This window comes from Populus trichocarpa, chromosome 11 (genome assembly GCF_000002775.5).
Source record: "Populus trichocarpa isolate Nisqually-1 chromosome 11, P.trichocarpa_v4.1, whole genome shotgun sequence".
In the NCBI taxonomy this organism is placed as follows: domain Eukaryota; kingdom Viridiplantae; phylum Streptophyta; class Magnoliopsida; order Malpighiales; family Salicaceae; genus Populus; species Populus trichocarpa.
In genome coordinates this window covers 16,607,962-16,749,537 of record NC_037295.2, presented here as the reverse complement: position 1 = coordinate 16,749,537, position 141,576 = coordinate 16,607,962, and the positions used below count along the sequence as shown (strand labels likewise).

General features: G+C 33.9%; 17 protein-coding genes, 1 long non-coding RNA gene and 1 pseudogene across 34 annotated transcripts in view; 12 read left to right on the top strand and 7 right to left on the bottom strand.

The window, feature by feature from the left end:
- LOC7454418 (protein translation factor SUI1 homolog) overlaps positions 1-17 on the bottom strand; it is a 1,823-nt gene extending 1,806 nt beyond the window's left edge. The window contains exon 1 of the mRNA XM_002316944.4: positions 1-17. This exon is cut by the window's left edge and continues 146 nt beyond it. The gene's annotated coding sequence lies outside the window, so the exon portion shown is untranslated.
- A 5,997-nt stretch (positions 18-6,014) lies between these two features.
- Positions 6,015-6,449, top strand: LOC7454417 (2S seed storage albumin protein). Its single transcript, XM_002317541.3, has one exon. It carries the CDS (start codon positions 6,015-6,017, stop codon positions 6,447-6,449), a length of 435 nt encoding a protein of 144 aa, XP_002317577.1.
- Positions 6,450-10,689: 4,240 nt separating this feature from the next.
- Positions 10,690-11,136, top strand: LOC7470932 (2S seed storage albumin protein). Its single transcript, XM_002317540.2, has one exon. The coding sequence runs from the start codon at positions 10,690-10,692 to the stop codon at positions 11,134-11,136; it is 447 nt and encodes a 148-aa protein (XP_002317576.1).
- Positions 11,137-16,043: 4,907 nt separating this feature from the next.
- On the top strand, positions 16,044-16,490 carry LOC18109142 (2S seed storage albumin protein). Its single transcript, XM_006387350.2, has one exon. The coding sequence runs from the start codon at positions 16,044-16,046 to the stop codon at positions 16,488-16,490; it is 447 nt and encodes a 148-aa protein (XP_006387412.1).
- Positions 16,491-21,192: 4,702 nt separating this feature from the next.
- LOC127905926 (polyubiquitin 11-like) lies at positions 21,193-22,231 on the bottom strand (annotated as a pseudogene).
- Positions 22,232-23,813: 1,582 nt separating this feature from the next.
- On the bottom strand, positions 23,814-26,148 carry LOC7454416 (polyubiquitin). Of its 3 annotated transcripts, none has more exons than XM_052445636.1 (3): positions 25,980-26,147; positions 24,815-25,395; positions 23,814-24,586 (listed from the first exon to the last, which is right to left on the bottom strand). In XM_052445636.1, exons 2-3 carry the CDS (start codon positions 25,393-25,395, stop codon positions 24,022-24,024), a joined length of 1,146 nt encoding a protein of 381 aa, XP_052301596.1. In that variant the 5' UTR covers positions 25,980-26,147; the 3' UTR covers positions 23,814-24,021. The 3 variants fall into 3 exon arrangements, with proteins under 3 accessions (XP_052301596.1, XP_052301597.1, XP_024467550.1); XM_052445637.1 differs by having other exon boundaries at positions 25,043-25,395; XM_024611782.2 differs by having other exon boundaries at positions 23,814-25,395; positions 25,980-26,148.
- Positions 26,149-32,486: 6,338 nt separating this feature from the next.
- Positions 32,487-34,568, top strand: LOC18103428 (gibberellin 2-beta-dioxygenase 8). The gene is made up of 3 exons (XM_006377767.3): positions 32,487-33,027; positions 33,352-33,673; positions 34,170-34,568. Exons 1-3 carry the CDS (start codon positions 32,582-32,584, stop codon positions 34,401-34,403), a joined length of 1,002 nt encoding a protein of 333 aa, XP_006377829.1. The 5' UTR covers positions 32,487-32,581; the 3' UTR covers positions 34,404-34,568.
- Positions 34,569-38,630: 4,062 nt separating this feature from the next.
- On the top strand, positions 38,631-42,158 carry LOC7454413 (gibberellin 2-beta-dioxygenase 8). Its single transcript, XM_024611550.2, has 3 exons — positions 38,631-39,184; positions 41,351-41,672; positions 41,749-42,158. The coding sequence occupies exons 1-3, from the start codon at positions 38,748-38,750 to the stop codon at positions 41,977-41,979; spliced, it is 990 nt and encodes a 329-aa protein (XP_024467318.1). The 5' UTR covers positions 38,631-38,747; the 3' UTR covers positions 41,980-42,158.
- Positions 42,159-49,098: 6,940 nt separating this feature from the next.
- LOC7470930 (protein NDR1) lies at positions 49,099-50,026 on the top strand. The gene has a single exon (XM_002317536.4). It carries the CDS (start codon positions 49,221-49,223, stop codon positions 49,845-49,847), a length of 627 nt encoding a protein of 208 aa, XP_002317572.1. The 5' UTR covers positions 49,099-49,220; the 3' UTR covers positions 49,848-50,026.
- Positions 50,027-53,270: 3,244 nt separating this feature from the next.
- On the bottom strand, positions 53,271-58,432 carry LOC7454412 (ABC transporter B family member 15). Its single transcript, XM_052456958.1, is given in 8 exon segments — positions 53,271-53,724; positions 53,877-54,537; positions 54,661-55,834; positions 56,163-56,703; positions 56,797-57,254; positions 57,778-57,965; positions 58,109-58,163; positions 58,250-58,432. Coding segments are annotated over 8 exon segments (3,714 nt in total).
- Positions 58,433-61,527: 3,095 nt separating this feature from the next.
- On the top strand, positions 61,528-63,438 carry LOC7470929 (protein ACCELERATED CELL DEATH 6). The gene is made up of 3 exons (XM_002317535.3): positions 61,528-62,235; positions 62,451-62,983; positions 63,125-63,438. Exons 1-3 carry the CDS (start codon positions 61,641-61,643, stop codon positions 63,305-63,307), a joined length of 1,311 nt encoding a protein of 436 aa, XP_002317571.2. The 5' UTR covers positions 61,528-61,640; the 3' UTR covers positions 63,308-63,438.
- A 3,701-nt stretch (positions 63,439-67,139) lies between these two features.
- LOC112323317 (uncharacterized) lies at positions 67,140-68,266 on the top strand. The gene is made up of 2 exons (XR_002976739.2): positions 67,140-67,288; positions 67,369-68,266. It is a non-coding gene; the product is annotated as an uncharacterized LOC112323317 (long non-coding RNA).
- An 18,557-nt stretch (positions 68,267-86,823) lies between these two features.
- On the bottom strand, positions 86,824-88,942 carry LOC127904051 (uncharacterized). The gene is made up of 2 exons (XM_052445638.1): positions 87,309-88,942; positions 86,824-87,024 (listed from the first exon to the last, which is right to left on the bottom strand). The coding sequence occupies exons 1-2, from the start codon at positions 88,297-88,299 to the stop codon at positions 86,987-86,989; spliced, it is 1,029 nt and encodes a 342-aa protein (XP_052301598.1). The 5' UTR covers positions 88,300-88,942; the 3' UTR covers positions 86,824-86,986.
- Positions 88,943-89,237: 295 nt separating this feature from the next.
- On the top strand, positions 89,238-91,345 carry LOC18103424 (protein ACCELERATED CELL DEATH 6). Its single transcript, XM_006377763.3, has 3 exons — positions 89,238-89,832; positions 90,007-90,539; positions 90,681-91,345. Exons 1-3 carry the CDS (start codon positions 89,238-89,240, stop codon positions 91,284-91,286), a joined length of 1,734 nt encoding a protein of 577 aa, XP_006377825.1. The 3' UTR covers positions 91,287-91,345.
- A 4,772-nt stretch (positions 91,346-96,117) lies between these two features.
- Positions 96,118-98,364, top strand: LOC7454410 (protein ACCELERATED CELL DEATH 6). The gene is made up of 3 exons (XM_024611789.2): positions 96,118-96,889; positions 97,064-97,596; positions 97,738-98,364. Exons 1-3 carry the CDS (start codon positions 96,295-96,297, stop codon positions 98,356-98,358), a joined length of 1,749 nt encoding a protein of 582 aa, XP_024467557.1. The 5' UTR covers positions 96,118-96,294; the 3' UTR covers positions 98,359-98,364.
- Positions 98,365-100,379: 2,015 nt separating this feature from the next.
- LOC7454408 (pentatricopeptide repeat-containing protein At4g04790, mitochondrial) lies at positions 100,380-109,394 on the top strand. Of its 10 annotated transcripts, none has more exons than XR_008056848.1 (13): positions 100,380-100,739; positions 100,833-100,895; positions 101,344-101,970; positions 103,799-103,978; positions 104,457-104,521; positions 105,527-105,634; positions 105,852-105,965; positions 106,221-106,265; positions 106,390-106,485; positions 106,648-106,746; positions 107,584-107,731; positions 107,894-107,999; positions 108,960-109,394. XR_008056848.1 is itself a non-coding variant. In XM_024581285.2 (13 exons), exons 1-12 carry the CDS (start codon positions 100,496-100,498, stop codon positions 107,957-107,959), a joined length of 1,827 nt encoding a protein of 608 aa, XP_024437053.1. In that variant the 5' UTR covers positions 100,381-100,495; the 3' UTR covers positions 107,960-107,999; positions 108,960-109,394. The 10 variants fall into 10 exon arrangements, 8 of the variants coding, with proteins under 8 accessions (XP_024437058.1, XP_024437064.1, XP_024437055.1 ...); XM_024581285.2 differs by having other exon boundaries at positions 100,381-100,739; positions 107,584-107,703; XM_024581290.2 differs by lacking the exon at positions 100,833-100,895 and having other exon boundaries at positions 107,584-107,703.
- A 2,312-nt stretch (positions 109,395-111,706) lies between these two features.
- Positions 111,707-112,495, bottom strand: LOC7470927 (protein CHLORORESPIRATORY REDUCTION 41, chloroplastic). Its single transcript, XM_002316939.4, has one exon. It carries the CDS (start codon positions 112,428-112,430, stop codon positions 111,759-111,761), a length of 672 nt encoding a protein of 223 aa, XP_002316975.1. The 5' UTR covers positions 112,431-112,495; the 3' UTR covers positions 111,707-111,758.
- A 2,682-nt stretch (positions 112,496-115,177) lies between these two features.
- Positions 115,178-124,346, bottom strand: LOC7470926 (uncharacterized). Of its 4 annotated transcripts, XM_024581174.2 has the most exons (20): positions 123,936-124,346; positions 123,662-123,750; positions 123,407-123,516; positions 123,256-123,310; positions 122,318-122,406; positions 121,965-122,031; positions 121,819-121,881; positions 121,440-121,610; positions 121,200-121,293; positions 121,037-121,116; positions 120,852-120,927; positions 120,463-120,506; positions 119,711-119,778; positions 118,874-118,959; positions 118,628-118,785; positions 117,211-118,546; positions 116,817-117,100; positions 116,200-116,397; positions 115,958-116,114; positions 115,178-115,672 (listed from the first exon to the last, which is right to left on the bottom strand). In XM_024581174.2, exons 1-20 carry the CDS (start codon positions 124,045-124,047, stop codon positions 115,374-115,376), a joined length of 3,636 nt encoding a protein of 1,211 aa, XP_024436942.1. In that variant the 5' UTR covers positions 124,048-124,346; the 3' UTR covers positions 115,178-115,373. The 4 variants fall into 4 exon arrangements, with proteins under 4 accessions (XP_024436942.1, XP_052301592.1, XP_052301594.1 ...); XM_052445632.1 differs by lacking the exons at positions 122,318-122,406; positions 123,936-124,346; XM_052445634.1 differs by lacking the exons at positions 123,662-123,750; positions 123,936-124,346 and having other exon boundaries at positions 122,318-122,468; positions 123,407-123,464.
- Positions 124,347-134,465: 10,119 nt separating this feature from the next.
- On the top strand, positions 134,466-140,882 carry LOC7454406 (autophagy-related protein 18f). 3 transcript variants are annotated; one of them, XM_024581186.2, is made up of 8 exons: positions 134,467-135,316; positions 136,588-137,010; positions 137,092-137,523; positions 137,911-138,138; positions 138,238-139,068; positions 139,143-139,309; positions 140,106-140,561; positions 140,673-140,882. In XM_024581186.2, exons 1-7 carry the CDS (start codon positions 135,089-135,091, stop codon positions 140,557-140,559), a joined length of 2,763 nt encoding a protein of 920 aa, XP_024436954.2. In that variant the 5' UTR covers positions 134,467-135,088; the 3' UTR covers positions 140,560-140,561; positions 140,673-140,882. The 3 variants fall into 3 exon arrangements, with proteins under 3 accessions (XP_052301591.1, XP_024436957.1, XP_024436954.2); XM_052445631.1 differs by lacking the exon at positions 140,673-140,882 and having other exon boundaries at positions 134,466-135,316; positions 140,120-140,265; XM_024581189.2 differs by lacking the exons at positions 140,106-140,561; positions 140,673-140,882 and adding an exon at positions 139,834-140,009 and having other exon boundaries at positions 134,466-135,316.
- Positions 140,883-141,576: the final 694 nt, after the last annotated feature.

The window sequence follows — 141,576 nt, the reverse complement described above, 5'->3', positions numbered from 1 at the left end:
ACAAGCCAGCGGGTATTGGATTGAAATTACATTTTGGGGCTGGATTGGTTAAGAGTGAGTGCTACTCTCAAGAGTGAGACCGTGTAACTACGCGCTCCGATGAGGGTTGTCCTGGCTGTGATTTGATAAGAGCGAACACGTGGCAGGTGGAGAATGCGATTAGAGAAGATTCGTAGTAGAGGGAGAGCAGGAGAAGTAATTTGATAGAAGGGCGAAGCTGTCTATATAAAATGTGTTAGAGAACATCGAGAAAAACGTTGTACTTCATGGGAGAATGATAAATAATTTATTACCGAGAATCACACGAAGAACTATGTCGTCCAGTGGTAAAAAGTTTGAAACTAATTTTTTTTTATTTTTATTTTTAGTTTTGATTATTTTATATGATGACTATTAAAATTTCCTATGAGTGTTATTTTAGAGTCTGTGAGATTAGTCGAGGTACATGCAAGCTAACCTGATAATCCATATTAAATTAAAAAAAAACTTTAACTTTTTAGGTTTTTTTTTTAAAGTTTTAATAAGAAAGTCGAGTAAAAATGATTTTTTTAACATAGAAAAATAATTTCTATATATTTATAGAAAAATTAAAAAAATTAAAATTAAAATAAATTGTTAAAATAATTTTTTTATTGGAATGCACATTAAATAAAATTATATTTATACTATACAAAAAGCTATTTGTATTCTAAATAATTTTTGCCATTAAAGATGCTCTTAATTTTTACCAACATTATGTTTTCCTAAATTTTGAATATAATAATTTACCAATAATATCACCAAACTTGAAAGTATTATTTTAATATACATAAAAAAATAAAATTAATGATTTTTTTTAAAATAATATTGTTGACAATAACAAATCAAATACTTAGTTTTTGTTTTTTTCTGTCTTATCACATATAAAAAATTATTTGATTAATTAAATAAATTTTATTTTTTGAACTAGACCTTACAAAAAATAACATGTTTTTTATTTATAAAGATTTGTTTTTCATTTATTTTACATGTAAAAATCTATCTCATAACAGTTTCATCAAAAATATATTTTTTAAAAACTTAATTTTTAAAATCACAACTAAAAATTTATTTTTAAAACCTATTTTTTAAAAACTATAACCATAAAAACCATTATAATACCAATCACACACTATCAACATCAAATTAATGGTTTTTTATTTTTGATTTTATTGAGATTAAAAGAAAAGGAAAAATATTAAAATAGTTTTTTTAATATGAATATATTTTGAAAAAAAAAAACCACATTGTATTAAGTTATTAATAAAGAAAAAATATTTTCTACAAACAAAAAGAGAAATTATTAAATATGTTTAGTGGATTCCTAGTCTGAGGATGTTTCATGACACCATAAATCTATTATTGTGACTCTCTTTTTAGTGTGTGCTAATAATGTCACCATCTTATCGAGAAAAACTTGAGTACACTTACCTTTTATTTTATATGCTTATACTAATTTATTAATTATATTAAAATCAATATGATTTAATTAATTTAAAAAGATAGAAATTTATGCTCCAAGGTACGATGGTTTGATATATTTTCTATCACTTTGTTTTAAGCATTAGTATTAACAACAGGAAAAAAAAAATAGAAACAATATATATAAAAAAGTAAAGGAAAAATTACTTTTACAATTTTATAGTTTAGTCAGTTTTTTTATTTTATTTTTATTAAGGTTTTGGTATTATATTTCTTTCACTCTTTAATCATATATGCCACGAATATGCAAGAACCATACCTTTGATCTCCGAAAGAAGAAAATTAAGGTCTCCCGTTTCAGTTCTGTCCCTTATGTTCAGTGTCTTTTAGTCTTTAAGAAATAAAGGCATATATATATATATATATATATAACTTCAAAAATAGTACCAGTCAGGAAGATAGCTAGAAGGAACTGCTCCAGTTTCTAAGCACATGGGCAGCAATTGAATATGATAAATTCTTTTGTCATTCCTAAATGCGTTGAATCTGCCCTCAAAAGCATATGGAAATGAATGAAATTTATGAATTTGGATAGCTAGGGAAAGGTCAACTGGTTTAATTATCAGTTCCGAAAGGCATTTACGAACAAGTTGCTTTGATCATTTTATTTTAACATCAAATAGAGCGTGGGAGGGAGTGGCTTTGATACATTTGCAAGCTCATTAGTCTGTGATTTCGAGTGATTCCAGGACAACAATTGCGGGATTTACTCATCATTCAACAGCAATATTCTTTAAAAAGCAAAAACTGGACGAGAGAACATTCCATCATCTTACAATGGACACATGTACAGAATGAACCTAGAAAAAGGGCAGCAGACACCTTCTGTTCTTTTTTCTTTTCCAAATTTATAAAAAGGGTGGCAGCATTGTAATGTTAGGAACAAGTTCCTCTCCGCTCTCAGAGATGTAAAGAAGACAGATTAGTATTGCACTAAATTTTGCTTTCTGATATTGCCACATCAGATCAGACCCACCATCTAATGTGGGGCAAGATGCTTTATATGGCTGTATCAGAGGGTCATGATGTCTACTGAATGATGAATTCACTCTATGAACCAGGCATCGTGGTGATTCGGAACCGAAATAAATTCAATGATAGTCAACTGTAGCTCACAATGTGGCCAAGAAAAGCTTCAAAATATGAAACGCTTCTTGCCTCTTGGCCAAATAAAACCCTTCAAATGGTAACTGAACCTTCCTGGTGGATCCATACAGCTGACCCCAAGCTAGAGACTCTTCATTTCACTCGCATTCCCTCTTGACCAAGTATTGCTGCCTGCACCAAATCTACCTCCACACCCTTACACGTACGTAACTTTTATTACTATATATATTTGGAGCTTTCTTCTCCACATTGAAACTCAAGAAGAGTTTCAAGAGCTTTGTATTGCTCTTGTTTGTGGAGACCAACCCACCAAATTCTGTCCTGAACAGCGAACTCCTCCCCCTTGCCACTCTTTTGTCTTAAACTCTTTATTATACTTTTGTTGTGCTTGTTATAAATCTATAATCGATGGCTGAATCCAAATCAAAACCTAATCTTGTTTTTTAAATTAATTTGTTTAATCACTTGAATCTAAAGTATTTGAACTCATTCTCCAGAACAGGATCGATAAGAATGAATCAACAGCACCAGTGTTATCGTTGCCAAACGTGGGGGCTACTGTGGGATTTGTGAGCAGTTGACTCATCACTTGCTCTAAAGAGCCACCAGCTGGAGCACGTGGCCTCGAGAAAAAGGCTCGGGTGCACGTTGCTAGAATAGCTCAGGTGCCTGAGATTTAATTTTTGGGTTAAATTTTTAGAAAAAAAATATATAGCAGCCTAAATTTCAATAATCTCTAATCGCTAAAAAATTAGATTGCGAACTTTCAGATAAAAAACTTATTTTAATTATATTTTAACAAAAAAACATTATAAATACCTTGTAAAACATATTTATAACCACCAAAAACCCAAAAAAAATTCAAAAACTAATAATCAACGCAAAACCAAAATGAAATTTTGGTTTATTTTGGTTTTGCAAAACCAAAAAGTATTTACTTTTGGTTAAATGACTCATATCATGTGTTTTGTAGATTAATACGGGGTTGATGTTGTTTTTTTTTATATATATATTTTTTAATTTTATTATTTAATATTAATTTTTTTTTCTTTATAAAATATTACGCTTGTATCGACTAAACATTATTATTTTTTGTTTTATTTTTTGTGTATCGCGTGACAATTATCTGGTTTTCGGCTAACTGGCATCATATATAGTTTAATGAGTAACTGGCCTTTGGGGATATTTATATCAGCTGTGTCTAAGAAGTTGAAGCCGAGAAATTACATTGATCGACTTTACAATGCTCTATCAAATTATCCTAACCTTTGCAGCTTGTAGCCTAATTATGTAAACCAGAAATCACAAGTATGAGTGACTTTCTATTTGATGATGCTCCTGTTTCAGGCTTTTTAAGAGATTGACGAGCTCATTCTTGACAGGTTATCGGGTTTGAGTTTAAGGAAGGCATAGAGAAATAAGGATCAAGCTGGTCATTGCTAAAGAAAAAGTTGAATAATCCAAAGGAGGTCTCTGGCGAGACATGATCCTTATCGATTACCTACAAAACAAGTTTTTAGTTATGGACAGGAAACCCTCCTCTGTTTATGTAAATAACTATTTATGAGGGAAGAATATATTGAATGTACATCCAAGAATATCCGAAACCTTAGATATATTTGTTTTTTAAGAAAATTTAAAATTTTAATTTTTTTTACTTTAAATTAATGTTTTTTGGTGTTTTTAAATTATTTTGATGTATTAATATTAAAAATAATTTATTTTTTTTTAAAATATTTTTTTAATATATTTTTAAATAAAAAAATACTTTGAAAAACAATTACCATTCTATTTTCATGTTCCTCTTGGAATTAGAAGATGCATTGCGGTATTCGATAACTTCAGAAAAGGAGAAAAATCATTTTCCCTTCCTATCGTGGATGTTGGACTGATCATGTGGTTGCTTAGTAGTCATGTTGCTTCTTCTTTCATGGAGAGGGAGGCAAAAAGGGAATGGAGTCCTTGCCCCATATTAGGGTTAATCATGTGGGATAATTACCCTTAGTCATGATAAGTCGCTTTGCAAACGTGAGCCGAAGTGTCCAAGGTGTTAGGCATAGACAGAGTGTGTTCTAACACCAACAGAGAGGATTTCCTCCCAGATGACAACATCTGCTTGTAAGAATCTACGTGTAACCAGCTTAAAGCCCACCATGTTCCAAAACAAGCCAGTTACCCTACCATAGAAAAAACACAGTCCATAGCAACATTTGTGTATAAATTAACGTACGTGTAGTCCATACATCTAACACGTACTCAACATGCATGGCCCTGCCTTTCCTACAACTGAATCCAATTAGTAAATTATAGCCACCTATTGAAAGTTATAAAATCCAAAATAAAATACAATTAGGAATAATTAATGTAAATAAAATAATTACAAATAAAAAAAGAAGGGTTGAATCAAAAGAAAAAATGAATTGAAGATCCAGTATCAATTCGAGAAAAAAAAAGAAGCAATTTCAAGCAAAACCACACTGAATCACCATACATGGGCCACCTAAAAAAAAAGATGATGTCGAGATGAATAAAATAATATGATAAAATCACAGTTACAACCACTAGAAACAACTGCACGCTTTGCCAGAAGGCAGCAGAGCGGTTGATGCGTGTGAGGCACACGTTAACGAATTTTTGGTGAAAAAACCAAAAATTCTTTCGGGACTAAAACATATTAACAAACAAACCTTGGTATAATTACAACCAAGCCCCTGAAGCCAAGGCTAAAAAACTCGAATTGTAAGGGTAATGTAGTAATTTAATTATTTTATAAAACATGAAAATACAAAAATACTCTCGTGCAAAAGATATTAGATTATTTTATTAAAGGGTTACATTAATAATTTTACTGTGTGTTGAAAAACACAATTACCAAAATAACTCCGCACAATCTTCAAAAGATATTTATGTCATGGTGAAAAAACCACTTTATCCCCAAAGCAAAGACAAAAAAAAAAAAAACAAAATAACCAAGGAGAAAAATAGTAATTATATTATTATAATAAATAGAAATCTATTTCTTGGGAGATACATAGTAATATCTCCATGAGATTACTTTTTTTGGATACTGTAATGTAGTATTCTACCTGGAACCATCGCATGTACGTGTAGCCTTTAGCCCACCATCTTCCAAATCAAATTGCAGCCCATTTGGGAACCCAACAAAATCAGTTCATGCATGTTAACACTTGTAGATAAATCTCAGTACGTGTAGCTCATGCATATTATCTAATATATACGTGTAGCCTCAAGTTAATTCCCCATCTACCACAACAAAATCATCGTACCTTAACCCATCTGCTTAATTCACAAGCCAGGCCTGCCGTAAATGCCTATAAATATCCCCCAACATCCACATCAACTCTCACCCAACAAATCATATCCTTATTAGCCCCTATCTACGTACAATGGCAAAGCTCATCATCTTCGCAGCCATTTTGACAGCCTTTCTCCTCCTAGTTGACGCCTCCATTCACAGTACAACAGTGATCATCGATGAGGAAAACCCCAGTCGATCAGAAGAAGACTGTCGCGACGAGTTGATTAGGGCACAAGATCTCAAGCATTGCCAGGAATATATCATGCAAGAAGCGAGCTCACGGGACGGCCTTGACATTAACCGAAGCGAAGAGGAACGTCTTGACAGGTGCTGTGATCAGCTAAGACAGATGAGATCCACGTGCCGCTGCTATGGCCTCAGGAAGGCTGTTAAGAGTGCGCCAAAGCAGAGGGGTGTCGGACGAATGGATTTTGATGAGGCTGCGAGTGTGGCCAGTAGCCTTCCCGGCGATTGTGGTATTGAACTAGACAGTTGTGAATTTGGTTCGCCCTACAGAATGTAATAAATGTTGAAGGTGGACATGTTACAATCTACGGAATAATAAATGGAGTTCACCGATCTCTGCTATTTTGGCTTGAGATTGAGATGAATAAGTAGTGCTAATAAAGCACATCACTGTGTGGTGTTTTTCTCCTTCGAAGTATGCGAGTACTGTCATGTAAGGCAAAGGTTTTGTTTGAGTATGTGAGTATTATGTAAGGCCAGGTATAATGTAATGCAAGGAGTTTCTTTTTGTGTTAAAAAAGAGCTTGTGCCTTTCTTATTACTTGTACTGTCCAAGTTTGAATTTTATTTTCGTCAAAAATACTTCAAATTTTTATAAATCACATGAGAAAAGGTTTAAGAGAACAACATCTTAATTTCCATCCACGTTAATGGTAGAATTTACGCCCAAAATAAGATCAGATTTCATGCATGGGCCTCCCAGCAATCTAATTAATCAAAATTTCTCAAGACACTTGAAGAATTAAGGATATATAATCTTAGCCAGGCAACTGTTACACACAAGATTGCCATATGTTTTTAATTAACAGTTGCTGATGTAAAATAGTAAGATGCTTCGAATCGATTTTTTTTCCTTGGAGAAAAAGATCTTAAAGAAAATTTCAAAAATGCTCTAAAGTGCCTCAACGTTCATTGATTTATAGGATCCCATTGACACTCATTATCATTATTACAATCCTCGCAATCCTTATAGTATAAGGTGTTATAATTGATACCCTTTTTCTATTATGATCCATCCTATATATTAATTTAATTAGTCGTTAAATAAAAGTCATCAAACTGTGTCAAATTGTGTCGAGGGAGGGTTAATATCTTGATGATAATTATATCATTTTGTAAATAATGTTTTAATCATAATATTGATGAAGTTTATTTATTTATTTTTAATTTTTTACCATTAATAATATTTTGATGTTTTATAGAAAAACATTTACAACTCACATATATATTATTTGACAAAAAGATAGATAAAATGTAAAAGAAAATATATTAAATTAAAACTCCCTATGATAAAAAATTAATTCAGAGATGTTAATATTATCTAAAAAACCAATCCCCTTAACGATATTATTGTGTCCCAAGACACGGATTACTATTTATTATAATAATATTATTACTACTTTGCCCTTTTGTCATTTTATCTTTAGCCTATGCTTCGAGGGTAAGGTGGTCTTTTTACCATGATATAAATGTCTTTTGAGGATCGTACGAGGTTATTTTGGTAAATATATTTTGTAATACACAGTAAAATTACTAATGTAACTGTTAAATAAAATAAATCAATGCCTTCTGTATAATGATGTTTTTGTATTTTTCATGTTTTATAGAACAATTGAATTACTACATTACCTTTACAATTTAAATTTTTTAGCATTGAATTTAGGGGTTTGGTTGTAATTTCAACATGATTTGTTTTCTAATATTGTTTAGTCCTAAAGGCTTTTTGGTTTTTGCCAAAAAAATAATGAAAAAATTGTTACGTGTATCTTGCATGTGCCAACCGCTCTGCCGCCTTCTAGTGATGCGTGCAGCCAAAAGTGATTTCACAATATCATTTGATTTATCTAACTCAATGTCCTCTTCTTCTCTAGGTGACACATGTATGGTGGTTTGACGTGATTTGACCCGAAATTGCTTTTCTTTTCTTTCTTTCTTTTCCTTATCTTTCTTCGTAGGATTGTGTGCTGGCCATGTAAAAATTCATACCAGCCCTTCAATTTACTTTTTTCTTTTGATTTAGTCCCTTTTCTCTTATTTATAATTGTTTTATTTACATTAATTATTTTTAATTGGATTTTATTTTCGATTTCATCCCCGATCATTTGATTTTTTTTTAATTTGTTTTCAAATTTGATCCTCATTCTTTTAATTTCTATTTTTTTTTATTTTGAATCATTTTTTTGATTGGTTTTTTTTTTCAATTCCACCCCTAGACATTTAATTTCTTTTAAGTTTTCCCAAAACATTTAATTTCATTTAATTTTTATGTCGAATTTAGTCCTAATTCTTTTAATTGTTATTTTTTTTTTGTTTTCATTGCTTTTTTAATGGTTTCCCCCCCTCAATTTCATCCCTTAATATTTGTTTGATTAAGAATCTTACTTCTTTATTTTTTCAGGTTTGTCTTTAATAAAGTCATAAGGTTTTATTTAAGAATATGTGAAGGATTAGCCCGGGTCGACTTCTGTTTTTTTAAAGCATTTTTATATTCTTTTTGCAAGTGTGTTTTTTCTTTTCTATTTATAGAGTTATCTCAATTTCATGTCTTAGGTCATGTGTTTGATTTGTTGACCCTGGTTGGTTGCAGAGTTCGCTTAAGATCTTTTTTATTATCTTTTTTTTTTGCTTTGACTAGTTTTTTAAATTTGCTTATAATAAACTTACTAATGGGACCCGGATCCAGGGTTTCATAGGTTGTGAGCTTTTTAAGATTTGACTATGTTCAAGATGTTTGTTCATGTTTACTTGGTTTTTACAAATGTTTTCAATTTCATAACCTATGATTTTTTTTTAATCTTTAAAATATGATCCTTGTTCTTTTAATTGATGTTTATTTTATTAAATTGCATCATCCTTAAGTTTTTTCTATCAAATTTTATTCTTATTTTTTTGGGTGCTTTTACAGGTTTTTTTATTAATACTTTTCAACCAATCTTATCATTTAAAATTAAATTGGTTGACAATTATGCTTCTTGATTGAATCTAGGTAAAGATTTCATGGAATGTAGCTTTTAGAGATTATACCAGGTTTAAGAGTTTTGCTTATTTTTTTTTTCTAAATTGACGTTGTCTTATTTTTTATCTTTTTTTTTAAACTTTTGTTTTGTTATTTTTTCAATTTAATTCTATTGGGTCCCCTCAACAATTTTTTTATATTTCACTCCTATTATTTTTTAATTTATAAATAATATATCATATTATAAATGCTTTAAATCAATTTCCAATACAAAATTGCTAGACTGCCTATATATATAAGCAAAGAAAAAAAAAAAAAAAAGACAACACATGACAATGCTTTTGTCTACTACCGGAAGCGTGGATTTATTTGATTTCCAGTGGTTGATAAAATTTTAAAGCTGTTTTGTATACTTAATTTTACAGCCACAACAACACTTAGCAATATTAGTTAAGCTCAGTGGTAAGAGTTTGGGACTAAAAGATTTGCTCTCTCTGTGATCTCAGGTTCGAGCCCTGTGGTTGCTCATATGATGGCCACTGGAGGCTTACATGGTTGTTAACTTCAGGGCCCGTGAGATTAGTCGAGGTGCGCGCAAGCTGGCCCGGACACCCACGTTAAACTATATATATATATATATATATATAAGTTAAGCACAAACCTCAGGCCAGTAGTCAGGTGCACAAATGAAATGGAGTAGTATAGCTGATGAGATTAAATTTTTTTTTTTTAAAGATTATCAGTTTGAATTTTATAAATTTCAGATTTATTGAAGGCTTACATGGACTACATGATCATTAATTTCAGGACCTGTAGAATTAGTCGATGTGCATAAACTGGTTTGGACATCTACGGAAAGTATCTTTCAGAGATTAGATCAGGTTTAAGAGCTTTGATCTATTTTTTTTTCTAAATTGATGTTGTTTTATTTTTTTATTTTTTTTAACTTTTATTTTGTTATTTTTTCAATTTAATTCTATAGCGTCAGCTCTCAAATTGTTTTTATATTTCACCCCTACTATTTTTAATCTATAAATAATATATGGATTACCCATGCTTTAAATCAATTTCCAATACAAAATTGCTAGACTGCCTAGATATATATAGCAAGAAAAAAGAAGAGGCAACAATGACATTTAACAATACAAGTTAAGCACATCAAAAGGCCTTGTAAATAAGCCAACTAAACTTCGAGCTTAATCCTAATTAATACAGTGGAAACAGAGACGCTGCGACCGGACAGCGCAGAACCCCATCAGTACTCTTGAATTATCAACACGAGCGTCCGTGTTTGATATTCTCTTAGATAATGACTGAAGAAACTCGAAAACCAAACAAAGCATCTCTTGGCAGAATTTGCATGCTGATCTAGACGTGTAAGCATCAACCAAACCGCCAAAACATTCATAGCCACCGCATCAAAATCACAGATCATACGCATAACCACGCCATCCTCCACGTTCTCTACATGCATAGCTCAAAATCCCCTATAAAAACCCATTGCACCCATCACCTCATTCATCCACTCTAATTAACCCCACTGTACTTTTCTCCCTAAAAAATGGCAAGGTTTTTGACAATAGCAGTTCTAGCTAGCCTTCTCTTGGCACTCATCGCCAATGCCTCTTCTTACAGAACCACCATCACTACCGTGGAGTTTGATGATCAGTCCAGCAGGAGTCGATCTGGAGGCTGCCAAGAGAAGATTCGGAGGGTGGACTTGAGCAGTTGTGAGCAATATGTATCCCAAATATCAAGGCCAAGGTTAGCACTCCGAGGGATCCACCATCGACAGGGTGATCAAGAGCAAGTTCAGCAATGCTGCCAGCAAATAAGGAATGTGGATAGGCAGTGCCAGTGCGACGCTTTAAGGTCTGTGATCGAGGAGCAAACACAGCACCAACGCCGCCCTGAACAGGAAGAGAGGCAGGAGGTACAGAGGAGGGCAGCCGAAATACAAAGTCAGTGCAGCTTGCCCGATTGTCAATCCCAATCAATCTGGTTCTAGATGCTGTTTTAGGATCATATGATGTGCTAGCTAGTTAGCAATCAAGTTCACTGACTCGTAGAGTGGCTTGTGAGCGGTATGCATGTATAATAGTCACGTCAGGCTGTTGTGCAAGCACTTATGCAATAAAAGTAAGTCTAGCACGTCGATCAGGCTGTTTATGCAAGTACTTGCGCCATAATAAAAGTACGTCTACCTTTTGAGTTTATCAGCTCATGTAAAATGTACGCATGCAATAAAAAAGCAATGCAGCTTGGCTTTGATGATATACAGTAGCAAACATGTCATCTCTAATTATCATTTGCTTGGACTTCTAATTTTTATTAATTATCACAATTCACATTGTTAATCGTAAACCAAGCGAAAACTAGCTTATTCCTCGATGAATAAGCCTTAAGCCTCTGCAATGAAGGATTGTAATGCTAATTTTGAATCTTGGTTTATATATATAAGAAATGCTTCAAAGTATATTCTGAAAAGTAAAAAGAGAAGAAGAAAAAAAAGGATTTGAAGTGCTTGAATGTTCGTCGATCCATATCCCGTACATTATCATTAATATACATTGAACTTGATTGCCCCTGGGGCCTGGAATTAGCTTACTCTAACATGTCATTCGTTACATTTGCAATTTATCATTGTGAATGTTAAGTATCACACTACAATGGCTTGGCCAGCATACTTTTTACTGTTAAAAACGATTGGAAGTGGACCAGGAAAATCGCAATAAGAGTGATCTTAGCACACGCTGTAGCAAGATTCAATTCGAATATTGTAGGTGAAAGGAAAAGACCATCTGAAACGGTTGAGACTTCTGAAAAGTTGGTGAACAATGCAAGTGTAAAATTGACAAACGGGCTCAACATGTAATTTGGAATTTATCATTTCAGATGATAGGTAGCATTAAAATTAGTGTTACAAACAAGACTGTAGCCTTACATTTCCCAAATATTAGTGATGTTCAAGATCCCAAATATTAATTATCTCTGAAAATCTCAGAATATCTATGAAATTTAACATGTATAAATGTGAATATTTAACCCTGGGTGTAGCTCAGCTGGTTAAACACTGAGTTTGCTTCCTACAAATCACCAGTTCGAGTATTACAAATTTCAAGATTACTAGAGACTTACATGATTATTAACTTCAAGTTATATGCAAGCCAGACTAAACAACTACATAAAAAAAAAATGTTGGTGATAAGCACGCAAAGGAACACGCGGTAATGCCCATGGTTACGGCCTCGATTTCTCTGAATATCTGTAAGAAATTAATTGGTGCACTCATACATATTCTCTATTCTTTCACATAAATATGAACCCGCAAGGACTCTGAATTTACTGAATACTCTCTTATTTCTTCGGGTGTGCAAAGAAGCCAATTATAACCCCTAAGCATTAATATTCACATAGCAAAACAATTGAAAGAAGAAGAAGAAAGCAATCAACCAGGTAAATTTAAATTTGTGTAAATTTTAAATTTGTGTAAATGACTAGAAGGTTTAATCTTATTTAGAATAAAAATCCTTGATAAATTAAACTATATAACCAAGTAGTTTAGCATAGCTAGGATTCATATAAATAAGAAATTTGGTTTATATTAGTATTCATTTATACAAATCCTTGATAAATTAAACTTATTTGTATAGGATTAGAATTACTTATTTAGATAGAATTTAAACATTTTATATGTATAAATAGGCCCCTGGAAAAAAAGTCAACTACACATATGCAATTTATTTCTTCAATTTATTTATTTTTTCAATTATTGGTTTATTTTATCGTTGTATTTATTTCTTTGCTTTACTTATCCTTATCTATTCCTCTTCTCGCATGCTGCTATTTAGGATACATATATATTTTTTAAGGTTTGAAATATTTAAATATTCACATTTTATTTGATTTTGTGAGGCTACTACTTTTCTCCACTCATAATTCAATTCTCAACTATATATTGTTTTTTATTGAAAAGAAGAAACTTAGTCAATAATTGACCACATGATTATTTATCAAATTGATATAATTAAACAAAAACACTATTCTTCCTTAAATTTATGATAATCCAATTGTAAAAGCATTTACTTCTTTGTTTAATCAGAACTTGCAATCGAAAACTCATCACCTCCGTGTTGTTTACATACACAACCCAAATTCCTTTATAAAAACTCATCACCTTTAATTTTCATTCAACTAAAAGACACCTCTATTCTCATGGTCTTCATTGCCAATTCTTCTACACAACAATATCAATGCCACCATCCAAGCAAATGAGCCCAACTTTCATAAAAATGCTGAAAGCAACTTTAAAAAGAGTTCTTGAGCCAATGTAAGCAATATATGTCACAATCAAGATCAAATTTGACTCCGAAAGGGATCCACAATCCATAACAATAAGAGCAAGGACAACTTTAATAGTTAGTTACAAGTGGTGTACATGTACTTGATCCATAAGGAAGGGTTTTGTTACTGTCCTGTGACAAAAAAGACGGAGACATTGAAGAAAAAACTCATTTGTTTAAAGAGAAAGAGACATAAAATAAATTTATCTATAAAATAATTTTAGAGTAAATTTTTTTACTTCTAAAATAGAAAGTATATGAAGACATGTTTCCTTTATCTCCATCTCAAGATAGTAACCAAACACCACCTAAATTATTTGAGAATAATATGGAAGAAAAAGGAAAAAACAAAAACAAAGAAACAAAAACAAAATAGGTGAGTCCTTATTGCATTCTTCGGATTATAAAGATATAAGGGTTCAATCATAAGGTTTTCATAAAAAAATAAAAAACAATACAATGCATGCTTTAATATAATTCAGGCTATATTCCTCATTTAATAGCCAATCTGAAGAAAAAAATGTTAAGAGAAAGATTTGTAATAATAATTATAATTTATTTCTAAAAATTAAACTAAGAGAAAGAAAATGGTTATCTAAAGAGATAATTTTAAGAAAATAATGCGTGACTTGTTTTTTTCATTCTCTTAACAACCAAATAAATATTGAATCTTTCAAAAAGCCAATAATCAAACAAGGCTAAGAACAAGAGATTTAGGCTCTAGTTTTGTAAAATGATGTGATTTAGTCTAGTCTCTTAATCTTGTAGGATACTTATGTAGAACTTAAGGAAAAAAGAAAAAGAGAATATCTTTAATAAAAACCACATATAAGCATAACTAATCATGAACGCATCTATTTTTCAATCTATGTGGAAGCATAAACATGTGATTAGACTACCAAAATTACAAAAGAACAAATCTCCATATCATGAAGAGAAACTCCATGACATAATATGAACTAGATAAATTAGGATTGAAAAGAAAAACAAGAAGATAAAAAAAAAAACCAAAAGGGCTTGAGAAACCCTAGACAAAGCTATTTTCAAAATAATTCAGAATAATTTAGAAAAAACCATTATGAAAATAACCTATAACTATTTAAATAGGTATTCAATAGATTTAGGTTGGAAAGGAAATAATACTTAGGTTGGAAACGAAACAAAACCATAAAATTACTAGATAAAATAAAGAAGAAAATATGAAAATCTAAAAATATCTAGGAAAAATAACTTATTTACTAGAAGTTTGTTCATAACTAGTTGATACAAACATAGAATAGTATCATCTAGAACTAGGTTCGTAAAATATCCTAGCAGACTTTGAGTATAATTCAGTGATCGGATCAAAAGGTATCTCTATTTTCATCAAAAATATTGTTTGACGAGTTTGGACTTTTTATTAGACTTAGACTTGTCTATTTAATTCATATATAAATGTATATATTAGATCTTCTATATAATCTAATTACAAAAAATTCATATATAAAAACTTAGATTCTTCATAATCTTTTATAACACTCCAAAACAAAACAAGGTATTTATTGTGAGAATATGCATGCTGATATAAACATACAAGCAAGGACTAGGACACCAAACCCATATAAAAAAATCACTCTCCACACTAATTTATAATGGCAAGGCTTATAACAATAACAAATCTAGCACTGCTCTTTAATTTGATAACTATTTTCAATCCTTTGCATACAAATCCACTATCACTATCGTTGAGGTTAATGAACCCTATAAACCATCAATAGCCAGAAGGTATTGTCAATAAATATAAAGGTAATACTCGGAATCCTAGAAACATACTTTTCACAATTAATAAGTCAAGACTTTGCATTATGAGAAGTTAATGATTATGATGATCTATAATATCGGAAGCTTCTTCAGTATTGTTGCTACCGATTAAAGATTGTGGCTAGGAAGTGCTAATCTAAAGCATTACAAACCATAAATAGTTCACGAGAAGCCGCAAGAAAAAGAAATGACGAGGAGAGTATAAGAGGTGCAATATACTAGTAAATGATTTCATTCTAGTACCAATATGTGAGATTTATATATGTATATTACCAATGCAAACATTTTTTACCTGTTTGATATAACAATATATATATAAAAGCAAGAAAAAAAAGAGGCAACAATGACATTTAACAATACAAGTTAAGCACATCAAAAGGCCTTGTAAATAAGCCAATTAAACCTCGAGCTTAATCCTAATTAATAAAGTGGAAACAGAGACGCTGCGACCGGACAGCGCAGAACCCCATCACTCTTGAATTATCAACACGAGCGTCCGTGTTTGATATTCTCTTAGATAATGACTAAAGAAACTCGAAAACCAAACAAAGCATCTCTTGGCAGAATTTGCATGCTGATCTAGACGTGTAAGCATCAACCAAACCGCCAAAACATTCATAGCCACCGCATCAAAATCACAGATCATACGCATAACCATGCCATCCTCCACGTTCTCTACATGCATAGCTCAAAATCCCCTATAAAAACCCATTGCACCCATCACCTCATTCATCCACACTAATTAACCCCACTGTACTTTTCTCCCTAAAAAATGGCAAGGTTTTTGACAATAGCAGTTCTAGCTAGCCTTCTCTTGGCACTCATCGCCAATGCCTCTTCTTACAGAACCACCATCACTACCGTGGAGTTTGATGATCAGTCCAGCAGGAGTCGATCTGGAGGCTGCCAAGAGAAGATTCGGAGGGTGGACTTGAGCAGTTGTGAGCAATATGTATCCCAAATATCAAGGCCAAGGTTAGCACTCCGAGGGATCCACCATCGACAGGGTGATCAAGAGCAAGTTCAGCAATGCTGCCAGCAAATAAGGAATGTGGATAGGCAGTGCCAGTGCGACGCTTTAAGGTCTGTGATCGAGGAGCAAACACAGCACCAACGCCGCCCTGAACAGGAAGAGAGGCAGGAGGTACAGAGGAGGGCAGCCGAAATACAAAGTCAGTGCAGCTTGCCCGATTGTCAATCCCAATCAATCTGGTTCTAGATGCTGTTTTAGAATCATATGATGTGCTAGCTAGTTAGCAATCAAGTTCACTGACTCGTAGAGTGGCTTGTGAGCGGTATGCATGTATAATAGTCACGTCAGGCTGTTGTGCAAGCACTTATGCAATAAAAGTAAGTCTAGCACGTCGATCAGGCTGTTTATGCAAGTACTTACGCCATAATAAAAGTACGTCTACCTTTTGAGTTTATCAGCTCATGTAAAATGTACGCATGCAATAAAAAAGCAATGCAGCTTGGCTTTGATGATATACAGTAGCAAACATGTCATCTCTAATTATCATTTGCTTGGACTTCTAATTTTTATTAATTATCACAATTCACATTGTTAATCGTAAACCAAGCGAAAACTAGCTTATTCCTCGATGAATAAGCCTTAAGCAACTCTGCAATGAAAGATTGCAATGCCAAATTGTAAGATGCTAATTTTGAATCATGGTTTATATAAGCAATGCTTTCAAGAATATTCTGAATAGTAAAAAGAGAAGGAAAAAAAAAAGAACCCGCAAGGACTCTGAATTTACTGAATTCTCTCGTATTTCTTCGGGCGTGCAAAGAACCCAATTATAACCCCTAAGAATCAAGCCAACTCATTTTAAAAAAATAAAATATATTCACATATCAACACAAAAAGAAGCAATCAACCAGGTAAATTTAAATTTGCGTGAATGACTAGAAGGTTTAAAAAAATCCTTGATAAATTAAACTAGTTTAGCTTAGCTAGAATTCATATGATTATCAATAAATAAGAGATTTAGTTTGTATTGGTATTCATTATACTTTCTTGTATGATATAGATTACTTGTATATGATTAGAATTACTTATTCAGATATAATTTAAACATTCTATATGTATAAATAGTCCCTCTAGAAAAAATAGTCAACTCCATATATGCAATTTGATTATTTCTTCAATTTTTTATTTATTTATTGTTATATTTATTTCTTTGCTTTATTTATCCTTACCTATTCTTCTTGTGTATGCTGCTACTTAGGATATATATACATTTTTAAGGTTTGAAGTATTTAAACATTCTCATTTTGTTAGATATATATTTTTTAAGGTTTGAAATATTTGAATATTCACATTTCATTTGATTTTGTGAGGCTGCTACTTTTCTACGTTTATAATTCAATTCTCAACTATATTGTTTTTTAACATAAAAGAAGAAACTTAATCAATTGATTAGTCAATAATTGATCACATGATTATTTATCAAATTGATATAATTAAACACTATTCTTCATTAAATTTCTTAACTAAGCTAATCCAGTTGTAAAAGCATTTGTTTCTTTGTTTAATCACAACTTGAGGTAAAAAACTCATCACCTCCATATTCTTTACACACAAAACCCTAATTTCCTTATAAAAACTCATCACCTCTTTCATTCAACTAAAAGACACCTTTATTCTCAAGGTTTTCATTGCCAATTCTTCTGCACAACAACATCAATGCCACCATCCAAGCAAATAAGCCTAACTTTCCAAGGCCATAAAAAAGCTAAGAGCAACTTTAAAGGGAGTTCTTGAGCCAATGTAAGCAATATATGTCACAATCAAGACCAAATTCAACTTTGAAAGGGATCCACAATCCACAATAACCGGAGCAAGGACAACTTCAATAGTTAGTCACAAGTGGTGTACATGTACATGATCCGTAAGAAAAGGTTTTGTTACTGTCTTGTGTAAGAAAAAAAATGGAGACAATGAGGATAAAAAATCATTTGTTTGAAAAGAAAAGGCCATGAAATAAATTTATTTATAGAATAATTTTAGAGTGAATTTCTTTACTTCTAAAATAGAAAGTATATGGAGACATGTCCCCTTTATCTAGGAAACAAAACAAAAGTTATGTCCATTTTCATCAGAAAGATTGTTTGATGAGTATGGACTTCTTATTAGACTTAGACTTATCTATTTAATTCATAAATGTATCTACTAGACCTTTTATATAATTCAATTACAAAACAATTCATACTAAAAGCTTAGATTCTCTATAATCTCTTGTATTGCTCCAAAACCAAACAAAGTATTTCTTGTGAGAATATGCATGCTACAAGGAAGGACTGGGACACCAAACCCATGTGAACATATTCCTTTTCCCTACACGCACAACATGAAATCCTTATAAAAACATAATGTATCTCTTTCACTAACCAAGTACAACCTAATTACTATAAAACAACCACTCACCATATTGATTCATAATGGCAAGGCTTATAACAATAGCAAATCTATCACTACTCTTTAGTTTGATAACTATTTTTAATGCCTTTACATACAAATTCACTATCACTATTATTGAGGTTGATGAACCTAATCAACCATTAATAACCAAAAGGTATTATCAATAGATATGAAGGTAATACTTGGGACCTTAGAAACATACTTTTCACAATCAATAAGTCAAGACTCGACATTATGAGAAGTTAATAATGATGATGATCTATAATATCGGAAGCTCCTTCAGCAATGTTGCTACCAATTAAAGATTGTGGTTGGGAAGTGCTAATCTAAAGCATTACAATCCATAAATAGTCCACGAGAAGCAGCAAGAAGAAGAGATTATGAGGAGAGTATGAGAGGTGCTTACACTAATATGATATGCTAGTAAATGAAGTTCATTCTAGTACCAATATGTGAGATTTATATATGTATATTATGAATGCAAGCATATGAGACCATTGATGCACTTATAGTCTTCTTATGGAATAAGATGAAAGTTTGCTTAATATTTTATCACATATGCAATGCATCAAACAAACAAGCTTTAGTTTTAATAAAAAATTTTTTTATAAAAAAGACACCAAGCTAACATACTTAATAAATAGAACATCAGAAGAAATAAAAACATGGCTAATAAAGAAAGTAAACAACCCTTCAAAGCAATGCCTTTTCCAAAAGCTAGAGCAATATTGTAACATGTGACAATGTACTTTCCAACCTCAAATTCAACTTAATATACTCTTAATTACAGAGTAAGTACCTAGTTGCATAACATTATTTTAATGTATTCCAAGAATAGATTTAGATCGATAGCAAAACTCTAGTGGTTCTAATCCTTCCACTGTCAAATTATAATTAACACAACCATTCAAATTTACAAGGAACTTCTAAAAAGATAAAGAAGGTACTTAGAAATCCTTGGAAAACATATATGGTTTCATTAGGAGATTTCCTTAAAAAGAACCATATAAGTAAATATACATTAAGAGAAAACAAAATTAAGACCATACAAAAGACATTACCATATCAAATTATTAACAAGATATGTGGGCAAACCTATTTGAAAGATCAAAACTACCCCCAACAAAAAAAATTCACCATAACCACCCAAAATAACATGCAAATTGTATAGACCTCAACAAAATTCAAGAGGTTTAAGGATGATTTTTTTTTTACCCATCATCATTTTGAATTATTTTTCAAGTTTGTATCTATATCTATAAACTTGGAAAAAAAACCTCGAATATACTGTAAAGAAATAAAAAAACATGGTAGAGGCAGAAGTAGAAGTATAAAATGAGGATTTCATTTAATAAATAGAAATATATTAACAAAAAGTGAAATATATATATAGCTTTCATTTCAACCATTATCATATTTATCTATAACAGTAAAAAAAATGCCTAGAAAAGCTTGGTAAAAGTATTAAACTCTATCAATAAAAAGCATAATCATTGGATACTTAAAAACCATCACAAAGATAAAGGACCAAGATATAGAATGGACTCCTTTTGGATGTTGTAATCTACTAATGTATGAGTGATGAAATCATGAAAATCTTCAAAAATGAATTAGGCTTTGTAGGGTTGTGATCTTGAGCTGGTCCATGAGTTTTCCTACAAAATAGGTCCTTTGTGGGTACAAGGAACACTTTAATACCTATGTAAAATATAAAGGGTGAAAATAATGTATGATATATGAAAAAATAGTATGTGAATAAATGCAGCTAGGATTATGGAAAATAAGATTTTGAGCATTCAAGTAAAGATCTAACATAACTAGATAAGAATCTAATTCAGACAGACTATATAGGTAGTTGTTTGAGAATGTAAGCGAAATTATATATTCTAGGAATTATTGGGTGGTTGTTGTGGTAAATTAAGTTATTGGGTGGTTGATGATGGTCCTTGAAATTATTGGGTTGTAGGTGATGGTTCCTAGAATTGTTTAGAGATTGATTGTTATCTATGAGATTAAATGATTAGGCCTTTAATGGTTATGCGTGGAGACCAAGACTTAGGAACTGTGTTTTCCTTCTTACTTGTGGCCGAGTGTATTTTTCATCAAGTTCTTGAACTTATCTTATAGAGAAGAAAAATACTTTTCTAGAAAGTTGGTTCATGGATTGTTATGACATGCGCAACATTAGTGGAGATGTTGGCTAGTTACACCACTAGGAAACAGTCATAGGCTAGAAAACTGGTATCTACACTACATAAAAAACATATTGCGCGCATAGAAAATTATGTGCACAACTCTATGAACTTGAAAAAGTATATAAAGGTATGTGTTGGGGCAAGATCGGATAAACCGAAATGAGTCGGGATTGAGCCAAGGCTCAAAATGCTAGGTTTTTTTTTGTTAGGCCAAACAACTAGGATTTTTAGTCATTGGGAAAGCCAAAACAATTGGAATGTGGTGCATGCAATGCACCCATCAACTTTTTCTTCTTTTTTAATCAATAACAACCATTTTCCAGCTACTTCTTAACAAAGATAATCTCTTTTTTGTTTGGTGAGATATTGTCATTGTCCTGAATCTTTTCTTCATATTATCAATGTTATCCAAACTCTTGACATCCATTATGACAATCTTCATAAAAATATACATCCCACCATGTAGGTGAAGAATCGAGTGAAGGTTTGAGTCCATTTGAATTTTATAGTCAACCAAAATCTTTCCATCTTCAAGTTGTTTGCATGTAAATTGGAATCAATTTGGACCACATTAATTAAACTGAAGAAGGATTTAGATATCACTATATATACGCCAAATGTACATAGAGGAGATTTCTATATGGTTTGGCAACAAGCAATTGAAAAAATAATAATTATAGTTTGGCTTCATATTCAAGAGTAATATTGGTCTTTCCTATGAGGGGCTTAACAAAAATCTGCATTCAACCATGAAAACGGAGCACCAAATGCAGAGTTGATTCCTTCAGAATATTGTAGTTCGCCATGGTGCAAGTTATTTGCTAGCAAAAGATCAAATGATCCATACTTGAATCTGTCTTCACATCATATATGGTATCTGAACTTTCAACCTCTAAGGTAATAGTGAGAGTTTTCACAAAATAAACATGTGAGCATCTTGGATTATGTGAACATCTTGGACCCATTCTAAGAACTAATGTATTGTAGGCCAACTGAGCTTCTTAAAAATAATGTCAGGCATCCTAGGTCCAATAAAATATGGAGTCACATGGCATTCCTTAATTTGAAGGATAAATTGGGCAATTAATATACAAAATGCAAATAAATAGTAAATTAACATAGAAAGAAAAAGTTTTGGTTAAATAGTATAATTTGAGAAAGTCACGGTTCAGAAATAAGATATTTAACTAATATCGTGGTTCAGAAACATGACATTTGGTTACACGTCGCGGTTGAAAACTACGACAAAATTATAATTAATATCGTGGTTCTGAACCGTGACATTTCATTAATGTCGCGGTTCTGATACACAATATCAATTATAATTTTATCGCGTTTATGAACCACGATATCAATTATAATTCAAGATCGATTTAAGAAAAAGATCAGACTATTTTTAAAAACAATTAGACTATTTTGACTACTGTCTAGTTTTGAAATTTTTTTATGTTTTGAGCTTAAGAAGAAGGGATGACAAACTGACATAACTAGTTTTGAAAAACTTCTACACCCTTCATTACTAATACCCAAATGGAAATGGAAAGATATCACTATGAATTTTGTGATAAGATTGCCTAGGGAAAAGAACAACAACAATGCGACTTGGGTCATTGTAGATCGCTTGACAAAGTCAGCACTTTTCTTGCCCAAGAAAATGACAGATAAATTAGCTAAGTTGTACATGATATGAGCTTATGTTATTCAAATAATGCTAATCATGAATTAGAGAGTTAAGAATTTTATAATTTTAACAAACTAGGATGGGCTTGATTTTTGGTTGTTTTAAGGGGTAAAATGAAGGTGTTTCGTGGGTTTTTCAAATAGATAGTAAGGGTCTCGGTCAATTAGAAGAGAGAGGTTGCGTCTGTGTTTCTTCTATGTGTTCTTCAATCTGGATTTAAATTTTAATTGATGTCACATTTTTGAAGCGCACTATCTTGAGTTGTCATGCTTTTGAATATCAATATTTACTAAATATCACGCTTTTAATGCACGACAATATTAATGTGTGCTATTTTATTAATTTTTTTTGCAAATGATATTATTCCGTTAAAATTTTTAAGTTTACTATGATAATTTTTTTTTTTAAAAAAAAAACAAATCCTAAGTAGTATATTTTGCACTTTAGCTTTGAATCCTCGGATACACTACATGACACATTAGTTTATGGGCTTTAGCTTTACCCCTTGTTCTGTGTCATAAGCCTAGTATTTCTGGTTGTAAATCTCGAACCCATCACTATCCTTTATATCATCAATGGTGTCAAAGCTTTCAACCTCCATAGTTATGATGTTGCAGACATCCGGTATTCGGATTTTTTTTTATATTTATATTTTATTTATTGTATAAAAAATTTAGATATTCAAAAAATATTATTGAGTTTCAGATATCTAATGAGTATTCATTATTTACTATTATTTATTAATCAACAAAAAAATAACTGGATTTCTAATAAACCAAATATCTAATCTTCTAAATAAGATGCAGACAGACAACAATGAAGCTGAAGAGAAAAGGTACCAAGGCAGTATTTTTTTTTCTCTAGGTATTTTCGTATTTAGCCAAAAAAAAAAAGAGTTGAAAAAACTTCATTTTAGAATTGATTAATAAAAGTTTCAATCTAAAACAACATTTAAAAATATGTAATATTTCTAGTTTCATGATTTTAATTTTAATTAATTTTTTCAAAATATCCGGTGTTAGATTGATAATTCATTCACGAGGAGGTCCTCACCGCTTGCTAAAGCAAAAGCCAAATGAGCAAGGAACACCGACAAACAAACAGGGAGAAACATCCCACAACATCACGCTAGCACTAGAAAGCTTGTTTGGCTTCACATTTGTCACGCCGGCACTAGAACGTAGAACCAAGAAACTACGAGCATCACCTGCCAAAACAGGCATTCCACAACAAAAGCGCATATGAATAAACTAAAATTTATTTGCTTAAATACGAAAGCTTGCAATGGAACGGCCCTTAACAGCCAATCCAAACAGTACCAAACTGGACGCAAACACCAACTTCAAAAGAGTACAGTAATAATTTATTTAAAGTAGCCATTCGAAAATGGCTACTGAGCACACACAAGAGCCCCACGAGGCATAAAACACCCAAGACAACATGCGGAAGCTTAAAAACCACCACGGAGACGGAGGACAAGGTGAAGGGTGGACTCCTTCTGGATATTGTAGTCTGCTAGGGTGCGTCCATCTTCCAACTGCTTTCCGGCAAAGATCAACCTTTGTTGGTCAGGGGGTATTCCTTCCTTGTCCTGGATCTTAGCCTTGACATTGTCAATGGTGTCTGAGCTCTCCACCTCCAGGGTGATGGTCTTTCCAGTCAAAGTCTTAACAAAGATTTGCATTCCTCCACGCAGCCGAAGCACCAAGTGAAGGGTTGACTCCTTCTGGATGTTGTAGTCAGCAAGTGTCCTTCCATCTTCAAGCTGTTTTCCAGCAAAAATCAACCTCTGCTGGTCCGGTGGGATCCCCTCCTTGTCCTGAATTTTGGCCTTCACATTATCGATAGTGTCAGAGCTCTCCACCTCCAAGGTAATGGTCTTCCCAGTTAAAGTCTTCACGAAAATCTGCATGCCACCACGTAGACGAAGCACCAAGTGGAGGGTGGACTCCTTCTGGATGTTGTAGTCAGCAAGGGTGCGGCCATCCTCGAGCTGCTTGCCGGCAAAGATCAACCTCTGCTGGTCTGGGGGAATGCCTTCCTTGTCCTGTATCTTGGCCTTGACATTATCAATGGTATCAGAGCTCTCAACCTCCAAAGTGATGGTCTTTCCAGTGAGGGTCTTCACAAAGATCTGCATGCCACCACGTAGACGAAGCACCAAGTGGAGGGTGGACTCCTTCTGGATGTTGTAATCAGCAAGGGTGCGGCCATCCTCAAGCTGCTTGCCGGCAAAGATCAACCTCTGCTGGTCTGGGGGAATGCCTTCCTTGTCCTGGATCTTAGCCTTGACATTGTCGATGGTATCAGAGCTCTCAACCTCCAACGTGATGGTCTTTCCAGTGAGGGTCTTCACAAAGATCTGCATGCCACCACGTAGACGAAGCACCAAGTGGAGGGTGGACTCCTTCTGGATGTTGTAATCAGCAAGGGTGCGGCCATCCTCAAGCTGCTTACCGGCAAAGATCAACCTCTGCTGGTCTGGGGGAATGCCTTCCTTGTCCTGGATCTTAGCCTTGACATTGTCGATGGTATCAGAACTCTCCACCTCCAAGGTGATGGTCTTTCCAGTAAGGGTCTTAACAAAGATTTGCATGCCACCTCTCAAACGGAGCACCAAGTGGAGGGTGGACTCCTTCTGGATGTTGTAATCAGCAAGGGTGCGGCCATCCTCAAGCTGCTTGCCGGCGAAAATCAGCCTCTGCTGGTCTGGTGGGATTCCCTCCTTGTCCTGGATCTTGGCCTTAACATTATCAATAGTGTCTGAGCTTTCCACCTCAAGGGTGATGGTCTTGCCAGTAAGAGTCTTGACGAAGATTTGCATCTGACACCCCAAAAAAGTAAAATCAGAGACAAACTAGATTCAGATCTCAACATATAACAATCCTTCAGATCATTAACAATAGCAAACAAATTCAATTGATCATTTAAAAAAAAAAACGATAACCTTTTCTTTTAATCAAAATAGCATCAAAATTAAACGAATAGAAACATGATCCATATTAATTAATTAATTAATTAATCAAATCTTAAGAGGCCCTTGAAAACACCGACCAATCGAGATCTAAACAGAGTTAATAATAGAGCCCTAAGATCGAGATAAATAAATCTGAACATCAGGCAGATCTATGTTATCCGTAAAGCACTAACAGATCTTAACAGAATAAATCAATTGATCAAAATTTGAAAAAAAAATGGAAAGGGTCCTCGATTACCCCCATCAATCGAGATCTAAACAATAGAATCAATAACAACGTCGTAATATCCAGATAAAAAAAAAAACAGATTACTGTCATCAATAAACGATTATTAAGGACTGATCCATAAAACACTAACAGATCGTATAACAATTATTTATTTAAAAATAAATTTAAGAAAAAACTAGACAATCGGACACGAGAGGCATACCTTGAATGAGAGCTGTTTAAAGATTTTGATAGAGAAGAAATAATCACAACTGTGAGGAGAAGAGAGCTGGAGCGTCTCAATATATCATAGAAATTTGATGGTGAAATTACGGGAATACCCGGTTGCAGCGTCTAATTATGAAACGCCACGTCTTAGGATGATCCTTCCGGAAGACTTCTTGGTTGTTTTTCCTTTTATCAGTGGCGTCTAGTGGGGGCGGATATTGCTAGGAAACTGAGAGTGAGAGAAAAGGACTACGCTCTTCGAGTACGCGTGTGTTATGCGGTATTTCCGTATTTGAATTTTCCTGTTTGTTTGTAAGGAAAAAAAAAAAAATTTTCTGTTGGATTTACGTCGTTATATTGCTATGAAAAAATAATGAGTTAATTTTTAATTTGAAAATAATTTTTTATTTAAAAAATTTATTACGGCTAGAATCTTATTTTGTTTTTATCTACTGTTAAATTTAAATTTTTTTCTTTCTACAAGCTTATTACTAGTTGATTTCCAGTCATCAAACTAAATAAAATTACAAATATATATTAATTTGTATAATTTTGAGGTTTGATTTAAATATTTAGATAGAATAATTTAATTTAAACACAAGTTAGCAAGGTTATTTTAAATATCTTTTATATAAATAAATAAATAAAAATACAAAATAAAAATATAAAAAGAAAGCCAAAATAGAATATTTTCCACGTTAAAAGTGTGTGCATATAAAAAACCAAAATTAAGTAATTGAGGCAGTGTAGTCCACGCACCTTGAATGATTAGTTGATATCTTTCTTATTTGGAGTGTTGCGGAGTTGGAAGGGAAAGGAACGAGTAAACGGTGGGTAGCCGTCTGCTTACGCCTATAATATGGATCACACAACTTGCAAAAGGGGTCTGGATTTGGTGGACAACTCCGTCACCATCCATTTATGATGAAAAAAAATAAAAAACAAAAAAAAATTATAAAATCATAAAAAATAATAATTTTTTTATATTAAAAAAAAAAGCTTAAAGACGTGAGATTTGACTTTTTTCAATATTTGCAAACCTAGACATTGTATGTTTGACAAAAAAATGTTTTTTTGAAAATTATTTTTCAAACTTTTCTGTGTTTAGCTGATCGACGGAAAACATTTTTTAGTTAAAGAAAAATTCGACTTGGTTTCTAGGAAAGTGTTTTCCTTTTATTTTAAGCGAAAAATATTTTTCGAAAGTTGTGAAAATTTTAAAAATATCATATTATTTGTTGATTATATCAAATTTGGTCCTCAAATTTTTAATTGATATATATATATATATATATATATATATATATATATATATATTGTTTTGAATATATTTCTTTTAATTTCATCCCTTAGAATTTGATTTTTATATTAACTTTGGTCCTCATTTTTATAATTGTTATTTGCTTTTCCTTTATCATTTTTTAATTGAAATTTTTTATCTATCAAATTTGGTCCTCATTCTTTTGATTGTTACTTATTTTATTTGAAATAATTTATGAAATGGTAATTATTATTATTTTAATTTCTTCATCTTTTAATTTTTTTATTTGTTAGATTTGATCTCTATTATTTTGATTATTATTTATTTTATTTGAGATAATTTATGAAATTATATTTTTTTTCAATTTCATTCACATTCAACTTTTTAATTTATAAGATTTGTTCCTCATTATTTTAATAAATTTGAAAAAAAATAAAAAATTAATAAGTTATTTTCCAGCTCATTTTCCATGACATAACCAAACACTGGAAGATGTTTTCCAACTTATTTCCTATTACACTACCAAACATCGAAAAATAATTCACTTTCCCGGAATTCACTTTCCAAAAAGAAACTACTTTCCAGTAAATAAACGGGGTCCTCGTGTGCGCGATAGATTTAAATGACTAGGAATTTGTTTTAAATCTTTTAACATGTTTGGTTTAACTAGATGAATTTTGCATACAGATGAAGAGTAAGGAACCCTAAGTTTGTTAGTTTTGAAGAGTAAGTATAAAATAATTTAAAGATAAATTACAAATTGGTGGTTGATGTTCTTAAAGAATTGTATATGTAATATCTCAAACAGAATGTTATGTATATACTGACTTTTTGAAGCATTTAGATGATATGAAAGATGTAAAAAGTATATTTGTCATTGAATTCTTATTATTCATCACTTGGTGTAAATAGATTGAATGCATTTAACCTCTTAAAAATCCAACACCATTATCTTAATTAGTTTTACTATTAATTAAGGTCTACAAACTTAGAAAAATAGGCTGAAAATTTCTTTAAAAAAATCTAAATCTGAACTCTAGAATGATTGAAGAAAAATTGAGTAGAAAAGATTGGAAAATAACAAAGAAGAGTGTAAGAGCTACTGCATGGTGTACAGAACACTTCCCCTTTACCCCTTTTTACAATGATTTTTGAAACTAAAATTGATGTTAAAATAATTTTGGTAATTATTATAATTAATTCTCATTGTATTGCTTGAATTACCCACCACAAACAAAGATTTTGACAAAAAAATTTTGCCTTAAAATAAGATGTTTTCCCATTAAAAATAAATTGTTTAGGTAAAGAATGGTTACACAATTTAATCATGGGTGGACACATAATAATTCTTTTAGACTAACAAATTATTTTATCCAGCCTAGACTTCGGCGCCAAGCCTAGCAAGTCTTTGTGACTAAAGCCCACAACTTATCACTTAGCGTTGCGCATATTCTCTCTAAAAATTTTGGTGTATGAATTAAATTTTAAATCTTTAATTTTTCATTATATAAGCTACAACAAAATCTTATAACTTTTTGATGTGAGATTGTGTGTTTTGGATTTGTAAATACATGTGAACTAAGAGATTTTTAATATAATTTTTTTTCAATTATAATCTATTTTAAATGTATTAATGCTCCAAGTTGAAGAATTTTTATTGAAGAGTAATTTTTTAAAAAGTTTTCACTTGATTCCTTTAAAAATCAAGATGTTATCCAAGATATCAATAAGGAAGAATATCAAATAGCTTCAATTGAACAACGATTTCAAAATTAAAATATTCCTAAAAAATCAAAGAAATATATATATCAAATACAATTTTTTAACATATGAATGAATGAATTATTCAATAGAAACTACTTATAAACATTACCCGTGAATTTTCAAGTAGGAAGTGTGTTTGGTAAGAGGGAAAGTGAGAGTAAAAGAGAAGCTTGGATAGCAATCTTGTTGCTGATACGTAAAAGGCACGTGATGGAGCGAGCAAAGGTTTCTAAGACTACCTAATTAGAAGAATAGAGATTAAATTAAAAGAAATAAGAAGAATAGGGATTAAATTGAAGTTTGCCAAATCCAAAATTAAAAACTCTAATTTATAGGGTTTAACTTATACGACGTCGTTCAACTATTGTGCACCTTCTTCTTCGGTAATTTTGGTTGATCGAGTAAGCACTTTCAGGTGAGTGAATGTGGTGTCGCTAATCACCTTTGAGGTTGTAACATCCACTATTCAACTGAGAAACACTCCCTGTACAATCCCATTTCCATGAAGTCAAACATTTACACCTCATTTTCTCTAATGATCTCAGCAACATCTTGTCTATGATCAACCGTCCTTGCGTTTTCAGATTCTATCTTGATCGGGTTGACACTTTCAAACAGATGAATGTGTAGCTACCGACCTTCAAATTGAGAAAGATTGGATCCAACATAAAGGTATGCACCCCTCTACCATGATCAAGTGGTCTCAAGAAACGTTGACGTCGGTGTTGCTCCAACAAAGCCACGAAAATAGCCTACCCAGTTAGCCTTAACTGAGACACCCATTTGCACAAAACCTCTAAACTCTTTCATGTGTTCACACTTAAAAACTTCAAGATGGTTCTTATCAAGGGTTTAAAACCTTTCTTTCAAGATCAAAAAGCTAGAAACACTTTATCTTGGCCTTTAAGTTTGTTACAAAATCACCTAAATCCAAAATCATAGATCTTGCGGTGAAACCAACCTAGTTTTAGTTTGTTAGAACCCTAACAAATTCATCTAGAAGCTTTAAATCCGCTTATAAAAAAAGAGGTAATCAAAGGAGTGGAAAAAAAAGGAGAAAAGCAAAGTGGAAAGAAATTTTAGTGAAAGTTTAAGCAATCCTCTCAAGTTTGTGATTTCAATGATTCAGTTTGTTTTTGTTAGGTCTGGAGAGAAGGAAAAAAGAAGACAGCATTAGAAATCCATTCTTATTGGAAAATTTAAGCTTGGAAGGTATATCCTTGCAAACCTTGAAGTGGAGTCCATGAGGTCTGCTGGATTGATTTTTGTTATTTAAATGCAATGTTTTGAATGTGTTAACATGTTGATGATTGCTTTAATACATTATGTTTGCATATGAGTTTGATTTGAAATTTTCCAAATATCTTAGCAAGATTTTTCTTCTTCTGTTCTTGTATGTTTTTAGGTTATTGAGTTTCTTTGGTTCTGGTTGAAGGTTTAGGAAGACATTTTAATCCAAGTTGCATAAATATGTAGGCTGATTTAGGTCGACAATTTTGAAGCTTGGAATGTTTTGTATATTTATGATGATTTGTTGTTTTTATTACTTTTTTTTATTCAAGTATGTTTGGTTATGATAATTTGGGTTTCTGATGTCAAAAGAGTCTGGTTTGGAGGTTTAAAATGTGTTTTCTGTGTTTAACAACATGCTGAGTTTTCTAGGCAAATCTGGGTTCATGTTCTTCGTGTTCATCCAATGAACGTTGTCTTAGGTACTAGTTTTAAGTCTCGTTTTATTTCAATTCTGGTTTTTGTAAGTTTGCATATTATTATTAGTAAGTAATCTAGGGTTTTAGGATCAATAACATGTTTTTGTAGATTTTAATTTTAGGGTTTTGGTTTTGAATCGAAACTCATTTTTGATAAAATTATGATATTTTGAGGAATAATTGAAGTAAACTGACACTTTATTCTTGATCTATGCTTGATTGCAATCAAAACCTTGCTTTTTATTACTTGAAATCTGATCTGGTTTGATGTTTACGTTGCTGGGTTTGAGTTTGAATGTTGTTCATACTTTTCTGTGTTTGATCCATCTTTCTTGAGAAATTTTTAGTTTTTATGTCTTTACTTATATTGAATCTGTTTTGAGTTTGAGTCTTTAGTTTGGTTTGTTTCTAGGTTAACTTGGTCGGGTCAACCCATTCGGGTCAAAACTGGGTCAATTAGTAGGCCCTGTTTGATTTGTTGTTTTTTTTTTGTTAAGGTTTCTTTGGTTTAAGGATGTGTTTGACAAACACCCTTTAGATTTGTTTTGGGTAGTTTTTATTTCAAGAAAAATTGGGTTTTTTTTTGCCAAACATGACCTTACTAAAAAAATATATAATAGAAAATGTCTTTTTGCGTGTTGCATATGACCAAGTCTATCAAAAATAAAAAATAAATCATGTTTTTGTTTAAAATATAGATATACAAAAATACATGTTGTGTTTTCACATTTGTTTTTATAAAATATATTTTAGCATGCATATCAGATCTAATAATCAGTTGATTGGATCCATGAGAACTTGACCAATATTTCAATAACCCCTATAAATTTTAATTCATGGAATTAATGGTAAATATTATGGTATAAATATTCGACCTACAAGAAGGTTTGTATTTAAATGTCAGGAGTTGACCAGGGAATATTTTTTATCACAATATACGAATTGCAAAAAAACCTTTCTATAAGAATTTATTTGAGCACACGAGCTCATAATAAATTTCAAAACGTCATATTTACTCACACGAATGAATCTTCATCCTAAACCATAGACATACTATCGGTTAGGAACTTATCAAAACTTTTAAACCACATTTAGACTACACAATATAGCTTACATCAAGTATGGTACGACATGGATGCTAATACCTTTCCTAGCCAGAATCAGTTATTTACCCTTAGAATCTCTAATAAGACCAATATACTAGGGTTTCCTAGTGATCATGAACCAAACAACTAGGTGGTGAGTCTTTGACTTGTCAATATTGCACGTCCACGTGTGACATTGTTTTTGACGCTTCCTTGTGTTAGAGTATGGTAAAGTGAATTTGATCTATATCTAAAATTCTATACAAAAGTAAATAAGGAAAGAAATATGGAATATTGAAAAAGATAGGATTGGGTTGACATTTCTTATATTTAATCATATCTAAAATTGACATCTCTTATATTTAATCATATCTAAAATCAATATAGAGTGGTAAGGTGAATCTCATGCATAATCAATATATCTATAATTAATTCTATGTAAGAGTAAAAAAGTAAATAAGGAATATTGAAGAAGATAGGATTGGATTGACATCTCTTATGTCTGGTCATATCTGAAATAGATGTATTATGTCCTAAAACAGATGAATCAAGACGTCGATGTGTCCGGTCACACACAATGCCACAGCGGGTGCATGGAAGCGGCTTCCACCGACCCAAGGAAACACGCGCTTGCATGACATTACCAAGTTTGTATTAGACTGCACTCCCAAGTTTCCTTGCTTTATATAAACTGAAGAATTACTCATTTTACTTTCAAAATCTGAGAAACATCACATTCTTTCCTTCACCCTCATTCGTCCCTCTCCCCTTCATAACAATGGATCCTCCATTTGAAGAGAAATACAAATCCCTCTTAGCCAATGCTACTCTATTATCAAAAGACAAGGATGATGTCATAATGAGTGATTACGAGGAGTATGAGCTGCCTATCATAGATCTTCACCGTTTGACTCTCTCCTTCTCGGAGAGAGAGCAATGTATAAAAGAGATAAGGCAGGCTGCAAGTGAATGGGGCTTCTTTCAAGTTGTGAATCATGGGATTCCACAGGAGATTTTGGAGCGCATTCAACTGGAGCAAAGGAAGCTTTTCCATCATCCATTCAGCAAAAAGGCTGAAGAAAACATTTTGAATTTGTCTGAAAATAATGGTTACAGATGGGGTAACCATACAGCCACTTGTTTGAGGCAGATATCATGGTCAGAAGCCTTCCACATACCTCTCACAGATATTTCAAAAATTGGTGGTGAATACAAGAGTCTCAGGTGCTGTTAAATTTCCTATTATAGCTAAATAATGCAGCGTATGGACTAAACATATTAAGGAGTTCTTACCGATCTAATTAGAATCAATTCTTTAATTTTGAGGTTATCTGGATAAGCTCACAAATGCAAGGTGCATCCAATGGTTTACTAATTACCTTAGCTTGGGTGATTAAGTGAAAATGAACTATATCAATATGGAGTGCCTCCTACTGTAAATCGTCATTACAACCTAATATCTTGTACACATATATTTGGTTATAAATGTATTGTTTTTAATTGAACTTATTTCTAATCTTTCCAACATTCCTCCATCTTAATTTACAGAGAGAGCATTGAAGCTTACGCAGCAAGTGCTGAGAAATTGGCTAAAGAGATGACAGAGATTCTAGCTAAGAATCTGGATATTTCCTCCACTTACTTTCAAGAGAATTTTCTGCCGGAAACTAATTATCTTCGAATGAACAGGTATCCTCCATGTCCATTCTATTCTGAGGTGTTTGGCATACTGCCTCATACCGATAGCTGTTTCGTCAATGTATTAATTCAAGACCAGATTGGAGGATTGCAACTTCGGGTAAATGGAGAATGGATTAGCGTTAAACCTCATCCAGAAGCTCTACTAATTAATCTTGGTGACTTATTTCAGGTATGTTCCTATGAGCTTGTGAAGATTGTTATTAGAGTCTAAAATATTTTTAAGTATGTTCCGATAGCTGTAAAACTTTTAAATCCTCTTTTATATATAATCCAAACTACACCATTGAATTTAAAATTATTTATAAATTTCGAATATTTTTTTATATAATTATTAAAAATTGAAATTTTAATACCGGTAGTTGCCACCGAAGCCACAAGGGGCTCTCTAAATTGATTCTTTTCTGGCGATAAGCTCCAATTGCATCATAGGAATTACAAAAAAAGGGTTCTTTTATATACTTATCCTTATTAGCATTAGCGTCAATTTTTTCATTTTGAAAATTTCTGCAATTAAACGGATTATACCTATTTGCGCAAATACCTCGACGATTCCCGCTTGTTAATACATAGAGCCCCATAAGCATATCTTGAGTTGGTACGGAAATGGGATCTCCGATAGCTGGAGACAAGAGATTCAATTCACGTTTGTGTTTGATGAAATGCAGGCATTGAGCAATGATGTTTACAAAAGCATTAGGCATCGGGTAGTACTTGCCTCCAAACAAGTTGAAAGGCTTTCTTTGGCATATTTATATTGCCCCAGAAATGATGCTGTCATACAGAGTGGAATGAAGCCATCAATTTATAGGAAGTTCACATTCGAAGAGTTGATGAAGCAAAATTCAAGGGATATTGAAGAAACTGGCCGCAAACTCGGGATCTCAAGGTTTCTCATGTGAATATGAGCATATTGTGCTGGAACATTTGATCAGGACTGAATAAAATTCAAGGGATATTGTGCTTTTTTTTTCTTCTGATAGGGAAACATTCTTCTGAAATAGTAAATTGTGGAACAATAAGTTTGTTTGTTTTTCAATTGGAGCAGGAAGTGGAGTTTCTAGACCTCTTACGAACTTGGACCTTAGTGATATTCAGCTATCTCATAACTAGTCCTTCATTCTGCTTGCACTAGAGCAAGCTAGACCTCTTACGAACATGGACCTTAGTGATATTCGGCCTTACAAGCATTTCTTAATTTTCCCAATCCTAGTGTGCACGATAGATTTAAATGACTCTAGTAATTTGTTTTGAGTCTTTTTGAAATGTTTAGTTTAACTGTATGTAATTTGCATAAAAAAATAAAAACTAAAGAACCATGATTATGTTAGTTAAGTAAACTTAACAAAGTACAAAACAATCTAAAAATAAATTACTAGTGGTGGTTGGTTGATGTTATTAGAGTGTGTTTGTTTCCGTAATTGATTCCATGTTTGAAACAAACCACATAAACAAAACGTTTGGTAAAATAACAAACATTATTAGTTATTGTGTATGAGAGCTATCATAATTAACGTTTCAAACGCGGGTTAGCTGAAAGCAATATCGATCTGCTTCTCCCTTCCTGCCACGTCTGTGCAGAGTGAATTAATTCACTCCGCACTGTTCACGTAAACAGTGCCAGGTGAATTTCATGTGGCATTGTTCACCTGAACAGTGTCTCCACTGTTCATTGGACCACGTCCGACCATGTAAAAAAATTTATTTTTTTAATTGTGTTTTACTCGGAAAACTAGTGTTTAATATTATTTAATAACACTATATAAATTAAAAGGAGATCGCATGATAACGTAACATTTGCAGAATTTGATGGCAATTCCAATTTTGTTTTTGATGATATTTTACCTGATTTTGTTACACGCTTAAAAAACCATGAAAACTGTAGTTCTTATCGAATGAATTTCATACATGATGAAATTGTAGATAAGTTAATGGAATAATAAAAAATATTTGACATAAAGTATTATTTATTTAATGATATAATAGTGGTAGTTAAATCTACAATATTTTATATATGTTTGGTTAAAACTGTGGTTGAAATTGAGGTTGAATAAAAAGTAATTTAATGTGTTTGGTTGAACATGTTTTTCAAATTGAGGATATATATATATATATCAAACCAACCTCAACCAAAAATGCTTTTCATAAAACAATTCAAACCACAACCAATAAAATTACTACAATACCAAACACACTTAAAAAGAGCTATAGCCTTATAAACAAAGCATGTATGAAAGATTTGTACACGAAAACCTCAAACAAAATGTTAAGTACACTCGTTAAATAACTTCGATTGTATAAAAGATGGAGATCACCCTACTATCAAGTAATATATCTTTTGTTTTTAATGATTTATTGCTCATTACTTATGTGAAATGGATTAAATACAATTAGTCTCCCAAAATTAATTTGTTACACTACTAATCAAGGTTGCAAACTTTAAGAAAATAAGATAAAAAATCTTTCTACAAAAAACTTGAACCTAAGTTGTAGAATGATTAAAGAAAAACTAGAAAACGGACACAACATTTAGCGAGGACAAAAACTAGCATTCTCAAGCTGTAAAGTTACAGCTTTAACATTATAGAGGAATAAAGAACATCTCTAATATCTTACAAAATGTTTGATTAATAATAAAAACACTCTAACTATTTATAAAAAAGTCCTAAAAACCGACTTAACTAGAGAATCCAAAGTTAAGTAGGAAAACTAATTAAATGCGAAATTCACTAGGAAAATAACTAAAATGAGGAAAAAGCAAATCCTAAACCTAATTTCAGGAGATCCAAAGGCTTGATGATCGACAAAGTGGGTTCCTATAAAAACTCGGTCTGTAGAATCGTTTGACCAAATCCGAGCCCAAGTCAACATTTGGATCTTTTGCTATTATGATTTTCATTAGAATTCGTATTTGATGTGTCTGGGCTTCTTTGCATACTTCTTTTCGGGCTTGGCCATGTCTATCTGGTCCATAGAGTGTTTGTAATACATTCCACGCCAAAGGAGAAAATGAGAGAAAAACTAGTACTTGGTGTGTAGAACATCTCTCCTTCATCTTTTGTTTTATATGGTTTTTTAAAACAAAAAATGACACAAATTAATTTTGGTAACTATTAGAATTAACTATTGTTGTTTTTCCTTAATTAATTACCCACCATGAAAAAAAAACAAAAAACCTTTGACCCCACTTTTGCACTGTGGAAGATTTTGTCAATTTAGGATTTTGAAATGGGCATTAAACACTTATGAATGGTGAAAATCTAGCTTTGACCCCACTCTTTTATATCCTATCATTTATTTTATTTATTAAGGTTTCTAGGATATGTTTTTAGATGTTTTGTGTCAAAATAGAGTAAAAAATTAGAATTTTAAACCAAAAAACATCCTAACTTGATTTTCTAGCCACCCCTTGATGGCCGAATTTAATAGATTGATCTAAGTTAATATATTCAAACTTCATCTTTTCTTTTTGATTTCATAACTAAAATCAGAAAAATAAAAATAAAAACTACATATTTAGTAATATTTAATATTCATTAAGCAGTCAAATTATCTTCTAAAACTATACAAAGTCTTAGCAATCAATTTGAACTTATTAACTAAATTTAAAGAAATAAATATTTTATTGTTAACCACAATGTCTAAAACTAAATCAGAATTTTTTTTAATATTTTTTAATATTTAATACACATTAATTATCTTCTAACATTATACAAGTCTAAGCAATCAATCTGAACTTATTAACCAAATTTAAAGAAGGAAATATTTTATTGATAAACATAATTTCTAATTAAATTTAAAGTTTATTAATCTTTATTGGTAATGTTACATTATATTATTTTTATATTACAATGTTGTAGATTTGTTTCCAATCTTAAGCTGTGGTGTAGGTTATATATAATCTTGGTAAAAAAAATTACTTTAACAAATATTAGGTTTTTTTTTTTGTTATAATGTAACCATAAGTAAAACTAAAGACAAAAGAAAGCCAGAAAATAGTAGAGAAGAAGAAAATTATTGCAGGGTGTATAGAGCATCTTCCTTTCAAATCCATTTTATAAAGATTTTTAAAACTAAAATTGATACAAAATTAATTACAATAATTACCAGAATTAATCTTCATTGTTTTCTCTTAATTAAAGTTATAAAAAAAATTAAAAAACCTGACATTGTTTTATCTTAAAAAAACTAGATGTTTTTTCTTTAAAAATAAATTGTTTGAAAAGTGGAAGGATAATACTCAAATTGTTTAATCATGGATTGAAAAAGTTAATATAAATCTTAAAAATTATTATTATTATGAGCCAAATAATTATCTAGTAACAAACTCAAAACCAAGTTCACAATAGATTGTCAAAACATAAACCTAAATCCAAACCAAAATCCTAGAGCCTAAGGTCTAGGCCCAAGACAAGCAAGCATACATATGTTGTATAAGTATAAAACTGTTTTTTTAAGGTTCATTTATGATTTTTTAACTTTTTATTTAATAAATTATAGAAAAAATATTATATTTTTTTTATATGAGATAAATAATTTTAAATTTTATAAAAATATGTCAATCAATTATTTTTTAAAATTATTTTTTAATTTATTCTAATCATGTTAATGTTCAATATTAAAGAGTTTTTATTAAAGAATAATTTCCAATAAGATTTTTATTTGGGTGGATTATACTTTTAATTTATAATAACAATGTTTTTAAAACAAATTTTCTAACATGGTACATCTTAATCTATTGTGCATATATATATATATATATATATATATATATATATATATATAGTAGTTGGAGTATTGTGAAGTGAATCTGATTCAGAAATTAATATCTACAATTCTTATACACAAGTAAATAAGGAAAGAAGTATATATGGAATATTGACGATAGGATTGGATTGACATGGTAGTTGGAGTATGGTACAGTGAATTTGATGCATAATCAATATCTATAATTCTTATATATATATGAATAAATAAGGAATATTGAAGAAGATAGGATTGGATTGACATCTATTATGTTTGATCATATCTGAAATAGTTTCCTTTCTTTCAAAAGGAATTTTCTTCCAAAATAAATATAAATAGAAAATAGAAAAAATTATATGTTTACCAATTATATTAGACTGCACTGATCCCAAGTTTCCTTGCGTTATATAAACTGATGAAATACTCATTTTATTTTCAAAACTTGAGAAAATCACATTCTTTCCTTCACCCTCATTCGTCCCTCTCCCCTTCATAACACAATGGATCCTCCATTTGAAGAGAAATACAAATCCCTCTTAACCAATACTACTCTATTATCAAAAGACAAGGATTATGTTATAATGAGTGATTACGAGGAGCATGAGCTGCCTATCATAGATCTTCACCGTTTGACTCTCTCCTTCTCGGAGAGAGAGCAGTGTGTAAAAGAGATAAGGCAGGCTGCTCGTGAATGGGGCTTCTTTCAAGTTGTGAATCATGGGATTCCACAGGAGATTTTGGAGGGCATTCAACTCGAGCAAAGGAAGGCTTTCCATCATCCATTCAGCAAAAAGGCTGAAGAAAACATTTTGAATCTGCCTGGTTACACATGGGGTAACCCTGCAGCCACTTGTTTGAGGCAGCTCTCATGGTTAGAAGTCTTCCACATACCTCTCACAGATATTTCAAAAATCAGTGGTGAATACAAGAGTCTCAGGTACTGTTTAAATTTCGTATTATAGCTAAATAATGCAGCATGTAGACTTGACAAATTAAAGAGTTCTGGTCGATCTAATTACCTTAGGCTTAGGCTTGAGTGATTAAGTGAAAACTTTGAGGTTACCTGGATAAGTTCACAAATGCAAGGTGTATCTAATTAATGGTTTGTTAACTACCTTCGCTTAGGTGATTATTAGGTGAAAATAAAAACTAACTATAAACTCCCAATATGATTTATATTTGATGATATTTTTTAAAAATATTGATACGACAATATATTAAATGTTATTTTTAAAACAATATTGGGACTGTAATATATTAAATAAATCTGGATTAACTTATCTACAACTCGGGTCATAAAACCACAATAACCCTATAAAAAACAAGTCAAAATAAATTATAAATATCAATTTTCAATTTTCAATTATCTTAATTTTGAAAGATAAAATTGAAAAAAAAAATAAAAACTATTTGATTCAACTTGGATTAACATGTCAAACCCATAACTCGAGTCATGAGATCAGGAAAAACCCATAGAAAACAAATAAAAAAAATTATGAAGTTTAATTTTCAAGTAATTTAAATAAAAAAATTAGAAAGTATACATATATTAGCTGCATATATAATTATTTATGTAATTAGTAACATTACCATAAAAAACAACCCATCTATTTTATAGTATTATCATATGATTTATAAAATACAATAAAAATTATTTTAATGAACAAAGGTTTTATTTTAGAATGTTAAAAAAAAGGGGTAAGGGAGGGACCAAGCCCACTGTTAGAGAACAATATAAATCATATCCTGGGACCTCACCTAACAGCTTAAGCTATTGGGTTGAGATGGTTCTTTGACATGGTATCAGAGCCTTAATGACCAAGCGGTCACGAGTTCGAATCTCACCATCCCCATTTATTTGATAAAAATTAAACACAAGGTAATGTGGGTCTGTGCAAGTTTCAAGCCCAAATGGCTTTCACTTGAGGGGGTGTGTTAGAGAATAATATAAATCATATCTTGAACCTTACCTAACAGCTTAAGTTATTGGGTTGAGATGATTCTTTGACATGATATCAGAGCCTTGATGACCAAGAGGTCACGAGTTCAAATCTCACCATCCCTATTTATTTGATAAAAATTAAGCACAAGGTAAAATGGGTCTGTGCAAGTTTCAAGCCCAAAGAGCTTTCACTTGAGGGGGTGTGTTAGAGAATAATATAAATCATATCCTGGGACCTCACCTAACAGCTTAAGCTATTGGGTTGAGATGGTTCTTTGACATGGTATCAGAGCCTTAATGACCAAGCGGTCACGAGTTCGAATCTCACCATCCTCATTTATTTAATAAAAATTAAACACAAGGTAATGTGGGCCTGTGCAAGTTTCAAGCCCAAAGGGCTTTCACTTGAGGGGGTGTGTTAAAGAATAATATAAATCATATCTTGAATCTTACCTAACAACTTAAGTTATTGGGTTGAGATGGTTCTTTGACACCCACGAGCCTTCCTTCTTCTTCTTCTTTCTAGAATTAGTCGACGTGTTGCTTGATAGATGATGCATTATTTACTTGAACAACCCATTGTTGGCTTGGATAATTTTGGATTGTTGGAGGTGGCTCCATTAAATAGAAAATAAAAACAAAACCCAACACATAAAACTATGACAGCAGAACTCGGAAGAACTAAAATAAAAAGAAATAAAGTTTAGTAAAAAAAAAACAACTTCTGGGATTTAAAAGGAAAAATAGTATGAACATAATGCAAGAATGAACAGCATTACTGCAGTAAAAAGGCCATCCTATTTTAATTTATAGTTAATTACCATACATTTCATTTTAATAATTTTTATTTTGATATTCAAAAAAGTTATTCCCGAGAACCTGCACATTTCTTCCTGGCTACACTGTGCTTTTTTGACTCATGAATCACCCCGATATTACATATTCTTGCGCAAGCATGGACAGAATTTATAGCCAAAAGCTGTTCCTATATTCGATTCTTCATTTCAAGGCAAACTGAAGTATGTTAATATGGAGTGCCTCCTACTGCAAATCGTCATATTGCAACCTAATTGTAAATAAATATTTGGCTATATATACAAGCGTTGTTTCTTATTGAACTTGTTTCTAATCTTTCCACCATTGCTCCATCTTAATTTCCAGAGAGAGCATTGAAGCTTATACAGCAACTGCTGAAAAACTGGCTAAAGACCTGTCAGAAATTCTAGCTGAGAATCTGGGTGTTTCCTCCACTTTCTTTCAAGAGAATTGTCTGCCGGAAACTAGTTATCTTCGAATGAACAGATACCCTCCATGTCCATTCTCTTCTGAGGTGTTGGGCGCGCTGCCCCATACCGATAGCTGTTTCGTCAACGTACTAAATCAAGATCAGATTGGAGGATTGCAACTATGGATGAATGGAAAATGGATTAGCGTTAAACCTAATCCAGAAGCTCTAATAATTAATATCGGTGACTTATTTCAGGTATGTTCCTATGAACTTGTCAAGCTAGCTATATTGTTAGTGATTACAATTTACTCTTGCATATTTAATGATGCAGGTAGCGAGCAACGATGTTTACAAAAGCATAAGGCATCGGGTACTTGCCTCCAAACAAGCTGAAAGGTTTTCTTTGGCATATTTATATTGCCCCAGAAAAGATGCTGTCATAGAGAGTGGAATGAAGCCATCAATGTACAGGAAGTTCACATTCGGAGAGTTGACGGAGCAAAATGCAAGGGATGTTAAGGAAACAGGCAACAAAGGCGGGATCCCAAGGTTTCTCATGTGAATGAGCATATTGTGCTGGAACGTTTCATCAGGACTGAATAAAATTTTATTATTAGTATATTAATCTCACATGGAATAAAGTTTGCTTGTTTGTTTTTCGATTATCAAATTCAATAAGTATATTTGGTTATTTAAATTGTAATTTAATTGAACATTTCAGCTTCTATAATATATGAATACAAATATTTCACAAGAGCTTTTTTTTCCTGATAGTATATGGAACAATTTGTTTTTCAATTGGAGCAGGAAATGGAGTTTATTAAAGAAATTTATTAAAGAATAATTTTAAATATATTAATATATTATGTTAAAAAAAAATTTATAAAAGATTCCACTCAAAAAACTAATGTCTCATATTTAATATAGTTTTAAATATGTTCATTAAATATGTTTTAATAACAAATTATATGTAGGGAATTCCGACCGGTGATGTTCTGATATTTGCCCATTGGAGGCTAAGCACACTGACACAATATTTAACGTGGTTCGGCAAACCGCCTACATCCACGGGAGGAGCCATTGCATTATATAGGGAGAGAACAAGATTTACAACAATAGAGGAGGAGGAATCATCCCCTCTTTGGCAACTCTCAACCTCACTCTATTTCTCTCTTTTCAGTGCTGCAATGGCAGTTACTGCTGGCTGCCTTGGCAGCCCACTCTCTCCTACATTTCTCACATCTTTGGCTCTACTTTCCTTCTCTTAACTCTCTCATTTTGCTCTCTAATGTATGCCTCTATTTATAGGCATCCATGGCAGCTCCTCCAGCTCTTTTGTCAACAATGGTGGCCACCAACTCCAGCCCATCTTCAACAATGGTGGCTGCCAACCTTTGACATTCCGGAAGGGCTGCTGCATTTGTCAATGGACGGTGCCGTCCATTAATGGTTGCTGCACATTAATGGCAACCAATCCAACAATCACCCCCTTTGCCATTTATGTGGGCAATTGTCCTCTTGCTTTTTCAGCACATGCTTGCATTCTGCAGCTCTTCCAAGCTTACCATTTTGATAGCGTCTTTGACCAAGTTTCCAGGTACTTGCCAAACCTTACAATCACCAGAGTCATCCAAGCACCCCTTTGCTCACTCCAAAGGATCACTTCAACCAGATGGTTTGTCATATCTCATCTGAAGAGTGTTTAACGCTTGTCTCTGGAACAACATCCCCCTTCAAGCATATCAACCATGCTTGGCCCGGAATGATTTATCAAGCCTTACACCAAGGCTTACAACACCCCCTCAAACGGATATTTCCAAGTGTGACAGTCATTGAGTATTTTAATGTGATCACAAGCTCACCACTCTTCCAAGAGTCTACTCATCCCGGAGTTGCGTCTGCCCTTTGTTCCTCCCTAGGAACCACGCCTTACTTCTCCGTGAGTCTCCCGCTCTTAGTCTCAAGAGTCCAGGTGGCTCTCCCTTTTAACCATGGGGACAGCCCATTAAAGGTTGATCCATCTCTATCTTCATACTCTGAGTATTACAATGTCATTACTGAGCTCACCACCTTGACAAGAGTCAACTTGTTCCCGGAACCTGCGCATGCCCTCTGCTCCTTCATAGCAGTCGCGTCTTAATACTCCACAAGCCATCCACTTATTGTCCAAGGCAAATGTCTTCTAGCTCATTGATCTTTAGCATGAGGGCAATATCCATGAAAGTCAATCCTGCATTTGTCTTCATACTCATCATAGCCACTTCATTGGCTATACACTTGTCCACTTATATCCAGCCATCACATTGGCTTTAGGGCGTTCTGAAATTGGGCTCCTATCATGGCCCTCACACCTTCTCCTAAGGTGTCTCTGCCTGTCGTCATGAGACGGTCTGAACTTGGACTCATATCATGGTCCTCACACCTTCCATCCGAGGTGTCTCCGCCTGTCGTCATGAGACGGTCTGATCTTGGACTCATATCATGGTCCTCACACCTTCCATCCGAGGTGTCTCTGTCTGTCGTCATGAGACGATCTGAATTTGGACTCCTATCATGGTCCTCACACCTTTCATCCGAGGTGTCTCCGTCTGTCATCATGAGGCGGTCACATCCTCCTTCATCGGGGATGTCTCCAGTGGCTCCAAGATTCTCTACCACCATGTGGACTTGGGAGAGATTACTGCCACTGACTACATAGAAAGAGAAAGTTGCGGTATACTCCTCGCAATCCTCCACCTCGATTTCTATGTTTGGAGCTTCTATGCCTTTCTGCTTGACAGCTCCACCTACACCAACTCTCTTTGGTGTTTTCGCCTTTCATCATAGGCGGTTGCCTTGTATCACAGGCATTTGCACCCCCTCAATTAGGTGCCTCTGCAACAGCTCTCTTTCCATCCTTGCATGCATTGGAAAGGTCTTCGCTTGTTGTCTTCATCAAGAGCATAAGAGACTTCTTGTTGTACAAACTTTAACAGTCTCTGCTCTGAGCTTGATCTGGGAACATTTCTTCTCCTTGCACCTGTTGTCTCATTACAGTACCACATTGGATCCTACGGGTACTCTTGCACAATCTCCGTGTGCCCTCGTGCAATTTATGCTCTCCAGATTTCTCCCTATTCCTTGCTTATGTTTGACAGCAGCTCATCCTGTCATAACATTTATCCAAGTCAAAATAGGGTGCCAATCTTTATCCCTTGTTGTATTTCTCTTCCATTATCAGGGTCTTCATTAATTATCCCTTCGAGAAATTACAGTCACCGAATCTAACTTCTTTGGAGAAATCACCACTCCATCAGATCCTTAAACATACAGAACCCAACTGTTCCTTTGTGCCGTCATCTTGCTAGTCTTCAACAGTTTCATTACAAACTATTACATATACAAAAATAGTACTGTGTGGATGATCCTTCAACTAAGCAAGTTCCCAGGAAAGATTTGGAGGGGTCACACTAGTCCTGCTTAAAACCCAATCTCCTAGACAGAACTTCTTAGAACGTATCTATCCACCGTACTGCCTTTTCGTATATACAACCATTTGCTAGCTTTGTTGCGGCTTTCCTTTACAAGTGATCTGGGGTATCCCGGTTTTATACCTGATTTCTCAACATCTGGCGAGACTACCAGTTCTTAGATTCGTCAAGATTGGTCTTCATCAATTTCCACTCTCCACCTCAAATTGTCCACTTGATTGGGTGTCTAGAGTGTCCCAATTTTACCTTCCCTCAAGGCAATTCAAATCTCCCCACTTAGCAATTCAACACATGTAATTGGGTAAACATGTGCACCTTCTTCTTCTTCATCTCCATCGACCACCATGATGACCTTCAGATGCCTCCTGATCGGGCAATCTCTTTTGTTAATTCACCACCACCACTTTCGGTCTCAAATCTCAACGATCGGACCGTACCATTGCATCCGGAACGATCAAATTACCTGGAAACAAGTCTGAAATCGTCCAAATCGCATTTCAGACGGCTAAGATTTGATCAAAACAATTCTGGCCTGATGAACGGCCCAGATTCAATCTCAGATCCGGTTGCACATAGACTCTGCTGCACAGAATCTTATCCCTCGGCTCGCGGCTCGGCTCGGCTCGGCTTCACAACGGCTCGGCTCAACTCAGCTCGACTTGGCTCGGCTCGCGGCTGATGATGTGGCAGGTGGGTCCCACTTTGCTGACGTGTCTGCTGACTGGTCGATGATGTGGCTGCTGACATGGCATGCCTACTGTGCATGATGACATCACACTTACATCAGGCTAATGTCGTCCCTGGCATGCCTACTGTGCATGCTGACATCACAATTATGTCATGCTGACGTCATTCATATCCGGGTCAGCCATGTGGGTCGGGTCAACTGGTATTCGGGTCGGGTCAGCCCATCCGGGTGAAGAAGACGCGTGGGGCGCGTCTGCGCGCGTGGGCAGACGCCTTGCCGGAGAGTGATGGAGAGTGCGGCCATGTTCGACGTCCGATTTTGACGCCGTTTTCACCAGTGGCTTCGTCTCGGCCTCCTCTACACAGTGGTATGGTCAAAACACAATTTTGACAACTTTCATTTTTGAGCAAAAAATCAAACACCCCTTTAAACCATCAGCTCTGATACCAATTGTAGGGAATTCCGACCGGTGATGTTCTGATATTTGCCCATTGGAGGCTAAGCACACTGACACAATATTTAACGTGGTTCGGCAAACCGCCTACATCCACGGGAGGAGCCATTGCATTATATAGGGAGAGAACAAGATTTACAACAATAGAGGAGGAGGAATCATCCCCTCTTTGGCAACTCTCAACCTCACTCTATTTCTCTCTTTTCAGTGCTGCAATGGCAGCTACTGCTGGCTGCCTTGGCAGCCCACTCTCTCCTACATTTCTCACATCTTTGGCTCTACTTTCCTTCTCTTAACTCTCTCATTTTGCTCTCTAATGTATGCCTCTATTTATAGGCATCCATGGCAGCTCCTCCAGCTCTTTTGTCAACAATGGTGGCCACCAACTCCAGCCCATCTTCAACAATGGTGGCTGCCAACCTTTGACATTCCGGAAGGGCTGCTGCATTTGTCAATGGACGGTGCCGTCCATTAATGGTTGCTGCACATTAATGGCAACCAACCCAACATTATAACCATTAGATAGTGAGAATTAACCATGATTCCTGACAATTCCACTCGTCCTAGTTACTGCCCGCCATTGTTCTTGTAAAATTTGAATGCATCAAATACGTTTAGTGAGTGGAATAAAATTTACCGGACTAATTATTCAGATTTTATTATTCAAACATAAAAAAATAGTTATTTCTAAGGTTGAGAAATGAGGGAAAGTTATATATATAGCCAAGGACAATTTATTAAGCAACTTTGAAGCAAAGTAAGACAACCAATAATGTTTTTTTTTTTTTAAAAAAAGAGGGGAAGTAAGCAAACCTGCAATTAGATCATTTTCTCTCAATAACTACATTGATAAGGAGATCCTATAACAAACCCTGTTGAATAGTATTTACTAGTTATATAATTTGCGCTCCACAATGGGGAATAAAATCTTTTTTTAGCAAAAATAAAAATAAAAATGGTTGTGTTTTTAATATTTTATTTTAGAAAAAAATAAATAATAAATTAAAAAGACCATACACGTATCTAACTAAATAAATCAATAACTTGCGTCTCTCTTATAGGGTGTAATTTTTTCTTATTAGAAAAAAAAAAACGCATGCATGTTTCTTTGACGTCTTTTTTGAAAAAAAAATCATAATCATAATCATAAATTAAGAAACTCATTCATATATTTAATTAAATAAATTGAGAACCACCTGTGAAAAACAAATATTGAATTTTTAATTCGACCTGCTCCGCTATGGTTAAACATAGTTATAAACCAACCTGACTTAAGGTTTTTGGTTATGAATCAGATGGATCGATCTAAGTCATTCTAAAATGGTGTGGCTTCAAGATTTTTATTTTGACAAAGTTAAAACAATGTTATTTTGAAAAAACAGATCAAACTCGAGTTTTGACTAGGTCGACCAAGTCACAGGTTGATTGGGTCTAACCGAGTCAAATCCTAACCCAATTCGACATAAAACCTGACCCAGACTAGGTACCAGGTTAGTGAGTCACTTGGTTGACCCTCCAGCCATGTTGGGTTTAATAAAACTGATTAAAATCATTTGATAATATTTGAAGTACACTTAAATTGATTAAAACCAAGTAGGAGATTTTGGTCAAAATGCATAGCCTTATGATAACAAATATAAAATCTGATATGAATATTGGTTCAAACTAAAATTTTATTGGGAGCTTCTAGAGACCATATTCCTTGTAAATATCATCTTTTGTAGCCATTTAAGGTCATCAAGGTCCATAAAAGTAGACATAAAAGCTATTATTCGATGTTTTTTATATTTTTCTAGTTAATTTAATATTCTTTTCCTATTTAGTTTTCAAATATTTTATTATTTTTCTATATTTTCTAAGATGTTTTCCTAGTATATAAAAAACCTATAAAATCTTTAATATTCAATTTTCATTAGAGAAACTATTGAGTAGCTTGTTCATTGTTCTAATTATTATTTTTTTTAATTATTCTTGGAGTAGCTTGTTCATTGTTCTAGATTGGGTTTATTAGTTGCGAACATAGAAATTTAATTTATAGCTTTACAACCTAAGTGTTGCATCACTCTAACCTTAATCAAGTGAAAGATTGTAGGGTTAATTTTAATTATTTAATTTAATAATTTGTAAAAGTAATTAAATTGCAGATTTTATTAGTAATAGCATCATTGAAAACAAACCAAAAAAATTAAGTATACAACTTAAGCATTCAGAAGGCTTCATCGATTGCTCACCTCCAATCTAACTTTGTGGGTCAAGATACATCAATTTTCAAGTCTAACCTATCTTAAGCTCTCCTTCATAACCAACAAGACACGTGGATAGCACATCATTTTGAAGATATCGGTCCATTTTGAAAAATAATGGTCATATACTATGATTTTCTTGATATATATTGGATACCATATAAAATCCACTTTAGCTGTCCAATAATATCAAGTTTACTCTTTCTGAAATTAAAATTTCTAAGAAATTTATAAAATCATGGAAGAACATTACTAAACTATTGATAACTCACTTGTTGGGACATTAATAAATATTTTAACATAAACTACCGATGATATCCAAGTTTGCAATAAAAAGTGTAAAATTAATGGGTGTATTTATGTGGAAAATATAAATGATTTTAAAAAATATTGTCTGAGATGTAAGGCATGGTTTGAAAAAATTATTATTTTTATATATTTTGAATCAAATTTAAATTATATTTTTTATAATACTTATGGATTGATTGATATTCCAACGTTTTAAATTTAATGTGAAGTAATATTAAAAATAAATTTTAAAAAATAAAAATAAATTTTTTAAAAAATATTATAAAAAATAACAGGTAACTGAGATTTATCACTGGTGAAGAGCAGCAACAATCTACTCACCAGCAGTGTACGTACTCCCCCCACTGCCTTACAACATCATTGGTCTAAATAGTCAAACACCTCCATTTCTCTCACCAATCTTAGATCCCATTGGCCAGAATTTATAACCAAAACACCTGCATGTACATTTATCACATCTCTAAACAAAGATAGAAACATCGTGCATTTTGTCCCAACTCTTCTCCTTTATAAAACGAGAGGTAAACAAAGACCACAAGGTCCACAACTTCAATTATTCTCTCCCCAAAAACAATCTCTCTCCCTTCTTGATCTCCTCCATCATAGCCCTTTTACGGTTCACCGGGAAACCACCTCATAATGCCTGATTCCGGTGGTGGTGGTTGCGGTAGGTGCTGTTGTAACTTCATATTCACTTTAGGGCTAACAGCTCTTTTTATGTGGCTCAGCTTGCGTACTTCATCACCCAATTGTCTACTTAGCAAATTTTACCTTCCTCTTGACCAAACCTCAAACTCTTCAAACCTTACATCCCTTGAGTTTGAACTTACACTTAAAAACACCAACAAAGACAAGGGTGTGTACTATGATCCAATAAATGTCACATTTTACACTCCAAATAGGTCCCACGTTATTGGGAATTTCACTATAACAAAGTTTTATCAGGGGCATAAAAAGAGTGCTAGAAAGAATGGCACCATATCAAATATTGACAGGGATGTGGTTTCCCAGGCAGCTCCGGCAAATGGGTCGATGGCGCTTTTCCCGGTGGATTTGGCTACTTCAGTGAGGTACAAGATTCTTATGTTCAAGACCAAGAGGTATAAGATAAGGGTGGAGGCTAATGTGGAAGTCATTGCTACCATTATTAAAGTCAACCACAAAGACATAAAGCTCAAGTCTAATGCAGATAAGATTAGGAGCTATTGTGGGCAAATGGGATTTTTTTTTGCTAACCTTTTGGTTTTAGGTTTGCTTATTTTTTGATGAATCTAGATGGCATTGTTTCTTGTAGTATGTCTGAATTTTGGTATGTTTGAGTTTTGGGATGATTTGTTTTTTTTGGTATCTTTATTTTCTGGAAAATTCTTGTTCTTTTACTAACAGATTGTATCTGAAGTTTATACATGGAAGTTACGATATATACATTTTCTTCTTTTAGAGAATTGAAATTGCTTTGACCATTTTGTGATGGATTTGCTGTTGATGTGTAGAGGTTCAATTAATTTATTGAAGTATTCAAATTTCTTTTCTGGTGGAAATATTACTGGTTTGTTCTGCTGCCAGATGCAAAGGAGAGCTAATAAATGGCACCACCAGTTTTCTTCCAGAATGGTCATTTTTTTTATGAGTTGATTGACTGAGTGTATGCTTTAACTTGTGGACTGAAGTCCCCTTCAAATTGAATGTTAAGGTGATGATTGCATGAGAGGGATTTTTCACAGATTAGAATGAAGAAGGTCTGCAATTTGCTAAGCTCTATTTAAGACAATTTGGTTTGCTTTCCCCGAATACAAATTTTTTAGACAACCTGCTGTTTGTTGGAAAGAACATCAGCTACCCAGAAATGGTGGCTGCTTCTATTTCTGAATAGAGCATTCAGGTTTATGGACTCCTTTCTATTCTGGAAATGTTGAGCTCAAGTCACCTTTCAGTTTCACCAAAACCAAGTGTTATTACTGCCTTTTCACCAAACTGTTGGATACTCAATTTCGGCAAAGCTTTGGCAGCCCCATTCTCAGTATTCTCTTCCACTAAAATTCACTTCATTTGGAGAAATCGTCACCTGAGTACTGAGTCCTAGTTGTGGGAGTTCTGAGAGAGGGTTACTCTGAGTAGTAGTGGAGTTTTGCCCTCATTTTCTTACTCTTTTAAGCAATGAAATGGTAATTTTGGAAAGAGACAAGAGTTGTGTTTCTTGCATTAGATTCCCCTAGCTTCATTAGAGATAAGATGTGGAAATTAATACTTTGTTTTTTCGACGAAAGATGCTAGCTTTTGGACAATATGGTGCTGACAAGGAGAGAAGGTCTTAACAAGCAATTAGCCAGGAATTTATGAAGATGTTTGGCAACAGAAAGCGCTATCTAAAGTAAAAGCACGGAAATTCTGTGCATGGCTCGCCGACTGGTAAAACATGAGAGCAATGAACATTTCAACAACTGGATTGTTTTTTTATTTTTAAAGTGTTTTTTTTAAATTAAATTTTTTATTTGTTTTAAATTTAATTTTCACCAAAAAAATGATCGAAGATGCGAAAACAAAAGGAAAAAAGAAAAAAGAAAAAAAGGGATTTATGGACATTGTCACGTGACTGAGCTTCGTATCCTGATATGTGAAAAGAAGATTTTGATCGATTGATTGATTGATTGAAGAAAGCAGGAATATAGGATGATGTTGTTTCCTAGGTTTTTTCCTACCATTTTCCTTGCAATTTCACCAGAAATCATAATCCTTTTCCTTGATTTTAGTGCCACGCGTTTGCGTTCAGGAATGGTTATGCACGAAATTTCTGAGTCCTTGCTGTTGATTTTGGTGAAAGCTTTTTATGTATAAAGCTTGCCATGATTTTAATACCCTACTGTCCTAATTGAGTAGCTAATGTAGCTTCACTGTTTACTTCTTTTCCTTTTCAATTCAACCAGAGTTTTTAAACCGGGCTGATGGTCGACCCGGTTCAAGGATCGTCATAAGTTTTGCTTGGGTCACCAGAGTTAACCTCATTTTTTTTTATATAAATTAAAACAATGTTATTTTGATTAAAAAAAATTAAATAATCAATAAGTTGCAATTGAGTTTTTAACCGATCGCGCGGGTCACCCAGGTTTTTGACTTCCCTTAAATCTAAACTAGATAAAGAGTTGGGGTGAGATGTATTTTTATTACTTTCATCTTTTTTTTTTCTCATTTTCTCCTAAAACTTTCTTTATCAGTGGGCCGAGTTGCTTTTGAATTGTCCAAGTCAAATAAATTACGTTAGAGCAACTCTTCTGAGATTTAATTTTAAACCTATGCTACGCAATAAGTTTAATCAAAATAAATTTTTTTTGTCAATTTTATTAAAAATATATTTTTAACTTTATTCTTATATTATTTTTACGGGTCAGGTAAATTTCTTGGGACCAATTAAAATAACTAGATCATATTAAACCAACTTTAACATAAGGTTAGGCAAAAAATATTAGATAAATAAATTTTAAAATTAATTTACTGGAATGAGTTTAATAACACTATAATATAATTCTTGTCGTTTGATTCAACTCACAAAGGAGAGCGAGTCCGTAAACTATTACACGCAGGAGTTTCTTGGCATAGCAACTCATTCTTTGTTCATGGGGGAAATGATTAGTGAATCTAGAGCGTGGATTTAGGGTGTGTTTGGAAATGTAGTTAAAATATTATTGTTTTAAAATTTAATTTTTTATATTTTTAAATTATTTTGATATATTAATTTTAAAAATAATTTTTAAAAATAAAAAATAAATTTTATTTTGATATATTTCTAAGCAAAAATTACTATGAACCACTACCACCACTACAATTCTAAAGAGACTGTTAATCAATCCCTAAAATAGGTCAGCTTTATTTGAAATATCCGACGATATCTAGCTATGTTTTCTATTTTTAATTAATCCCTAAAACATATACAAGATAAAATACAGAACAAATACAAGATCTATTTAAATTTGTACAGAAATCTTGTAAAAATTTGAAAATCGTTCTTCTGCATAATAATTTGGACAAGTAATCTTGTAAGAAAATATTTGTTCATGTAATTTTAGAGGAATTTGGATGGGAACAGAGAAGAGAACGTATTCCAGCTTTGACTCTCAAACGTAAAACCAAGTTATTTATAGAAGTAGATGGATTAGTCACCCTTCAAATTCTCTGTGACAAAGATAATAATAAATTACAACAGAATCTATTTGCTCTGTCTCGGTAAAAAGCTGTACCAGCACTTAAATTCAGAGATGATTTTACCATAAAGTTTATTGTTTGCTGAAATGGTACCTTCCTGTAAATCATTCATTGATCATCGCGAGAATGTTATGCAAAATGCAGACTGCAATGCGGTGGAAGGGTAAAAACATTTTTAGGGCTATATGGTCTCGTTATTTTAGAAGGGAGGGCATTGTTCTTACACATTTTTATGAAGGAATGGGACATAGCAGGGTGCTGTCATAAACAGAGACAGGGCTATAGCAGGGTGCTGTCATAAACAGAGACAGGGCTATGGCATTTAGCTCAAGTAGAAAACATAATTTTCTTCACATGATTTGATGCCATTGTAATTCTCCAAAAACTAGCAATTTTATTAAAAAAAATTTCATTTGGAAGCATGATTTCTAAGCTTGAGGAGTATGTAATGTGTTAAATTTAAGTTGCAGTAATGGATTCACAGAATCTTCTTCAAAAATCATGCCAGTCCAGACTTAAAAAAGAGTAGACTTTCCTCCTATGGCAGTCCAGACTCCAGATGATTCTGCTTTATTGATAAGAGGAGCTTCCGCTTTGTAGTTTTGTCAGAGAGTAGTATTCTCCACTGCTACCTAATGCTATGAGTTCTTTGTGTGAGCCTTGTTCTACAACCTTTCCGTTCTTGATAACCGCAATGCTGTTGGATTTCTGAATTGTTGACAGTCTGTGAGCAATGACTACACATGTTCTGCCAACCATCATGTTCTCAAGTGCCTCTTGAACTAAGCTCTCTGACACACTGTCAAGTGCACTGGTTGCCTCATCCAACAACAGGATTGAAGGATCCTTCAGTATCGCACGAGCAAGTGCTATCCTTTGTTTTTGACCTCCTGATAGCTGAACTCCTCTTTCTCCACAGTAGGTATCATACCCATCTTTCATTCCACTGCAAAAAGGAAGAAATCAAATCAAACACAAGAGATCTATAGCTTTCGTTTGCAGCTTCACCAGGTAAAGAATTTTTGTATTGGTCCTGTAAACCATGACATTCACTCATATGAATATATCTGAGTACATTTGATTAAATATTTCTTATACCTGATGAATTCATGTGCATTGGCAACAACTGCAGCCTTTCGTATCTCAGATTCTCTTGCATTCTCTTTGCCATAGGCAATATTTTCGCGGATAGTGCCAGCAAACAGTGTTGGTTCTTGACTGACTAGTGCAATATGAGATCTCAGCATTCTCAAATTGTATCTCTTTATGTCCTGTCTGTCAATAAAAACTGCTCCTTTCAAGGGATCGTAAAACCTCTCAATAAGTCCAATGATAGTAGATTTTCCAGAACCACTTGGCCCTACCAGTGCCACTGTCTTCCCTGCATCAATTTTGAGGTTCAAGCCTTTGAAGATCATTTGATCTGGTCTTGTTGGATAAGCAAAGTAGACATTGTTGAACTCCACTTGGCCATTTAACTTTCTCCTGATGTTCGAAGCACCAAATGAGTTGTTTGGATCAATCTCACTTTTCCTATCGAGAATTGCAAATATTGTTCGAATTGCATTGCCTCCTTTGGATATATCATTAGTCATGCTTCCAGCTTCTGCAATGACATAAGCAGTGAAAAGCAGTATCAAAAATGCTTGGAAAAGGCGCTCTGAGGTTATTAACCCTTCCGTCAGGAGCCTCCCACCATACCAGTATGTTAGTGTGATAAAAGCCGTGTTAAAAAACTGGGAGCAAAACAGGCCAAGACCTGACAGCCACGAGTGCTTAACACTCTCTTCTTTAGGACCTCTCAAGGTGGCTTTGAAAAGCTCCAACATTCTCTTCTCAGAAGAGAATGCAGCTATAGTTCTGTGGTTAATAACAGCTTCACTTGCTAGTTGGCTTCCTTCCATTTGTGCCTTTTGTGCTTTCCCGGCCATACTTTTCATCAAAACACTCCTCAAATAAAAACTTCCAATAACTAATGGTTGCACAGCTATCATAACAAGGGTTAGCCTCCATGTTAGAACAAGTCCTATTGAATAAGCAAAGACAGAACCAAAGAATGTTTGTACTAGCAATGACATCCGATCCCCAACAAGGGAGCGAACCATGCTGGCTTCAGTGGCTAGCCTTGCACAAATTGCTGCACTTGTATTCTCATCATCATCAAACCACCCTATCTCAAAAGTCATCAGCTTTGCTAGCAGTTTCTCGCGTACTCTTTTCGTCAACCTCTCTCCCATAATTGCAAAATTATAATGTTGGAGGAGGCTGGTGATGAAGTTGAGAGCACCAATAAATAAAAAAATCAAGGCCAATACGTTGGATTTATGTTTGATAGCAGATTTGTCACTGCGGAAGTAGTTTGACATAAGTGATCCTGCACAGTAAGCATTAATAGGTTGAACCGCTCCAGCACCTATTGCAGCCAAGCATCCAGTCAAGCCTCGTCCCCATTCAGGTGCATTCATTTTCAGCAGACGCCACTGAGAAGGTGCCGGATAATTCAGTTGGTTTAAGTCGTCTTCGAAACTTTCATCATCAGGATCATAGATTGAGTAGGAATAAGGTGTGCCGATAGACAATGCTGGGCTAAAGGGGCTTAACACTGGGGTGCGTGGAGTGCTTTTTCTCAAGCTAACCGGACTGGGAGCAGGACTCATCCTAAAGGAGTTCTTTCCATCATTTCTATAGATGAAGTCATTAAAATTTTCTTTCTGTGCTGCCATCTGTTGCAACTGCACCATCCGGAAGTATTCTCCACCTCTTCCATTATTTATTTGCATTAACTGGTCATGTGAACCTGATTCAATTACTCTCCCTGATTGAAGAACAACAATCAGGTTTGCTGTTCTGATTGTGGAGAGGCGATGCGCAATGGTGATTGTTGTCCTTCCTTTCGATGCCTGATCAATTGCATCCTGAACTATTCTTTCAGACTGTGCATCCAGTGCACTGGTTGCCTCATCTAGAAGCAGGATTTTGGGGTCTCTGATCAGAGCCCTTGCAATGGCAATACGCTGCTTTTGCCCCCCAGATAATTGGAATCCAAACTGGCCAACCTGTGGAATCCATCATGAACTGTTATTTCAGACTGTGCATCTAATTCATGATGGTTTTGTTTAAATCAGCTCAGGACATTAATTGGGAACTAAAACTATATCACAAGCAATTTGCATATTTCAGAGCTTCTACTTAAATAAATTCCGAACATACAATATTGAAGTAATGCCTAGGAATTCAAGAATCACCTTGTACCATTTATTTTTGTAGCATCTCAGGCATGCTAGGAGAACTTTACATTAGCATATGTATGAAATGCTTTCGAAACAAATTCGCTAACAGTAGTAATCTAGACATAACATATTGAGTTCAGACAATTTAGCTTACTTGTGTTTCATATCCATCAGTTAACTTAGTTATGAAGTCATGTGCATTTGCATCCTTAGCAGCATTGATCACATCATCCATCAAGGCACCTTCCTTCCCAAACAATATATTCTCCTTTATAGATGTGGCAAAGAGGACTGGTTCCTGATTAACTAGACCCATTTGGGATCTCCACCATTTGAGCTGAAGCCTATTTATTTTGTGTCCATCTAAGAGAATTTGTCCTTCATTGGGCTCATAAAATCTTTGAAGCAATGAAATGACTGTAGACTTTCCGGAGCCACTGCCTCCCACAAGACCAACTGTCTTCCCAGCTGGAATCCTGAGATTCAACCCTCGCAAGATTGGTGTGTCAGGTCTTGATGGATAGCTAAAATGTATGTCCTGAAAATCAATTTCTCCTCTTGCATATGATAAAGCCTTCCCCTTCTTGTCTTCCAAGTCTATACTTGGAGTTCGTTCAATCATTTGAAAAATACGCGTAGCAGCAACTGTTGCCTCTGTGATGGAAGTTAGATTTGGGAGTGCACCTAATACGCTCCTGCAAATGAAAAAAGAACTGTGATTTCCAGAATTGAGATCAGATAAACTTAGTCCGCGGCAAAGAGAAGTTAGCTTAATAAAAATAACTCACAGTCCTCCCATCATTATATTGATTCCAGCTACAAAGATAGAACCACCCTTTTCTCCCTTCTCAGTCACCAAATAAGTGCCAGCCCAAGCTTGAAATGCCCAACTTACATAAACCATTCCCATGCTTCCCATCATCAATCCCTTTGCGAAACCTTGCTTTATTCCTAATTCTATAGTCTCTTGAAGTGCTCGGCTGAACCGGTCTAGTGTTTGATTCTCCGCCACATATGAGTATACAGTTCTTATTGAAGAAATGGCTTGTTCCGCAATCCCACCAGCAACTCCATAAGCTTCAATCATCTTCATTGTCACGTCCATCATGAGCTTCCCGAATACAAGTCCCGGGACAATAAACATCAATGCAAAAGGAAGAGCTGCCAGAGTAAACTTCCACGATAGTATGAAGGAAAACACAAGGCAGAAGAAGAAGCATGACATTTGTGCAAGGCAGTCAGGTATCTGCAAGCAACAACAATCCATTTTTATAACTTCAATCACAGCATGGATGTTAACAAAACAGTTCTACTCTGAGTTCTTCTTGTATTTATCTGCTAATGGGATAATTAAATTTGTACTCATTCTATGCTTTAAGGATGATGCTCAAGTTGTGGGCAAGCATTTTATCATTTTCCAACAGATTTGCATACACCAGACAGATTCCAAGCCAACAAGCAAGATATTGGAGAAATGAACTATACAGTGCTATGGAGCAGAAGTGCTATTCATGGAATCTTAGTAGCTCCATGATTATAGATATGCATTTACTTGGTAGGATCACTCTGCTGATATAACATGAAATCTTAAGTTGATGGGCATAATTATGAATCATTTGGTTGGAATGTTTTCAGTCAGGTTTTGATAATATATATACAGGAATTTCAATCTGTACCAAAGAGATACTCTTAGTTGTGTATTTTTGAGTTCTCAACACCCAGGTTTATCTGAAACTGAATAAAGCAAATGAAAGAAACTGAAATCGAACCTTCTCACATATTGCTACTTGGATAGCACTGGCATCGTTGGAGATGGTGCTGACAACTTGATAGGTTGTGGAAGAACCAGCATCTTGAGTGTCAAAGAAACCAACTTCTTGTCTAAGGACCGATTTCAAATATTCCGTTCTCATCCGAGAAGTCTGTCTCTCAGCAGTTCTCGTCCAACACAATCCTTCTGTCAAAGTAAACAAAGACCCGAAAAAATGCAACAAAGGAACAGTTAACTTCCCGATTTCTCTACTGATTAGTGTAGTACTAGTCTTTTAGCAAAAACGAAGTCTGAAAGTAGTTAGATGGAGTTACTAAGAATGAACTAACCAACAAATGCAGCAAGTCCAACAGCAATTGCAATATACAGGAGCTTGAGAGAATACTGACAAGTGGAATTAACAGAAAGTTAATCGACATATCATTCAAAGCATTTCTTGAAGTACAATGCATGACTGTTAAATTGCTCACCTTGTTTACAGTATCAGTAGACAAAGAAATACCAGAGCTACCATAGTCATTGATGACATGGCTAAGAACATACATTGTGAGAGGGTGTCGTAACCCTTCTCCAACACTGCCCAAAACCCCAAAGAACATCAACAACTTGTCCATGCCATCAGCGTACCGAAACATGCTATCTTTACCACCCATTTTCTATGCTCCTTGGAGAGTGACGAGATTTCAAAGGTATAAGATAGCTTTCATCAGTACTTAACCTTCAACTTAGACAGCTCTTTGTAGGCATTGCTAAGAGCTACTAGACACCTTTAATCATATTCTAGTCCCTATTTTTGCTTATATTGTTTTCATGTCATTAAACTTTTGTGAGAATGCCAGAGGCATCCAGCCATCTAGTAAATTAGCCGGCACTTGATTCTTCACAGGGTGACCAGGGAATCAAAATTAATGTTGATATCCCTCATGCTATTCGTTGGTTCAATATTTATTTTGTATACATGCTGGAAAATTTTTTTGCCAAGAATCATTCTCTGTCACTATTGCTGATAATATAGACATTATAATCCAATAAATAAATAGTATTCACAATATCCTTGATGTGATGATTATGATCAGGTTAGGATCTTTCTTTGCATATCCATAGTTATGTATGGTCAGTAACTCATTGTTTTCCTTTTGGCTTGGTTTTATTTGGTATCGCATTTTGCCCATGTTTTGCCAAGAAACAAATTCTGCCTGCAGAATGACATCTCCTGCCAAAAAAGTAGAAACAAGATACTGAAATACTTGAGATTTTCCTCCAATGATTATATAACAGATCTTTCTTTCCCTTAAACTAGTTGTTAAGTGCACTTCTTCTATGAAAGAAAAAGAGAAATGTGTACATGAGATATTAGAGAGTATCATTTATCCAGGACATTAAATACGTCAACTTAGTATGTATTCTTAGATTCTTGTTCTTACGCCCCTTAAATTTTTTTGGAAAGATATTGTAAGTGTTCATTGCATAAGACATTTGGATAAAGTCATCTTTCTCAGATTCCATTCTTGTGCTGTATACATGACCTTTTCTCACATGTAACAATCAACCGCTTAAATTTATCTGCTGTCAAAACTTTGCCGAGGATTATGTTTCACAGGGTGTGCAGACTATGATCTAATTTTTTGAATTTATTTATGTTTCTTTTACAGTGATCTTCTTTAATGATGAAGAATAAATTATGTTATCAGTCAAATATATAGTTTTGATCTTACTATGATGCGGGGCAAAGAGAAAAATGAAGAGAAGTAAGAGAGGAGAGAAAAAGCCAAGAAGAAGAAGAAAAGGAGCTGAAGAACAGGAGAGAAAAGCAAAGAACGACAAGGGTTGTTCCCCGTCTTCTCCCATCAAATTACTCAGAAAACTTCCCTCGTGTTTTCTTTTTCTTCTTGTACATGGGACATGGTGAATTGGTGATCTGTTAGTTAAAAAAACGTACAAAGCAACTCTACTTCTGCGTTAGATTACTCTTGAGGAATCGAAGGAACACTAAACTTTGGAAGATATGTTCAATAATTAAGATAGCACAAATCAAATTCATTGCTGTGTGTCTACGGATTACAAGTAAAAAAGGTGTTACCCCTTTTGTTTTTAGGGAATTAAATATTGATTCATGAAGCTTTTGCTTCGAAAATCATCTTAAAAACTGCAATTGTCGTAACGGTTGTCCCGGAAAATGAAAACATCAGTAAAAACTCCTATATGACACCATTACATTCCAGCAAGAACTCTGCCTGTTTGGGGGGGGGACACCTTTTAATTTCATTTTCAACACGCATATGCATGTAAAATAGGGCAGTTTTTAAATATCAACAATACCTTATGACTTACCTCGTGAAAAAGAATAATTGTTTACTCTTTCAAATGATCTCAAAATAAGAGTCAGTGATTGTGATGCTTTGTTGTTTCATTAGTGGGAAATATTGGCACTCCACTCATCGGTGTTTGCTTGAAAGGGAATAGCCATTGACAAGTTGAGGGAGCTATTTACTGGCGATAAAGAGCAGAGAACGACATCAGACTGATTTCTTGAAAAAATTAACTTTGTCTTGTAATGTGTACTAATCGTTGAGCTTTCTAGAAATTCACGCTTGACGGCCAAACAGCAAGTAAAGAATAAATAAATAAAAAATTGATTAAATCAAAAAAATTAAAAAAATAATAATTAAAAAAATCAAATTGTGAAAAAAAAAACGGATTAAATCGATTAGAATATTAAAAAACTGACCGGTTTGGTTTTATAAGCCTGAAATCGAAAAAACTGAATAGACAAAAAAACCAGAAAAAATCTAGTCAAACGGGAAAAACCGAGCCAAACCAGTTTAAATCGGTTTTTTTTCTAAAATAATCAAACTGAACCGAAACCGGTCCGTTTTAACAACAGAAACTTGCTTTTTATCTTCATAAATAGCTAATTACCAACATAAATATGCCTTTTGTCTTCAAACATACATAACATCATAAAATATCTTGAATATGAAGAAAAAAATATGCTAATTGTCCATCTTGGAATTGTAATTTTAAGTTCTCTGCCTTTTATTTAATATATTATGATTTCTTTCAATCGTTGTTACACCAAAACGTACGGCATCTGTGTACGAGAATTGAGGCAGAAGGGCATAAGTATATGAAATAAGGGGAATCCGCTTGAATGAGTCCACAGAAGCTTCGGCAATCTCATCGCACCAAAATTATTTGAAATGTTTTTTTATATTTTTTTTTAAACTATAATTATATTAATGAAATGGTTTTTAAAATTTTAATTATCAATAAATTTCCAAGTTTTTTATCTTGAATGTTTTTGTAATTTTAATATTTTATTTTGATAAAAGAATTAATGGCTACGAATTTTGGAATCTTTTTATTTGCTTAAAATTTACTTGAATTTAAGTGTTTGAGTTGGTTTTTTTAATTTATTGAGCATTTTCAAAAATCGTATTTTCTCACAAAAAATATTTTTTTAAAAAAACTTTAATGATTGATAATTATTTTGATTTTTTTATTGTAGCGTCTCGGTGTTTGCTAGTTCCCTTGACATGTTCAGAAGTTCCATTTTCTTTGCAGGTGGTCTTGGTCTTACTTACTCCGAACTATGTACTATATACCTTTTATGTTGAAATGGTTTTCAGTCATAAATTAATTAATTGCTCATTCAAGCATCAAATGATCTTTCAAGACATAATTAATAATTAATCTCTTGACTAATAATTCACAGACAAACCTAAAACTTAGTCGGAATTTTGAATTTTGATTTGCCTATATGTTCTTGGTCAAGATGTTCACATGGACGCCTGAAACCACATCGTCGTTAGAATACAATGCCCAGATAGAGTTGTGATAGTTGTTTGCCAGTAGGATTTCATGGATTCAAGGCTATACAGAGTTGCAAAATCAGGAAATGTTTATATTCTCCTTCAACTTCTCAATGAAAATCCAAGGCTACTTACCAAACTTACTCCACAAGGGAATACACCTCTCCATATTGCTGTGCAATTTGGACATAAAGGAGTTGTCGTTGAAATCTATAATAGATGCAGGTCTCTGCTTACAAGGCCGAATTCGAGTGGAGACAGTCCTCTACATGTTGCTGCAAGGTGTGGACACTTCTCTATTGTTGATTTTCTGGTGAAAGAAATTCTGTCTGCAAAAAGGATAAGCACTGAAAATGGAAAAACTGGCAAGTTTGACATACTGAGGCAGGGAAACAAGGAGAATAATACAGTTTTACACGAGGCTGTTAGGAACGGTAATATGAGTGTCGTAAAGTTGTTGCTCAGGGTTGATACTAAGTTGGCCTGTTTTGAAAATTATGCTGGCGAGTCTCCGTTGTTTCTTGCTGCTAGAGAAGGGAAGAAGGATGTTTTGAATCAGATTCTGATATCAAATCCAGCTTCAGCTCATGGGGGATCAGAGGGCCACACTGCTTTGCACGCTGCTGTGATAGAGAGACATTCAGGTAGTGTCGTGTGCTTGGACAATCCTTTCTTTTTACTTCTCCACATTAAATGGCTGTCAATTGAATCTTTTAAGCTCACATCCTCATTGTTATGTGTTTCTTTCTGATTGTTTGGTTTCTGATGTAACCTAACTTGAAATGACTCGTACTAAGTAGAATTCAAGCTCTTGAATTATTTTAAGATCATAATTCGGTTTCTATATATGTGACGTCAGATATCATGGAGATCCTTCTGAGAGCTAAACCACACCTCATCACAGAAGCTGACCATCATGGCAGGACCGCACTCTATTATGCTGCATCCCTTGGAGACCGCAGGGCGGTTGAAAGATTGCTGGAATTTGACGAGTGTACTGCATATGTATTGGATAAAAATGGCCATTCACCCCTTCATGTTGCAGCCAGGAATGGTCATGCCGATGTAATAGAAAGAATTATCCACTACTGCCCAGATTCTGGAGAGCTTCTGGACCTGAACGGGAGGAGTGTTCTTCATTTTGCCGTTCTTAGTGGAAAAGTGAATGTGGTCAGATGTGTGGTGGAAATAGCAGAGTTACAATGGCTCATAAATCAAGCAGATAATGGTGGGAACACACCTTTGCATTTGGCTGCTATTGAAAGACAAACTCGGATTCTGCGGTGCTTGATATGGGATGAAAGAGTGGACCACAGAGCCAGAAATGAAACTGGCCAATCAGTCTTTGATATTGATGGATCTATCAGAGAATCATGCTTTATATATCGTTGTGTAAGTATGATTTCATAGCTTTCAGAAGTACATAAAATTTAATTAGCCCTAGAAGCAATTGCTGTTAGGTGCGTTACGTATTATGAAAAACAACATATAAAAGCTTGACATTGTAATCACCATACTCTTCTAACACTGCAGAATAGAATCAAATGCGTATTGAGGAAACTTATCGTTGTATCTAATCGAATCACCGGGAAAAAGAATCCCCCATGTGCAGACTATAAAGATTATAAACTCAATGGAAGAGAAAAAGATGAGAGCAGAGAGATTGAGAATTATTGCTACACAACCGTGTCTTCTATTAAGTTGTATGCAGTATAAATATTAGTACATCGGTAGACTTTTCTATTTACAGAAACTTAGCAATGTAAGGTAAGTCCAATCAATTACATGTATTACAAAGGGAATGTCAATTAATCATTCTAACTAAGGAATGCAGTTGCTTGGGATTAGGAGACTTCCAAGGCTGATGTAGTGGAATCAGCAGATTGCATGGGACTAACAGATTTTATATTATTTGCTGATGTAATTGTCTCTGCAGGTGTAATATTCTCTTTACCCCCCCTCAAGCGTAACGGAGCAACGCGAAGATTGAGCTTGGACTTAAGAAAAGAGAATCGATCACGACTCAGGCCTTTGGTGAATATGTCAGCAAGCTGATGAGAGGAGGGAACATAGAAGGTATGGAGAGATTTTCGAGCAACTAATTCGCGAACAAAGTGATAGTCAATCTCAATATGCCGAGTGCGAGCATGAAAAATTGGATTGGCAGCCATGTGGATAGCAGAGAGATTATCGACATAGATGCAAGGAGCAGTCTGAAGAGGGATACCAAGTTCGCGAAATAAGAATCCAAACCAGCAGATTTCAGCGGCCGTGTGGGCAAGGGCACGATATTCAGCTTCAGTGCTAGAACGAGAAACAGTAGATTGTTTCTTGGCAGTCCATGTGAGAAGATTAGGGCCGAAAAATATACAAGCACCAGTGGTAGATCGTCGATCATCAACAGAGCCAGCCCAATCAGCATCAGAGAAGCTGCGTAAAGTGAAGTCATCGGACTGGTGAAACACAAGGCCTTGCTCAACTGTACCCTTAATATACCGAAGAATGCGTTTGACAACCTGAAGATGGGAAGAACGAGGGTTGTGCATGAACTGACACACTTGATTGACAGCAAAGGAAATATCAGGTCGCGAGAGAGTGAGATATTGGAGGCCACCCACCATGCTGCGATAGGTAGAGGGATCAGGCAAGGGATCGCCATCCAAACAAGATAGTCGCGTGTCAGACGGTAACGGTGTAGGACATGGTTTACAATCAGTCATATTAAACCGTTTCAATAAATCAACTGCATATCTAGTTTGAGAGAGGAATAAATGATCAGTGAACCGTGTAATTTCCATGCCAAGGAAAAAGTTGAGCTCACCCAATCGGCGACTGTCAAAGGTGGAGCACAATTGATCAAGAAACCTATGGATATGTTGGAGGTCAGACCCAGTGACAATGATATCATCCACATAAACAAGAACATAGATTGTGCTGGAAGAGGAACGATGAATGAAGAGCGATGCATCAGATTGACTATGGGCAAATCCCTGAGCAAGGAGAAATGCACTGAGACGTTGGAACCAAGCTCTAGGAGCCTGCTTAAGGCCATAAAGAGCCTTATGGAGCTGACATACATCCTGAGGACGTGAGGAATCATGAAAGCCAGGGGGCTGTTTCATGTAAACTGTCTCTTCCAAGTAGCCATTCAAGAACGCATTCCGAACATCAAGTTGTTGAAGAGACCAGTTACAGGACACAGCTAGAGACAAGATAGTGCGAATGGTGGCCGGTTTAACTACCGGGTTGAAGGTCTCTGCATAATCAAATCCTTCCTGTTGATTGAAGCCTTTGGCAACAAGGCGAGCCTTGTAGCGATCAACGGAGCCATCAGCTTTCCGTTTTACTTTGAATACCCATTTGCAGCCAACAATGTTCATGTGAGAGGAGGCAGGAACCAGAGACCATGTGTGATTCTGCATAAGGGCATCATATTCATCCTGCATGGTAGCTTGCCAGTGACTGTATTTGGAGGCCTGGGTGAAACTTGTGGGTTCAAGGGACATGGGATCAGAGCAAGCGGCAGAGAGAGCCTGGGGTAAAGGGTGCGGAGTGGTGTGAGAGTAGAGGGGTTTTGGTTCAGGACCAAATGGGATGATGGTCTTGAGACTCTTAAATTTTTTAGGAGGGTTTGGTGTAGCAGGAGAGTTAGGGAGGAGAGATGGGTCAATAGGGGAAGGAGGAGGCGTTGACATGGGTGAGGGGGTTGTGGTGTGGGTGACAGACGTGGGGTTTGTAGAGCTGGTTTGTAGAGGATGGCTGGATTGGGAGACAGGGGAAGGAACGACTACTATTGGACTAGGGGAGAGAGGTGGTGTGGGGGAAGGTTGTGGGCTGGCAGAAGTAGTGACCAATGGGGAGTCAAGGATAATGGGGGCAGAGTGGGTTGGATTTGTAGAATTGTTAGTTTCTTGAGAGTACAAATCGGGCCCAATATCAAGGTGAACCGTGGGTGTGGATTGGGCAACTGATGTAGATTGAAGTTGTGGGTAGGGGAAGCTTGCCTCATCAAAAATCACATGCCGAGATATATAAATCCGACTTGAAATAGGATCAAGACAGCGATAGCCTTTGTAATGATCATCATAGCCAATAAATACACATGGAACAGATTTGAAGGATAATTTATGCCTGTTGTATGGGACCATATGAGGAAAGCAGGCACATCCAAAACTTTTGAGAAATGCATAATCCGGTGTCCGTTGAAGTAATTTCTCATAAGGAGATATGTGATCAAGCTTAGGAGTTGGTAGGCGATTAATCAGAAAAACCGCAGTAGAGAAGGCTTCAACCCAAAAGCTGTGGGGCAAGCGGGACTGGGCCAATAAACAGAGTCCCATTGCAACAATATGTCGATGTTTCCTTTCCACCACTCCATTTTGTTGAGGAGTGTACGGACATGAGATCTGATGAGATATTCCATGATCACGTAAAAATGTCAGAAATAATTTGCTGGTAAATTCACCTCCACCATCAACCTGCAGTTGTTTAATGTGAGAGCTAAACCGATTTTCCACCAACTTTTTGAAGTGAACAAATGTAGTAAGAACATCTGATTTCTTAGCCAATGGATATAACCAAGTAAATCGAGTATTATCATCGACAATGGAAAAATAATAACGATAGCCAAAATTTGAGGAGATTGGTGCAGGACCCCATAAATCAAGATGTAAAAGTGCTAATGGAAATTGAGCATGAGATTGTCTGTCTTCAAAAGGTAAGCGACAAGATTTTCCCAACGGACAGATATGACAGTTTTTATTGGAGACAATTGCACCATCAAGTGGTAAGTTGTACTTATTCAACAATGTAGTAAAAACTGAATGAGATGGGTGTCCGAGTCTGGCATGCCATACATCTTGTGTTGTACGCTTTCCATAACAAGCAATTTGACGAGCAATAGAAGGGGATGTCTGGATGTGATAAAGGCCATCGAAACTACTGCCAGTAAGGAGTACCTTCTCCGTTTTGTTGTCCTTCACAGAAAACCCATTAGCATCCATCTTAAAGTAACAATCATTATCACAGCAAAAACGACGGATAGAGATCAAGTTTTTGCGAATAGCAGGCACATACAAAACTTCATTAAGATTTAATGATTTATGCAACCCGGTCAATTGTGTATTGCCAATATGAGTTATTGCTAATTGGTTGTCGTTTCCAACAACAATTGTATCTGTACCTGTATAAGGATGAACATCGGGGAGAGAGGTTGCGTTGGTTGTCATATGGTGAGTAGCACCTGAATCAAGACACCAATTGGTATTTGCCACATCAGCTGTAGGAGAAGAAGAGGTGGTAAAGTTTTCTGCCATGTATGCATGAGGCCGACGGTCAGGACAAAAACGAGCTATATGCCCCTGCTTATCACACCGAAAACAAATGACTTCACTGCGTTGGGTATTTGAGAATCTGCCTTGAGGTGTTGGAAGCAGAGGAGGGCGCCCATCAGAGAGAGTAGCAGGAGAAGAAGTGAGGACAGCAGATTGAGGGTCACGTGGCTGAGAGTTGCGGTCTGGAAACCAAGCCCCTTGAGCCGGCTCCCAATGCCCTGTTCGCCTTGGTCCACGCCCTTGATTCCAATTCCTGCCACGACCGCGTCCTCTTCCAAATCCATGATTATGACTGGGCATGTGTGAATTGAAGGGGCGTTCTTTGGGCATACGGTCAGCAGCCATAGCAACTCCTGAAGTCATGGTAAGAGACATGCGTTTCTGTAAATGCTCTTCTCTTAGAGCTAAATCATAGAATTGATCAAAGTCAATATCGGGATGCAGGTGAAGTGTTGTGGCTAGCTCTTTATATTCAAGACCAAGTCCATCCAAAACATAACTGATTAATTCATCATCGTCCATGGTTGCACCAGATTGTATGAGAGAATCAAAGAGTGATTTGGCATAGTTGAGATAATCAACCACTGTGGTGCTGCTGTCCTTCCGGAGAGTGCGAATTTGGTCTCGAAGGATCCGTACACGGGTGCTAGCAAGAGGTGAAAGACGCTTGGCCAGCATGGTCCAGGCTTGATGAGCAGTGGTGCATGGGATGAGAAGTGTTTTGATGGAAGAGGAGGAAGTTGCTTTGATCCAACTCAGGACCAATTTATCTTTTGCTAATTCTGGGTGCACAGAACCATCTTCTTGCACTTTGGGTGGTTCTGTGTTGTTTTTGATGACTGCTGTAAAGCCATGCATCTCCAGTATATCTTCAAATTGGGATTTCCAACTCAGGTAGTTGGTGCGATCCATGGGGACAGTGAACAAGGATGAAATATTGAAGGAGGTGGGCAAGGAATGGGATGAGAGTGGAGGAGAGGAAAGTTTTGACATTTCAGAAATCAGTTTTGACATATCAAGATTACTTGATTCTCCAGATTTGGGTGTGTTGGCCATTGGTTTGGGTAGGATCGATTTTTGAGGGTTAGCTCCAAAGAGCTCTGATACCATATAAAGATTATAAACTCAATGGAAGAGAAAAAGATGAGAGCAGAGAGATTGAGAATTATTGCTACACAACCGTGTCTTCTATTAAGTTGTATGCAGTATAAATATTAGTACATCGGTAGACTTTTCTATTTACAGAAACTTAGCAATGTAAGGTAAGTCCAATCAATTACATGTATTACAAAGGGAATGTCAATTAATCATTCTAACTAAGGAATGCAGTTGCTTGGGATTAGGAGACTTCCAAGGCTGATGTAGTGGAATCAGCAGATTGCATGGGACTAACAGATTTTATATTATTTGCTGATGTAATTGTCTCTGCAGGTGTAATATTCTCTTTACAGACCAAGAAGCTATTGCCAGGATTCAAACTTACAAGCGAATGGGAAATACCCTCTTAATGGTAGCAACACTAATCGCAACAGTAACGTTTGCAGCAGCTTTCACACTTCCTGGAGGCTTTAACAATGATCTTGGCCTCAAGCAAGGCGTAGCATTACTCGAATCAAGCAAACATCTGAGATGGTTTGTTTTCTCAGACGCGATTGCCATGACCAGCTCCATAATCGCAGCATGCATAATTTTTTGGGGAGCTGTTAGTAACGATGAGTCCTATGTTTACTACCTGGCAAGTGCTACCGTGCTAACTTGTATAGCGCTACAATCAGCAGGGATTGCATTCCTGTCAGGAATTGTTGCTGTTTTGCCTGATCAACCCTTTGTTGACAGTGTAACTTATATTGTGGGGATTGCTTTCCATGTTATTAACTTCTTGTTTCTGCTCCAGTTGCTGCGGGTTTTTCTTGTTTCTGAAATCTGCCAGTTCTTGATTTTTTATTTCTGGAAGATGAAGTCCAGAATCAATAAATGAGATCACCAAGGAAGTCTTCTGCCTTCTGCTTCAAAATGTTATGACAACGTTTTTGGACAGCTTCTGTTAAGGTATCCAAAGCATTTGGTTTGTGCGGGTGATGAGCCTTTGGAATCAAATTCCATAGATAGAACATGTATAAACAAATTACAAAACGTGATTACTGCTATCCATTGTCCGATTAATTCCATTGAATTCACATCAAAATATACTCATGCTTCTGATGAAACCCAGTTGGATGCATTGGAAAACAAGCAAACAAATCCAAAATCAGGTAATTTTGTAGTAAGTTTCTTGATTCTTTGCAGTAAAAACAGTAAATTTATCTAGTAAGTAGATACTGATGCTGTGGTAGTACATGAAGTTTCTAATCTTGTCAAACTAAAACTGTTTCAAATGATATTTGGAGTTCTTTTTTCGTATTCATGATATGCTTCAAAATTTTAAGTTACGAGAGTGCTTCCAGAACAATTTGAAGAAAATGGTACACCCATTAATTCAAGGTGCTAATTTCGTACGTAGTAAGTGACCTCAAATTGTAGCTCTTTATGTCCTGTCTGTCGATAAAAACTGCTTGTTTCATGGGATCGTAAAACCTCTCGATAAGTCCAAAGATATATGGTAGCTTTTCCAGAACCACTTGGCCCCGCCAGTGTTACTGTCTTCCCTGCATCAATTTTGAGGTTCAAGCCTTTGAAGGTCATTTGATCTGTTCTTGTTGGATATACAAAGAAGACAATGTTGAGCTCAACTTAGCCATTTAACCTTTTCTTGATGTCCAATGTACCCCACAAGTTACTTGGGTCAATCTCGCTTTTCCTATCTAGGATTGCAAACACGGATCCAATGTCATTCCCTCCTTTTGATAAATCATTGGTCATACTTCCAGCTTCTGCAATGACATAAGCAGTATAAAAAACGCTTGGAAAAGTTTCTCTGGGGATATTAACCCTTCCGTCAAAAGCCTCTCACCATACCAGAAAGCTAGTGCAGTAGAAGCTGTGTTAAAAGATTGTGAGCTAAACATGCCAAAACCTGACAGCCATGAGTGTCTAGAACTCTCCTCTTTGGGACCTCTCAGGGTAGCACTGAAAAGCCCCAACATTCTCCTCTAGGAAGAGAATACTGTTATGTGGTTCTATGGTTAATAACAGCTTCACTTGCCTATCAACTTCCTTCCTATTGTGCTTTTTGTGCCTTTCCTGTCATACTTCTCATTAAAACACTCTTTGAATAATAGCTCCCAACAACTAATGGCTGCACTGCAATCATCACAAGGGCTAGCTTACATGTAAGAATAAGACTTAGTGTATAAGCAAAGAGAGATCTGAAGAATGCTTGAATCAGCAATGACATGCGGTCCCCAACAAGGGATCCAACCATGTTGGCTTCAGTGGCTAACCTTGCACAAATTGCTGCACTCGTGTTCTCATCATCATCAAACCACGCTATTTCAAAACTCATAAGCTTTGCTAGTAGTTTCTCACGTACTCTTCTTGTCAACTTTTCTCCCATAACTGCAAAATTGTAGTGCTGAAGGAGACTGGTGGTGAAATCTAGGGTAGCGATGCCCAAGAAAACTAGGGACAGTGTGTTGGATTTTTGCCATTTTCTTAAGAAAGGCACATCTGAGACCAGGTGCAAAGCCATGAATTTTTCTTGTCCTGGGTTATGATATAATACACATAAATTATTTTTTAAGATCAATCATTAATTTGGATATATAAATTTGTCAAGTTAACAATAAAGTTTCAATTCAAATACATAACACAAAATAAAAAAAAACAAAATTTAAAGTACATAAAATTCAAAATAAAAATAAAAATAAATTATATTATCAAAGTTGCACCCTTCGATGTTTTGTAGAATAACATTAACTATAATCGAATCCAAACCAATATCTTCAACAAGCTTTCGTTCAATGTAAATCATCATAGAATCTGCTAAGAACTCCTCTTCTATTTTATTGCGAAGCACAGTTTTAACATGTTTCATAGCTGAAAATATCCGCTCTGTAGTAGCAGTGGAAATAGGCAAAGTCAAAACAAGACAAATCAACCTATCAATCAAATGATAGTGCTGCTACTTATTTGTTTCAGTTAATCCTCGACATAATTCAGAAATGGTAGACATATTCTGAAAGCTCTCATGATGAATCACATCAATCTGATAATGCTCTAGCTAAAATCTCAAATAATACATCTCTTGTTCATTGAAATTTCAGGATAAAATTTCTCAGCAAGCTTGTAAATAACATCAGCTTTAAATGATTTAAAGTTGTCCTTAGGTTCTAAAGCACAGCTAAGTACGAAGAGTTCTACTATCCCATCACTGAATGTAGAATTTAATTCTTCCAACTGAAAATCTATTGTTGAGTTAAATATATCATAATGATAATTCTGGTAAACTGTCACTGAACCTTGTTGTTGACATGAACTGTAACGTTTTGAATTAATGAGTTGGAAAATACAATAAAGCCCTTGAAGGCTTAAAAGTTGGAATAAATGAATGAGGGGTATAGTAGTAATTGAATAAAGAGATGAAAAATATAAATAGAAAGAAGAAAAAAAAGAGAGATCTGAATATTTGAGAGAGCAAACCGTGAGAGAGAAGGGAGAAAGAAGAAGAAGAAGAGAAAAGAAGGAAATTAGAAGGGAAATAGAAAGGAGTTGAAGAAATAAGTAAAAAGGGTAAGATTATGCTTAAATGTGTATAATATGTTTTCTTTAGCTTTAATTTCAGTTTTGATGAATGTTAGGGTTTTGAAAATTTATGTTTTGGGTTTAATTGATGAATTAAATTGAATGTTATGGGGTTGATTGTTGTGGGTAATTGATTATTTAGTTGATTATGGAAGACGATTGTGATGATTTTGAGTTATGATTTGTGTAAATGGTGAATTTTGAGTTAGAAATTTGGAGAGAACAGTAGGTTTTCTGTTGAAATTCTGGGTTGGAGGTTGAAGATGACAAAATTACAGTTTGGTCCCTCAATTTTGGAAAATTACAGTTTAGTCCCCAAACTTTGGAAATTTACAGATTGGTCCCTGGAGCATATTCCGAGATTCTGAACAGAATAAAAGATGAATTATGGGCAGAATTCCTGTATAGTTATGAAATTTTAAAACTTTCAATTTAGTCCTCCAATTTGACAAAAATTACAATTTGACCCTAAAATTTTGGAAAAATTCCAGAATGGTCCCTGGAGTATAATGAGATATTCTGGACAGAATTGAGGATTAATTATGGTCAGAATTTCAGTATAGTAGTGGATTTATGACAAATTTAGTTTGGTCCTCCAAATGGACAAAGTTATATTTTGACCCTTAAAAATATGATAAATTACATATTAGTCCCTAGTTGTAATATTGGCTTTTGCAGATTGGTTTGATGAATAATTGAGGGTTATTTAGTGAATTATTACCAATTTTATTATTTGTTTTATTATGGATTGGGTTTCGGAAAAACCGTTAATGTTGGGTTTTTAGGAAAAATAACTAGTTAGTTCAAAAACATATAGAGTTATGGAATAGACCCTTAGATAAGTGTATTAAATAGGTTAATTGTTCTTTTGAGTCATTCTTGAATATGTCTCCTTTGTATTCAGATAATCCTGATATTCTACCGGCGGGACGTCAGTAGGATTTTCTTCGGTGTCTGCTTTTGACTTCCGTTTGCTTTCGAGTCAAGTGAGTGGATAATTTTCCATATGCATGAGAAATATTATAAATATTTGATTTGTTAATATGAATTGGATCATGCTTCTTGATAATATATATGTTGATTATTATCCTTGTTATGATAAGCATGATCAATTGTTGAATCTGAATTATTGATATGAACCAGTATATATATTCTGAATTGACTTCTGAATTGATAGCTCCTCATTTGATTGATGTCATGAGTTGAGCCTTGAGATATGAATATGTCTGTTTGATTATGATTATGAACCTATGATATGTCAGTCAGAATACTCATGCTAACAGGGTAGTGTTAGTCTTTGTGCACATCGTATCTAAACCCTAGTTGGTCGAGGGAGTCACCAACCTATGTGGATTGATCATCCCACAGTACGGAGCCTCATGTTCATTGCATTTTGATTTTCTGACGAGCTTTACCTTCTGATATTCTTGTTATGGCCAATTTGAGAAACATTTCTAATAGAACCTAAAGCCATACTTGTATATATATTTCTCATTGTTGTATTACCTCATGTGTGTATATTGAATGTTATCTACTCACTGAGTTGTTGAACTCACCATCTCATTATTTATCTTTTCAGGCTTATAGCTTGATAGTGGGTTACTTTTGTTGAACCTTATGTCTAGTTAGTGCTCCAAAACTATGAAATTATATTAACTCTTGTATTAAGACAATTCAATTATATTATGAAGTTAATTTTGTTATTAATGTTGTGTTGAACTCTGATTGAGTTAGTAGAAGTTTGTATGTAAGTTTGGGTTCGCATAGGTATGGAACCTTGGAGGGGAACCTTGCCTATGTGTCGGTCATGGATTCGGGATTCGGGTTGTGACATGAACGACCTGTAGCCTTTTTATACGAAGCATTCATATGTGGTATGTCAATCTCATATTTTGTGCAAACAGATTGCATATTTGCAACGAGAAGATCAAATCTGGCATCTCTCAAAGTTTGAAGCAATCCTTTAGTAGTTGATACAAGATCCATTGCATTTAAGATGACCTATATTGGCTTTAACATGACCTATATTATTAACCAAATCAGGGTTTTTGATGGGAATACATTTGGGAAAATTGAATTAAGACCTATTAGAGCATTAAAAAAAATGAACGTATTCAAACTATTAGATTTCTAGGGTACAGTCTACTACAATGAATGTGAAACATTAAATTTAAAATGAAAAGTCAAGACTTGTAAATTCTTACCTGATGATTTTACACTCTTGCAGGTCTCTGTATAGATTCTTCTTCAAAATCCAAGCTAAAATTGTATATTGTTGAGAAGTAAAAAGCTAAAACCCCAAGTTACTTGAAAGACATGTGAACCAATTAGTTATTTATATTTAGGTAGGTTTTCTGCAAAATACAAAGGAAAAGTGGATGGCTAATTAATTATTGTTGTTTAGGTTTACTTTAAAAGATTAAGAGAAAATAGGTTATTGAGTTTTTTTTTTATCCTACCTGGGCTACAGCCCACCGCAGCCTTGTGAAAGGCTCCGCTCTTGTCTGAGACGCTATTAGAATTTCTTTCCATCAATATTTTTATAAAGTGCTTTTGAAATGAATTCAATAATATTTTTTTATTAAAAAAAGACAGCTTACTTGACTTTCATATCCATCTGGTAACTTAGTTATGAAGTCATGAGTATTTGCATCCTTAACAACATTTACTACATCATCCATCGAGTCGCCTTCCTTCCAAAACAATATATTCTGAGATTGTTGCAAAGAGGACTGGTTCCTGATTGACCAGACCCATTTGTGAGCTCTACCATTTGAGTTGGAGCCTATTTACTTGGTGTCCATCCAAGAGAATTTGTCCCTCGTTGGGGTCATAAAATCTTTGAATTAATGAAATGACTGTGGACTTTCCGGAGCCACTCCCTCCCACAAGACCAACTGTCTTACCAGCTGGAATCCTAAGATTCAACCCTTGTAAGATTGGAGTGTCAGGTATTGATGGACAACTAAAATCTATGTCCTGAAAATCAATTTCTCCTCTTACATATGATAAAGCCTTCCCCTTCTTGTCTTCCAAGTCTATACTTGGAGTTCGTTCAATCATTTGAAAAATACGCGTAGCAGCAACTGTTGCCTCTGTGATGGAAGTTAGATTTGGGAGAGCACCTAAAATGCTAGTGCAATTGCAGAATAAAAACTATGATCCCTTGAACTCAAACTAGATCAGGTAGTATGCTGCAAAGCAATATTCAAAAACTGGGATAGAAACTGGTAGTTTTTTTTGGAAATTTATAGCTCTAATTCTTGCAAAAATACCAGAGGATTTCGTGACAGTATAACAAAACTGATGCTTTTATTATTGACCAAACAAATGTGTAAAAACACCAAGGGAATAACAGAAAAGTGTTGAAGATCCTACAAACTAGGAAGTTACAAACTGAATCCTATATCTATATAAGATAGCTAAGTACATTAATTTGAATATACAATATGATATGAATAAGTCAAGAACTAATTCTCTCTAATATGCTCCCTCAATATGGATCTAGGGAGAGAAGTCAAATCTTGTACTTGAATTGAAGAAAACGTTGGCGTGGAAGAGGCTTTGTAAGTGCATCAGCAAGTTGATCTTCAGAAGAAAAATGAGCCACACGAAGAGCATTATTTTGAACTTAATCCAGAATAAATTGAAAATCTTTTGCAACATGCTTCATTCGAGAATGAAAACATGTTTTATTCTCTAAAATGTGGCTTGAAGAAATGCATTGTTTACATCAAGTTTCCTTAAGGACCAACCACAACTCACAGCTATACTGATAACAATTCGAACAGTTATTGGTTTTACAACTGGACTGTATGTGTCTTGGTAGTCTATTCTAAGGCATTGGTAGAAGCCTTTTGCAACCAAACGGGCCTTGAACCTATCAACAGAATCATCAGATTTTCATTTAGTTCTAAAAATCCACTTACATCCAACTAAATTGTGACTTGTATCCGAGAGAACTAGCTCCCATGTGCCATTCTTCTCTAAGGCATCATACTCTTCAGACATGGCTCGACGCCATTTATGATCTTTGAGAGCATGAGTCAGTGTGGTTGGTTCAAGATTGCTACCTTTTAGTTTATTGGATGTGTAGATTCATTTTAGTGATAGGTTTGCTTATATTTTGGCTTTAGTAGTCATGGTGTGGAGAGGTTTAAGTTGATGCTCAGGTGGTTTTATTTGTGGTGATGGTTCTTAAGGAATGGTGGAAATGGCAGATTCTTGAGATAAGGGTTGAATAGCTGTGTCGGCCAGGACTAGTGTTGGTGAAATTTCACTAGGGGTTTTCTGTTGAGCATCCACTGCAAATGACAAATTGAGTAGTGGTACCAAAGATGAGGAGAGGATTAGAAGTGGTGGGGGAAACCAAATGGTAATGGAGTCGGACTGAGGACGAGAGGAACGAGTAGAGAGAGGAGTGAAAAGAAATACAAACTCAACAAATCTAACATGCCTAGAGACATATATTTTGGGGATGGATGGATCAAGATAGTAGTAGGCACTCTGAGTTAAAAAGTATCCAAGGAATACACATGGTTTTGATTGATTGTCTAGTTTGTGAGTTGCATATGGTTTAAGTTAGGGATAACATAAAGAACCAAAGATTTTGAGTTTTGAGAAATTGGGAGTTGTTTTGAAAAAAAATTCATATGGAGATGAGAGGTTTAGTGTGGGTGTTCGCAGGCAATTTATTAAATAAATTGTTGTGGCTAAGGCATAAGTTCAATAACTTAAAGGAAGAGAGGCATGAGATTCCAATGCTAGTCCAGTTTTTATAATGTAAAGATGTCTTCATTCAGAAAAGTTATTGTGTTAGGTGTGTGAGGTGGTGTAGTGAGATGAGAAATGTCATTTGTGGAAAGAAAATGGGCAAGAGCTGTATATTCACCATCATTGTCAGAGTAAAGTGTGTTGATAGGTTTATCAAAGTGTTTTTCAATAATGGATTTAATCTAATAAAGATATTTTTTTACTTCTGACTTTTGTTTAAAAGGATAGATCTAGATATATCTGGTGAAATGATCCACAAAAATTACATAGTATTTAAATCCATCTTTTGATAAAATTAGGGAAGTTCAAACTTCAGGAAAAAAAAGTTTCAGGGGGTTGAAAAGAGACAAATGTGGATTATAAGAATGATAATTTGTGGCTTTTATTACATAGACAAGCATCACATGAAAAATTAGACGTTAAGGTAGAAGAGAAACCAAGTTTATTGCTGGAAACAATCTGTTTCAGAATGGGAAAAGTTGGGTGTCCTAATCTATGATGCCACTCGAATAAAGATGTTTTGATGTTGGAAAAGGCAAGCAATGGCGGAGATACCGGCAACTCATAAACACTATTTTTAGTTTGGCCCTTCAAAAATGTTGCCCCCATGTGAAGTTCCTTTACAAGAAAAGCAGTTGATAAGAACTCAATTGAGACATTATTTGAATACAAATTGAGAAATCAAAATTAGATTATTTTTCATAGCAGGTACACAAAGGACATTATTAAATTGAAAAGTTTTATGAGATGTTTTGAGAGAGGAAGAATCAATATGGGTAATGGATGGACCCGAGCCATCTCCGATCATAATGTCATTTGAGCCGTTGTATGAAGTATGCATGGAGAGATTGTTTAGATCAGCTGTAATATGGTGAGAGGCTCCACTATCCAAGAGCTAGGATGTATTACTAGGAGTATTGGTGGCATAATGAGCCCTTGGTTGCCGTGGAGAGACAAAGTGATTATTTGAAGCAATGGGAGTGTGATTGGATGTTTGACCTGGAACTAGCCGAAATGAATGACATATTTTAGCTATATGACCTTGTATTTTGCAGATTTGGCAATATCCTTAGTATGGTCGAGATGGGCGATTTACTTGAAGTGTGGTTTATCCGCTATCTTGTGCTATATGATACATGTTTGGATGGTTTTAGGAGAGACACTAGGAATGATTTTTGTTGCTTGAAGGTGCAGGAGGGCACCAAGTTGTTGGATTATTGGTTATGGGATTTGCAGTAGTAGGAAATGGAATGGGTCTAGTTTGTAATGATTATCGAAGCTTTAAAATTGAGCAATTTTTCATGTAGTTCCTCAAAGGTTATTGGGGTGTCTCCAGCTTGGACAACACATGTTAGTTCTTTGTTTTCATTGCCAAGACCATCAAGTATCTTGTTTGTGAGATCTTTTGCATCAAATGGTGCTCCAAGAAGGGCAAGCTCATCAGCTTTTGCTTTTATGGCTTGCAGGAACGCTATGACACCTTTAGGTCCTTTAGTGATTAGATTAATTTGGCTTTTGGCTTGTTTAATGTGTCTACAAGAAGGCTTAACATAGGTGGTGACCAAGATATTCCAAGCTTCACGATATGTCTTGGCTTGAGCAATGAAAGGTATGATAGTTTGGGAGATGGAGCCAATGATGGCATTCAAGATCAACTGGTCCTGTCAAATCCAAAAGATATGGGCAGGGTTTGATTTGGTTGTATCATTTTATATAAGGCCCCGTTTGTTTGCTGGAAAGTAGTTTCCTTTTGGAAAGTGAATTCCGGGGAAAGTGAATTCCGGGAAAGTATTTTCCGATGTTTGGTAGTGTAATGGAAAATAAGTTGGAAAACACTTTCCAGTGTTTGGTTATGTCATGGAAAATGAGCTGGAAAATAACTTATTAATGTTTTATTTTTCTCAAGTTTATTAAAATAATAAGGAACAAATCTTACAAATTAAAAAATTGAATGAGAATGAAATTGAAAAAAAAATAATTTCATAAATTATCTCAAATAAAATAAATAATAATCAAAATAATAGAGATCAAATCTAAAAAATTAAAAAAAAATGAAAGGTGAATAAATTAAAATAATAATAATTAACATTTCATAAATTATTTCAAATAAAATAAGTAACAATCAAAAGAATAAGGATCAAATTTAATAGATAAAAAATTTCAATAAAAAATGATAAGGAAAAAACAAATAGCAATTATAAAAATAAGGACCAAAATTAATATAAAAATTAAATTTTAAGAGATGAAATTGAAAAATAAATATACAAAACAAATTATATATAGCAATCAAAAGTTTGAGGATCAAATTTGAAATAATCAGCAAATAATGACATTTCTAAATTTTTCAAAACTTCCGGAAAGTGTTTTCCGCCCAAATTTTCCAGGAAAACACTTTCCTGAAAACCAAGCCAAATTTTTCTTTGACTGGAAAGTGTTTTCCGTTGACCAACTTTTCTAATGACAAACAAACACAGGAAAGTTTGGAAAGTGGTTTCCCGGAAACCACTTTCCGGAAAACAAACACAGCCAAAAGGAAAAACACTTTCCTGGAAACTAAACCAAATTTTTCTTTGACTGGAAAGTGTTTTCCGTTGACCGAAAAGTGTTTCCGTTGACTGGAAAGTGTTTTTCGTTGACCAGAAAGTGTTTTCCGTTGACCAACTTTCCTAATGGCAAACAAACACAGGAAAGTTTGGAAAGTGGTTTCCCGGAAACTGAATTCCGGGAAACAAACATGGCCTAAGAGTGGTTGAGGGACAAGGCTTTAAGCCATCAATATAGCCTAAGAGATCATAACCAATGAAGAAGGTGTGAAACTGCAGCTTCTAAGAGATGTAGTTGCTAGAAGTGAGTTTGAGAGGGGTTTGGACAACAACAATAATGCTGATAAGGATGTTATAAGAGTCATTAGTATTGAGAATGAAGGTTGAAGGATTGGTCATGGTTGCTCGAGATTAAAGAGAGGAGGGGAGAAGAGAAGAGAGAAAAAAATATTGGAATTTGTTATCTCTTAGTTATACTCTGATACCATGATAGCATAACAAAACTGATGTTTTTATTATTGACCAAACAAATGTATAAATACACCAAGGGAATAACATAGAAGTGTTAAAGATCCTACAAACTAGGAGGTTGTTACAAATTGAATCCTATATATATGTAAGACAGCTAAATACATTTGAATACACAATCTAATATGAATAAGTCAATAACCGATTCTTTATAATATTTCAAACATACAATATATAGAGACTATTTAAAAAAAAAACTAGTTAGAAATCATTAATCCTAACATACTCTAAAGTTGTGTTAAATTGAACCTTCATGTTTTAGTATAAAAGTATAAATTCTCACACTCACTACACTTAAATACTTTTATACTTTCTAAGTGCTATTAAGTGAGTAATAAAAATTATCGTTTTCATTTGTATTATCTACTCTTTAAGAGAGTGTTGTTACATTTTAAATAATTGTAAACCTTAAAGAGATTATGTGAAAAACTCTTGGTCATTGGTAAGGTACATCATCAAGGTGAAAAATCTTGAAGAGAGTATTTCTTCAGGTGATGAAAAAGACTTAGTGAGGATTCATCAAGGGCATTGTAATCTTTGGCTTGAATTAGTAAAGAATACAATACTAAAGACTAGTTTGGTACTTGAGGTGTCAATGTAGACTTACCGAACCATATTAAAAACCGAGTTTGTAGTTTCTATCTCTTTACTCCTTACCCTTTACTTTACGCAATTTAATTATATTGTTGCTTAATGGTGTATGATTATATTTAATTGAATTAATTGTAATATTTATTATTATTAGTGGAATACCTAATTCACCTCCTTTTAGGTGTATTATTGCTTTAATCCTAGAACAACATGTTTGACATTCTTCAAGCTCTTGATTAGCCTTATTACCATCATAGGGACTAAGGTTCTACCTACTATTAAAGAAAAAGAATTTGTGCAATATCCTTTTTTTATAAAAAGTGGCGTGAACACATGGAACTCTAATAAGTTTTTTTTTCTTTTTAATCGTGACCATGGGCATAACACTAAAGATGTCACGCCCTAAAAAAAAGATAATTGCTTGATGTAACTTTCACCACTTTATGAAAAAAGACAAAACTGATCATGAAAGAAAAGAAGTTTGCACACTTGATGATCTACCTGATATCAAATAATACCTAAATTAGCTCTTGAAATTGTATCTCCACATTTTAAACTTTTCAATAAAAGCAGTAATTTTTTTTTTCATATCCTTAATGTCTTTGAAAAAAAATTCTCCAAAAGAAAATCTCAACTACGAGATCTCCATATCTCCAAACGGGTCTCCATAAAAATCTCCATGATGGATCTTTGTGTCTCTAAATATGTCTTAATTGAATCTCCATATGTGTCTTTAATATCTTTAAAAGAATTAGAATTCTTTTCTAGGTCTCTACAATCATTTGTCTCTAAAATGATCAAAAGTTCTTCTCTAAGTCTCCGTGACCACTAGTCTTCAAGAAGATTAAGGATCTTTCTTCTCTCTCTTTGACTACTCACCAAAACTTTCCATACATCATGAACATATATACATACCATATTACCTACGTTTATACTTATTTCTTATTACTACACTGCTTCTTTTAACAAAGCAAGACTTTAACTTTTCTCTCCCTTGTAGAAACATTAACAAAGTCCACCAATATGTATGGCAAAAAAGGAAGGCATTCAATCGATTAACCACGATATCATAAGTATTTAATTTCCCTGCTTATTCTAGTTAAGTCTTTCAAACACTTATGTTTAAAATAACCTAGTATACATTTCACCTTATTTTTACCCAATCTGTATTTCACCTCACTTTTACCAATGTAAAAACACTTCTCTCTACTTTTATGTACACATTCATGTAGAAAAGAGTATGAAATGGGGCTAGTATATTCAATACAAAGTTGACATGGAAATAAGAGAGGAGACAGGAGAGAGAAATTAGAGAAGCAAAAGAAGGGGGGGAAAGTCAGTACAGATAGACTAGAACTTCATTATTTACACCACTAACACCATTAGAAAAAGTGTGACGAGACAATTCAAGATCATATTTCAGTACTTAAATAGGCTGCATACGTTAACTAAAAATAACAACTATATCTACTCTCCTGGCACGTGCATTACTTGTGTAAGGAAGAAAAAAATAAATATAATAATTGGCTATTTTAACATCAACCTAAATGTCTAAACTTTTTGTATATATTTGGGTTAACCTAAACAGTTAGGCCTCACCCTCTCGCTCTATTCTCTTCACTTATAATTTCTCACTCACACATCCTTTCTCCTTCTTTCTCTCATATATCTTTTTCCTCTCTTTTTTTTTCACCACAAGGAATGTTCATTATGCACACTTGAACATGTTTTTTAATTCTTGATTAGTCAAAATACGGTGTCACGCACTACCCAAACACATGATGTTTTTTATGATTTGCTGAAATATTCTCTTCAAGCACAAACTTTTATGCAAGTTAGCACCATATTTTATAGTCAATGATCAATAGTATAAACATGCACCATATCCTATGCAGTCAAGTACCTCCTTTCTCGATCAATGAATATTTCTAGCTAACATATCACTAATATTCACCAATCATTTTACCAATAACATCGCAGATACTAAATTCAATTGTAGGCACCAATGTTTTCACTAATTAATTTTCATGTAACTCTCAAGATGAACTGAAGTGACCAAGATCTATAAATACTTAGGGTCATCAGGTAAACACAACAATTCACAACTTCTTAGCCCGAACATTTCAAACACAATATATTTTCTCTCCATTCTTTCATACATTATTATATCCTTTTACACCTACTGACTAAATAATCAAGGAGTCCCTCATTTTACTAGGAACTTTTTTTCAAGAATACCTAAGCCTAGACACAAGATATAAGCCCATATTAAAAGGTCCACATGTCTTGGCCTAAGATCGTAGCCCATAGAAGCCACCTATCTTTATGCTAACTAGAAGTTAAGTAGCTTTCAGAGTTCTAGATAAGGGTATTATTATATAATAGAAAAGATAATTACTACCTTATATAATTTATCTAAGGTAAGTTGTATTATTCTTGTTTTTAATGATAAAAATATCTATTATCCTCTTGTAAAAGTTTTCCTTAAATAGTAAAGATGTATTTATGATAAAAAAAAAAAAACAAAAAAAAATATTAATCCTAATACAATGATTTATGATGTTTATCCAACAAGTAAACCTAATCATTACTTTAGAAATATTAAAGTTAGATCTAAGATGATAATGAATGGTAAGTAGAGGCAAACTTTCTTAATTATATTCAAAATAGATCTTAAGGATACTCAAACTCAATAGATCTTAATGAGGTCATGTTTATCCAACCTAAATGATAAAGTAAGGCAATTGTGCACGCCTACAGTAGTGTTTGGATAAAATTTATTTATTTTTATATCTACACATTAAAAAATAAAAAAATACCAAAAATAATTTTAATTTTTTAAAAAAAGTTCCGACATCTTCAAAAAAAAAATGAGCTGCCCATCTATTATTTTAGAACGTGCGGTAATCTACTTGAACATTTTAGACTGTTATTTGGTGTAGACAATTCTTCGGGTGGAAGGTCTACTTTTAACATATGGGGTTAAAAAAGATGATTTGATTTTAGCAATTTGATTTCCATGGAATTGAAACTAGCATTTGTAGGTGCTAGTTTCCACGCTATCCAGGTCAGTACACACACATCCTTTCAATAATGCTTCCAGAACAACAATGCCTCCTCTGCCTTTCTTCCGTGTTATCCAGGTCAGTAGCTTCATTTCATTTTCAACACGCATATGCGTATAGAATAGGGCAGTTTTTAAATATCAACAATACCTTATGAGCTTACCTCGTGAAAAAGAATTGTTTTCTCTTTCAAATGATCTCAAAATAAGAGTCAGTGATTGTGATGCTTTGTTGTTTCATTAGTGGAAAATATTGTTATGCAGACACATGTTGGAAGGGAATAGCCATTGACAAGTTGAGGGAGGTACGTAGTTATTGGAGGTACGTAGTTATTGGCGATCAAGAGAGCGCCCATACTGACAATTCATTCGTAAACATTGGAGAGTAGAGAACGACATCAGACTGATTTTCTTGGAAAAAATAACTTTGTCTTGTAATGTGTACTAATCGTTGAGCTTTCTAGAAATTCACGCTTGACCGCCAAACGGCAAGCCAAAGAATTTTATGTTTTTTTGGCACCATCAAATTGTAATACTAATTACCAACATAAACTTGCTTTCTATCTTCATAAATAGCTAATTACTAGCATAAATATGCTTTTTGCCTTCAAACATACACACTAACATCATAAAATATCTTGAATATGAACAAAAAATATGCTAATTGTCCATCTTGGAATTGTAATTTTAAGTTCTCTGCTTTTTATTTAATATATTATGATTTCTTTCAACTATGTACTATATATCTTTTATGTTGAAATGGTTTTCAGTCAAAAATTAATTAATTGCTCATTCAAGCATCATATGATCTTTCAAATTTGGTGCTTAGATATTTGTTGTAGTCGACGTTGTGTTAATCTATTCAAGCCCAAAAGCAGAGTACCAAGATAGTTAATCAATTTATTAACTTTGCAGAATGTTCTCCTTCCCCTGCTCTCGGCATAAAGCAGCCTCTTATACATTACAGGTTATTTTCCATACCAGGAGTCTACATAGAAGGTTATTTTGCTATACAAGGAGTCTATGATAAGATAATCTTTGATAGTTAATATTAAGAGTCCTAATTGTATACATATACAGTAACATCCCCCCTCAAATTGATGCTGGTAAGTCAACCAACAACAATTTGCCAATAAGAAATTGATGTCGCTGTCGAGTCATAGCTTTAGTGAAGACATCAGCTATTTGGAGATCTGAAGATATGTGAGGAAGAGATATCACCTGATTTTCCAAGGTATTGCGAATAGAATGACAATCAACCTCAATATGTTTGGTGCGTTCATGGAAAACAGGATTGGTGGCAATCTGAATAGCACTAGTATTATCAGCATGAAGTGGGGTAGAGGTGACCTGAGGAAACCCAAGCTCTTCGAGAAGACCGCGCAACCATACAATTTCAGAACAAGCAGTAGACATGGCACGATACTCAGCCTCAGTGGAGGATTTAGAAACACGATCTTGTTTCTTACATTTCCAAGAAATTAAGGCATTACCTAAAAACATACACCAACCCGTAGTAGATCGACGTGTATCCAGACACCCAGCCCAATCAGCATCACTATAGGCAACAAGTTGAAGAGAGGAGCCGGTAGGGAAGAACAACCCACGATTAGGTGAGCCTCGAAGATAGCGGATGATGCGTCGAACTGCAGCAAGATGGAGATGCCGAGGAGAAGACATAAACTGACTGACCTGATGGACAGCATAGGATATATCAGGTCGAGTAGTGGTCAAGTATATAAGACTTCCAACCAAGCTCCTATAGAGAGTAGGATCATCTAGTAAGTCCCCTTCATCTTTTCTGTATTTGACATTTACTTCCATAGGAGTATCAACAGAAGAAGTGTCCTCCAAACCAGCCAAGGTGATAAGATCTTGAATATACTTATGCTGATTCACGAAAATACCATTAGGTCGGTGATGAACTTCTAATCCTAAGAAGTATGTGAGCTGGCCAAGATCTTTCATATGGAAAGTTGCATGTAATTGCTGCTGAAGCTTAGTAATCAAACCACAGTCAGTGCCAGTAATGATAATATCATCCACATAAACCAGGAGAAGGACTATACCTGACACAGATATGTGGAAGAAGAGAGAAGGATCATACTGACTTTGTATAAAACTGAATGAAAGAATTGTACTGCGAAACTTCTCAAACCAAGCTCGGGGAGCCTGTTTGAGCCCATACAAAGAACGTCTTAGTTTACAGACATTGTGAGGAGAAGAAGTAATCATACCAGAGGGGAGCTTCATGTAAATCTCTTCATGGAGATCACCATGAAGAAAGGCATTCTTCACATCCATTTGATGCAGTTGCCATGACTGTGAAGCTGCAATAGCTAAGATGGTTCGAACCGTGGTCATTTTGGCAACCGGAGAAAATGTCTCCTCATAGTCAACCCCATATTCCTGTTTGTTACCCAGAGCTACGAGGCGAGCTTTGTAACGTTCTAAAGACCCATCAGAACGTAGTTTTACAGAGAAGACCCATTTACTCCCAATAGGTTTGACTGTAGAAGGACAAGGAACAATATCCCAAGTATGATTCTCCTCAAGTGCTTGAAGTTCTGCTTGCATTGCATTTTGCCAACATGTATGTTTCATGGCCTGTTTGTAACAAGAGGGAATGGAAATAGTGGATAAAGTAGTGACAAGAGAGACAGGAGTGAAAAATCCATACCAATTAGGGGGTCGAGAAAGACGAGTAGACCGACGAAGAGTGGTAGAAATAGGAGCAGAATCAAGCACCGGGTCAAGATCGGAAAGGGGCACAAGAGAAGTGGAATCAGACTCATGTCGACGACGTCTTTCATAAACAAAACCAGGTCTAAACCTTTCCACCATTGTTGTGGAATCAGAAAAAGTAGGCAAAAGAGGTAAAGGTGCAGATGGCAATTTAACATGAGATGGAAAGAAATATTGATTTTCAAAGAAAATCACATTCCTAGAAACCCGTATACGACAAGCATGAGGATCATAACAAACATAACCTTTTTGAGGGATAGCATAACCAAGAAAAACACACTTAACAGATTGAGTAATAAGTTTATGTCGTTCATGAGCAGGGAGATGCACAAAACAAACACAACCAAATGTACGAAGATCAGAATATAAAGGAGAATGACCAAATAACTTAAAGAAAGGGGAAACATTATTTAATGTAGGAGAAGGTAAACGATTAATTAAATGAACTGAAGTAGAAAGAGCTTCACACCAAAAACGAGGAGGAACAGATGATTCAAGTAAAAGAGTTCTTACTACATCAAGAAGGTGACGATTTTTTCTCTCAGCTACACCATTTTGCTGTGGTGTCGAAGGACAAGAACGTTGAGAGATGATTCCTTTACTTTGAATAAAGCCTTGAAACTCATTAGAAATGTATTCACCACCAGAATCAGAGCGCAAGACTTTGATGCTGGCAGAAAATTGAGTTTCAAGAAGTGCAAGAAATCGTTTAAAAACTGAAAAAACTTCAGCTTTAGCGCGGAGGAAGTAAACCCACGTAAAACGACTAAAGTCATCAATGAAAGTAACAAAGTATTTGTAATGAGCATGAGAAACAACAGGTGCAATCCCCCAAACATCACTATGAATAATATCAAAACATTTGGAGGCACGAGATGCATGATGAGGAAAAGGTAAAATTTTACTTTTGCCAAGTTTGCATGATGTACAATCAAAAGAAAGATCAAGAGAATAACATGTTTTATGTCCCAATAATCCAGAATTAATCAAAGTGCGAAGTACATCAGAGTTTGGATGGCCTAGACGTTTATGCCATCTCTTATTTTCAGAACCAATAAAATTACATGCAAAGGAAAGTAAAGGAAAACTAGAAATATTGGTGGAATGAGAAATATGAAGAGGAAAGAGTCGTCCCACTTTAGGCCCCTTCGCGATCATCTTCCCTGACGCTTGATCCTGTACAACACAACCAGAATGGGAGAAATGAACATCACAATTATTATCAACCAATTGACCAACAGAAATAAGATTTGTGGAGAGGTTAGGAGACACAAAAACATCAGTTAAAGAAGGAGAAAGATCACCAACAGCACTGATAGGCAGAGAACTGCCATCAGCGGTACTAATTTTCAGATTTCCATCATAATTTCTGACATTGGAAAGAGGAACGGTAGTATTGGTCATATGGTTGGAGGCACCAGAGTCTAAATACCATGGCTTAAAAAGAAGTTTATGATTACCTGAGAACCCAAGAGCAGAAAGAGCAGAAATGATCATTTGTTGTACCATTTCAGGAGTAAGTGTATTCGGGTTTGCTAAGCCTGTAGGAGTAGGAATAGGAACAACAGGTGAGGCAATAGGCAATGCAGCAGAACCAGAGGCACCAATGGAGGCATGATAAGCAGTTCCTTGTTTCCTTTCAGGTCGAATGGGACAAGCAGAGATGATATGACCATGTTTCTTACAGTAGTTGCAGAATTTCTTAGGGCAATCCCGAGCAATATGACCAAAACCTTTACAACTAAAACATTGGACACCATGCATATTTCTACCTTTATTTCTCCCCTGTGCTGCATAAGCTATAGAAACAGGTGCACTAACATTTGCCCTATGTTCCATAGTCGCCTGAGTTATAATACGCTGCTCCTCACGAAGAAGTTCACTCAAACAAGCATCTAAAGATGGTACAGGATGCCGATTCATCAAATTAGAGCGTGCAGTTTCAAAATCAGAACGGAGCTTCATCAAGAATTGATCTCTCTTGCTTGTGTCGTGCACTGCTTGAACAGCAGAGAGAGCTGCAGTAGGAACATTAGCATAAACAATATCTGAATAATTAGCCCAAAGATTTTGAAAACCGGAAAAGTATTCCTCAATAGAGAGACTTCCTTGTGTGAAGTTAGCCATCTCATACTCTAATTGAAAACGCCGAGCTGTGTTATCCTGATTATAAACCTTATTTAGATAATTCCACATAGCAGCAGCAGTTTTATAAGGCCTCAAATTGAGAACAAGATGAGGTTCTATTGAGCTAAGGATCCAGGTCATAACTCGAGCATCCATGATTTCCCATCTAGACAAAGCATCGACATCTGTAGGTGCAGGATTACTCCCATTAATATGCCCCCACAGTTCTTTCCCTTTGACGAATAATTGAAATTGAAACTCCCAAGCAGAATAATTTTTCCCATTAAGACGGATATGAAACAAGTCTAGCTTATCCGAAGACATGATAAAGCTGAAAAGAAATAGATTTTGAAACTGAAACTGACAGGGATTAGTGCAATGGAAGAGGGATACACACCAGATTCTGAAGCCAAGAGTTGCACTAGAAACCCAATATCTGAAACGAAGAAGAATGATTCTGAAAATACCAAGAACACCACCAAAGAAGGAAGATCTGAAACAGCCAAGAGTTGCACTAGAAACCCAAGAGTTGCACTAGAGTTGCACCAGAAAAGCACGACAGATTTGCAGATTTTGAAACCAAGAACTGTGAAGAATAGCAGCAGAGAAAACAAGAATAACACAAAGTTGGAAATTAAGGATCCAACAACCACTCCTTCTCTCTCGCCTGCACACTTTCCACCAGGAGTAATATGAAAAAGATGGGTCCAAGATGAGTAAGGCAACTACAGCAAAAGCCAAAGGAAAATTCAAGACAGAGGCAAGCAAGGATTTGGAAGAAGCTCTGATACCATGTTAATCTATTCAAGCCCAAAAGCAGAGTACCAAGATAGTTAATCAATTTATTAACTTTGCAGAATGTTCTCCTTCCCCTGCTCTCGGCATAAAGCAGCCTCTTATACATTACAGGTTATTTTCCATACCAGGAGTCTACATAGAAGGTTATTTTGCTATACAAGGAGTCTATGATAAGATAATCTTTGATAGTTAATATTAAGAGTCCTAATTGTATACATATACAGTAACAGATTTTGATACTGACTTTGAGCTTTGAACATATATTTAGTGCCTAGACATAACTAATAAATAATCTCTTGACTAATAATTCACAGACATATCTCAAAGTCGCGCGGTCGGAATTTTGAATTTTGATTTTCCTATATGTTCTTGGTCAAGATGTTCAAGTGGACGCCTGAAACCACATCGTCGTTACAATAAAATGCCCAGATAGAGTGGTGATAGTTGTTTGCCAGTAGGATTTCATGGATTCAAGGCTATACAGAGTTGCAAAATCAGGAAATGTTTATATTCTCCTACAACTTCTCAACGAAAATCCAAGGCTACTTACTAAACTTACTCCACAAGGGAATACACCTCTCCATATTGCTGTGCAATTTGGACATAAAGGAGTTGTCGTTGAAATCTATAATAGATGCGGGTCTCTGCTTACAAGGCCGAATTCGAGTGGAGACAGTCCTCTACATGTAGCTGCAAGGTGCGGACACTTCTCTATTGTTGATTTTCTGGTGAAAGAAATTCTAGCAGCAAAAAGGATAAGCACTGAAAATGGAAAAACTGGCAAGTTTGACATACTGAGGCAGGGAAACAACGAGAATAATACAGTTTTACACGAGGCTGTTAGGAACGGTAATATGAGTGTCGTAAAGTTGTTGCTGAGGGTTGATACTAAGTTGGCCTGTTTTGAAAATTATGCTGGCGAGTCTCCGTTGTTTCTTGCTGCTAGAGAAGGGAAGAAGAATCTTTTGAATCAGATTCTGATATCAACTCCAGCTTCAGCTCATGGGGGATCAGAGGGCCAAACTGCTTTGCATGCTGCTGTGATAGAGAGACATTCAGGTAGTGTCCTGTGCTTGGACAATCCTTTCTTTTTACTTCTCCACATTAAATGACTGTCAGTTGAATCTTTTAAGCTCACATCCTCATCTTTTAAACTTGAAATGACTCGTACTAAGTAGAATTCAAGCTCTTGAATTATTTTAAGATCATAACTCGTTTTCTATGTGATGTCAGATATCATGGAGATCCTTCTGAGAGCAAAACCACACCTCATCACAGAAGCTGACCATCATGGCAGGACCGCACTCCATCATGCTGCATCCCTTGGAGACCGCAGGGCTGTTGAAAGATTGCTGGAATTTGACGAGTGTACTGCATATGTATTGGATAAAAATGGCCATTCACCCCTTCATGTTGCAGCCAGCAATGGTCATGCCGATGTAATAGAAAGAATTATCCACTACTGCCCAGATTCTGGAGAGCTTCTGGACCTGAACGGGAGGAGTGTTCTTCATTTTGCCGTTCTTAGTGGAAAAGTGAATGTGGTCAGATGTGTGGTGGAAATAGCAGAGTTACAATGGCTCATAAATCAAGCAGATAATGGCGGGAACACACCTTTGCATTTGGCTGCTATTGAAAGACAAACTCGGATTCTGAGGTGCTTGATATGGGATGAAAGAGTGGACCACAGAGCCAGAAATGAAACTGGCCAATCAGTCTTTGATATTGATGGATCTATCAGAGAATCATGCTTTATATATCGTTGTGTAAGTATGATTTCATAGCTTTCAGAAGTACATAAAATCTAATTAGCCCTAAAAGCAATTGCTGCTACGTGCATTATTTATTCTGAAAAACAACAAATAAAAGCTTGACATTGTATTCACCATATTCTTCTAACACTGCAGAATATAATCGAATGCGTATGGAGGAAACTTATCCCTGTATCTAATGGAATCATCGGGAAAAAGAATCCCCCATGTACAGACCAAGAAGCTATTGCCAGGATTCAAACTTACAAGCGAATGGGAAATACCCTCTTAATGGTAGCAACACTAATCGCAACAGTAACGTTTGCAGCAGCTTTCACACTTCCTGGAGGCTTTAACAATGATTTTGGCTCCAAGCTAGGCGTAGCATTACTGGAGTCAAGCAATCATCTGAGATGGTTCGTTTTCTCGGACGCGATTGCCATGACCAGCTCCATGATTGCAGCATGCATAATATTTTGGGTAGGTGTTAGTAACGATGAGTCCTATGTTTACTACCTGGCAAGTGCGACCGTGCTAACTTGTATAGCGCTACAATCAGCAGCGATTGCATTCCTATCAGGAATTGTTGCTGTTTTGCCTGATCAACCCTTTGTTGACAGTGTAATTTATATTGTGGGGATTGCTTTCAATGTTAGTGACTTCTTGTTTCTGCTCCAGTTGGTGCGGATTTTTCTTGTTTCTGAAATCTGCCAGTTCTTGATTTTTTATTTCTGGAAGATGAAGTCCAGAATCAAGAAATGAGATCACCAAGGAAGTCTTCTGCCTTCTGCTTCAAAATGTTATGACAACGTTTTTGGACAGCTTCTGTTAAGGTATCCAAAGCATTTGGTTTGTGCGTTTGATGAGCCTTTGGAATCAAATTCCATAGATAGAAAATGTATAAACAAATTACAAAACGTGATTACTGCTATCCATTGTCCGATTAATTCCATTGAATTCACATCAAAATATACTCATGCTTCTGATGAAACCAAGTTGGATGCATTGGAAAACAAGCAAACAAATCCAAAATCAGGTAATTTTGTAGTAAGTTTCTTGATTCTTTGCAGTAAAAACAGTAAATTTATCTAGTAAGTAGATACTGATGCTGTGGTAGTACATGAAGTTTCCAATCCTGTCAAACTAAAACTGCTTCAAATGATATTTGGAGTTCTTTTTTCGTATTCATGATATGCTTCAAAATTTTAAGTTACGAGAGTGCTTCCAGAACAATTTGAAGAAAAGGGTACACCCATTAATTCAAGGTGCTAATTTCGTACGTAGTAAGTGACTTCTTTTATAGCCTGGATGTTTCGAGTGTCCTTCCTTTATGCAGGGTGTGTAATAAAGATTTTTTAAAAAAATATTTTTTATTTGAAAATATATTAAAATAATATTTTTTATTTATTTTTAATTTTGTTTTATATTAACAAATAAAAAAATATAAAAATATAAAAAACAATCTAAAACTAAATAAAATAAAATAAAATAAAATTTTAAATTTTTTTAGAAATATAATTAGATCACAATCTCAAACATAACTAATATATTGCCTTTACTTTCTTTGATGATTCAAAGAAAGTAAACCAATAAGCTTTAGTCATACCAACTGCAAAGAAAAAAAAATCTAAACATTAACCCTGTTTCTGACCGGTCCTTAATCCCTATCAAGTTGTAAGTTGGTTCACATATACAGGCAAGGAGCTGCTAAGATTAATGTGACAAAGGAGTTAGCATGGCTAAAGGGTGGAAATATGAAACAAGATTTTATCGATATATTTTTATATATTTTTTTAAAAAAAATACGGAATCAGGAAAACAAGTCCCTGTAAAAGCATGCTAGGTTTGGCGCTAAATAAATCCAGGTGTTGTGTGTTGTTGGTTTTGGGTATGGATGGGTCTGGTAGTACTCCAGACCCAAACACACTTAGGACTAGTGCATGCTAAACTCAGGTATCATCTGGGTTTGACACGTGCAAGCCCAATAGCTTTCCCAAGATGCGCTAGATCTAGCTAAGCCAGCGGGGTGGGCCTGTCGTGCATTATCCGAGGGTGTCGAACCCAAAGATTTTTTTCATCGCACCCTGGGTATGGTCGGGTTCGCTGCACCCTTGGATTCAAATATAATACATGTATCTAATGCTATTAACTCTATAGATTTTTATATAAAATTTTAGAGGATTTATTTCTCAACAAATAAGCTTAATTAAACAAGTATATACTCTATCAACACCATCAGGTGTATGAAAGTCTCTCATGGTCTACCATGTCTTTATTTTTTTTGCTGGATAAAATGAGTGGAATACAACTCAAAATATTATAAAGGTGGAGTTACACTTCAGCCACTCCTCTTCACAAAATGACCAAACTCTTAAATTATAAATACGCAATGAATCCTTTAAAATAAAGGTTCACAATCTTCATTCTCTACTCCATACACATTTGAGAGTATCTCTCTCTATAATATTATTATATTTTCTCTCTCTAAAAAAATTTATTTAAGTATATAAGAGTTTCCACATCTATCATAAATGATCTTTTAAGTACAGGTGCTTACAAGCTGTCTTCGCCTACCAAACACCAAATTCAAGCTATCAATTTCTTTTACTAGAGAATATATATAAGATTGTTATAACCAATTATTTAATTTGAAAATATTATTCTTAAGCTACTTAAGATTTTTTTAAACTTTGTCTATATAAAAGTGGAAAGTTTCAGTTTATCACAAACATCATGGGTCATTAACTTTGTTGACAACATCCATTCATCAATCTCATGATTCTCATTTCTCATCAACAACCCCATTCATTCATCACTCCCTCTTACACATGCATTTAACCAGCAGCCAAGAGTCCTCAGATTTCTTCCTGGCCAAGCCTAATGTCTTCTGTGGTTGAGTATAGTGAGCCAAACCCATTAGAAGTTAATTAATTCAGTTTTGACAAAATTGATTTTAGATTTAATTTTACTTCAATGGAATCTTTAATTAAATCAATTAAACTTATTAAAAGTTTAATTAAATTCTTAAATTTAATTAATTAATTCTTCTAATTTTGTTCAACTTAGATTTTAATTTTAAATTTTATTTCAAATGAAGTCTTTTTTTAGCTCATCTTATCAACGGACTTTAATCTTGCTATTCTTTTGGTATTTTAATTTTTTGCAGCTCGAAGGCTTATCTCCTCGTATACCGAAAATATTTTTGAATTTGAAATTTTTTATTTTTTTGGATTTTTGAATATAAAAAAATATGCAAATCATTTTTGGGATCTAAATTTGGGTTATGACATGGTTATCCCACCCTTATTACTTGGGTTACAGGTTTATCATACTAACTTGGGTTGACTCGGGTTTTTCTTTTCTTTTTCTTTAAATTTCATCATTTCATATTTAATTGGCTAAGAATTGAGTTACATTAAGTTTTTTAAAAAAATCTTTTTTTCAAGTTATCATTATTTTTTTATTTGGTTTATTTGTTGTCATTAATTATATTTTTATAATTTAATTAAAATAAAATCAACTTATTTAACACAATGAAGTACTTTCAAACAATCTCATGAAGGTTAAACATTATTTCTTATAATAATAATAATAATAATTCATCCTAACGATGTAGTGCTAGTCCACTGATTTATTGATTTTCTATTAGTTTGCTCGCCTTAAGAGCACTCAGAGAGTTTAATGCAGCATCCATTATCTTAGTAATAAGAGCTAACAATGAACTGGATTCGGAGGACAATTTCTATCTTAAATCGAGCTTGTAAAATCCATAAACTACGATGATGAGTCTTTTTATTCTCTAAAGTGTTTATGGTGTGTTTGAAAATATAATGTAAATTATGTTTTTTTTAATTTTAAATTGTTTATTTAAAATAATTTTTTTTATATTTTCATATTATTTCATTAATATCAAAAATAATTTTTTAAAAATAAAAAAAAATTTATTTTAATATATTTCTAAATAAAAAATATTTTAAATCATAATTACTATCATAATTTTAAAAACACAACTAAACCCGAGCCTCAGCAGCTTGTTTGAAGACCTAACTTAGCCATTCCAAAACATCTATTCTGTTTGGAAGTTCCTAAATTCTCTAAATTGAGTGTCTTCACAACCCTATTTTTATGTACACCATGCCTGGGCATTCAAAAATTTTGATTTTTTTTTATTTTAAATTAATATTTTTGATATTTTCAGATAATTTTAATATGTTATTGTAAAAAATATTTTTTTAAAAATAAAAAATATATATAACTTTAATGGAATTTTAAATAAAAAATATTTTGAAAAGTAAACTGTTATCACATTTTTAAATTATTGGTAATTTTTAATAGGTTTTTTTATCTTTAAACATACATAACATCATAAAATATTTTAAATATGAACAAAAAATATGCTAATTGTCCATCTTAGAATTGTAATTTTCAGTTCTCTGTTATTTAGTTAATACATTATGATTTCTTTCAACAGTTGTGAGACCAAAAACGTATGGACAGTTCCATTTTCTCTGCAACTGATTTTAAGAACTTCAACTGTTTGTTTGCTAGAAAATGTTTTTTTAAAATAAAATATTTTTTTATGAAAAATAATTTTTTGAAAAGTGAATTATATTTGTTATGTTTGATAGTGTAATAAAAAATGAGTTAAAAAACATTTTTTAGTGTTTGGTTATGTTAGGAAAAATAACTTACTAATGTTTTTTTTTTCAAGTTTATTAAAAGAATAAGAATCAAATCTAACAAATAAAAAAAATTGAAGGAAAATGAGATTGAAAAAAACAATTTAATTTCATAAATTATTTTAAATAAATAAATAATAATCAAAATAATAGAGACAAAATCTGACAGATAAAAAAATTAAAATATGATGGAATTAAAAAAATACAATTTAATAAATTATTTTAAATAAATAAATAACAATCAAAAGAATAGGGGCTAAATCTAATAGATAAAGAATTTTAATTAAGAAAAGGATAAGAAAAAAGCAAATAACAATAAAAAAAATGAAGACCAAAATTGATATAAAATCAAATTTTAAGGGATGAAATTGAAAAAAAAATCAAAATAAAATATATAGTAATCAAAAGATTGAGGGTCAAGTTTGATATAATCAACAAATAACAATATAATTTTGAATTTTTCACAACTTCTAGAAAATATTTTTAATTAAAATTAAAAAAATACTTTCCTCTTAACCAAGCAAGATTTTCTTTTGAATCAAAAATATTTTTTTTTGTTAATTGACTTTTTTAATGGTAAACAAATATAAAAAAAATTCAGAAAAACACCAATGAAAGGGCTTATTCTTACTTTGGAGAAAGAAAAGAAAGAAATTTGGTTTTTTCGTCTTCTAAATTCGTCTCTGGCTAGTTCTCCTCCCTGTCCAGTTTCCATCAATATAAATGTCACATTTGATGAAGATTTACAACTATCTACTATATCTTTGAAATGGTCACAAGTCATAAATTAATTAACTTTTCATTCAAACATCAAATGTCATATTTGGTGGGTAGACATTTGATCTAGTCAATGTTGATTTGATACCAACTTATATGGAGTGCCGTAAAATACTGCAACTTCGATAGCTTTCAATGACCCATTAACAGTAAATCTCTTGACTAATAATGGACAACATACCTCAAAGTCAGTCGGAATTTTGATTTGCCTATATGTTCTTGGTCAAGATGTTCACATGCAAGCCTGAAACCACATCGTCGTTAGAATACAATGCCCAGATAGAGTTGTGAGAGTTGTTTGCCAGTAGGATTTCATGGATTCAAGGCTATACAGAGTTGTAAAATCAGGAAATGTTTATATTCTCCTTCAACTTCTCAATGAAAAGCCAAGGCTACTTACTAAACTTACTCCACAAGGGAATACACCTCTCCATATTGCTGTGCAATTTGGACATAAAGGAGTTGTCGTTGAAATCTATAATCGATGCAGGTCTCTGCTTACAAGGCCGAATTCGAGTGGAGACAGTCCTCTACATGTTGCTGCAAGGTGTGGACACTTCTCTATTGTTGATTTTCTGGTGAAAGAAAATCTGTCTGCAAAAAGGATAAGCACTGAAAATGGAAAAACTGGCAAGTTTGACATACTGAGGCAGGGAAACAACGAGAATAATACAGTTTTACACGAGGCTGTTAGGAACGGTAATATGAGTGTCGTAAAGTTGTTGCTAAGGGTTGATACTAAGTTGGCCTGTTTTGAAAATTATGCTGGCGAGTCTCCGTTGTTTCTTGCTGCTAGAGAAGGGAAGAAGGATATTTTGAATCAGATTCTGATATCAACTCCAGCTTCAGCTCATGGGGGATCAGAGGGCCAAACTGCTTTGCATGCTGCTGTGATAGAGAGACATTCAGGTAGTGTCCTGTGCTTGGACAATCCTTTCTTTTTACTTCTCCACATTAAATGACTGTCAATTCAATCTTTTAAGCTCACATCCTCATCTTTTAAACTTGAAATGACTCGTACTAAGTAGAATTCAAGCTCTTGAATTATTTTAAGATCATAACTCGTTTTCTATGTGATGTCAGATATCATGGAGATCCTTCTGAGAGCAAAACCACACCTCATCACAGAAGCTGACCATCATGGCAGGACCGCACTCCATCATGCTGCATCCCTTGGAGACCGCAGGGCTGTTGAAAGATTGCTGGAATTTGACGAGTGTATTGCATATGTATTGGATAAAAATGGCCATTCACCCCTTCATGTTGCAGCCAGGAATGGTCATGCTGATGTAATAGAAAGAATTATCCACTACTGCCCAGATTCTGGAGAGCTTCTGGACCTGAACGGTAGGAGTGTTCTTCATTTTGCCGTTCTTAGTGCAAAAGTGAATGTGGTCAGATGTGTGGTGGAAATAGCAGAGTTACAATGGCTCATAAATCAAGCAGATAATGGCGGGAACACACCTTTGCATTTGGCTGCTATTGAAAGACAAACTCGGATTCTGCGGTGCTTGATATGGGATGAAAGAGTGGACCACAGAGCAAGAAATGAAACGGGCCAATCAGTCTTTGATATTGATGAATCTATCAGAGAATCATGTTTTATATATCGTTGTGTAAGTATGATTTCATAGCTTTCAGAAGTACATAAAATTTAATTAGCCCTAGAAGCAATTGCTGTTAGGTGCGTTACGTATTATGAAAAACAACATATAAAAGCTTGACATTGTATTCACCATACTCTTCTAACACTGCAGAATAGAATCAAATGCGTATGGAGGAAACTTATCGTTGTATCTAATCGAATCACCGGGAAAAAGAATCCCCCATGTGCAGACCAAGAAGCTATTGCCAGGATTCAAACTTACAAGCGAATGGGAAATACCCTCTTAATGGTAGCAACACTAATCGCAACAGTAACGTTTGCAGCAGCTTTCACACTTCCTGGAGGCTTTAACAATGATCTTGGCCTCAAGCAAGGCGTAGCATTACTGGAATCAAGCAAACATCTGAGATGGTTTGTTTTCTCGGACTCGATTGCCATGACCAGCTCCATAATCGCAGCATGCATAATATTTTGGGGAGCTGTTAGTAACGATGAGTCCTATGTTTACTACCTGGCAAGTGCTACCGTGCTAACTTGTATAGCGCTACAATCAGCAGGGATTGCATTCCTATCAGGAATTGTTGCTGCTTTGCCTGATCAACCCTTTGTTGACAGTGTAATTTATATTGTGGGGATTGCTTTCCATGTTAGTAACTTCTTGTTTCTGCTCCAGTTGGTGCGGATTTTTCTTGTTTCTGAAATCTGCCAGTTCTTGATTTTTTGTTTCTGGAAGATGAAGTCCAAGATCAATAAAAGAGATCACCAAAATTGACAAACAGACCCTCTGCATTCCGCTTCAAAATGTTGTTAGCAAAAATTTTGGACAACTGCTGTTAAGGTTTCCAAAGCATTTGGTTTGTGCTTTTGATGAGCCTTTGGAGATGATCAAATTTCATAGATAGAAAATGCATAAACAAATTACAAAATGTTCCATTATCCAATTAATTACATTTAATTCACATGAAATATGCTCATGCTTCTGATAAAACCGAGTTTGATGCATTGCAAAACAAGCAAACAAATCCAAAATCAGGTAATTTTGTTGTAATTGTCTTGGTTTTTTTTTTTTTTTTTTGCAGTAAAAAACAACAAATTTATCTAGCATGTAGATACTGATGTTGTGTTAGTACATGAAGTTTCTAACGTTGTCATACAAAAACTGGAGTTTCTAATGAAAAGTTGTCTCCTCAAAACTGCTTCGAATGATATTTGGAGGTCTTTTTTTCATATTCATGATATAATTAGTTTAAATACACTTATATTTTGAATTTAAATATAGGATGAATTACAATTTAAGTATGAAATTACATGTATCTTTGCTATAAAATTCATACATGATAGATTAATCTAAAACCATGCTAATTCAGGATCCAGATCGATTCAGGTTCAAAAAAAAACAAGTTGAAAAATTAATGTTGTTTGACTTAGTGAAAAACCCAGATTAATTTGTAACTTGGAGCGAAAACTTTTCAAAACTTATTGATTTTATGTTAAAAAAACAAAAAACTTCAATAACTATGATTTGGATATATGACATAAACCATTTTTATTCCTTCATATTAAATGATGAGTGATCCTAAAAACATTTTATGTAAGAAAAGGACGTGTGTGATAGTTTGTTAAATATAGAGGGAGTTCTCTCAAGGTTTTCATTTTTTTTTGGGTGAAATTTGAAATTTCCAACGTAAGAAAAATCCTAGATGAAAATAAAAATAAAAATTAAAAGATAAAATTAAAAAAAAAACAATACCGGTTAAATTGCAACCAAAACTCAGTAAAGTTACATTAAGTGTCTGTTTGGTAACGTGGCTACGGGTGAAGTTCACCCGCAGCCACACCAAATACAGTTTGGTTAAGAAGAAAAAATTACTTTCTACTGGTAGGACCCACCCAAAAACTCAACTGTGCCACAAGTTTAGGAGAATTTTGCTACTTCTCGCAGGGGAGAAACCACAACAGTGGAGCATGGCTCCACTATTCAGTGAACAGTGGAGTCATGCTCCACTATCGCACTGTTCAAAACTTAATTTCACAGTAGTTTTTTTTTGAAAACTCAATACGAAAAGTTTAGTGGTTTTTTTCTCCAAAAAAAACCAGTGCAGTTAATTGATTTCACACGCACTGTTCACGTGAACAGTAAATTTTTTTGAAAAAAAAATTAATTTAAAGTAAATTAAATTTACTCGTATTGTAATCTCAATTTTATTTTTGATAATATTTTACCTAATTTTATTGCTCAAAAAATCATGAAAACTGTAGTTCTTGTCGAATGAATTTTATACGTAATGAAATTGTAATTTTTTTTTAAATTATGTTTTACTCGAAAACTAGTATTTAATATTATTTAATAACACTACATAAATTAGAAGGATATCGCACAATGACGTAGCATTTGTGGAATTTGATCACAATTCCAATTATGTTCTTGCCGGGTCCGACCCAGTTAACAAAAAATTCAGTTTTTATTGTTGCGCGCTTAAGAAACCATGGAAAATATATCAATATTATTTATTTCATGATGTAATAACAATAGTTAAATCTACAATATTTAAATTAAAAATCATTAATATATATATATATATATATTAATTATTTTATAATCTCAATTTAAAAAGCATTTTTTTAATTAAAGACATTAAACTACTTTTTATTCAACCTTAATTTCAACTACAGTTTTAACAAAACATATATTTTTTCAAACCAACCTCAACTAAAACTAATTTTTATAAAACAACTTTTTTAAAACTACAACCACAAAACCAACCTCAATTTTCCCTATTATATACCGTAACTGTGCTTGCTTGTTGAAACAAAAAGAAAATAAAATATTAAAAGGAAAAAGGGTTTTGTAATTTTCAAGAGAAACCACCCAAAACCCCCCTACGCACTGCTGCTTAATCCACCACCAAATGCCCAAATTCAAGATCCTAAGCAATCTCGTCCGTGCAGCCATCAAAACCACCACCGCCTCCACCACCACCGCCAGTGACACGACTTTCAAAAGCCTCGTCAGCCATTTCGAATCCATAACACCCCCCAAACCAGAAACTTCTTCCAAGTCCAAAAAACAACCTGAAACTAAACCCCAATCTCCTCCGTCACCCGCGGTTAAATCTAGCCCTGGTGCTCTTGGATTAGAAGACTTTTATTCTGGTACGCCCTTTTTTGTGTTTCTTAAAAAAAGAAAGAAAGAAATTTTTTGTTACAATTGATTTTTTTTTTAATGTCTTCTTTTGTGTGATTCAGAAACAATCCCGACAGCAAAAGACATGGCAAAGACAGCAAAAGTCATAGAAAAGATTATAAATGGTACACTGCATTAATAAAAAACTGGGTGCTTTTTGTGTATTTTTACTGCATTAGTAAAATACTGGGTGCTTTTTTTTTTATGTAATTTATCATTTGGAGCTAATCCTTCTTAAATTTAGATGCAAAAGAACTGCGTGTTGTTATTAATTTTTTGTGATGTAATCTGATGTTATTTTGTTTCATTTTTGTAGCCAAAAGGAAGAAAATTAGATGTTAAAGAATTGATTTTTGTAATGTAATGTAACGTTATTGTTAGCCAAAAAAGAAAAAGAATAGAGTATTTAAGTTATAGTTCTAGTTTGGATATCTGGGTTCATGCAAGAAAAAGGGGTTTGATCATTTTCTGCAAATTGGTGCTTTCTGGGTTGTTGTTGTTGTTTTGTTAGATGTGGTTTTGATTATTTTTTCGAATTTGTGTTTATTGTTTTTTCCCTTGTTCTTTTTGTAGATGTTTTGAAAATTAAATCGCTAGGTTTGGAAGAAGCAGATGATGAGAAAGTTGTAGAAAACGTTTTCAAGACACCATGGCTTTCAAACTGGAAGAAAAACAATATAGGTATACAGCGGAAAGAAATATCTTATGAAAGGAAACAAAAATGGATTTTCAAAAATAGTCAGGTCTATTGTTTTGACCGATTAGTTGACACATGTGCCTTCAAGCTGGGGACAGATGCTACAATGGATGTGTTTGGAATGTTGGGAAGGGAAACAGGTTTGAAAGAGTTCAATGCATTGATGAAGATGTGCATTGAGCAATGTAGGGAAACTGATGATGAGAATGTTGCGAAGGAACAGATTTCTGAAGTTCTTGAACTTTTTATATCAATGAAGGAGCAAGGTTTCCCAATAGAGGAGGAAACTTATGGTCCATTTCTTATGCTTTTAATTGATAAGGGTATGGTGGAAGAATTTTATTTCTTCTATGGCATTATCAAAGATACAAATCCTAGCGAAATTGCACGATTAGGCTATTATGATATGTGTTTTTATATCAGAGTCAATGATGAAAAGAAGATTCAGGAACTTTGCAATTGTATTTGTACTGATTATGGGGACGAGAATATCAGTTTACGAGGTATGTACCTTTTGCTTGATCTACCTTAGAAAATACTATTGTAACACCTTAAAAATGCATTTGCTGTAGTTTGTGAATGTATGATGACTTATACAAGTACTAAGGTGTAAATAAATTAAATAAAGCAAAAATGCATGAGAAGATAGCTAAATGTCAAAGAAAGTTAGGGGACAAAAACTAAAGTAAGGCTCAAACTGAAATTATCCAACCCAAGTAGGTGAAGTAGGATGATTTTTGCATGATAAAGTAGGTGAAGTGGGACAATTTTTTCTTTGTCATGCTTGTGAGATGTTAAGATGAAGGGAGGGACATGCTTCTCCTTCACGATCTTTCATTATACACCATTCCTACAAACTAACACTAGCAAAGTGGAGCTTGAATACAATAGAATTGGTAGAAGGTAAATCAAGGGCAGATTGTATGGGGTTAAGAAGTAAAGAAAGACAGCAAAAAGGGCTAGAGTTTAAGGTGAGTGATTAAACCAATAAATATGCATAAATTCATTTGCTAATATGTTTTTATATCAAGAATTTCCTTAAATGCATGATAATTTGTAGAATTGATATTGAATCCTTTTTGAATGGAAACTTCACATTATAATTATTAATTAAGATTGTGATTGTGGAAGATTAAACCATGATTCATTCCATTAAAGTGAATGGTGTATTTTGGCACAAATGTTGTGTTGAGATAATTGCACATGATATGTGAAAAGGGTACAACTTGCTTTACATGAAATTGTGGCCACCTACATACTACATATGCTACTATTGAAATAGCATATGGATATGAGAAATGAATATTGAATTGTCATACATGTTGTTCTTGTACAATTTTATGTAAATATGATAGCGGGGCCCAAATGTTGAAAACTTGTGGAAGTTTTCCATGCTTATCACGTTAATCATTCACTGAGCTATACTCATTGGTAGTTAATAAATTATTTTCAGAGGACCCAAGCGAGAATGTAAGGGGGCTTGGGTTGGGTAGTAGGTTGCCAACCAAAGTGATGGGAGAGTGCTAGCTTGAAGTGTGACTTGAGTTGTGTTGTTGTATCTCTCCATATGGAAGTTTTTTGTATGGGTCATTAAACATGTAAATGCATATGTAAACATATCATGTATTAACTTTTTTGGTATGTAATTGATAAATAGGACAACAATGTACAAAGATGCAAAAATAGGACAAGTTGTGTGTGCATATAAATGCATGATTGGTTGGTGAATTTGATTGATAAGGCAGCAATAAGAAGTAATGAATGATGTTGGTTTAACCAAAGACCATGTTTCTAAAATGATAAAATTAATGCTACGGGCTAAGATGCATCACAATAGAAATAAAAGAGGGGTTTAATTATAATTGAGAAGTGGAAGATGAAGATAATGATAATGATAAATGGTGAAGGACAAACATGTCCGTCCCTTACTCTAAGCACCTCACAAGCATGACAGCAAAAATTGTCCTACATGGTCATGCTAAAATTGTCCCACTTGACCTACTCAGGTTGGGTAATTGCATTTTGAGCCTTCCTTTTCTTTGATTTAGTTTTTGTCTCCTAACTTTCTTTTAACTCTACATTATTTGACATTTAGCTATCTTCTCATGTATTTTTGCATCATTTAATTTATTTACACCTTACTATTTGTATAAATAATGGTACTTTCACAAATTATAGCAAATGTGTTTTTAGGGTGTTACAACTATTTTCTGGCATATATATATATATATAAATGGAAAATTATGTTCTTTTGTGACCCTTTATGACACAATCAACTTTTGTGCATTGGCCATTAGTGATACCTTCAAGAAGATCTTACTCCTGTTGCAGAAAATTATTTACTGGCACTCTGTGAAAGTGACCAGAAGAATTACCTGTTGCAGCTGTTAGAGACTGTGGATATCACAAAACTTTCATTGTTGGGCAATGCAGTCAGTATCTTTAAATCCTTAGGGAGGCTATCATTGGAGTACTATGTGGAGAAGTTCCTTTTGGTGCTCAAAAATTGTGGTATGTTCATTATACAATATTTTTTTAGTATTGAGATTCCTGTACTTATTGTTTCTTGAAGACCATGAATTGCTAGTGAAAGCTGGGAACTGATTTCCTTTCCTAAATCAAAATGAAAAGTTTTGGTATCTTCAACTTTTTCTAAGATGTCATTTTTTAAATTATTATTCCTAATTGTAGCTGCATTTTTCATTCTAGCTTCTTTGAAAAATTATCACTTCTAAGAAATTAAATCAATTGGATTGTCTCCACCAACCGTATTGTAGCACCTGTATTTTTATGCGCAGGCTTCTGGTATATGATCTCTAGACTCCCCCCCCCCCCCCCCCCTCTAAATGCAAATTTGAAACCAGGCTGTAGTTCTGGTATTTGAAAGAGACTGAGAATGTATGAGATTTGATGGAAGACAAAGCATGCATTTCTTCTTGATAGCTCCTGTCTCGTATGCTTTGTGATATAGTACTGTGATAAAGTGCAGATTATGGAGCGGAGGATATTTCAACTCTCATCTTTAGTTATGCTACTAGCATTCCAAATTTAGCGGTGAGAAACTTCTCATGAATGCTGCTGGTAACGTCCTTGAGGCCATTATGCAATGAGGAACAACTGCTTAACACATGTAGTTTGCTTCTTTGAAACAAACTCATTCTGAGTGAACCTGGGGAGAATTGAATGTTGCTTGCGTTAATAATTAGTCTACAATAGTAGGTTGCTTCTGATTGATTCAGTCATACTAGCAATATTATGATCTTTCAAGTTTTCTATTTTCTTTATGCTCATTTATTCATTGCCTATTTGGGTTACTGAGGTGGTGTTAACAAGCCAACTTTGCTTTTAGATTGATCATGAATTGGGAAACCAATGGGTATGAAAATAATTCGTGTATGGTAACAGCAAGGTTTGTAAAAAATGACTTTGTCTGCTCATTACATAATAGGAATTGATCTAGTTTCAGTGAAATCTAATTTTAATGTCACTTTTGATGAAATTTTTCATTCTGTTATATGGATAGGAAGACATTTCATTCTGTTCAATGGATAGGAAGGCATTTGTAGTCATTGAATGGGATGCAAAGAGATTGGTGCCAGGGCAAGCATGTAAATGTCAAGATTTATTGACACTCTATATCATTCAGACTGGTGCTATATATTAGGACTCCTTAGCAGGATTACGTCATATCAATTGTTTTGATGTTAATTCTCACTGTTGCTATAAGTATGTGCAATTTGTTGATCGCAAGTGGTTGTTTTCCTCACACCATCACTCTTTTGTCATTACTTTTCACTTCTCCTTTCTGAAGGCATGATATTGATTTCTCTCGTTTGCAATACCATGACAGTTATTGGAAATGTTAATAGCCAAAATTACCATATTAACTGTTTTATAACCATATGTCTTAAATCCTCTAACAAATCCATATGAACTCAGTTATTTTAAGTGTTTGCACTATGAAAAACCCATTTCAATGTCTTTATGCATGAGAATTCTTGAAATGGTTGATTTTAATTTGGCTTACAAACACGTTGAATGTGATTTTTCCTGTTGTAGGTTGAGGATGTTGTTTCAAAATTCAAAACCTTACACACAGTAATGGAGATGAGTCCTTCTTCAACTTCATATGAGAGGCTCATTGTATACAGTTGCAATTCACTTAAGGTATGACCTTATCTTTTTTACGAAAAGGGAAACATTTATTCAAGGTTCTACCTTCTTCAGGTTGTAATTCATTTGAAAAGTTGAAGATGGGAATTCTCTTCTTGTTCAGGGATTTAACTACTTAAGAAGCCACATCAAACTTTTTAAAATACTAATCATTTGTTTCCATATAACCTATATATTGATCAATGTCTATTGTCTATTCATCTGAATGCAGGTGCATCATGCTATTGATATGGTAGACCAACTGTGTGAAGAGGGTTTCACCATATCCATAAACACAATACATTCTATGTTGAATGCTAGTGAGGCAAGCCTTGATTTTAATTTGGTATGGTGTTCACTCTACATGTCTTTGCATTAAATATATGTTATATTGGTCATTTTGGATACAATAGTTCTGTTTCAAGTCAATTATAGAATTCAAACATATTAAATTTGAATCTCTTGATTCTACTTGTGTCTTGAAGCCTGATCTTAACCCCCCCGAGCTTGATTGTGTGAGATTAGTTTCATTTATGCTAACATGTGTATTTTAATAGCCTCAAATGCAGTTACAAAATAACAGTATACTTCTTCACAGCAGTTCAGTTCTCTTGATTCAACAAGCAAGACAGCCTTTTGCTTTCATGTATTGATTAATCCCATGAATTATCTTTGCTGTTTGAATTCTTTTCAGCTTTATTCTACTATTATCTGTTCTTCTGAATTGATTTTTTTTGTACTCATCTGTTCTCACCTTGATTGATGTTTAGGTTCAGCGAATCTATTCATTGATTTATCACCTGGACTTGACACCAACTAATGAGACATTTAGGAGAATGATAGGTTTGAGTGTGAAAATGAAAGATGTAAGTTGCTAGTAGCTCTCTCTCTCTCTTGCTTGCTCTCCATGTGTCTCTACTGTCCTATGTACTTGCTTTTGCTTTCATTTCTGATGCTACCTTTTGCAAAATAATATTCTCATAAGCCATGGTTACTTATTTTTCTCAGTCTCTTCCTATTCAATGCAGTTTGATGGTGCAATTGGTCTGCTCAATGATTTGAAGAAATTGAATTTGACACCGACAGCTGGCATGTATAATGCTATAATGGATGGATATTTTCGAGAGGTAACTTAACATGTCAAGTTATTCTTCCTGGTCCATCTCATGTGTTTTAATTTTTTTACTGCAAGTTGGTTTTTGACTCATTGTACAACTTGTGACATTTTCTGCAGCTGTTTTTTTATGTAGTACCTATTACATTTTCTGCAAATATACTTTATGCAGTCTTGACCTGTACATGGGATAACTGCTAGTAGGCAGATGTGTTGCAACACTTGAGAACGGGGGGGATTAGGTATTGCACCTATTGGGGTAGGTCAAGGTGGTTAATCATATGTGGTGCTTTTGAGTGACTGGCTTTGAGACAAGGGAAACACTCAAACGCAAAAATATAGATTAAAGGCCGAGAGTGATACAGCTCAAGGTACTGCCATGGAAAGAAATCTTTCTTTTCATACCATTTTATTTCTTCATGTCCCAATATGGGTTGTAATGACCTTACTACAGATTCCTGAAGAAGCGAGGGAGCTAGATATGTTTAGGACTGCATTTTTTTCAGTAAATTCATTCATTCACAAATTGATTATATGGAAAATTAGGATTCATGTAATAATGTCACTTTGGTGCGATGGACACTTTTATACATCTCTATTATCAGTTCACATTTCTTCTTTACCCTGTAGTTGTTGGTCCCTGACTTGTAATTACATGAATGTTATGATTGTGTAAAGTTAGCTTTATATTTTAGCTCTTACATTTTCCCACAATATTTCCTATATTTTTGATGCCACAGATATGATATTCAACATGCACAAGACTGCTTAGTTACACTCTGTATTTTGTGATTCTTCTTAACCTCTCATACTTTATAACGGTCTTCCTCTTATGCTGAATGCTCTTCAGAAAAACATTAGTGGTGCATTAATGGTTCTGGAGCAAATGAAACTTGCAGATGTGAAACCAGATTCTGCAACTTACAGTTGTTTAATAAGTAATTGCGACAATGAAGATCAAATTACCAAGGTAATTTGAGACTTATATTTTAGTCAAGGTACCATGTCTCCCTTTCTGTATGCAAGGATTACAAGCTAAAGCTAATATTCTTGTGTACTTGGTAACTTTTTTTTGTTTCTTTTAAATAAAAAGAGTGTTCAGTGTTGCTATACATTTAAAACATAACACAATGTGGATTGCCATCTGGTTATTTTCTCAGTGTTATGAAGAAATGAAGGTTGCTGGAATTCAAGTTTCGAAGCAAAGTATATATGGCGCTCATTGATGCATATGCAACATGTGGGAAATTTGAGAAGGCCAAACAGGTAAGCAGTATGTAGATTCCCTGTACAGCCACATTTTTTCAATATAATCTCATCACTTTATATCTGAAGAGTATATTGTTACTATTATTGTGAATGCTTCTTTTTCCACCACCTCGTCATTTCCTTCCAATTCATGGCTTCTTTGACAGGAATCTCTCTAGCTGACATTCATCTAACTAACAACTTTTTCCCTTCGTGATTGTACTGTAAATAGAGCCTGACCTGGGCTAGGTTTTTAGTTGAACTGAATAAGATATTAATCCAGTAAAATCAGGATAACATGGTTGACCTCACCAGATTTGATCGAAACCTAGTCTGGTTATTATCGAGGAAATTTATTTTTAAGAAAAAAAAAAAACAAAATAGCATCTATTTAACAAAAACGTTTGGCCTGAAAACCTAGTGATCTAGGTCCAACTATAAATCCATTGTGATGCTCTCTCCCTTTTCAAGGGAAACTAAGGGTGGTTGTGGTTTTACAGCTTGTTCAACTTGTTTTTTAAAGTGTTTTTTAAATTATTTTTCGTCTTAAAAGTATGAAATTAATTATTTTTTAGGTGTTTATTTTATATGTTTAATGTGCTGATAAAAAAATAAAAAATTGTTTTGATACATTTTCAATTAAAGAATGTATTTGCAAAAGCATCATGAACTGAATTACTAAACATACTAAATAAAATTGGCCTCAATACTTTGTAAAGCATTTCATATAGTAATAACTAATAACGTGTAATTCAATAAGAATTTTGCTAGAAATATTGAATTAACTGCTGACCACATTATAGAGACAGTATTTTTATAAAATCAATATAATTGAGAGAGATGTCTTTTATATTTCCTTTATGTTTTTTTTTAAAAAAAACCTTGTTTAGTAGATAACTAGATAAGTGCTATGCCGTAGATAACCTTTTAGCAAAGTACTGCACCTATGGTTAAGCAGACGATTAATGTGGTCAGCAGGCAAAGCAAGGCTAAAGAGTCTAGATTTGTTATGCGCAAGATTCATCGGCAACAACCCAGCAAAAGGGTGGGTAAGTTACGGTGTCCAAAAAGCAACAATGGCAGGTTAAACAGAGCAATGAAGGCAACATCAAAATCAATTATGAAAGTGCAAAGAGTTTGCTCAATTTTCTCTGCAGGTGATTTGCTCAAGCTTGCTGACAACATCTGTAAGCAACGCAACAAAGGGTGAACAGCTAGCAATCCTGCAACTAAGGAAAAATGAAAGTTCGAGGAAGAGATCCAAAGATGTATCTCATGAAACAAGTGATTAATATATGACAAAAACCCTCAAGCAAGATGGGAAAAGCATGTGTGAACAAGCAGTGAAAGCATAGAGTGACATTGTATAAGCAGTGTTGTTGCAAATGGAAAAGCATTTCCCTTCTATAAGTATTTTGAATGGCATGCTCCTTATAATCCTGTTATCTTGGTATCAAATGTGAGAAACATTCGCACATCAATTCGAAAGTGGATAGAACACATATTCATTGACCGGAAAGGACAGCAACAACTACAAATAAAAGGCTGCAAGGGCAGTAGCAAATGCAAATAATAGCCCTAGCATTTCATGGTTAAACTATCCAAAAACTCCTTAGTAACCAAGTCTAGTTACGCAATTTCTCTTGAAAGTTCCTGAAAACAGAGATAACGATGCCATGTTATTGATTGACAATTAAAAACTGTGTTTACTCTTACTTGACTAAATGGTTTGAAACATTTCCAAGCAAGCAAGAGTTTAAGAGCAGATTGGCATCAAGCAACCCAATAATTGAGTGGTTAGATTTGAAAACCAGCAACCAACCTGTTAGCCCGATAAAGCCTGTTGCATGACCATTTTAACTTTTTTAGCTTAGGCAACTGATTACCAAGTCTTGGGAGTCTTGGGTTGATCCAATAGACAGGTTTGTATCGTTGGGTTGTTCAATATATCATTGGTCAAAACATATTTATATGAACAAGTTCGTTGATAATTTAATATCTAAATTAAGAAAATACTGAGAGTGGAAATAATGCTGCAAAGTGCTTGAAATATAGGATAAGTTAATATTTACCAAACATACTAATCAAATTGGTTTTTTCAAGAGACAATAAATCTACGTTCAATTAGCTTCATTTATAAAAAATAAAAAAAAAATACTCTTAATTCGATTAATCTAGTACACGAATAATCTCTTCAAATACATGTGAACAGTAAGACTTAGATAGTGTTTGGCTCTGCGTTAGCTTCTGCTTTTTTTATCAAACGCAATAGCATGATGTTTGGTTATTTTCAGCAACTGTGTTTTGGCCATGGGACCTACGAAAATTTGGCATTTCACCTGCGGTTTTGGCAAGCAATTTTTTCCTGCTTTTCTTGCACTGTTCATGTTAATTGCACTGTTCATTGAACAGTGCAATTAACATGAACAGTGTACATCGGTACACTGTTCACTTAAAAATAGTGAACAGTGCAATTTCTTGCACTGTTCACTTGCACTGAATTTTTTTTTTTTTTAGTGTTTTTTTTTTAGTGTGTGATAATTTTTTTAATATTTTTTTTAAATTAGTTTAGACTGAATTTTATACCTGATAATATTTTATCTAATTTTATTATACGCTAAAATAATTATGGAAACTGTAATTCTTATCAGATGTATTTCGTACATAATGGAATTGTAGATGCTTTCATGGAATAATAAAAAATATTTTATATTAAGTATGATTTATTTCATGATGTAATAGCAATAGTGAAATCCATAATATTTAAATTAAAAATTATCAATATTAATATATATTTTTTAAAATTATTTTATAACCTCAATTTTAAAAGCATTTTTAACCAAACACATTAAACTACTTTTTCTTCAACCTCAATTTCAACCACAGTTTTAACCAAACACCTATTTTTTCAAACCAACCTCAACTAAAAGTACTTTTTATAAAACAACTTTTTTCAAACCACAACCACAACAGCTACAGCAATACCAAACACACTCTAAATATTATTACAAGTCCGAAGATTTGCACTAGAAAAGTACTTGATGCTGTACATTTTCAGCACATGCTTTTAATTTTTGCCTCCATATATCTCCAATAGAATTTCCCGTGTTTGAGTTGGTGGTCTAACCATCCATGTTTTTTTTTTTAATTTAATTTTTTTTGTTTTAGATTAAATTTTTTAATATTTTGAATTATTTTAATATATTAATGTAAAAAATATATTTTAATAAATAAAAATATGTTTTTTAATATATTTTAAATATATATATATATATATTAAAAAACAATTTTTATCACTATCTCATGTGACTTTTAAATGAATTTGTGCTCCAAATATAGGTACCTTTTCCCTTTCAATGTACATTATAATGTTAGCCTAATCTAGAGAAATATAAGCTACTAAGCTTCTCCAATTAAATAATTTATACATATTAAATCAAGTAAAGAAATACAGACTAACATAAATATAATTAAAAGAAAAAATATCTTAAAAAAGTAAGTTAACTAATTAGATTTTCAATTTGTTTTTTAAATAATTATAAGTTTGAGTCTTCTCATTATTATTTAAAACTTATATTATTATTAATTTTAAAATATGTATAATTAATCAAAGTATATATAAAATACAATAAATTAACTCAAACATCTATATTAATAAATAAATAAATAAATAAAAAATCTCTATCCCCATGTTAAAGGCAAGAAAAGAAAAGAAAATGTATGGATTTCCAAGAATAATTAACCTTATGTATTATTTATTTATCTATTTCATGACCATCAAAAAGAAATAGCGACAAGTATTGCTTGTCTACACCTTGCCTTAGCCTGCTCAAGCCTCTCATTCAAAGTCTCTTCTTTAACAGCTGCTTTAACCATAGCCAAATCCATCTCCATCAACTTCAAAACTCTGAACAACTCCGTCACCATTCTATCCTCCACTTTCCCTTCATCTCTCAAGACTTCAGCTTCTTCCCTCGCTCTCTCTGCCACTATTTCACCAACCTTAGCCAAAAGCGCAGTTGAACCAAACTCTTTATCCATCAGCTCCACCAACTTGTCCAAAAAATCCATTATCACATACCCTACTGGCTTCTCGAGCTTTATCTCTTTCGTTCTTTTCCACCCCACTTCATAGTTTGGAGGCTCACCTTTCACAAGGTCTGTTTTGGCCTTTCTATCCCGGATTATTTGAGATCTTCTTCGCTTTTCGATAGGGTAGTCTGAGTTGTTTAGGGTTGTGGAAACTGGAGGAGGGAATGAGGACTCAGTGTCATCAGATTCTGTTAATGGAGCTGAGTTTGATGATGTGCATTTGATGGAGAAGAAGTGAGAGTGTTGGTCTTTCCTAAACGGTAATGTTGATGGGGTTGTAGGGGTTTGGCTTTGGTAGAGTTGATTTAGGCAAAGTGGGTTTGGAAATGAGAGAGAGTGGAGGAGAGTGGAAGCCATAGGTGCTCTGAAGCAAAAGTGAACGGAAGAAGATAAGGTCAGCTAGTAGTATTTTGTTGGATAAATTAATTATGCGAGCAATAAAAGGAAGATATTTGCAAAATATCTGGAAATAGAACAGTTTTTCTATTTAAAAAAAAAACTGTTATTAAACTCGACATTTATATGGAATTTAGCCAATCCACTGATCCTGACCCGGACCACGTATAAAAAAAAAAACCTAAAATTGTTTTTATAGTCGACCTAATTATGAATTAATACGCAAGCTTATCAAAATTCAATTTGTTATTTTTTGAAGGAAAAAAATTAGAACAACTTCTGTAATTCACACCAAAAACTTTATTGCTTAATTAACCTTATTCTTTTTTCACTTATGTCTTTGTGATTATATATTTTTTCCCCATACATGATATGGTTTTCGATGGCAATTATTCATAAGAAGTAAGGAAATAGTTTTGAGAAAGTGAAAAAGATATATATATATATATATATATATATATATATATATATATATATATATATATATATATGAAAATTTTATTCCCTTTTTGTATTGTGATACTAAGTAATAACACTGAATTTTTTAGGAAAAAAAAAGAATAGAAAACTAAGTTTTCTCAAGAAAAAAGTTAGTTTTTATGATATTATTCTAAATTTTCCAGCATGTTAATAAATAATTATATTAATGTTAATTTTATAGCTTTTTTTAAATAACTTCTTACCATCTTAAAAATATCTTTATTTTTACGTTCAAAAACGTTTTTGAAAATTTATTTTTTAAAATTTATTTTTTTATTATTTTAGATCATTTTAGAGTTTTAATATCAAAAATAAATTTTAAAAAAATAAAAATATATATATTATTTTAATATATTTCTAAATAAAAAAATCACTTTGTAAAACAATTACTAAAATAAACAACACAACAAGTTTCTTATGAAGAATAAAAAATATATATGAAATATGTTCTTAACATGTTGATATTATCAATTTGGACTCCCAGCAAGATGCATTAAGAGTGTGTTTGGTATTGCGGTAGCTGTTGTGGTTGTGGTTTGAAAAAAGTTATTTTATAAAAAGTACTTTTAGTTGAGGTTGGATTGAAAAAATAGGTGTTTGGTTAAAAGCACGGTTGAAATTGAGGTTGAACAAAAAATAGTTTAATGTATTTGGTTAAGAATGCTTTTGAAATTGAGGTTATAAAATAATTTTAAAAATATATATATTAATATTGATGGTTTTTAATTTAAATATTGTAGATTTAACTATTACTATTATATCATGAAATAAATAATACTTTATATAAAATATTATTTATTATTCAATTAAACCATCTACAATTTCATTATGTACAAAATTCATCCGACAAGAACTACAGTTTCCATAATTTTATTAGCGTGCAATAAAATATTATCAGGAATAAAATTGATTTGATATTACAGTGCGAGTGAATTTAATTCACTCTACACTAGTTTTTCAGGAAAAAATATTGTTCACATGATAGTACGAGTGAATTTAATTCACTCTAAATTAGTTTTTTTTTTAAAATATTACAAAAAATAAACACATTGAAAAAAAAACAGTGCAAGTGAATTGCACTGTTCTTGCACTGTTCACTGAGACACGGTTTGAAGAAAACTTCACTGGTTACAACGCAGACACAAGTAAAGCAGCTTGGAGCTGCTTTCAACGGAACACAGACGCGTCCACAAAATTTGGTAGGTCCCATTAACAGTAAATAATGGTTTATCATTTACCAAACAGCTGATATCTGCGGTGGCAATAAAACGCGGAAGCTACCATGCAGCCAAACGCTTTCTAAGCCACCTTCATTTTGGGTTTATCTATACAAGAAAAGTCTCTCACTCTTCATAAAATATGATCCAAGCAACCCGTCATCCGAACTTTGTAACAAAAGACAGTCACGACATGTCAATCGAGCACCTCACCTTCTACCCTACTCTTTGAATTATAGTTGTATAATTTAACCCGATTCATGACATGGTCTAAGATCTAGGTCACAAGTTAAGAGGGCAAACTAGTTCAATTCAAAGCTATATCATTTCAAGATTTAAAAAAAAATTAAAATAATATCATTTTAAAAAATCAAATTAGATCTCACTCGAGTTTTAATTGAATAGACTAAGTCGCAAGTTGATTCATCGGGTCAAAGCCAAACAACAATTAGCCATATCCTACCAAAGACAAACTATGGTTTCACACACCTACCAATCTACACTACAAATCCCTTATGCATCCTTCTTATAAATTCATCTAAAAGATCTATTTTGATTTTATTTGTAAGAACTTGAGAGGATATTTTTGGAAATTAGCATAGTTTGCCTAAAAATTTGATAAATTTAGCATACATAAAAAAATATATATGTAAAAAATAACATAGTTTTAACACAAATATAATTGGATTGTTAAAGTTATAATTGGAAACGACAACTTTATCCAAAAAAATCAAACCTCAAATTAACCTTAACTTTAACCACAAACTAACCTCAAATACAAACCCTAAAGAATATCCTTAACCCAAATCATAAACAATATCTCGACACTAAACTATAACCTTAAATTTCTAAAACAAACCCTAAATAATAACATTTATCACTTTGAGCACTCCAGATTTCCGGCAGGAGTCGATTCTAAAAACCGGCTAAATGTTTCCTATCAGTTCTCCAAACCAGTAGGGTTATGATGTCAAGATATAAACTTGTCATGGCAGAAAAACCCACCAGAAATGATTGTGAAGTGAAGCACAAAACATGTTTATTTAAACTTTGAAACCATAACTTATATGGTAACTTTCACCTATTAGGATACAAAATTTTTTACAACAAATGAAATTTTTTTCCATTTTGCCTCGTTGCAATACTCACCATGCATCTATACCTATAATATATACATGAAAGAATCGCTATACTAATAGATGATGGTTTAAATTTTGGTCCGTAATTGCATCACCAAGCTCTGCATGCTTTCAAGCTTCCGGCCGAGTTGTTTAATATCAGCAAGATGTTGTGTGGAGGATTCTGAACTAGATAAATCAGTAAAAAGGGCAGCCAATTTGGCCTGTGAGTCCAAAACTGCTTCCTCGAGTGAAGCTACTGTTGATTCCACGGTTGTTCGGGGGCTTTCATTAATAATATGTGGTGATGGAGAGAAAGAGGTACTGGCAGGACTAGTACCCTTTCTGAACTTGTCCGGGGTGAAAATCTTGTCGAAGCCCTCACTTCCTGCAAGCATAATAAATTGATAAATTCCAAGCCTCACAAAAAGATGAAATAAGCAAATATCTAAGCCACAAACAGAAGAGAAGTTCAACTCAAGGAAGTTTAATCATAAATTCCTCTAGTGGAACTCAATGAAAAAGGATAGGGGCAATTAGGTTGTGATTGAAAAAAAAATGATGCAAGGCTACACACATTACCTGTTTCAGGTACACAGTTTATTATCGGACAGTACTATAAAAAAAGTGTGTGGCAGCATTGACAAGTTCGTTAAAAACAATCAAACTGTACCAAGGTTGCTAAGTTGGTCTATGGCTGCCTGGCCAATTGACCCTTCAAGCTTGAGTAGCTTCAGGACACCAGCAGCTATCCGACCCATCGCATCAACTTCAGACTTGCACAACAAAGCAAGGTGCTGGAGCTCATCTTTGGTCACAACAGCCTCAATCTACAAGGAATGAAGTATGAAATGTCATGTTTCATTTATGGTAAGAGCCGCTGATCAAATATTAGAAAAGTTTCTATTTCATTACCGGTTGCTTGACAGAAAATTTCAAGTTTTCCACGGCCCAATTGGCCATCTCATCATCAATGTTTTCCTCCAATGCCACCATACAAACTTCAAGATTTACTCCTCCAGATGTCTCCACAACTTCCTTTATCCCATTTGCAGGCATAGACACACCCTTTTGTCCCTGTGGTTTCAATGTCTGCAAGCCTTCCACCCCAACCTACAAGCACCATCCCACCGTGTTCAAAAATACCAAGGTAGAGAAATAAGATCCACATAAACTGAAAACCAATCCACACATACTGCCTAATCAGCCCCAGATATCTAAGAACCATACAAAGCATAAGACACATCATCCGCTTCTTAATCTGAGTCTCAACCCTCAATCCTACATGCTTTTTTAACCTAGGACTCGAGCAGCACTGCATTTAAGCAAAGCCTAAATTTACAAAATAGCCAAAAGTAAATTACTATTCCCAGCTGGGGACCAAGTGTCGCTAACCAAAATCTTATAAATCCTCTAAAAGAGACCCACTAAAAATGAAGCTACATGACAGCAGATATGTGTCTAGGCAATAGCATGCGGGGATAACCCTCATTAGATACAAGAGGGGGGGGGGGGGGGGGGGAGTTCCTTACCGTAACTAATTCCACAGGATATTTCAGTTTTCCATTTGGTTTTCCTTTTCCATTTCGCTCTTTCTTCGGACCACTTTTAGCTTTTACCAGCAAACTTTGGAAAGATGTGTGCCAACACCTCTCTTCTCTCCCCACATCTTCATGATTGTAAAACCACCACCTATCTGTCATCTCCTGTGCACCTTCAAGAGCAAATAACCAGTCTTTGAATTCTATGCACACATCCACGTCATCAGGTATTCCTAGGTGTAAGACTCCATCTTTTCCATCTACTGGACTTGCATCTGCAGAATAGATGAAGAGATAAGATAGAAGCAAACAAAGTAGAAACTGGAACAGAACCTAAGCAGTACTGCATGGTAATGACCAAACAATTATAAATGTTGTGACATACCTTCTTTTAGATTATCAATAAGAGGCGACCCTTTAAAAAGTTTAGACAGTGGCCCAGTCGATAAATTTTCTAATCCTTTAGAAAGCCCCTCACCTGGACCACCATCAGGCCCCAATACTCCAAACCGATGGAGAAGAGCTTCAGCATAGTTCATTCCTCCACCCAGGCGAACACCAGATATACAGGCAGAAACACTTAAACTGTGGCACTCTCGATCCAATTCGCTTAATGGAATCACATGCACCATGCTTGTGTCTAGAAATGGGATTGTGCGAGTAATACCGTTTGCTTGATATTTGTGTCCATTATGCACCCAAAACACAGCTCTTAGTTCAGGATATTTATTTGCAGCTACAAGACATCCATTTTCAACAGAACTTGTTTGTGTGCCATTTTCATATGTCAAGCTTCCCTCAGTCTCTACACAGTCCACCTCAACACTCTGCCAGCATATAGAGGATGAAATGGCAATGGCACCGCCGAGGGTTCTATGAGCAACTTTTATGAAAAGATCTTCCCCAATAAATTGAACCAGAGGCATTCCCTCAATATCTGAGGCGGAAGACTCTAAAAATCGAAGTCGTAGTTCCTTCACTGCTAAGCTTACTGCAGTGTCACAGGGAACCTTATCCATTAGCCTAACACCTGAAGATTCATTCCTATTTATCTTCTGTCTCCTATTCTTACCAACTGAGGCAATCGTTTCACTAACTCTGCCAAGGTATGCATAAAGATCAAGGACGAAGAATAACTGCTCAACAGAAGTGTTGGAAAAATATTGTTGACAAGCAACGCCAACTCTGACAGTACCACCGGGGGGAGGAACATTTGTTAATGGACCCCCATCAGCTGATATCATGGCAACCTCCACAGAAGCATCTTGTAGCTCAACACATCTCCATATGCCAGAGTTCATCCCATTCAAATTCAGCGTCCCATTTAAGCTGGAAGATGTTTCCAGAGATAGAGTAAGATGCGATGCTCCAGTAGTCCATTTCTTCTGGCTAGCATCAATTGGTTGACCATCCCAAAGACAAAAGCAAGCAGGATCTTTCTCAAGGTTCAGTAGCCTGAGTTTTAGTTTTGGCGACTCTGAGAAGAACAAATTTTCAATATGAAGCCTTGCTCCAGCAAAGGCATTGTGGACAGTATAGTTCCCATTGTCAGCTGGATTGTGTGATTGACTCACATCCAACGGAACAATAACATCTAATTCCTTGAGAACAAATACCACAGAATTTACTGAAAAATCAGGTAAAATATCCCCAGGATTGACAGCAATGCCATCAGCTAAGAAGGAAGTTATTCTCAAACACGATTCTTCCTGAAGGTGAATCTAAGCAAAATAGAGAAACAATTATTAGAAGAGAGTATAAAAGGAAGAAAAACATCAACAACTGAGATTATCAATGCATACCATAAGAGGCTGGCAAGCAATAACTGTTTGCGAAGCAAAACATGGTGGGACTGGAGAGGGCTTGAGCTGAAGAGAGTGGAGACATATCAAAGGAATACCAACATTTGTCTGCCACTGGTGGTCTCCCAGAGGATAAATAGGAGGGCAAAAATTCTTTGCTGTGAAGACAATTGAATAGGCAAGATCAACTTTAATTACTTTATCTTCAATCCTAACTAGAAATGCATTCATTTGATTGAATAGTACCAAAGTCAGGAATCTGCCCATCATTTTCTGTGATGGCCTGCATGGAAGGTTGCACTAAAGTGCAAGGAGGACGTGAGAAGGTATCCCTACATTCCAGCAATTTACAAGTCATTAAATCTCAGTTACGAATGATAAAATCAACCCAAAATCAAGTCCCTGTTGCCCAAAGAAGGCCATCTTTTTATCTAATCTAAAATTAATCATGCAAAAGAATTTAGAAAAAAGAAAAAGGGCATGAGGAAATAAAAACTGGTTGCACCGGCCATTCTTCAACAACTATAAATCTGAATCTCATGGCATCCCACATCAGATTATTACTTGTCAGTAACAATATTTTCATAGGTCCTATCAAGTGTGAGAATTCATATATTTGTGTACAGATCTTGGCTGTTAACAACAACCCATGATAATCACATTGACTAAACCAAGATTCAATCCCAACTTGGTCAGGGTGTGATCCATTCCACCACTGCATCATAATGTAAAGATGGCCAATCATACAGAAACTACTCTCTGACTAGTCAAATTGAAAAGGAGAAAGTCTATAAAAACAATTTTTATACAGGATATTAATCCAAAATGACATCACAAGTACAGGTGAGATGACACATCTCTATTTTGTAAGATTTTTTTGTATGATATGTGTATGCTGTTATGTGTAGTGAAACACAAAAAAGGAATGCCACTGGCATAAATGCTAATACTTCGAGCAACAGCATACAACAAAATAAAAGGCCAGACCAGTGTGCTATTCAAAGCAAGAACAGATTATTTGAATGAGAATTAACGAGATATTTACCGGTGTCAAACTATGACAAAGAAGAGTATGAACTTTACCTCAAGAACATTCCACCAAGCATAACCTTAGTCAGATTACTGGCAATTTTTCCATCAGAAACTGTGGCCTGGAAAATCAATCCCATTATGAGATCTCAGAATGCTAAATCATGTCACCATGCATGGAAAATCCATCCCAGCATGAGATCTCAGAATGCTAAATCATGTCAACATGCAATTTGTAACAGAAATACATGGAAGCAAAGAGAACACAAAATGCTCAAGAATCTAAGACTCGTAGCTTCTAAAATAGGTAATGCCAAATAGAATAATATCATTAGAACTCACTATTACTTGTCAAATAGAATAGCTCCAGTCCATGTCACAGCAGTCTTATTTAAAGTTCTTGCCTTTTAAGACAAAATTTCAAAAGAATAGTGTCTTTCAAAATAAAATATTAGCAACTATTTCATACAGCTCACCTTATTTCCAGCTATATCATATTTGATAGTTTTGAGAGTTAAAAATCACATTCTCATGCAAAATCAGATATAAGTTATTCTTAGGTTATTTGAGAAGCAAAATAGATAATACTCAGTTCTAAAAGGCTGAATATCTAACTCAGTTCTATCCTAACACTACTTATGATTGGAGTAAAACCATATGCATGGAACTCTGCAACTAAGTTATTCTTAAGTATACTCACAGTTTTACGTTCCTACATGATAGATGAATACTCACAAGAAAATGGGACCAACAAAAGAACAACATGTTCTTTCAAAGTTCACTTTTTAAAAGGAATGAGATAATACCCGAGAAAACAGAAGAGATTGCATCAAAAGTTCAAGCTGGAACTCTGCAAGTAAACTAGAAACATTAGCAAATTTCTAGTGGTGGAAAACACAAGCTAAGAAAGAGAACTATCTTGTATTTCTGGCTACATATCCCCTCCTCTACACATACTCTGGGCCACAAATGGAGCCCACATGTGGATGCAAGGCTAAAAGATAAGTACCCATAAGATACGCTACTTTACTTAAGAAAAAGAATGTCATGTATTGTACCTAGACAATGCAAAAGAAAATCAAATTCACAATTCAGACATATTTTAAGAACAAAATGTAAAAATTTGCTATTTGATTTTTTATAGAAGAACACAACTAAATATTAACACTAGCAAAAAAGAAAAGAAAACACAAACCAGCATCTTTGATGCAGAGAAATATGTGGTCCACAACAATTGAGACAAGAGAACGCCCTGCTGCTTCTGTAGATCGCTGCAGGGATTCAGAGAGGAAAATAAAGCACACTTAGTTTTAACTCATCTATGTTATGTTAACCTTTAAAATGCTAGGGAATGGAGTTAAAAAAGGGACAACTAAAAACCTGCTGAGACTGTAGATCCACATCTCCTCTATTAAGACAAACATATAACCCTGTCATGAAGCGGAGAAGAGCACGTAGTCCTGCTCACACAGTACTATGTAACCAACTTGAAGCATTTATTCCGTATATAAGAAATGGATGGGTGGTAAACATTTAAATATACCTGGTTCACTCAATGCAGGACAGATGGCTTCTGGAATGTGTAATTGAACCTCAAGCCCGAGTGGACTGTTTTGTTCAGTTCTCTGCATTGTGATCTGGTAAAAATTAAGAAGTTAGGAAATATATTCGACCAGTCACTGCACAAGCACAGATGAAACTGGAAAATGCTCAATAACAATGCCCTACTATCTAGAGAAAAGAACTCATAAAAAGTTACTTAAAAACTTATGATTCACATTACATAGGCCTCTCCAGATATTCCTTCCAGAAAACGTTCTCCGCCAAAGAAAACTCGCTTTGCACCATCATCATCTCTCCGGGAGGCTCCCTCCTGAGCACATGCTAAACTGGCATCGGCGAACATATCAGGATGAGGCAGGAGATCAATAGACAAAGATTCCCATTCAAGTTTCTATCAAGGAAAGAATTCATCATTGATCAGATGCTTCGTATACAGCAAGCAGAAGACACACATATCTCCTACGGTCCTACCTCCCACACTATATAAGTAAATAAGGCACGTTACGGACCCTGCCCCGACACAAACAGTAGAAAAGCCCTTGAGATACACAATAACAAAATGATGTGCATCTCTGTATTGTCAAAAGCTTGTATATTACCTTGAATACATATATGAACTTTTTGTTATTGGAGAAGTCGCGTGCTTCCTTTAAATTTACTACCTGTAATTTATGCCAAACCACAATAAGGGTGCAACTAAAGAAAGTGGTCAAAGTTTGAAGCTAAGAGGCTAAGGCAAAATTACCTGCCAGTTTTCATTTGTTGTATATAATAAAAGGTTGCGTATAGTAATTGATGCCAGTGGTGAAGCCCTGGAGATGGACAAGATATAGATAAGTATCCATCAAAGCTTTTTAAACAAAAGGAACAACATACTGTATCATTTTAGGTTTCAGTAAATTATCAAGAGTTCTGCTAAGGTTAATTCAAACAAAAACTCTGATCCCTATGTAAACATCAATAAACAGCTAGTATTTTACATTAAATACGGTGTAAGGCTTACAGCAGTTATGAACAAAGAGAAAAGCAGTACATGTACACAAACAGAAAAGTTAATTCCCAAATGTCTGTATAAAGTGGTAGAAGCCAACAACTTACCAAGTAGCCCCTCCCCCATGTTGAGCACCCCCACGTGTTTCAAGTAGAAGATTAACAGTGGAAACCTGGATGGTCATTCCATCCGCGATCTGGTAATGATAAAAGTAAACTGTTGAATCCAAATTTCTACACGGCTTTTGCGAGGAATTAACTACAATACAAATAGATGAAAAATTGTGGGGTTGTCATGGTGCATAACCACTTTCACCCAAACTCATAGACATAGATTCTGAAATATGGTTCATAGCAATACAAATTACGTGTGTGCATACAACTCAGAAAGTATTGGCAGAGCAAGAGATAAATGACTTGTACTGGTCATGTCAAATTAAAACTGAATTCGTTAATTGTCAGGTTCAAAATAATTGAAGGCAGCTAGATCAATCCAATATGTTCTTTTACATGTCGGAATTTGAGTCAGTCACTACAATATACTTCAAAAGTCCATGTTTATCAAGGAAGTTGGTATTGCTCCTTTTTTACTAATTCTTCATTTAACTACACATAAAACATTTTTTTACTGGAAGGAAAGACTGTCTGTGTGTGCACGCTCTGATACAGGAAACACTGGTTTGAAGTTAAGGAATTAGTATATACCAACGCACTTTCTTCATACCCCTTTCTTTGGCATGATTTAAACATATCTTGTTCATTAGCTGCCTTACTAGGTTATTTCATGGTTGAATTCACCCAAGAAAAGTTTCAGCTTCAAAACAGTCTTGTATTTAAGAGATTAGTTTCCACAATATATCTCCTCTCACTCCTTCACACCACAAAGACTCTTTTGCACATCCTTATTCAATTTCACTACATACTAACCATTAACAGGCTTTTCATATAAAAAATTAAGGGCTAACTGGGGCTTTGAGAAAAATTAGATTTCCAAAATACAGGCCGTGGTCGAATAAAATGCAATTCAACCCAAGATGTTGCCTAACCTTATCAGCAAATCCATATCCGCTACCTTTGCTAGAACTGCTAGACGAATGCGCACTGCAAAATTGAAAAGCAAATGAAAGCAATCTTTAACTTCGAACCAACAGCATAACCATCACTTCATAAATTAAACGCACAGAAAAATCACACTACCTGTTCGGACCGCTGCTTGCATCTGATTCACTATTCTCCTCTAAAACCAAATCCAGCTTATCAATCTGGATTACAATCGGTTCTACTTGTACATTACTTACATACGGAAGCTGAGAAAAAAAAGAGAGGGGGAGCAAAATGTAGTTAAGCCCATAGAAATTAACATTTTCAATTCTTTTAACCACTAAGATTAACTGCTAATCAAAAAATAATCACAAAATTTAATTAGATTAACAAGTAAGAAAAATTACTTACAATTATCTCGAATTTGCCTACTTTCGCCTTTGTTACATTCAGCGCCGGCGGCAATCCCATACTCGCGTGCAAAGCGTCTCCATTTAATTCTAACCAAATGAAATTAAAAAAAAAATCAAATTCAAAAATTTATCTCTTGAAGTCTTCACCAGACTAAAAACTTGTAATTCCAGATTTAATCTTGCTAAAAAAATGGAAGCATAACAGCTAGCGATTGCTCTCTAAAAAAAAAAAACACTAAACTTCCCAGAATTAATGACGATTAAGAAGTTACCTAAATTAGAAAGTTGTACGGTCCTTCCATGAAGCTTAAACTGATCTCTAGAGAAAGATTTGAGCCAGTACTTGAGCGTGTACTCTAACGCACGTGCCAGTATCGACTCCATTGATTGACGCTTCTGCTGATGATGGTGGTGGAGGCGTCAACTACGAAATGAAGGATTTAGATCTAAGAGTCAGATTAACATGAAGGAGAAGCGATTTTTGAGAAATCGAACCAAAAAGAAATGTGAAGCTGAGGGAGGGATTCTGCTGATCAATCGATTTATTGGTTCCTTCGGCTTACTGTAGCTTTGGAGGAATCTGTGGAAGAGTGAAGGCGAGGGTGGGGTGTGGCAACTGGCACGTGCGAGGGAATATTGGTTGGCACGTGCGGGGAGGTGCGGCACGTGCGGGGAGCTATGAGGTGGCAAGGAAAGCGCATCGGATCGCGGGGGTGTGTCAGGGAGGGTCTGGCGTTAGGCGTCAGAGGTGGATTTGTCGGTGTGTCTTCGTGTTTGGGAAAAGTAACCGTTTTTGTGTAAGAACTAAGACAGGGGGTCAAGGCTGGATTTTGAAATAAAGATATCGCCTAGTTGCAGTAATTTACATGCGCTGGTGGATTAATTTTTTATTATTCCTTTTATTATTAATATATATCAATTTGTAAAGGAAAATAATTATTTTAGACACCTAAATTTCGAAAATTTATTAATTGTTGCTATTTTCATTTTTATTTCCATATAATTCACCAAAATTAAAATTTAAATAGGATCTTCAAAAATCCATTTGCTCTAGTGGTTCAGCATTCGTTAAAAAAAAAAAAAAAAAAGAGGACTTTTTAACATCCTAGATGATATCCTCAAATTTCCTAGCCATTTATAATTCAAGAGCTAAGGTTTCTATTTAAAATTCTTATTTACTAAAAAGGAATTATTTTTCATATTAAATTAATATCTTTTTTGTTTTATTATTAAAAAAACAGTGATGTTAAACCTAATCTGATAAATCAACTTGATGAAGTGTTGATCTGTAATCTGGTCTAGATCAAGTTTTAAAATAAATCAGGTTAAAATTAAGTCTGTCAAAATTCAATTAATTCAATGAGTTAAATCCTAATTCGATCAATCCAATCAAAATTTATTGATTTTTTAAAATAAATTAAAAGTATGTTATTTTATTTTATTTTTAAATTAAAACAATATTATTTTAAATTAACTTAGATTAACTTAACTCATTTCATAATCCAAACCTTAAATCAAGTATAGAATATGCCGGATTTAATAATATGATAGGAAGTGAAATAATGTGATGTTAATAATGTTGGCAAGGGATCCAGCTAATTTATTGGCATTCCCAAATGTGACCAGAGAGCAAGAAGTCTATGCTTTACAAGGTGAAGAAAAGCCGCCTTTAAGTCACCTTCAATCAAGATGGCTTCCACGTTCCAAAAACAGAAATTTTAGCATTAAAATATTTGCCAAAAGCTTGCTGATGCAATCAAATTTATGAGAACGAAGAATAAAGTTGTCTTCAATAAAAAATTGATATCCTAATGTAATTTTATTAGCCCTTGAGTATGTGTTCTGCCATGCCAATAATCAAATATTTACTGCCATCACCTCCGCCGTCAACCCCCTCACCATCACCATCATCTCGCCATTGTCAAACTGAATTTCTCCAAAGAGACTCGGCTGTTTTCGACCAACCCACCCCCAAAGTAATTTGTCACCAACCCCTTATCTATCATCTGTGTAGAGGATGATTATTTTTTAAAATATTTTTTATTTAAAAATATATTAAAATAATATATTTTTATTTTTTTAAAATTATTTTTAATATTAGTATATTAAAATGACTTAAAAACATTAAATTTTTTCAAAAATATTTTTAAAATATAAAAACAAATAGAACATACCAATACTTAGTTACAACTAGCATTTCTTTATTGATCAAGTTTGGACTTGGTTTTTAATCTTGTTTGTTTTTCTGTTTTAAAAATATTTAAAAACAATTAAATTTTTATTTTATTTTTTTATTTTAAATTAAATATTTTTAATATTTTCATATTATTTTTAAAAAAATAAAAAAATTATTTAATATATTTTTAAATAAAAATATTTTAAAAAATAACTATTATCATAAAAATAAATAAAGGGAAAACGAGGCATTTTATAATTAGACGCCTTCTAAGTTTACTTTGTATTTTATATGTGTGCTACCAATATGGACTTTGAGCTTGTGTGCATGGAGAATCAGCTGTGGGCTAAGACCAAGCATGCCCATTTTATAATATGGACTTTCATAGTTAATTTTATTAGGCCGTTGTTGTTTTTGGATTGTTTGAAATAACGATAAAAAAAAATTAAATGTTTTTTATTTAAAAATATATTGAAAAATTAATTGAAAAAAATAAAAAAATTTAAAAAGCGATATTGAACCGCTCTCCGGACATTATTTTCTTCCTTTTTTTAATGAATTCATAGCAACTGTAATAGAAAGTGGACTCAATCTCTCATACATGAATTTAATATATAAAAGTAAAAGACATGGAGGGTTGATTAATGGTTTTACATCGTATATGTCTTTAAAAATTATTGTCGTGAAGCATTTTAAAATGTTTAAACATTTATCACATAAATTTTGAATTTGACATTAATAAGTATAGTAATTAATTAGAAAGCTACATAAATACAATACTTCAAAATTAGCTTGGAAGGTAACGAGCATGATCTTTGTCCATAGGCATAAAATACAAGGTGGATAGGACAAGGTGGATGATATTTAATGAAGTGATAAATATCGATTTATTAGATTGATAATAATTGAATGACTATTTTTTTCAACACATATCCATTTAAATATAAATCTTCTAGATGTGATCGTATTTTTATTTTCCTATTTCCAATCTAAGTATTTTTGTATATGTTTTATTTTTTTTAATTCTCAATCCGAATTGTTTTGTGTATATTTTATATCTTTGTCCATAGGGATATACTATATTAGCATCCTTGTATAAACATTTATGTCTTGCATATATAAAGGGGGTCGAATAAATCGGGAGATGCTTGCTACTTTTATAGATAGGACTTGAAAAAATCTAAATAACTATTTAGATTTGAATGTTTTCATGTATAACAAAATTAACAAAATATTTTTATTTAATAACAGTTATGATCGTGAGAACATCTCCATGTGGGCAAGCCCCAAATACTGAGATTTTTAAATATGACAGTTCAAACTATAGGGGTTACACTTCATCTCTTGCTAGGATGTAGGTATTGCGATATTATTTTTACAATTATATACATTTATATTGTGTTATTGAAACTTTGAAAAATGCAATAAACTGACATGTTTTTAAAATCAACTGTTGTGTGATTATTTTTTTGTTTGTGTTTTCAAGTTATGTTGAGATTCACTACCAACATCGAAAGGAAGAGGAAGAAATGTTGCTCCTGGTCAACCCATTTTTTACTTCATCAACAACGGTGTGTGGGTTCACGCGTCGCCAGTGGCGGTGGTGCGTGAGACCCGTACGCTGCCACTATCTCAGAAGTTTCCCTCGATATTCCTAGTATTGTTCCTGAATTTTAAGGGGTCTATTTTGTAAAAAAAAGAAAATTAATGTGTTGTTTGAATTATTTTAAATTTTGGTGATTTGTAAAAAAGTGTAATTGTAGGGTGTATGGGTTAATTAGTAAAAATATGGGTGTGTGTGTTTGTATTTTCTTATATGTTTTTGAATGTTTAAAACAAAAAAAAAAGACAAAAACATTAAATGTTTTAATTGCATATGACCAAGTTCTCAAAAATATAAAGAAAATCATATTGCTTAGCATTTTCATATGAATATTTAAAATACATATTTGCATGTTTATTAAATTTATGAGAATTTGACTAATATTTCAATAAACTATTATTTTTTAATTCATGAGAATTAATGGTTACAAATCTTGGTATAGAACGTCGGATCTATAAATGAGGCTGATATTTGAAATATCGGAATTGACCAGAAAATTCTCAAAGTTATTTTAAATATTCACCAATTTTAATTAGGAGTATTTTTCACCGTAATACACAAATTATGAAGAACATTTTCCTAATAATTTATTTGGGTACATAAGTCCATAATAAATTCTTATACGACTGGTTTATTCATACAAGTAAATCTCAAATCTCAAACCATGGATAGACCACCGACCAGAAAACCATCAGAACCTCTAAACCACATCAAACCACAAAGCAGCTTACCTCAGGTAGGGTACGTTAGGGGTATTAATATTTTTCATAGACATAATCAGTCTCTTACCCTCGAATCTCTGACAAGTTTAGTATACCCGGGTTTTCTAGCGACCCTGAACCCAATAACTAGATAGCGACTTCAATGACCCTCTGACGCCGCGTGTCCACATGCTACTACGTCAATGGTTTTTTCCATGAGAGAAGACAACGTCTGTGTATTTTGTTGGTGTTCAATCTATTTAAATCTTAATTAATGTCATGCATTGAAAATGCGATATTTAGTTAATGTCGCGTTTCAAGAGCGTGATATTTAATGGATGTCACCCTTCAGAAAAGCAACGGAATAAAACTATGTCATTTCGCCAAATATTTTTCAAACAATATCATTCCTCTAAATTTTTAAATTTACTGTGTTAATTTGAACCAAAAAAAAAACCTTCATCTGTCATAAGAATGATATACCCATTTTTTCAATCTTGTTATTTGTTTGTAAGATTATATATTTTCCATTTTTGTCACAAAATCAATGCTTGGAATTTTGCGCTTCCAGTCATAGTTTCATTAAATATGGCTCTTCACTTCTCTTGCAACATCCTTAAAACACATTACGCATGTGTCTATATATTTACGAAGACGAAAAAACCTTGAAATGATTCTAGATTTTTAAAGGTGTAATCAAATTTCCCATGACATGAACTTTTTTTTTTTTTTGAAATCAGTGGTTGAAATGGTGAGTGGTAAGTAATTCAGCGAGCAAGGTCACTCGACAATATTGGGTTGAAAGTTTTGGATCAAATCTTGGTCAGACTAGGAACCAAAAGGGAAGACTGTCAAGGTTTAGTGAACCTCCTCGTGAAAAATAGTTGGCCATTCTAGATTTTGATATTTTTAGACTCAAAATTCTTAATGTATTGGCTTGGTAGTGTGTAATTAAGGTGGTAATTATGATAGTAGTGGTAATAAAAGTACTGAAGTTATCATTATGGTTGTTTTTTTATATAAAAATGTTTTTGAAAAAATTAAAATTTTTTATTTGCTTTAAATTAATATTTTTTTTATGTTTTATATGATTTTGATGTGATGATATTAAAAATAATTTTTAAAAAATAAAAAATATATTATTTTGATGTATTTTCAAATGAAAAACATTTTAAAAAACAATTACACTCTCAAATATCCCCATAATAAAATATGTTGATAGTAAATAATGATGTTAATCGGTGATGTTTGAAACAATTTGATGATGTAGTAATTAGTTTATAATCCATAAAATATCTTATAAGATTTTAAAAATTAAAAATATTTTTCAGCATATAAATAAGTTTTTAAGGTTTAGCAAGAAAATATTTGACATTGATTATATTTTTTATGAAATCTTTTAACGAGAAACAAGCTTTTACCAATATAAAATTTTCTATTAAACAAAAGGAAGATGTAATACCTAAAACTTAATCTATAATTATGTTTCTATTAAACTATAAAGTCTAGATAAGCAATAAACTATAAGATCTAATTAAATAATAAAGTATATCAATTATAAAACCAGAAATTCCGAATTGAGTTTTAACCAATCATTTCAAATGGGATAGTAAATTAATTATGAAAGATAATTTCTAAAATCCATCACATATTGAAGAAACAAATAACATAAAATTAATAGGATTTTGAATCATTTTATTTTACAAAGAGTAAACATGAAAAACTTCATAGAATAATCTTCAGGAATGCCCACACAAGTCTTCCAAGTGCACTATGTTTACTGGTAATTAATATCGAGTGCCTGTCGTTTCACTATCAACCATGCTTGTGGGAGTAAAATCGGCCATCCCTCATGCCTTAATCATATCCGACATGTCACCTGTCAACTTACTAACAAGTCACTTGTCAATTCCCTCTTTAGTCAATTACCAACACGTGTCCTATCCTCTGTTTATTCTGAGTATCGATAAATATATAATAAAATCAGAAAAATATTTTAATGGAAAATATTTTCACCAAAATTAAGGGCTAGAACACAAATATTATTATGTTTTTCCATTTGAGGAGAGGAAAACCGAGTTACTTGTAGTTTTGTTGCCCTGTTAACAAAAAATAAAATAAAAATAAAAATAAAAATGTTAGCACAAGTCCAGAGTGATATAACGCAATATTATTATGTTTAATAATTTTATTTTATTTTATTTTTATCTTAAATGTATCTTCCTACGATTTTTCCTTCACGGTGAAGAAGACATTTCCCCAACATCAAGCCTTCGATTGGCCACCACCCCAGCCTACCACGACATGGACCAGAATGATTTTCAAGTTGTTTAACAATTTATCATTATATAGGAGTTAATTTATATGTTATTTGATTTTTTATTTTTTTAATTACACCACTTTTCTTAATAAAATTATAAAATAAAAATGATACAATTTTTTTTTAACAAAATAATTCAAAATTTAAACTTGGTATGGATCAAGAAAATAAAATACACTATATAATTTTCTTAAAACAAATTATAACCCTTTTATTTTAGTTTTACTATATGGATTTTTCTAAATTTAATTTCAATCAATAAAAGAACTTTACAGATTGATACCAGGTTGGGGGAAAAATTCCATAAAAATTAATTTTATGGGTAAATGTTCTATAAATATTTTTTCAAATACATACAAATATAATTACCACGATAATACACGAACAAGATTATAATAATATAAACAAAATAGTAAATAATTGATTATGGGTGAATAATTAAATTTGTATTATACCTGTATTGCAGTACAAACAACAAGGTATTCTAACAAAACTCTCTCAATTTGAAGAGTTCTGAAGTTGAGTTTATATGATTTATATTATTTTTTAATATATTTATTTTTATAAAAACATTTTCATTGTTCTTGTAAATCTTGCTTCATCTCAGTACACAAGCCCATTTGTATTTCTTTCATCAGAAGGTACGTAAATTTAAATTGAAACATTCTCGTGTATTATATCCTCTCTGTATTTTTCTTAATAAAATCTAAATGTCTTGTCATGTACAACTTTAGATAATGGGAGGGTATTTTTCCTTACTAACATAAATTTAAAAAGATTTTGGTGAAATAAAATAGTTTGATATATACCATAATTCTAAACATGATATTTAAAATTACCGTAAATAAAAAATGTGATATATATCAAACTATAGTAATTTGTTAATTTTTTTTAAACTATGTTATTCTATCAATTTCTTTTATGAATAGTGTTGATTTAAAAAAAACAAAAACAATATATTTTTCGTTCTTTAATGTTTTTTAAAATAAAAATACAGATGATATTAAAACCTTTTATAAAGAATATTTTGAGCAATGAAATTCATAGATAGACTAATTTTTATTTTAAATGCCAAGAAAATAAAAAAACTGTATCCTCCTTTATCAACGAGGATCAAAAGTCCATCCTAAGAAAATGGGGCTAAATTAATAGTTAATCATTCACTAATCAAGGAGGATTGCCCAATGATTTAGGTTAAGGTCTCAAGATATGATTTTATATTATTCTCTAACACACCCCCTTAAGTGAAAGCTCTTTGGGCTTGAAACTTGCACAAACCCACATTACCTTGTGCTTAATTTTTATCAAATAAATGAGGATGGTGAGATTCGAACTCGTGACAGCTTGGTCATCAAGGCTCTGATACCATGTCAAAGAACCATCTCAACCCAATAGCTTAAGCTCTTAGATGAGGTTTTAGGATATGATTTATATTATTCTCTAATAGATAAGGTTTTAAGATATAATTTTTATTATTCTCTAACACACCCCTTAAATGAAAGCTCTTTGAGTTTGAAATTTGTACATGCTCACACAATATTATACTTAATTTTTATCAAATAAACAAGAATAGTGAGATTCGAACTCGTGATCGCTTGATTATCAAGGTTTTAATATCACGTCAAAGAACCAATTCAACCAAAAAACTTAAACTATTAAATGAGATTTTAAGATACGATTCATATTATTCTCTGACATTTCTATCCTCTAGCCTTTGATATTGAATTGAAGCTAAATTTATGTTAAATCTGTGAAATGTTGGAATATACAATGAAAGGGAATTCGGGAAATACAGGAAGTTTAATCCAACAAGTATAACTATGGAACTTAAAATCATAATTAAAAAAGAAATAATTGAACTTTAATTATACCAAAGAATATCAATAAGCTTTTAAACCCACATGTTTCAATTTTCAAAACCAGAAGATTAATTCAAGAATAACACATAATATCATATATAGAAAATCATTGTATTATTAATTATTCTGTACGTGATTTACTCCAAGTTATTATACAAATTAATTATTCTCTACAATGAACTTGAAATGAAACGGGTAGTGGATGATGAACCAAATTCAAAAACTTATCCTTTGATTCCCAATCTTTCACAAGCTTAAGTTTGGACACCAAGTCTTGACTAGAATATTGAATAATCGCCCAAGCTGTTGAGTGTTGAACTGAGCAGCCTATGGTGTTTAGGATTGTATTTTTGAAAAAAAAACTATATATATATATATATATTTTTTAGCTTTGAATAGATTTTATTTTGTACTTTATATTGTTTTGATGTACTGATGTTAAAAATAAATTTTAAAAATAAAAAAATAATATATTTCCAAGCGAAAAACACTTTAAAAAATAACTTATACTAGACTCTAAAACATGCATCAAAACTATGAGAGTGTTTGCGAGTATAGTAGTGATTACTTTTAAAAGTGTTTTTTCTCGGAAATACATCAAAATAATATATATTTTTAAAAAATTATTTTTGACATAAAAATATCAAAATGATATGAAAATACAAAAAATATTAATTTGAAATAACAAAAAAATAAAAAATAATAATTTTAAAAAAAACATTTTTAAAATATAAAAACAAAAAAGCCTTACCTGTATCTAATATACAACTATAAAGGAGAATACGGGAATAAGGGGATGATTGAATGTTGTTTGCTTGCCACTCAAGAAAACTTAGCTTTTCAAGCAAACCATTCAAGCCAAGAAATTCTCATGTTTCATGCTCGATCCCTTAAAGGCTTAAATATCCCTACATTCTATATAAGATCCTCTCAGAGCCCATTGATCCTGAGATATGCACCGTTAGATCACAATGATCACCGCTTTGGCAAACTCAACATTGATGCCAAGAATACAAGAAATACACACCAGTTTAACCGTGCAGGAAAACCTAACCAGACATATCCGCTAGCATTCTCGAACCCATAACTTCAAGAGGAAGAAAAAAAAAAAATTAGATTTTTTTTTTAAAAATCCGACGAGTAATTATTTACTTTTATGGTAGAAAATAATAATAGGATATTGAGAGATGTCAACCTTGTATAGCTCCATCTATATATGAACTCACTAGTTACCTATCGATGGTTGGACAACTCTTATTGCTCGATTAATCCACTTAGTAAGGTATTTTTTAGGGTTTGTAGTAGACGTTTTTAAAAATATATTTTCTTTGAAAAAATATTACATTGATATTTTTAATATTTTTTTATGATTTAGATATGCTATAGTTAAAAATAAAAAATTTTAAAAATATTATTTTAATATATTTTCAAGTGAAAAATATTTTTAAAAAACATTATGCACCATAATACCAAACATGCATTAAAGCTCGAATTCATTTGATTTGTGTTTTCATGTCCCAACAAAAAACCACAGTTTTTAAACCTGACCTGATAGTTAACTCGGACCAAGACTCAGGTCATGGGTTTTGACCGGGTTATCCTGAGTTGATTCCTAATTATTTTTTTATAAAACAAAACAACATCGTTTTTATTAAAAAAATAAATAGTTAATGAGTTACAATCGAGTTTTTGACTGGATCAATTAAGTTTTTATCTTTTCCTATATTTTCTTAAAGCCATCTCAGTTCTGACCCTGAATCGGCCTGATCCCGGGTCAACCTACCAAGCCAGACCGAGTTTTAAAACTATTCAAAAAAAAAAAAACCTCTCCACATTTTCTTCAATTTATCTAGAATTACTTTTTATTAAAAATTAACATATTTATGAAAATATTTTTTAAAGTTAACAGGGTGATTTAAGGACTAAATAATTATTTTGCATTTAGTTTAAATTTCTCATAAATAATTAAATATACACCTCCATGCTTGGTTTATTTAAAAAAGAAAAAAAAGTGAAAATGGAGAAGGTGAAAATTGATTGACCTCATTTAATTAAAGGCAGCAGCAACCAGACGTCCATCTTTTTATCGTGTTTTTTTTTTCCTTATATATATATATATATATATATAAAGAAAGGAAAACACGATAAAACTGGATGCGGAGAGAGACAGAGACGTGAACGGAGACACGTTTCCTCTATTTTCTCTTTCATCATACTGAATCCTTCCTCTTCCCATTATCCTTCTCTCTTTCAAATTCCTCTAAAAAAAACCTTCAAAAAAAATATCAAATTAATCACCTAAATCAAATTTTCTGTACCATAAAATTAATTAATTTTTTAGACAATCAAAAATATTTATTCATCTCTTTGTATATTCCTCCATTTCTCTTAATCATTCTCTTAATTGGGTTTTCTTTAGATTTTTTTTTGCCTCAAAACACCCCCAAAAAAAACATTTTTTTTGAAGTTGAATTGGTGGTTTTTTTAATATATATATTTTTATTTTTGCCTTTGGTTTAGCTGCTTTTTTTCATATAAATAAAATTGGAAGTCATGGATGCACTTGTAACCTAGAAGATTCAATTTTTTATTTTGGGTTGAGTTCAGGGTTTTTTTTTTACCCTGTTCGATTTCTACTATAATTTTTTGATTCTTCAAAAAAGGAGCAGTCTTTTGTTATGCTAAAAAGGGAAATTGGAGAATCAGAGGTTATAGCAAATTGGGTATTTGTTACCTTTGTTGTTTTTGGCTTTTGTTGCTACTATTATGAGGAATAGTAGTATTAACAGTGATGTTCAACAACAGCAGCAGAAGAATTTGCAAGGGAGAGTTAATGGTAATAATATTAATAATAATGGTTTTTTGCCGAGCTCGTTTCGGGCGATTTCGAGTTATTTGAGGATTGTTTCGTCCGGTGCATCAACGGTTGCGAGGTCTGCTGCGTCGGTTGCACAGTCTATTGTGGATAGGGATGCTGATGCCAATCATGATCAGGTAAAAAAGTAAAAAAATTAAACGTTTTTTATATCTTTTTTGTCTATGTTGTGTAAGATTGTAGAGAAGCGAAGATGTTAGATTGTTGATTTATGGTTAGAGAGATTGAATGTGCAATCTAGTTAGGCCATATGGTTTTTGTTTCTGGTATTTTAGAGTGGGCCATGTTGAATTTTTAATTGAAAGTATTGTTCTTTTTAAGAGGTTTGTGTACATGTGTGTGAACGTGTGAATCTAAAGTGCTCAAGTTGAGATTGGGAATAAAGTGGGATTTTTGAAGCATAAGCAGTTCATATATGGTGTGTGATTTAGTTTGGAAATTAAAAGATGTTGGTGTTAAATTTGTGATCCAAGTCAAGATTATGGAGTTTGAATGTGTAAAATAGCTCATTTAATGTGTTTTGATACTATTAAATGTGTTCTTTATTAGTTGGAAGTGGTTTAATTCGAGTTAGGCAGGGGAAATTTGGAACTGGTGTGTTATTTTTGAGTGAAAGAGGGAATGGTAAATGGATAGTGAGGGATGGAAGAGTAGGAAAGGTACTGCCTCACATGACTGAGTGGATTATGTACCTTCTTGAACCTATGTGTTCCTTTGATTCTGATATATTTTCAAGTGAACAAAGTTGAAAGGATTAAGAGAGAAGGCATGAATGGAGTTGATTTTTGCTTTCTTATCTTTCATCTAGATACTCTTTTATTAGTCAAATCAAACAAGAGAAGTTTGGGTTCGAAGTTTGATTTCTTTCCTTACTTTCCTTGCTTCTCAAATAACTGGAGAGATGGATTACTTTTTGTCTTCCTTTCTTTTAGTTGTAAGCCAATTCATCCCTTCCCTAACCAAATAAACTCTTCATGTGAAAGATATGGTGAACTGTGGTGCTAGCCATTTCAAACTTGTTGAATAAATTGATGTTTGGGGACTTCAAATATATCTTTCAATTGATTTAGGGGACATTGATAGATATAAATACAAGTCTTCTGTAAGTTTATTTTGGATGATAAGGCTGATGTTCTCTGCTGCAATTTGGAGAGTGAAAATTCTAGCATGCTCATTTGTACTTATCTTGCAAGTTAAATCACAGCGATTTGGACTGTTGATTTTATAATCCACTATAAATTGAATGGGATACTAGTGTATGACTTCTGGTCATAATGGAGAGAAGTTGAAATACTGGGTGCACAGCAATCTGGCCTGTTGATTTGGAGTCCTTGAAATCAAGATCTGAACGGAGAGAGCTCTGATCCTTTATCATTTCTATAATATGCAGGTCTGCTGGGCTGGGTTTGACAAGTTAGAGGGTGATGATGATGTCATTCGTCAAGTCCTCTTATTGGGATATCAGTCTGGTTTCCAGGTTTGGGATGTTGAAGAAGCAAATAATGTCCGCGACCTTGTCTCCAGACATGATGGTCCCGTGTCATTCTTACAAATGCTACCAAAACCAATAACATCAAAGAGATCAGAAGACAAGTTTGCTTACAACCGACCTCTTTTGGTAGTTTGTGCTGATGGTGTGCAAGATGGGAATGTTTCTAATAACCATGACCCTGTTAATGGTAGCACTGTGTCAACTGTTGTCCGGTTTTATTCTCTTAGATCTCAGTCTTATGTGCACGTGCTAAAGTTCAGATCAGCTGTTTATTCTGTAAGGTGCAGCTCTCGAATTGTGGCTATTTCTCAATCGTCTCAGGTTTGTTTGCTTGTGCAGATTTGTCTCTTTTCAAGCATCTTTTTTTTTCCAGCATGTGATAGTTAGGCTTTTCTGCTGCAGGTACACTGTTTTAATGCCACAACATTGCAGCGGGAATATACTATTCTTACAAACCCTATGGTCATGGGTTCTCCTGGTTCTGGGGGTATAGGCTATGGGCCTCTAGCAGTTGGTCCCAGGTGGCTGGCTTATAGTGGAAGTCCAGTTGTGGTTTCCAATTCTGGTCGTGTGAGCCCGCAACATCTAACACCTTCTGTGAGTTTTTCTGGCTTCACTTCAAATGGGAGCTTGGTTGCTCATTATGCAAAAGAATCAAGCAAGCAACTTGCTGCTGGAATTGTGACCCTGGGAGACATGGGATATAAGAGGCTGTCCAGGTATTGTTCGGAGCTCTTACCTGATTCCCATGGTTCCCTCCAATCAGGGAGTCCTAGCTGGAAAAACAATGGAACTGTTAATGGCTATTTTCCAGATGCAGATAACATTGGAATGGTGTGTATTGTGCTTCCCCTTTTGTTTTGTTCCAAGTGCTACTAGAACCTTTCTTTTCCAAACTGTTTCTGTTTACCCTTATGTTAATTCTAAAGTAAATGTGTTTTGTTTGCTTTAATGAGTTTCTTTTTGGAGAAATGCATGATATTACTTTATAACAATGGCACGTTAAGAGTGTTAACTGGCACCCCTATGCAAGTAATGTTCATTTGTTCCGAGGGATGAATTTCTGCCCAGGAATGTTATGTTAGGAAGTAGTTATGAGATGATGCTATTGTGTTTCATCTGCATGTCTTTTCTGCCTCGATTTGGATTTTCTTTAATGAACTGGTACAAGTATGATTGCTCTTGTAGAATCCCCCCTCTTATGTACTCTTTGTTTTTCAGGTTGTTGTCAGGGATATTGTCAGTAAACTTGCTATTGCCCAGTTTAGAGCACACAAGAGTCCTATCTCTGCTTTGTGCTTTGATTCTAGTGGGACCCTTTTAGTGACTGCCTCAGTCCAGGGTCATAACATTAATGTTTTCAAAATAATGCCTGGACTCCAAGGAAGCTCCTCTGCTGGTGCATCTCATATACACCTGTACAGGCTGCAACGTGGATTTACAAATGCAGTAAGACCAGAAAAAATGTTCTTATATTTTGTTTTGGATTATTGCATCATGTGCAGATAGATTTGATCTTTGTTTATCTCTTCTGGTTTTATTTCTCAGGTTATACAGGACATCAGTTTCAGTGATGACAGCTACTGGATTATGATAAGTTCATCAAGGGGAACAAGCCATTTGTTTGCTATTAATCCCTTGGGAGGATCAATGAACTTTCAATCTTCTGAATCTGGTCACGTCATGAAAAATAGTGGATTGGGAGTAATGACCAAGCCGACTGTTCGTTGCCTGCCCAGTTTAGGTTTACAAATGCATAGTCAACAGACCCTTTGTGCATCTGGCCCCCCACTCACACTATCTGCTGTCAGCAGAATAAGAAATGGAAATAATGGTTGGAGAGGCACTGTAACTGGTGCTGCAGCGGCTGCTACAGGCAGACAGGGTTACCTTTCCGGTGCTATTGCTTCATCTTTTCACAAATGCAAAGGCAGTAATGATATGTATGTGGATGGAGCGTCTTTCAAGTCAAAGTACCATCTTCTAGTTTTCTCTCCTTCTGGTTCTATGATACAATATGCATTGAGGATATCAGCTGGTGTAGATTCAATGGCAATTTCATCTGGACTTAATGCAACTTATGAATCAGCTGCGGAAAATGATGGAAGGTTAGTAGTTGAGGCAATGCAGAAGTGGAATATATGTCAGAAACAAAATCGAAGAGACCGGGAGGATAATGCTGATATATATGGTGAGAATGGGAATTCCGATAGCAACAAGATACATCCCGAAGGCATAAAGAAAGGAAATAGTATATATCCTGAAGATAGTGCAGTCACAAATGCAAAGATCAGCTCTGAGGAAAAGCATTATTTGTATATTTCTGAAGCTGAACTGCACATGCATCAACCTCGTTTCCCATTATGGGCAAAACCTGAGGTATTTTAAAAAACTGTTAATAAAAAACATGCACATTTTAATTTGTGTCTGAAATGCTGTCAATTGCTTGCCAGATATACTTCCAATCAATGATGACAGAGGGGATAAAAGTGGATGATGCAGATGCATTGCAAGGGGAAATTGAGATTGAAAGAATTCCAACTCGCATGATTGAAGCAAGGTCAAAGGACCTGGTCCCACTTTTTGATCATCTTCAAACACCAAAATTTCTACATACAAGGTAGGCATAAAAGTTTTGTATCCATTTACTTTTCTGATTATGTTGAAGTCTTCAACTTTATTGAATAAAACTCGTTAGCCCCTCCAAAATGGAAAAATCCCTCAGGTTTAAAAAGCGTCAAAAGAATTTGGCCTTTTACAGATTGGAGTTCAATTTTGTATGCAGAAGGCTCTTGTTTCCTACCAAAATATATTTGTTTCTCAGCAGAAAATTTTATATTTTTGCTGATATCAATGTTCTCTTATTTTTACCCAGTATAGTTTGTTTTGAAATGATCCTACCTTATGTGACTTAATCTGTAGAAAGAAAAACAATTGTTACTGTGCTGATCAAGTGTTTTTTTATTATTGTTTTTTCACCTGATTACACTCTTTATTTAATTCCTCAGAAGATGGCCTCAAAGTTGATCAAAAGTGATTTTAGATTCCTAGTGTAGATGTATATTCTATTTTATGGTCAAACAAATTCATTTCCTCAAATGCTATTAAGTTGATTGGGGATAAAAACATTTTGATTTTTGGCAGCATATATTTTTGTGGGCTGATCAGATTGGAGCATTTATTGAGGGATGATTGAATCATGAAATCCGTGACTAAGGAAAACTTTGTTTAATTTTTTGGGTACTGCAAGCGGCTAAGTTTTAGAAGTTGCAGGTCACTGAAACATCTTTATTGGAGTCCACATCATTGATTTATTTATTATTTATTATTTCCTGTTTTTCCTTTCATAATTTTTTATGTGCAACAGTGAGAACCCATAGTGATTATCATGCAAATATAATTTCTATCACTTACAGGGTTCCTTCCGTAGATAGCAATAGTAATGGGTGTCTGCAGCATCAAAGTTACGGGCCGTCTGAAAATGGCAGGCTTTCTTGCAGGAGCAGCTCTGGCTCCCTTGACTCCATGACTGAGAATGGTCTGCAGCATCAAAGTTACGGGCCGTCTGAAAATGGCAGGCTTTCTTGCAGGAGCAGCTCTGGCTCCCTTGACTCCATGACTGAGAATGGTGCTGTAGTGGCTGAACTTCACAATGGTGTTGAAGAAACTGGGTGGAATGGTTCTAGGATGCCAGTAGAAACTAGGGGCATTGTAAATAGCAACGGCAGCCCTAAAACTAATTCTCGGCTTGAGGTTGTAAATAATAGAGAGAGCTCAAGAACGGAGGCTCAGCTCAAGTTTGTAAATAATAACAATGAAGGTCTGAAAATGGAGAATCAATTTGAAAATGAAGATGATGAATTTGATTAGAGGTAATTTTCTGCCCTTGAAATCTTTTTAGTTCATCAAAACGAGTGCGTTGAGATTGATCATGCTGTCAGACACTAACGTGCAAATTTCCTTCTCTTATTTTTTCCTTTCAGGTGTGCAGTTATTCTTTTATTATGTGGAAGGTTCATTAACCATGTTAAATATTGTGGACAAGAGTGAGGCTTAGGTGGTTTGACTGTGAAGCGGAATTGTGGATTACTGCTACTGTTACTGGGGTTTCGTACTTTTGTTCACTTTGTAAATAACCGACGAATATTCCCACCAATCCGTTGGGATATGTAAATAATAGCGTAACTTCATAACTTTTAGTTCCTTAAACAGGTTACGTACCACGCCGCTCCGCAGCTTGGATCAAAGATCTTTTTAACCAAAAAACGTAATAGGAATTTTTTTGATATTATTATTAAACATAAAGGCAATCGACTGCATCCAGCCTTGCATGAAGAACTGAAAGGTTTGTTGCAGTCTTGTATCTAGACTGCTGTTTCTCGTGGCGCCGCTGCAACTAGGATTGTTGTTGTCTCAGTTGCTGCTACTTTTTGGCTTGATCTGGTACTATGTTTTGCATCCACCACTATTGGCGAAGGTGTTATTTTTATTTTTTTATAAAATAAAAAAATAGATTAATTCTAGTCAAGATGTCTAACCCGTAATCCAAAACTTGCTGTAGATTGATATAGAAAGTAATTATGGTGTCTTCAGGTTCATTCATTATAGTAACAATTGAAAAAATAGGTATAATGTCACCGTTCATGTGCTAGCTACTTCTGTTATAGATTTTAAACTCTTTTAGGTGGTCGTGGTTTTATCTCTGTTAAGGTATGATTTAGGAGTGAATTTCAACTTGATTTTTGTTAAAATTTGATTTTTTTTGTTTTAAATTAATTGTTTTAATTTTTTGTTTTGATACACTAATGTTTAAAATAATTTTTTTTTAAAAAAAATATTATTTTAATATTTTTTCAAATAAAAATTATTTTAAAAAATAAACATTAT

What these genes read in the sequence shown, in the direction of transcription:
- LOC7454417 (XM_002317541.3), top strand. Translation starts at nt 6,015, where the DNA reads ATGGCAAAGCTCATCATCTTCGCAGCCATTTTGACAGCCTTTCTCCTC.
- LOC7470932 (XM_002317540.2), top strand. Translation starts at nt 10,690, where the DNA reads ATGGCAAGGTTTTTGACAATAGCAGTTCTAGCTAGCCTTCTCTTGGCA.
- LOC18109142 (XM_006387350.2), top strand. Translation starts at nt 16,044, where the DNA reads ATGGCAAGGTTTTTGACAATAGCAGTTCTAGCTAGCCTTCTCTTGGCA.
- LOC7454416 (XM_024611782.2), bottom strand. Translation starts at nt 25,395, where the DNA reads ATGCAAATCTTCGTCAAGACTCTTACTGGCAAGACCATCACCCTTGAG.
- LOC18103428 (XM_006377767.3), top strand. Translation starts at nt 32,582, where the DNA reads ATGGATCCTCCATTTGAAGAGAAATACAAATCCCTCTTAGCCAATGCT. An exon ending in GGTGAATACAAGAGTCTCAG is followed by an intron (nt 33,028 to 33,351) that starts GTGCTGTTAAAT and finishes CTTAATTTACAG; the next exon opens with AGAGAGCATTGAAGCTTACG. An exon ending in ATCTTGGTGACTTATTTCAG is followed by an intron (nt 33,674 to 34,169) that starts GTATGTTCCTAT and finishes GATGAAATGCAG; the next exon opens with GCATTGAGCAATGATGTTTA.
- LOC7454413 (XM_024611550.2), top strand. Translation starts at nt 38,748, where the DNA reads ATGGATCCTCCATTTGAAGAGAAATACAAATCCCTCTTAACCAATACT. An exon ending in GGTGAATACAAGAGTCTCAG is followed by an intron (nt 39,185 to 41,350) that starts GTACTGTTTAAA and finishes CTTAATTTCCAG; the next exon opens with AGAGAGCATTGAAGCTTATA. An exon ending in ATATCGGTGACTTATTTCAG is followed by an intron (nt 41,673 to 41,748) that starts GTATGTTCCTAT and finishes TTAATGATGCAG; the next exon opens with GTAGCGAGCAACGATGTTTA.
- LOC7470930 (XM_002317536.4), top strand. Translation starts at nt 49,221, where the DNA reads ATGCCTGATTCCGGTGGTGGTGGTTGCGGTAGGTGCTGTTGTAACTTC.
- LOC7470929 (XM_002317535.3), top strand. Translation starts at nt 61,641, where the DNA reads ATGGATTCAAGGCTATACAGAGTTGCAAAATCAGGAAATGTTTATATT. An exon ending in TGTGATAGAGAGACATTCAG is followed by an intron (nt 62,236 to 62,450) that starts GTAGTGTCGTGT and finishes ATGTGACGTCAG; the next exon opens with ATATCATGGAGATCCTTCTG. An exon ending in CATGCTTTATATATCGTTGT is followed by an intron (nt 62,984 to 63,124) that starts GTAAGTATGATT and finishes CTAACACTGCAG; the next exon opens with AATAGAATCAAATGCGTATT.
- LOC127904051 (XM_052445638.1), bottom strand. Translation starts at nt 88,299, where the DNA reads ATGTCTTCGGATAAGCTAGACTTGTTTCATATCCGTCTTAATGGGAAA. An exon ending in TTCTGCTCTTGGGTTCTCAG is followed by an intron (nt 87,025 to 87,308) that starts GTAATCATAAAC and finishes TGTGTTGTACAG; the next exon opens with GATCAAGCGTCAGGGAAGAT.
- LOC18103424 (XM_006377763.3), top strand. Translation starts at nt 89,238, where the DNA reads ATGGATTCAAGGCTATACAGAGTTGCAAAATCAGGAAATGTTTATATT. An exon ending in TGTGATAGAGAGACATTCAG is followed by an intron (nt 89,833 to 90,006) that starts GTAGTGTCCTGT and finishes ATGTGATGTCAG; the next exon opens with ATATCATGGAGATCCTTCTG. An exon ending in CATGCTTTATATATCGTTGT is followed by an intron (nt 90,540 to 90,680) that starts GTAAGTATGATT and finishes CTAACACTGCAG; the next exon opens with AATATAATCGAATGCGTATG.
- LOC7454410 (XM_024611789.2), top strand. Translation starts at nt 96,295, where the DNA reads ATGGATTCAAGGCTATACAGAGTTGTAAAATCAGGAAATGTTTATATT. An exon ending in TGTGATAGAGAGACATTCAG is followed by an intron (nt 96,890 to 97,063) that starts GTAGTGTCCTGT and finishes ATGTGATGTCAG; the next exon opens with ATATCATGGAGATCCTTCTG. An exon ending in CATGTTTTATATATCGTTGT is followed by an intron (nt 97,597 to 97,737) that starts GTAAGTATGATT and finishes CTAACACTGCAG; the next exon opens with AATAGAATCAAATGCGTATG.
- LOC7454408 (XM_024581285.2), top strand. Translation starts at nt 100,496, where the DNA reads ATGCCCAAATTCAAGATCCTAAGCAATCTCGTCCGTGCAGCCATCAAA. An exon ending in ATTAGAAGACTTTTATTCTG is followed by an intron (nt 100,740 to 100,832) that starts GTACGCCCTTTT and finishes TGTGTGATTCAG; the next exon opens with AAACAATCCCGACAGCAAAA. An exon ending in TTTGGTGCTCAAAAATTGTG is followed by an intron (nt 103,979 to 104,456) that starts GTATGTTCATTA and finishes GATAAAGTGCAG; the next exon opens with ATTATGGAGCGGAGGATATT.
- LOC7470927 (XM_002316939.4), bottom strand. Translation starts at nt 112,430, where the DNA reads ATGGCTTCCACTCTCCTCCACTCTCTCTCATTTCCAAACCCACTTTGC.
- LOC7470926 (XM_024581174.2), bottom strand. Translation starts at nt 124,047, where the DNA reads ATGGAGTCGATACTGGCACGTGCGTTAGAGTACACGCTCAAGTACTGG. An exon ending in TAGGCAAATTCGAGATAATT is followed by an intron (nt 123,517 to 123,661) that starts GTAAGTAATTTT and finishes TTTTTTTCTCAG; the next exon opens with CTTCCGTATGTAAGTAATGT. An exon ending in CAACAAATGAAAACTGGCAG is followed by an intron (nt 121,882 to 121,964) that starts GTAATTTTGCCT and finishes CATAAATTACAG; the next exon opens with GTAGTAAATTTAAAGGAAGC.
- LOC7454406 (XM_024581186.2), top strand. Translation starts at nt 135,089, where the DNA reads ATGAGGAATAGTAGTATTAACAGTGATGTTCAACAACAGCAGCAGAAG. An exon ending in CTATTTCTCAATCGTCTCAG is followed by an intron (nt 137,011 to 137,091) that starts GTTTGTTTGCTT and finishes TTTCTGCTGCAG; the next exon opens with GTACACTGTTTTAATGCCAC. An exon ending in CATTATGGGCAAAACCTGAG is followed by an intron (nt 139,069 to 139,142) that starts GTATTTTAAAAA and finishes ATTGCTTGCCAG; the next exon opens with ATATACTTCCAATCAATGAT.